This window comes from Moschus berezovskii, chromosome 8, assembly GCF_049115385.1.
Source record: "Moschus berezovskii isolate FMDL1 chromosome 8, NW_MosBer_1.0, whole genome shotgun sequence".
NCBI lineage: Eukaryota > Metazoa > Chordata > Mammalia > Artiodactyla > Moschidae > Moschus > Moschus berezovskii.
The window spans coordinates 71,662,302-71,803,583 of NC_142467.1; the positions used below are offsets into that span (position 1 = coordinate 71,662,302).

Sequence of the window (141,282 nt, forward strand, 5' to 3'; positions counted from 1 at the left end):
GTAAGTGGTATGGAAAAAAATAAAAGTGGAACAATTATACATAATTCAGAAATTTCACTTTTGGGTGTTCATCTGAAGAAACCAAAAACAATCCTGGCATACCTCAGAGATATTGTGGGTTCTGTTTCAGACCACAACAATAAAGCAAATATCACAATAAAACAAATGACACATTTTTTTTTGGTTTCCCAGTGCACATAAAAGTTACTATATTGTAGTCTATTAAAAGTCTAAGAGAAGTATGTCTTTAACAAAAGGTACATACCTTAATTTTAAAATGCTCTATTGCTGGAAAAAAAAAGGCTAACCATTTTCTGAGCCTTCAGGGAGTTATAATTGTTTTGCAACAGTAATATCAAAGATCACTGATCATAGGGAATTCCCTGGATGTCCAGTGGTTAGGACGCTGCTCTTTCACTGCCGAGGGCCTGAGTTCAGTCCCTCATCAGGGAACGAAGATCCCACAAGCCATGTGGTGCAGCCAAAAACAAAAGGACAAGGATCACTGATCACAAATCACTATAGTAAATAAAATAATCATTAAAAAGTTTGCAATATTATGAAGATTACTAAAATGTGACACTGAGATGTGAAGTGAGCAGATGCTATTGAAAAAAGTAATGCCAATAGACTTTTCAGTGCAGGGTTGCCACAAACTTTCAACTTGTAAAAAATGCCATAAATGAAAAGGGCAATAAAGTGAACCTCAATAAAACAAGCTATACCCATAATTCAAAAAGATATATATACACACCCACTGCAGCATTATTTGCAATAGTCAAGATACGGAACCAAGTTAAATGACCCATCACCCATCAACGAATAAGTAGATAAAGAAAATGTGGTATATATACACATGGAATACTACAGGACCATAAAAGAATAAAATCTTGCTATTTGTGACAACATTGATGGGCCTTGAGGGCATTATGCTAAGTGAACTAAGTTAGAGAAACAAAAATACCATATAACTGATTGTACTTATATGTGAACTACTAGAAAAAAAAAAAAAAAAAGCTCATAGACACAAAAAACAGACTGGTAATTGCCAGAGGTGGGAAAATGGACAAAATGGACTAACAAGGTCAAAAGGTATGAACTTTCATTTATAAATTAAATAAGTAATGAAGATGTAATATACATCATGGTAACTATCATTAGTAATACTGTATTTTATATTTGAAAGTTGCTGAGACAGTAAATTGTAAACATTCTCATAACAAGAAAAAATTGTAACTATATGGGAACAGAATGTTAACTAGAATTACTATGGTAACAATTTTCCAATATATATGAATATAGAATCATTATATTGTACACCTGAAACTAATATAGTGTTATATGTCGATTAGACCTTAATTTAAAAAACTAAAAAATTAAAAAGCAAAGTGCTAGAGAGAATAATGATTAAGATCATAGCTTTCAGTATTGATTATCACTTGCCGCTACATAAATAATCTAAGGTAGATGAGTTATCTTCCCCAAGTCAGTCTGCTTAACAGTAAAACAGGAGTGAAAACATCTGCCTTACTGGATTGTTAAAGCCCTAAATAAGATAATCATTTAAAAGTGAAAGTAAAAGGAAAGTTAAGAGGCTCAGTCATTCTCCATCCATGGGATTTTTCCAGGCAAGAGTACTGGAGTGGGTTGCCATTTCCTTCTCCAGGGGATCTTCCTGACCCAGGGATCCCACATTGTAGTCAGACGCTTTACCGTCTGAGCCACCAAGGAAGTCAATCATGTAAAGCGGCTATTAAAGAATCTCACTCACACTGAGTGCTTAATCAAATAAGATAAAAAATAAAGCCAAGCCAAATCTGAAAAAAAAGAATAATTTGTATTTATTATTACAATAGCCTATAATCTATTTTTCTTTCTTCCTCCATACTTTTAGGATTCCTTGGTGGCTCAGACAATAAAGAGTCTGCCTGCTATGTGGGAGACTCAGGTTTGATCCCTGGGTCAGGAAGTTCTCATGGAGAAGGAAATGGCAACCCACTACAGTAATATTGCCTGAAAAATCACATGGATGGAGGAGCCTGGTGGGTTACAGTCCATAGGATCTCAAAAAGTCAGACATGACTGAGTGACTTCACTACCCCCATACTTTTATCTTTTTTCAATATCCCTGCAATGTTTTCCTTTCTTGCATAGTTTAGGTTCTGAGAGGAAACCTTAGAATCAGAAATTAGGAAAGGAAAGCAACATGATCACTTTTCATTTTAAAAAGGGAGCAAACATGACTTTGCCCTGCTGCAACTCATGTATCAAAATCTGAGAGCTGATTTCCCATTAGAGATAAAATAATGAAATTCAGTAGAAACTATCCTAGAAGTACTTTTGATAGAAAGGGGGGGTGGGGGAGAAATGCAGCAATTGGATGTTCCACAAGAATATTGGAAACTTTATAGGAAATATTATACAGTTTTGAAAAAGCAGAGGAAGAAAGGTAATTTGCATTTATTTATCCATTTCAACCCCAAAGTTTGAGTTCTTTTCAAATATATTAGAGTTCTTTAGAATGTAAAACTGTGGGGGTGGGAGGAAATATGTTTATTACCTCATCTAGACTGAAGAGACCTCTATGAACTTTAGAGTTTATGTATAAAGCACCAAACATGCAGATGTAGAGAATGGACATGGGATTGGGGGGAAGGGAGGGTGGGATAAACTGGAAGAATAGGATTGACGCATATATATGTACATATATAATATACTACTATGTGTAAAATAAATAGCTAGAGAGAAGCTGCTGTATACACAGGGAGCTCAACTTGGTGCTCTGCGATGACTTAAAGGGGTGGTGGGGAGTGCGGAGGGAAGTTCAAGAGGGAGGGGATATATGTATACATATAGTTTATCTACTTTGTTGTACAACAGAAATTAAAACATCATTGTAAAGCAATTATATTCCAATTAAAAATGCAATATAATTGGCATTAAGAATACCAATTTTTAATAAAATTGGAGAAGGGGACGACAGAGGATGAGATGGTTGGCTGGCATCACTGACTCAATGGACATGGGTTTGGGTGGACTCCGGGAGTTGGTGATGGACAGGGAGGCCTGGTGTGCTGTGGTTCATGGGGTCGCAAAGAGTTGGACATGACTGAGTGACTGAACTGAATTTGGTATAAATAATTTTAAAATGAATACTTCATAGGTTACCTGCACACAGGACTTAATTCCCTTTCAATAGTTTCATGGATTATATCATCTGCACCAAGAACTTGAGGGTGTACAGTCCTATGGGGAGTGCAGGAGTTTGGAGATTAATGCAGCTCAGTAGTAAGGTCCCTTGAATCAGCAAGTAGCAACCCAGTTGCTTTCTGACAGCAATGGAATCTGGAAATCAAATGAGTTGTGTCTTTCAACTCCAAGAGGAAACAGCTACTTGGCAAAGAAGTTGTAGAGGGAATTAAAATGTCATTCAAACTGTCTGTTTTCTCTAGAGGCAATTGGATCCTTCAGTAGAGAACCTGAGGTGCTATGCTTCTTCCACTGACCAACACTTTTCTCCGTTTGCTCAGAATTCTATGTTCTGGGGTCTCATTAGTTGACATGACTGAGTCAAAGGTGGGCGTGACATAGCTCTTCCACTCAGATGTTTGACTGTGCTTTTTATTTACTGACAAAGTGAATAATAGTGCTGCACATGTGTGAACCGTCATGGGGGGAGAGACCAGTATGGTACAGAGGGCCAGGGAGGCAATATAAGTCTTAGGAGGTAAGTAGGACATGTTCTTACCAATAAACCCCTTATCTGTTTACAAAGCCCTTATTCTTATTTTATACCACCTTCAAGCTCCCTCCCACTACCACCTCCAAAAGGCAAAGCAAGAATGCCTAAAAAAGTGATCAATGCCCTGTTAATGAGTACGTAGAGAGAATTCAAACCTTCTGATAGTGATGGGAGCTATGGCAGACTTCGACCAAACTGGAAGAAAATTGCTTTCACAAACCTAATGTTCCTTTATCATCCTCAAGACTCTGCAGTTGGAGCAGGTACTTTCTCCCCACATGACAGATGCAGAAATTAAAATTCAGATAAATTAAATGGCATAGTCAAGGTCACAGACTAGGAAGGAGAGCAAGACATATATGTAACTCTCCTAACTCGTGGTTCTGATTTCCTCAATATTTCAGTGTCCCTACAGAGGTAAGGCTTCCCTGGTTGTAAAGAATCCGCCTGCAATGCAGGAGATCCCAGTTTGATTCCTGGGTCAGGAAGATCCACTGGAGAAGGAATAGGCTATTTATTCCAGTGTTCTTGGGTTTCCCTGATAGCTCAGCTGGTAAAGAATCTGCCTGCAATGTGGGAGACCTGGGTTTGATCCCTGGGTTGAGAAGATCCCCTGGAGAAAGGAATGGCTACCCACTCAAGTATTCTTGCCTGGAAAATTTCATGGACTACAGTCCATGGGTCCCAAAGAGTTGGATACGACTGAGTGACTTTCACTTTCATTTTCAAAGACGTAAGGAGAATCAGATAGGTGAAACCTGTGACAGCAAGAGCAAGCACAGGAATGAGAAAGACAATTTTTCATTTATTTATTTATTTTATCCCAACTTTCTCAATTCATGCCAGGTACTGAAAAATGCCTCAGCATGAGAAGTGACAACCAAAGCATTTGGGGGGATCCCCCTAAGGACTTCATCCTTCTGGGTGTTTCTGACAGGCCATGGCTGGAACTCCCTCTCTTTATGATCCTCCTAGTGTCCTATGTGCTGGCCATGTTGGGGAACATTTCCATCATCTTGGTGTCCCGCCTGGATCCCCAGCTCCACAGCCCCATGTACATCTTCCTTAGCCACCTCTCCTTCCTGGACCTCTGCTATACCACCACCACTGTTCCTCAGATGCTGGTCAACACGGGCAGCTCCAGCAAGACCATCAGCTACAGTGGATGCACAGTACAGTATGCAATTTTCCACTGGCTGGGATGCACTGAGTGCATCGTTTTGGCGGCCATGGCCCTGGACCGCTACGTGGCCATTTGCGAGCCCCTCCGATATACCGTTATCATGCACCGCCCTCTCTGCCAGCAGCTCGTGGCTGTGGCCTGGCTCAGTGGCTTTGGCAACTCCCTCGTTCAAGTGGTCCTGACAGTGCAGTTGCCTTTCTGTGGGCGACAGGTGCTAAACAACTTCTTCTGTGAAGTGCCCGCTATGATCAAGCTGTCATGTACTGACACAGCTGTGAATGACGCCACCCTGGCGGTGCTGGTGGCCTTCTTTGTGCTGGTCCCCCTGGCTCTCATCCTGCTCTCCTATGGCTTCATTGCCCGTGCGGTGCTCAGAATCCAGTCCTCCAAGGGTCGGCGCAAAGCCTTGGGTACCTGTTCTTCCCACCTGGTGGTGGTCTCCCTCTTCTACCTACCTGCCATCTACATGTACCTGCAACCTCCTTCCAGCTACTCCCAAGAGCAGGGCAAATTTATCTCCCTCTTCTATTCCATAATCACCCCCACCCTCAACCCCTTCATCTATACCCTGAGGAACAAGGATGTGAAGGGTGCTCTGAGAAGACTTCTGGCAAGGATCTGGCAGTTCTGCGTAAGGTAAAGACCTGAGATGTGGTAGTTTCCATTGGCTAGAGAAAACTAGGCAGATGTATTGTGTGCTCAGAGTACTTTTCATTAAGGAGTCAATAACGAAACAGTGTACTTGTTTTTGAGAGAGCCCAAAATTCCCTACCCAAAGTATCTCACTTCCTGTGTTCTCACAGGATCTAAAGTCCCACCTTTCCCAATGATCATTAATTCTAAGAAGCCATAATTAGGAATCGTTTAAACAGAATTGATGAAAAGATGCTTGCTCCTTAGAAGAAAAGCTATGATCAAATGAGACAGCATATTAAAAAGCAGAGACATTACTTTGCCGAGGTCCATCTAGTCAAGGCTATGGTTTTTCCAGTAGTCATCTATGGATGTGAGAGTTGGACTACAAAGAAAGCTGAGCGCTGAAGAAGTGATGCTTTTGAACTGTGGTGTTGGAGAAGACTTGAAAGTCCCAGGGTCTGCAAAGAGATCCAACCAGTCCATCCTAAAGGAAATCAGTTCTGAATATTCATTGGAAGGATGGATGTTGCAGTTGAGATTCCTATTTTTTGGCCATCTGATGCGAAGAACTGACTCATTTGAAAAGACCCTGATGCTGGGAAAGATTGAAGGTGGAAGGAGAAGGGGGCAACAGAAGTTAAGATGGTTGGATGGCATCACTGACTCAGTGGACATGAGTTTGAGTAAACTCTGGGAGTTGGTGATGGACAGGGAGGCCTGGCATGCTGCGTCCATGGGGTCACAAAGAGTCGGACACAACTGAGAGGCTGAACTGAATTGAACTGAATTGATGTCCAGTAAGTATTTGTCAAAGCTTCTAATTCCCTAATCTTTTCCCCTTCTCATGTTCCTGTTTTTCTTCTGCTTCTTCCACTTGTCTCTTTCTAAACTTTCTTCCTTTTCCCATTACTTCTAAGCGTAAATAAGGTGAAACTAAGCCAATGTTATACTACTTATAAGAAATTTATGCTCTTCTCCATATATTTAAATCTCCATAAATTATATGTGCCTTTGAAAAAATTCAAAAACTGAAGTAGATTACTTTCTTATTCTTATCTTGCTGCTGCTGCTGCTAAGTCGCTTCAGTCCTGTCCGACTCTGCAACCCCATAGATGGAAGCCCACCAGGCTCCCCTGTCCCTGGGACTCTCCAGGCAAGAACACTGGAGTGGGTTGCAATTTCCTTCTCCAAATTCTTGTCTTAGATGGTGCTTTTTTGAAGTTAAAGTTTTTTCTATAGAAAGATTTTCCACCATTGACTGAGAACTAGTACAAGCATATGTATTGTGAATATATAAGACTCTATATTGATTCCATGAGTACAAAAAAAAAATGGCATAATCTCTTTTCCAAAAAAAGGAATACACTCTAATTGAGAACTCAGGATATAAAAATAATCATAATTAATGACAATTAAAACTTTAAATAACAAGTTCAAGTTTATTGCAATACCTAATATTTGCAGAAGACTTCCAAGATGAAGTACTAGATTAAGTGCATTTACACAGACCATCTTGTTTAATCCACAAATAACTTTATAATATAATCACCTTTATGATTCTTCATTGTCATAAAATAAATTGATTATTAGAGAGGTTGCAATAGCTTGGCCAAGGTCTTTCAAGTAAATGAGAGAACTGAGACCAGAACTAAACCAGAACTGTGTGGGCCACTTCTCTTAGTAGTAGAGCAGATGATAATGTTAGAGCTTTATATTTGTGTTTTGTTTTATCCTGTTCTAGATTTATTTAAATTTAATTCATTCATTTTTATCCCCGTGCCATGCATATGCCAAATATGCAAGCATAAGAAATAATGTGTAATAATAGTAAGAGAAATAATGTATAAAATTTAGGAAAAAGCAAAATTAAAGATGTCCTTCTACAGTAAGGACAAAAAAAGGAATATGAATCACAAAGCTAAAGCATTTGATTTAAGAGTAGTGAAAAAGTGAAAAAATCATGACTATTCCTGGTACCAAGATGACAAAAGATTTTTCCCCCTTGGGCGACCATATAGCAGTCACTGGGTAATAGTGAACATACATAATGATGCATGAGAACTTACTCTTCTCATTTTTCCTATGACACAGATCCAATTCAACAAAACAATGTGACATGGAAGAAAGTCAATCTACACATATAGCTATGAAATGAACTGACCTAATTCTAGAACACATTGAGAGTATTAAGTTTCTCAAAAGAGATGCTAGATTAAAGATGATCTCAAGGTCTTTTCTATCTTGCAATGAGAGGTGGAGACTAATTTTCTTTTTAAATGAGGACTGACAGTGACTTGTTTGACCATTTGAATGAACTTATGGTTGCTGGGGGAAAGGTAGGGGGAAAGATAATTAGGGAGTTTGGGATGGACATGTACACATTGTTATATTTAAAATGGATAACCAACAAAGACATAATGTATAGCACAGGGAACTCTGCTCAGTGTTATGTGGCAGCCTGGATGGGAGGCAAGTTTGGGGCAGAATGGATACATGTATATGTTTGGCTGAGTCCCTTTCTTGTTCAGGCCTGAAATTATCACAACACTGTTAACTGACTATACACAATACAAAATAGTTTTTTTTAATTTATTTATTTTAATTGGAGGCTAATTACTTTACATTATTGTATTGGTTTTGCCATATATTGTTGTGAATCTGCCCCGGGTGTACATGTGTTCCCCATCCTGAACCCCCCTCCAACCTCCCTCCCCATCCCATCCAGTACACCAGCCCCGAGCATCCTGTATCATGCATAAATAAAAAAAAGATAGGGCTGCAAGAAAAACCTTGCATCTTCCAGATAATAATATTCTTTCTGGGTCCCTGAAATCCCTAGGTAAGAAGTCCAGCTACCCTAAGACAGCCTTGCTAGGGAGACTGCAGGTAAATTCTACTACAAAACAAATGAGGCTTCCAACCAGCAGTGCCACACCTGAGTGGAACCATCCTAGACCTGCCCGCTAGTTGAAGACCATCCAGTGACCTTGGTAGACATAACATAGAGCAGATGAGTCTCCCTCCGAGCTGAGCTCTGCTCAAATTCTTAGCCCACAAAATGGTAAGACAGAGAAGCCTCGTGGGCTACACTCCATAGGATTGCAAAGAGTTGGACACAACAAAAGTGACTTAACAATAAAGTAGTTGTTAATCTAAGCCACTAAATTTCACTCTGGGTGGGACAGCAGAGGGCGGTGGCAGGCAGCTATAGATAACTAGAATACCAGGGACCCCTCAGTTCAGTTCAGTTCAGTCGCTCAGTCGTGTCCGACTCTTTGCGACCCCCTGAATCACAGCACACCAGGCCTCCCTGTCCATCACCAACTCCCGGAGTTCACTCAAACTCATGTCCACCGAGTCGGTGATGCCATCCAGCCATCTCATCCTCTGAGGTCCCCTTCTCCTCCCGCCCCAACCTTTCCCAGCATTAGAGTCTTTTCCAGTGAGTCAACTCGTCGCATGAGGTGGCCAAAGTTTTGCAGTTTCAGCTTTAGCATCAGTCCTTCCAGTGAATACCCAGGATTGATCTCCTTTAGAATGGACTGGTTGGATCTCCTTGCAGTCCAAGGGACTCTCAAGAACCTTCTCCAACACCACAGTTCAAAAGCATCAATTCTTCGGCGATCAGCTTTCTTCACAGTCCAACTCTCACATCCATACATGACCACGGGAAAAACCATAGCCTTGACTAGACTATTCAATATTAGTTATATAAAGCCAGGTGAATTTTCCAGAAGCATCAATGTTATGCAACATTGTAGGGGAAAATGTTTAAATAACTCAACTAATAAGTAAATAAAAACATGCTTATATTACAATCAACTGACATGATAGATATAAAAATATAGGTAAATTTTTATAATGAAACACAAGACTCTATTTTATATGCTCTTGGTGCTCTGCTTTGTTTTACAGTAAACTTCTTGAAATTCAATTTCCTCTGCCTTTGTAACTACTTTGTAGAAAAACGAGAAAGACTCATGAAAAGGAAATGATAGAATGTGTGTGCTCTTCATGTATTCTTTCAAAAATATCATTTTTCCCAAGAAAGATTTGGAAATATATTGGTTTGTACTATAAATATAGAGAGACTCTTTAAGAGGTTCTTGGATGTAATTGTTATATGTTGCCAATTAAGAGCAAAGCCATGGTCTTCAATGGTCACATCTTGGATACTTTACTCAAAATGACTCAATGTCTAACCTGGTGTCTCAAGGTGTCTATCCTGAGTAGACACCCTCTTCAAGTGAACATGAAAGTCAGCAGAATATCAAAATCTTCCTCAAGAAAGCTTGGTAATATATATTCTAAAATTTCACTGCCACCTATAGAGGGTCAGTCTTTGATCAATAAAGGTTTTTCACGCACTAAATATGGGGTTTGCAAAATATTCAAGTAGTTATTAGCCATATTGTCTTGTGGCAGAATCATTAATTATTGAGATTTGTATAGAAAAAAGGATGATATTAACTCTAGGGTTTCCTTGGCACTTATTGCTTTTATATTTTTATTTTTATTGGATTATAGTTGATTTACAATGTTGTGTTAGCTTCTGCTGCACAGCTCAGTGAATCATTTTTAGACTGCTTTCCCATACAGGCCACTATATAGTTTTGAGTAGTTTCCTGCACTATCCAGTCGGTATATCTATTTTATATGTAGTAGTCTGTATATGTCAATCCCAATCTGCCCATTTATTTCTTCCTCCTTTACCCTTTGGTAACCATAAAATTATTTTCTACATCTGTAACTCTCTGTTTTGTAAATAAATTCATTTGTATCATTTTTTAGATTCCAGATATAAGTGATATCATATGCTATTTCTCCTTCTCTGTCTGATTTACTTCACTCACTATGATAACCTCTAGGTCCATCCATGTTGCTGCAAATAGCATTATTTCATATTTTCTCATGGCTGAGTGATATTCCATTGTATTATATATATGTACCACATCTTATTTTATCCATCCCTTGGTCAACGAACTTTTAGGTTACTTCCATGTCCTGGATATTGTAAAGAGTGCTCCGGTGAACATTGGAGTACATGTATCTTTTTGAATTATGGTTTTGTTGTTGTTCAGTTGCTAAGTTGTGTCTGACTCTGTGACCCCATGAACTGCAGCATTCCAGCCTTCGCTGTCCTTCACTGTCTCCTGGAATTTGTTCAAACTCATGTCCATTCAGTCTGTGATGCCATCCAATCATCTCATCCTCTGTCATCCTCTTCTCCTCCTGCCCTCACTTACCCAGCATCAGAGTCTTTTCCAATGAGTTGGTTCTTCACATTAGTTGGCCAAAGTATTGGAGCTTCAGTTCTTCCAATTGGATATTCAGGGTTGATTGCCTTTAGGATTGACTAGTTTGATTCAATTCCTGGGTCAGGAAGATCCCTTGGAGAAGGCATAGGCTACCCACTCCAGTATTCATGGGCTTCCCTGGAGCCTGGTAGGCTACAGTCCATGGGGTCTTGAAGAGTCAGACACTACTGAGCGACTTCACTTTCATGCATTGGAGAAGGAAATGGCAACCCACTCCAGTATTCTTGCCTTGAGAATCCCAGGGACAGGGGAGCCTGGTGGGCTGCCATCTATGGGGTCCCACAGAGTCGGACACGACTGAAGCAGAAGCAGTTTGATCTCCGTGCAGCAGCAGCAGCAGCAGTTTGATCTCCTTGCAGTGTAAAAGGCTGTCAAGAGTCTTCTCCAGCACAACAATTAGAAGGCATCAATTCTTTGGTACTCAGCCTTGTTTATGGTCCAGCACTCACATCCTACTGAACTACTGTAAAATCCATAGCTTTGACTATATGAATCTTTGTTGGCAAAATGATGTCTCTACTTTTTAATATGCTAACTAGGTTTGTCATAGCTTTTCTTCCAAGGAGCAAGCATCTTTTAATTTCATGGCTGCACTTGCCTTCTGTAGTGATTTTGCTGCTACTGCTGCTAAGTCACCTCAGTCGTGTCCGACTCTGTGAGACCCCATAGACGTTAGCCCAACAGGCTCCCCCGTCCCTGGGATTTTCCAGGCAAGAACACAGGAGTGGGTTGCCATTTCCTTTTCCAAGGAAGAAGGGGCTCAAGAAAACAAACTCTGCCACTGTTTCCTTTGTTTCCCCATCTATTTGCCATGAAGTGATGGGACCAGATGCCTTGATCTTAGTTTTTTGAATGTTGAGCTTTAAGCCAGCTTATGCATGTCACTTATTTCTGACATTAATCATTTAGCAGACCCAAAGTCTAATCAGGTCATTCTTAGTCCATGAAGATAAAATAATTAAATTAAATGTTTTAATTCTTTATTTCTCTAAAGAATTACTACAATCTTCCATGTTTCCCTCATTAGCAATTATCAGATGTTTTAAAAATCATGTAAGTTAAGCACACAAATTTGACCTTTTTCAAGTGCTTTCACTTTTTTAATGCCTTTGAAATTCATTATATTCCAGGAAAAACCCAAATTTCTAAATAAAACGTATGCTTATCCTTGTCTTTTCTTTTAGTTTCATCTCCTATGATGCCTGTCCATCCACCAGGCACTAGTTCTTCCTCTGCTCATCCTTGTCTCCTATATCCACATTGCAGTTGTAAAGACTGATTCAAGACATAAGGTTCTAATGCAGCATCCTTTTTTCTGTTGATTTTGAAAACTATATTTTCATTCTACATAAATTCCAGCCAAATTCTCCAGCATAAGGATAACCATTTTATGTTATATCACATAAACATGTAAGTTTTGTTCAGTCCAGTTCAGTCATTCAGTCGTGTCTGACTCTTCACGACCCCATGGACCACAGCATGCCAGGCCTCCCTGTCCATCACCAGGCCCCAGAGTTTACTCAAACTCAACTCCATTGAGTTGGTGATGCTATCCAAGCATCTCATCCTCTGTCATCCCCTTTTCCTCCTGCCTTCAACCTTTCCCAGCATCAGGGTCTTTTCAGATGAGTCAGCTCTTCGCATCAGGAGGCTGAAGTATTGGCGTTTCAGCTTCAACATCAGTCCTTCCAATGAAAACTCAGGACTGATCTCCTTTAGAATGGACTGGTTGGATCTCTTTGCTGTCCAAGGGACTCTCAAGAGTCTCCAACACCACAGTTCAAAAGCATCAATTCTTCAGTGCTCAGTTTTCTTTATAGTCCAACTCTCACATCCATACATGACTACTGGAAAAACCATAGCCTTGACAAGATGGATCTTTGTGGCCAAAGTAATGTCTCTCCTTTTTAACATGCTGTCTAGGTTGGTCATAACTTGTTACTCTCATTTTATTCTAGGGGTGGAGGTGCAGTTAAGTCATGACAGTGTTTCTCTAAATGCTTATTTTACTGAAAATGACAGGCCTGGCATTTTATAATACAATTATGGAGCATGGTTTATATTAATATTTTCAAGTTCATCACATTTGGCCATCTCTAAAACATAGTAACAACCAATGACTTTGAGAGATGTTGAGAATAGATATTACTGCTGGAACATCCTGACAATTTCCTTTTTCATTCCCTTTTACCCCAAGGATATCTACTCACTATGTTGCTGAACTAAGGTTTGTCTGCTCGCTGCTCAAAAGTCATGAAAGAGGCCAGGTTGGTGGAAATGAAGACTTTCTTTGTTTCAGAGACTGGCAACTGGTTGGAGGTGGAAGGAGTGGATGCCTGTCCAAAGGCCAACTCCCCTTGGCAGAAACAGCACAGTCAGCTCTGGCAGTTATCTTGAAATTGGTCATTGGTAGTCCAACCAGCATCATCTTAATTGTTTTTGTTTGTTTGTTTGCTTTAACTTTTTATTTTATATTGGGATATAGCTAATTAACAAACAATGCTATGACAGTTTCAGGTGAAGAGTGAAGGGACTCAACCATTCATATGTATGTATCCACTCTTCCACAAACTCCCCTCCCTTCCAGGCTGCCACATAATATTGAGCTGAGTTCCATATACTATACAGTAGGTCCTTGTTGGTTATCCATTTTAAATATAGCAGTGTGTACATGTCTATCTCAGACTTCCTAACTGTCCCTTCCCCTCTTATCTTGATTATTCTAAGTACAGTTGATCTTCTGTTCCAGGGTCAGTTTGTTCCCATTTCCTTGAGGCCAGTTATCAGAATTCTGGCAGGTTATGTCACCACTATAGTCTGGTCATCAAGTAATTAACTTGTCCACAGGGTAGATGTTTCAATAACTATAAGACAGCTCACAGGACATGACTCAGAATATTATCTATAGCCTCTGAGAAGGAACTAAATGTCCTTGACTATGCTTAATGACTAAACTATTATTGTTTAGTCTCCTTTGTCTGCTTTCCTTTGTTTCTGTATGTTCTCATTTTTCTGATTAAATTGATTATTTGCCTAATGTTTTCCCACAGAGAAAGGAAAGCTGAGAACACGGTGGAGGTGGTGGCAAGGACCCTAGGGTCTAGCCGTTTCAACTATATAATATGTGAAACACACACCATAAAAAATTAGAATCATGATCTTACCCCAAGAATATTGAGATTTATCATTTTCTTCCTTTGAACCTCAATATCATCTATTTTAGGAAATCTTCCTTGCTGAACTAAAAAAGACACACCAAAAATTCTCCTAGTCACATTTCCTCACCCCCAACTCTTGAAACCTCCCTTGGTCATCTCTTGGCACACATACTCAATTCTCATGTTCACTTATTTTTTTTCACACTCCATACTAAATAGTACTGTGCTGGCTATGAAGCTATTGCCTCTCAACGTCAAGTTGACTCCTTCGCATTCCTCTTTGCAGAACTGGGACTCTGAGTAAAAGGCTTCTTACTGGTTGGCTGCTTCCTGTAAACTCTTCCAGTTAGAAGCATGGTAGTCAAGCTAAAGGAGACAGAATGACTATTTCATCCTGCTTTCTTATATGTCTCAAATTCATCTCAGCAATACTGCTTCACCCACAGCTGCAGAAGCTTATTCCAGAGGCAGCAGCTAACTCCAGTATGCAACACTTGAAGAACCAGAGCTTCATATCCATGTGGAACACCAAGATTAACCCAGCAGCTCTCCTTTTTCAGAGGCTGAGATTCAAACCCCTGGGACCCTCCTCCAAAGATCCAATAAATCCAACTTACCTGCTGACTGAAGTTGCTTCCCCCATGAAACTTTAGTTTTTTTCTCTCTTGTCAAGTAGACAATCCCTAATCTAACCATTCCTCATGTTCAATTTCCTCTGTTAAAACAACTGGTCTGGTTTCTATCATGACTGTACTCAAAGAAGGCAAAGACAATACAGAGAGTGCGTAGGATCAGTGTAGAAAAAAGTGAAACCAATGTTGGTGGAGTGTAGACTTCATAATATGTCAAGGTTGGACATAGAAGCAAGTCAGTGGAGTAACTAAAAACGCATCCTTGTTAATGCATTTCAGATTATTCCCTGAATGTCCATGAATACAATTCATTGTCATCCTCTTCCATACTCAGTGTCAGCCATGCCATGGGGGAATGTCAATCCCCCACTGTGTCCACCAGGAAAGGCAGTAGTTTGAAGCAGTCTCTCCACCTGGAAAAATATTGCAGTCAATAGTTTACTACATAACATCCATTTTTTTAAGGATAAAAAAGTCTAAGTATTAAAAAATCCTCTATAGTGAGAGAAAATGTCAAAGGACTAAATCTTCAGGAAAAACATGTAGCAAAATAACCCTCTGAGATATACTTCTTTTATGTTTAAAGCCAATGGTTTTATTGAGATGTTACTTTATATCACATAATTCATTCATTTATAATGTAAAATTCAATATGACACCTAAAGCACAAGATACAAAATTTTAAAAATAAACGAGTGAAACTGAAAATGTTCTGCACAGCAAAAGAAACCACCAGTGAAATGAAAAGACAACCTAAGGAATAGGAAAAAATATTTGCAAATAATATGCCTAATACAGGGTTCATATTCAAAACATACAGAGAACTTGTACAAATTAATAAAAAATAACCCAATTAAAAATTGGCAAGAACTTGAATAGAGTATATGAAAGGCCAAAATGTACTTGAAAAGATACTCGACATCACTAGTCATCAGGGAAATACAAATCAAAGTCACAGTAAGCTATCACTTCACACCTGTTATAATAACCATCATCAAAAAGACAAGGGCTAAACGTTGGCATGAATGTGGAGAAAAGGGAAGATTTGTGAACTATTGGTGGGACAGTAAATTTTTTCAGCCACTACTAAGGTTCTTCAAAAATATAAAAATAAAACTACCATATGATCTAGAAACTCCATTTCTGGGATAGGAATATATCCAAGAAGTGAAAACACTAACTCAAAAACATATTTGCAGTTATGTTTATAGCAGCATTAGTTACAATAGACATGATTTCGAAACAGTCTAAGGGTCTATCAGTGGAAGAATGGATAAAGAAGTTGTGACATAGATATCAGTATAGATAGAGATAATGAAATATTATTCAGCCATAAATAATGAGAAAGTTCTGCCAATTGTGATCTGGATAGATTTTGAAGGCATTATGCTAAGTGAAATAAATCAGACCAAAAAAGACAAACATTATATAATCTTATTTATGTGTAGAATCTAAATAAAAATAAAACCTCATAGAAAAAAAGGTAAGACTTGTGTCTGGTGAGGAAGAAGGAGGTGAGAAAGGGAAGTGGAGAATGGGGGCCAAAAGATACAAAGTTCCAGTTATAAGATAAATAAGTGACAAGAATGCAATGTACAGTGGGATGATTTGAAAGAATCGCATTGACATAGAAATAAATGAAAATGAAAACACGACAACCCAAAACCTGTGGGACACTGTAAAAGCAGTGCTAAGGGTTCATAGCAATACAGGCATACCTCAAGAAACAAGAAAAAAGCCAACTAAATAACCTAACTCTACACCTAAAGCAACTAGAAAAGGAAGAAATGAAGAACCCCAGGGTTAGTAGATGGAAGGAAATTGCAAAAATTAGGGCAGAAATAAATGCAAAAGAAACAAAAGAGACCATAGCAAAAATCAACAAAGCCGAAAGTTGTTTCTTTGAAAGGGTAAATAAAATTGACAAACCACTTGACAGACTCATCAAGAAACAAAGGGAGAAAAACCAAATCAATAAAATTAGAAATGAAAAGGGAGAGATCACAACAGACAACACAGAAATGCAAAGGATCATAAGAGACTGCTATCAGCAATTATATGCCAATAAAATGGACAACTTGGAAGAAATGGACAAATTCTTAGAAAAGTACAACTTTCCAAAACTGAACCAGGAAGAAATAGAAAATCTTAATAGACCCATCACAAGCATGGAATATGAAACTGTAATCAGAAATCTTCCAGCAAACAAAAGCCCAGGTCCAGACAGCTTCACAGCTGAATTCTACCAAAAATTTAGAGAAGAGCTAACACCTATTCTACTCAAACTCTTCCAGAAAATTGCTGAGGAAGGGAAACTTCCAAACTCATTCTATGAGGCCACCATCACCCTTATACCAAAACCTGACAAAGATGCCACAAAAAAAAGAGAACTACAGCCCAATATCACTGATGAACATAGATGCAAAAATCCTTAACAAAATTCTAGCAATCAAAATCCAACAACACATTAAAAAGATCATACATCATGACCAAGTGGGCTTTATCCCAGGGCTACAAGGATTCTTCAATATCCGTGATTCAATCAATATAATACACCACATTAACAAAATGAAAAATAAAAGCCATATGATTATCTCAATAGATGCAGAGAAAGCCTTTGACAGAATTCAACATCCATTTATGATCAAAACCCTCCAGAAGGTGGGAATAGAAGGAATATTCCTCAACATAATAAAAGCTATATACGACAAACCCAGATCAAACATTATTCTCAATGGTGAAAAACTGAAAGCATTTCCCCTAAAGTCAGGAACAAAACAAGGGTGCCCACTCTCACCACTACTATTCAACATAGTTTTGAAAGTTTTGGCCACAGCAATCAGAGCAGAAGAAGACAAAAAAGGAATCCAAATTGGAAAAGAAGAAGTAAAACTCTCACTGTTTGCAGATGACATGATCCTCTACACAGAAAACCCTAAAGACTCTACCAGAAAATTACTAGAGCTAATCAATGAATATAGTAAAATTGCAGGATATAAAATCAACACACAGAAATCCCTTGCATTCCTATACACTAATAATGAGAAAATAGAGAAATTAAGGAAACAATTCCATTCACCATTGCAACGAAAATGAAATAGCATTGAAACATGTATATTACCATATGTGAAATAGATCGCCAGTCCAGGTTCGATGTATGGGACAGGGCACTCCAGGCTGGTGCACTGGGATGACCCTGAGGGATGGGATGGGGAGGGAGGTGGGAGGGGTTTCAGGATGGGGAACGCATGTACACCCATGGCTGATTCATGTCAATGTATGGCAAAAACCACTACAATATTGTAGAGTAATTAGCCTCCAATTAAGATAAATAAACTTTTAAAAAAGAATGCAATGTACAACATGATGACTATAGCTAACATGGCTGTATGCTATATAGGAAAGTTGCTAATAAAGTAAACCTAAGAGGTTTCAACACAATGATATATTTCCCTTCTTCTTCCTTCTTTTTTATTGTTTCTATATAAGAAGATGAATGTTATTGAATCTATTGTGGTAATCATTTCACACATATATAAATCAAACCATCAAGCTGTACACCTTGAACTTGTATAGTGAAGTATGTCAACTATTTTCAATAAAACTGGAAAAATGGAAAAGTCAATGGCTTTTAGTATATCCACAGATTTGTAAACTCATCACAATTTTAGATTTCTTTACTTCAGAGAATGCTCACTCCCCTTAGTCATCACACCGCTGAAAGTTCATTCCACCACAACCCTAGTCCTAGGCAACCATCTACTTTCTGTCTCTATAGATTTGCCTATTTAGGACATTCCTCTGAAATATTTGAGTTGCATTTTTTCTTCCCAGTGATTCCTGGTAACCTAGAGCTTCCCCACTGAGGTTGAAGCATCTGCTGTTTCAGTGGTGTAAAGAAACCATTCTTAACCTTGACGTTTATCTTTAAAAACCTAAAGGAAAACAACCCTGAAAATTCATTGGAAGGACTGATGATGAACCTGAAGCTCCAATACTTTGGCCACCTGATGCAAAGAGCTGACTCACTGGAATAGGCCCTGATGCTGGGCAAGATCGAAGGCATAAGGAGAAGAGGGTGGCAAAGGATGAGATAGTTGGATAGCATCATCGACCCAATGGACATGAATCTGAGCAAACTGCGGGAGATAGTGAAGGACAGGGAAGCTTGGAATGCTGCAGGCCATGGGGTCGCAAAGAGTCAGACACAACTTAGTGACTGAACAGCAAAATTTAGTTTCTCAACAAAGTTTCCTGGAAATTGCTCTAGCCTTTCCATATGGAATAGTTTTGGTACTCTTGTCAAAAATAACTTGACCCTGTATGTGTGGTTTTATTTCTACCTTCAATATTTTATTTCATTGGTTTATAGAACATAATTTGTATATATATATATATATATATATATATATATATGGAATAATTACTTGATAATTATGATTAAAACTTTAAGAACCATAGAGTCTATGTAAAAGAAAAAAAAAAACTAAATAGAAAATGGCCATGATTATTTGAGGGTCAGAAATTTAGGCAGGACTCTACTGAACGGTTCTTCACTGACATCTGCATGGTCCCAAAGAATCAGAATCAGGAGCTCTGGCTTGGTGCAGTGTTCCACAAGAGCTAATAGGGAAAGGATACACATTCAAACCTTTCAAATTTAAGACTAGGGAAGCAGGGACTTCCTGATTATCCAGTGGCTAAGACTCCATGATCCCAATGCAGGGGAATTACTAAGTTACTAAGATCAAACCTGAGTTTGATCCCTGGTCAAGGAATTAGATACCACATGTTACAACTAAGAGTTTGCATGCTGCAACTAAAGATTCTGCATGCCACAATGAAGATTAACGATCCCCAGGCAGTTTTGAGTCCTCCGGTATCCCAGCAGGCAGAGCAGCCTAGAGATGCTGACAAAGGACCGGAGGGAGCAATCGCAGCTGCTTTCCAAGGAGCCAGTGATGCCGAGATTGCCAAAATGCTTTGGAGTTTCTAACTGATTTTTAAGAAAAACCCCAAATAGATTTGAGACTGTAAAAACTGACGCCTCAGCGAGGGGGATTTAGTGCCAATGCATCAACAAAAAAGACAGCCAGAGTTAGTGGAAGGAAATCTTCCTGTCTTTGTGTTTCCCACAGAGCTAATATTTTATGCAGATGACCAGTCAACACATAAGCAAGTGTTGACACTCTATAATCCCTATGAGTTTGCCTTGGAGTTCAAAGTGTAATTCATCATAGAGATGTCCGATCCTGTCACTATGGTGTAATAGACAAATTCCATCTCCAAGTTTCTGAGCAAAGCCAGAGGAAGGCTTTAGGAAGGAAAGAGGTTGTGGCTACTCTTCTCCCGTCCGCAAAAGAACAACAAAAGGAAGAGGAAGAAAAAGGAATAAAAGAACATTTAACTGAAAGTTTATTTTTTGAGCAGTTGTTTCAACCAGAAAACAGAACTGTCTCCTCAGGACCTAGTTTACTGACTGTCTTCCTGGCAGTGGTGTGTATTACAGCTCTGATGCTTCCCACGCTGAGGGATGTGGAATCACTGGTGCCTCTCTACCTCCACTTAAGTGTGAATCAAAAATTAGTGGCTGCTTATATCTTAGGTCTTATCACAATGGCTATATTTAGAACATGAACAAGGAGTTCAGTTGACTTCTGAAGTACATTTATCTTGAAAATATGAATGTGGACTGCCTTTTATCTCTATTTCACCCCATTAACATGCTACAAACTATTGAATGATTTACAATCATTTCAAATGTATAATATATAATTTAAATTACTCTATAATTTTATTTCAAGGACTCCAGCACATTATGTTACAGATAGCAAGGAGGCTTCTGAGTGACACTTAGGAAATTATTTTAAGAAATTATTTTTATATCTAAGCCACCCATGCAAAAGACTTTAATTAAGACATTTGTTATTTACTCATCTTTTTTCTAATTCACTTTGATTGTTGCAGTCATGTGTCCTTCAAAGTTAAAGGCCTAAAAGAGCAAACTGACCAGCCTAAAAGTAAAAGTACATTTACTTCCTAGGTACGAACATCAATGTTCCTACGTAAACTATGCTTTGTCCTCTATCATTATAAACAGTGGCCATGGTGTTTCTAAAATATGAGTTTTACAGTTAATATGTAGAGAGTAATAAAAAGCATATAGTACTGAGGTATCATGCTTATCTTAGTCTCTCACAGAAGACATATTTAATTCATTTGATGAACTGCAGAATAGGTTGTGGTCCAGCCACCAAGAAGTAGGGTGACCATTCTATTTGGTCTAAGAATTCTAAAGGAAGGTAGACATTTGTTTAGTTACTTGGTACACCCTAGCTTTACCTCTGGATAATGCTTTATGTTAATAGGAGGGGAAAATCACTTATCTTTTCTCCATAGCCCTCTGCCTGACTGTAAGGTACTAGCCCAGATTGGGGCTACCAATGCCAGGTGGTTTATGTGGAGATGATTTTTCACCTTTAAACTCTAAGCCAAGTATCAATATAAAAAATCCTTGATATCTGTCTATTTTATACCAGTCACTGAGACATTTTTTAAGTTTGTATTTATTATTAAAACAACTTTACCAAAAAAGTCCCTTGAAGCACAACTATTTACATTTCTTTATAGCCTCTTCTGATCTCTTAACATATATATGCAGTTTTAACTCTTAGTGTTGTAGTAATTGATCTTTTGACTTAGGATTTTTATCTGAGAACACAATGCATTGAGTCTCTTGAAAATCACGTTCCAGATCTTTTTACAGAATGAATTTATGCACTGCTACTGTAGCATTCTCAAGGATAAACACAAGATATATACCTGATGTTGGTTTTTGCAGGAAACAGTACTTTGCTTCTGAAGTCAAAGCTTTTATGTATACTCTTTCATAGAAAATCTTCATTGTTTAACCATTTGGGAGCATAAATCATTAAATGGATCATGTCTGTACATTGTGTAATGACTAAAAAAAATGAATAAATAAAGATCCCCAGGCAGTCAAATAAATTAATTAAATAAAGTAATATATACTTTTTTAAAAAAGGACTACAGAAGCAGAAGTCAAAACTCAACAAGAAATGACCATTTTCCATCTTTTCCCCCCACATATAGTCATGCACTCCCTCGTTCTCTTCATTACCTGCAAGGTATTTGTCTTTGTCTTTCTTACTTTCTTCTCAGTCTCTCTGTGTAGTTTCCCAGCTAAACAACTTCAACATGAGAAGAGAATGCAACGTAACCAAGCACTCTGATGGTTGTGTTCTAGGATGTTGGTCTCTGCTGGTCAAGGTAAAGCTCACTCCCCAGCCTTTCTCTCTAATCTACCTACTAACCCATCCTGTGGCAGGTGGCCTGACAATTTGGTGCATGAGAAGAGTTTTTCCTAGTATCCCAGACCTACATATCTTTAAAGAATCAAATGAAGGAGATGAAAATGGGCAGGCAGCAACCAGAAACAGCTATATTGATAACTTCTCAGTTCTTCCTGTAGATATACAAACCCTGGTTTCACAATGGTACCAAAATATGCATTCAGTATTCAGATATGTTTTTATTTCAGGCATTGGCATTTGTTTTATATAAGTCATTGTTATTAGTAATTACTTGACAGTGTAGCCACAACAAAATCTAAGTGGCAAAGGGAAGGTGCAGGCATCCTCTAGTCCAAGGCCACAGTATTAAGGAAGAGGAAATGGAGTGCCCAAAAAGTAAGGTAATATTCACAGGCTTCTAAATGGTAACTAAGTGATAAATGACCTGACATGGAAACAGGAAATATGTTTTGTGCTTTTTAGAAACACAGCACTTCCCCTCTAACATTTTGTGAATTTTGGCTTTTGTAAAATTTTTTGTACTTTGTGCTATGAAGTAAGAGAAAGAAAACCTACAGATAGATCTTTCCCCCTTAATGTTTTTCAGCCTATCATTTTGTCTCTACCATAGGAAAAAAAGAAACTTCTCTTCTGTGTAGCTCAGTCGGTAAAGCATCTACCTGAAATGCAGGAAACCTGGGTTCAGTTTCTGGGTTGGGAAGATCCCATGGAGGAGGGCCTGGCAACCCACTCCAGTATTCTTGCCTGGATGATCCCATGGACAGAGGAGCCTGGCAGGTTACAGTCAATGGGATCACAAGAGTTAGACATGACTTAGCGCTATCTTTCTTTCTTTCTTCCTTAGGAAAAAAAATATGTATATAGTTGGCTTTGCATTTGTCCTTATGTACATATATAAAACTATGATGGTGACTACTGCAGGAAAACAGAATGGAGTTAGAATGAGAAATTTTAATGTTTCTTTTTACATAAACTCAGTATACATGAGGGGGCTTCCCAGGTTGCACTAGTGGTAAAGAACCCTCCTGCCAATGCAAACGATGTGGGTTCAGTCCCTAGGTCAGGAAGAGCCCCTTCTCCCTCTAGGAGAAGAACATGGTAACCCACTCCAGTATTCTCGCTTGGAGAATCCCACGGACAGAGGAACTTGGCAGGCTACAGTCCATGGGGTCCCAAGAGTCGGACACAGCCGAAGCAACTTAGCACACATGCACGCATGCAATATATGTGAATTTTCTTCTATAAGAACATATATAATTTATTTCGTGCATGTGTTCAACTGCTTTTCACATTTTTCAGCTTCCATATCAAAATTTTTAATTTACATTTATAAACAATTTTTGGTTACAAAAAAAAATTTTTGTTTGGCCAAAAAGTCATTTGAAGTTTTCCTTAACATCTTACAGAAAACCTAAACAAACTTTTTTTGCCACAGTAGCACTTTTCAGCTGACAGAATTTTTAAAAATATTTGGGTCAGTATTATAAACACAAAGATGACCCACCAGTTGAAGGATACATATAATTTCGAATATGCATATATACACATATTTATATAAGAAATACTTTCTCCTGAATCCCAAAGTCTTTTCTGAGTATCTTTACATTTTTGTCCATGAGGAAGAAATCACTAGATTCTGAATCCAAACACCAGACTAGGGAAAGCATGAGAATGGGACCCAAACTGAGAAGGCTTCAAGGTCAATAGGATTTATTGAGTTTTCTGCTTATTGAATGGTTTAAAAGCAATAAAATATAACTTAGATGAACAGAAAGACAGGGCAAAAGTCCCTTAAGGTGGATACCTATAAATTTTCCATCTTTAATAACTAGGAGCAGATATGATTAGGTCCCAAGGTGATGGAGAACTCACCATAGGAGACATTCAGACACAAAGCTGCTTTTCTTCTGGAAAGGGAGTCCCAGTTGCCTCATCAGTCTCAGCAAGCTGAGGCTTCCTGAAATAGGCAGGAAATTTCCATAGCACTAGTACTGTCATCTCCTCATGATTCTGTGCCCAGGATGCTAATAAAGACAAGTCTCTAATTCCAACCCTTCTTCAATGACCATGGTGTCCTGGAGGTGAGTCAGGTGCGATCAAACTTGGGCTGAAATACTGTAAAATGCACATGAGAAGGGAAAAGGAACATATGTGATGCCTTTGGGAATGGCTATGATTAGGTACATCAAGGGGAAAAGTAAACCTATTCCATGCACAAAGAACAATATAAGCAAATCACACTGGTAAAAATTAAAATAAGAGAACCAGAACTGCCTTATGAAGTTTGAGGATATGAAGTTCAAACAGGATAGAATATTATTGAGCTATAAGAAAGAAGGAAATCCTACCATTTGCAACAACATAGAATATGAGGGCATTATGTTAAATGAAATGTCAAGACAAAAATAGGTAACTACTATATGGTATCACACATGTAGAATCTAGAAAAACTGAACTCACAGAAACAGAGTAGAGTGGTGGTTGCCATGGGCTGATGGGTGGAGAAATTAAGGAGATTATGATCCAAAGGTACAAACTTACAGTTAGAAGGTAAATGACATCTTGGAATCTAATTTATAGCACAATTATAGTTAAAAGTATCACATTATGTACTCATAAGTTACTAAGTCTGTAGATCTTAAATGTTCTCACTAAAACAAAAACAAAAAGTAATTATGTGACACAATGGATGTATTATTGATGCTTTGGTGGTACCGACTTTGCAATATATAAACATATCAAATCAACACATTGTACACTTTAAACTTATACAATGTTATATGTCAATTAAATCTCAATAAAGCTGGAGGGTCAGGGAAAAGAAGTAACTTCATTTGAAAAAAATTATGCCCAGAGTACTTGAAGGCAGAACAGTTAGTCAAAGGATAAAAGCAAGATTTCTCTTTGTAAAAGACTAATTAACCTGGATTTAATAGTGGTCAGCTGAATGAAACCCAATGAGAACGATTACCATTTTTTGTGTGGAAGATGTAAGCATACAAATATTTGGGGGAATGCTATTTTTTAATTAATAAAATTCATTTTCAGAGAAATTTTAGGTTCGCAGCAAAATTGAGGGTAAAAAATTTCCATATATTGACTCCCCCTATACATGAATAATCTCCCCACTATCAACATCCCACACAACAGTGGTATATTTGCTACAACTGATGAATCTACATTGAAAAATCATTATCATCCAAACCCATAGTTTACCTTGGGTTCATTCTTGGTGTTGTACTTTCTATAGATTTTGATAAATGTATAATGACACATATCCACCATTATAGTATTGTACTATAATATCACTGCCCTAAATATCCAATATGCTCTGCCTGAGAACAAAGGTCTTTGAAAATTCTGTCAGTGATTTGTCTATCTTTGCCTGGATTTATAAAGTGAGGAAAATATACAAACCAACATTTTCTGTAATCATTTTGGAAATTTTTAATACCAATTAGCTTGTGTTATAACCAGAAGTTTATCACAATAGATACAGTTTATCTGTGCTTCACAGCATTATGATTTTTGTGTAATGCTTTGTATTCATTTTACTTTAAATTATTTTCCAAATATGTAGTAGAGATAGATGTGAATTCACCAAGGATGAGCCCAGTTCCAACAGGTTTTAAGATTGATGCTTTTGCATTGCAGTATTCTGACAGTTCTCCCCAGATGATCAGCTCTACTGGTCATGCAGAGTATGTGGTCCAGGATGGGTGAATTTCTCAAAACCAAGAAGGGCTAAGGAGAGTTCATGGAGAATGGCAAAAGGAGGGTCTCCAGACTGCTAAGACATGGCAACTGAGAACCAGAAAGGTGATAAAGTCAATCGACATTTTCCACCTCCTAGAATCTGTTATTGCCCCTCACTGTCTATAATCTCTGCCCCTGTACATGCCAGCTTTCAGCATCAATGATGTCATTACATAATGGGGATACTTTATGACAAGTGGCTCTACATTTGTTCACTCAAGAGTGCTCTGGAAAAAACACAGGTGCTGGTAAGAACAAAACAAGTAAAAGAAGTTTCCACAAATTCTTGGGTCCTCAAGGATTTGTACTAACCAGTGTAGGGAATATTGATGTGACTAGCTGGAGCTTTGCTTAGAAAGGTCACAATAGCTGTGAAAATAGAGTTTCAGAAGTTTACCCACTGATAGACTAAACATTGTATGACTGAAGATTTGCCATTATAGAATAGGATGCTGCAACACAGATAATGGATAATGGTTTCTGAGCTTCAAGTACAAGGACCAGGGTTTCTAGAACAATATAATCCTAGACCTGGAAATATTATATTTATTTTTTTATAAATTATAAAATTAGAGGCTACAGATAAAGTGAATAAATCTCAAATAAACACATAGTAAGTAAGTGTTAGTCGGTCAGTCATGTCCAAATCTTTGAGATCCCAGGGACTGTCACCTACCACGCTCCTCTGTCCATGGGATTTCCTAGGCCAGAATACTGGAGTTGATAGTCATTCCTTTCTCCAGGGGATCTTCCCATTCCAGAGATTGAACCAGGTCTCCTGAATTACAGGCAGATTCTTTACTGTCTGAGCCACTAGGGAAGCCCCAAAATAAACCACAAATAAACACATAGTAGTGAACAAACTAAACTCTTCATGGAGCCATTAAGTGATAGCTGAGTACTCTCCTAGAAGATAAAGTAGGATTACCACACAAATCTCATGACATTAGAGCCTTCCCATATCAGAAGTGCAGAACATTTATCAGTAGCATGTTATGTTGGAAAAGAGAAACTTGGAGCTACAAGGGAACAGAGATCATAGGAGTCAAGGAATATGGAAAACAGAAGGCAGAATTCACCAGAAAGAAACTTAATCCACCTTTGCCACATCCCTACTATCCCCTACTATCATTTCAGTTCAGTCACTCAGTCGTGTCCAACTCTTTGCAACCCCATGAGTCGCAGCACACCAGGCCTCCCTGTTCATCACCAACTCCCGGAGTTTACTCAAACTCATGTCCATCGAGTTGGTGATGCCATCCAGCCATCTCATCCACTGTCATCCCCTTCTCCTCCTGCCCTCAATCTTTCCCAGCATCACGGTCTTTTCCAATGAGTTAGCTGTTTGCATGAGGTGGCCAAAGTATTGGAGTTTCAGCTTTAGCATCAGTCCTTCCAATGAACACCCAGGACTGATCTCCTTTAGGATGGATTGGTTGGATCTCCTTGCAGTCCAAGGGACTCTCAAGAATCTTCTCCAACACCACAGTTCAAAAGCATCAATTCTTCAGCGATCAGCTTTCTTCACAGTCCAACTCTCACATCCATGCATGACCACTGGAAAAACCATAGCCTTGACAAGATGGACCTTTGTTGGCAAAGTAATATCTCTGCTTTTTAATATGCTCTCTAGGTTGGTCATAACTTTCCTTCCAAGGAGTAAACGTCTTTTAATATCAGGGCTGCAATCACCATCTGCAGTGATTTTGGAGCCCAAAAAAATAAAGTCTGACACTGTTTCCACTGTTTCCCCATCTATTTCCCATGAAGTGATGGGACCAGATGCCATTATAGTAGTTTTCTGAATGTTTAGCTTCAAGCCAACTTTTTGACTCTCCTCTCAAGAGGCTTTTTAGTTCCTCTTCACTTTCTGCCATAAGGATGGTGTCATCTACATACCTGAGGTTATTGATATTTCTCCCGGCAATCTTGATTCTAGCTTGTGCTTCTTCCAGCCCAGTGTTCCTCATGATGTACTCTACATATAAGTTAAATAAGCACGGTGACAATATACAGCCTTGACATACTCCTTTTCCTATTTGGAACTAGTCTGTTGTTCCATGTCCAGTTCTGACTATTGCTTCCTGACCTGCATATAGGTTTCTTAAGAGGCAGGTCTGGTGGTCTGGTATTCCCATCTCCTCAAGAATTTTCCACAATTTATGGTGATCCACACAGTCAAAGGCTTTGGCATAGTCAATAAAGCAAAAATAGATGTTTTACTGGAACTCTCTTGCTTTTTCCATGATCCAGTGGATGTTGGCAATTTGATCTATGGTTCCTCTGCCTTTTCTAAAACCAGCTTGGACATCTGGAAGTTCACGGTTCATGTATTGCTGAAGCCTGGCTTGGAGAATTTTAATAATTACTTTACTGGCATGTGAGATGAGGAAAATTGTGCGGTAGTTTGAGCATTCTTTGGCATTGCCTTTCTTCAGGATTGGAATGAAAACTGACCTTTTCCAGTCCTGTGGCCACTGCTGAGTTTTCCAAATTTGCTGGCCTATTGAGTGAAGCACTTTCACAGCATCGTCTTTCAGGATTTGAAATAGCTCAACTGTAATTCCGTGACCTCCACTAGCTTTGTTCATAGTGATGCTTTCTAAGGCCCACTTGACTTCACAGATGTCTGGCTCTAGGTGAGTGATCAAACCATCATGATTCTCTGGATCATGAAGCTCTTTTTTGTACAGTTCTCCTTTCTTGCCACCTATTCTTAATATCATCTGCTTCTGTTAGGTCCATACCATTTCTGTCCTTTATTTTGCCATCTTTGGATGAAATGTTCCCTTGGTATCTCTAATTTTCTTGAAGAGATCTGTAGTCTTTCCCATTCTGTTGTTTTCCTCTATTTCTTTGTATTGATCGCTGAGGAAGGCTTTCTTATCTCTCCTTGCTATTCTTTGGAACTCTGCATTCAGATGCTTATATCTTTCCTTTTCTCCTTTACTACTACTATACATCCCTACTATAGCATGGCCCAGAAACTACCCCTTCCCTTCATATATTTCCATAGTGCCATGTTAAGCTAGCACATTCCAGATTCAGCTTCCAGCTCCAAGTAGGTATCTCTTACATGAATTGATCACAGGCTGGAGGGTGATGAGAAAATGAATGAAACATAAATTCCTCCTTGAAGATAATAATATTGATACAGAAATGCATCATAAGGATTGTTTTGTGGTAAATGATATCAGGTAGAAAGTAAATAAATGTAGTCACAAATGTTGAGCAATAATTAATATTGGCATTATTACTGAAAAGTATTAATGAGAAACAGATACTGTTATGATGTCTGCTTTGAAAACCAATGGTCAGAAATGACACTCTTCTCCTAAGTATTAAAATATGGGCAAAAAGAAAAGAAACGGCAGTGTTCTAACTGAAGTTGCAAAGTGATAAATATTTAGTGAGTGCTTTACTTTGAAAGTCCCTTAGAGGGATGCTAAAATGAATTAAGTGAAGTTCTTGTCTCAGGGAAGTGAAAATCTCATAGGCATGTATCACAACTTTCTTATTCAAAGGGCTCAAGCTCACTGTGTATATTTCCCCTAATTGAAAGTTCTATGCATTTTTGGAAGCCTGAGAAAGTAATATCTGTGAATAATGAGCAGAGCAAGTTGGTATTTACTTGGAGTTTCTGATACCAGAGATTTGTCATGATACGTCAACATTTAGGACTGCCATTTAGAAGAGAACACAATAGATAATTGTCACATGAGAATGAAAATGGGTCCAGTATGAAATTAGATGAATAAAAGTATAAATAGATATGATGCATTTTTTTAAATTATCATCTATTAATGTAAGAGAACTACAGGAGTAGTGCTTGGGTGACACAAACTGAGATTGTCAGCAATCCAAGTATTTAAGATTTAGACCAGGATAGAAATGTGACCTTGATAGCAACCAAGGTAACATTTTCCTAGATTCCAAGTAGCTGATGTAAAACTCATCTCCATTTGGCCTCAGGGGTAGCAGGCACCATAATGATATGATCATCAGAGTAGCCAGAGAGCATCAGAAATAAGCTGGCTGCACTTGTACAAAGACAGGTTCAGCGTGATGTCAGCTAATGGCAGGGCTGTGGGGAGGTATCAGAAGATGGGAAATAATCAGAGATCCCTAGCAGGGTGAAGAGGGGACCTAGTTATGACTGTTCATCTAATTAATTAAATTTACGCTATGGGAAAGTGAAGGTCCTAAGCAGATGGAGGAGGAGGCGGATAATAGAAGAGATATTTCCCAGAGGACTGTGTGTGAAGTTCAGGACTTGCTGCAGCATCCTAGCATGAGGGAAGATGGACCTGCACTGCTAGTAGTGAGTAACAAAGAGGAAAATGCCAGGGAGCACTGCCAGTAACACAAGGGAAAGTTTGGGCATGCACTTAGCTTATGTGTTTAGCAGGGAGTGAGTGGACAAGAGGGTGTTCTCAGCTTCACTATTTCTCCTATGCCATGCCTCATATCATTATATTATATCCGACTCACAAACACTTTATGATTCCACAAAATATGCACAAAGTCCAGGTGAGACATTGCCCTTCCGTCAATGACTGCCTCTTTTGTTGTTACTTTTCTCTTTTATGTTTTCCTGGAGTATAGGAGCATATACATGTATTCTCTATTCTTCTCCACCACCTGTAACTATGACTTCCTTTAGTTTAGGCCCTGAATGGGATTTTCATGAATTATCAAGAACAGACAAGTAGAAAGACAGGGGTGGAAAGGCAAGTTAGGGACCAGTATCCTGAGGAGGAACCACAAAGCCGGCACCTCAGAGTTTTGGCAGAGGTTACATACTAAGTGCAGCCCATTAGACCACCCAGTGCTGGTTACAGAGGAAAGACCTGCAATGAAGAGTAGGATGTCCTTACCTTTTTTCTAACCCACCTCCCACAAGCAAAGCCATCAGTAAAATCAACGTAACGATAGTAATAATGCCTCATACCTGTAGAAATTCTCAAGCAGGGTCACAGGACACCGATGGAATTTCCAAAATCATCAGGGTCATATGGGCAGTTTGAAAATGTCCCTGAGTCAATTTTGATATTTACTGCTTAAGTTTTGAGACACATAGACATGTATTACTAGGAAAAAACCACAGCCAGCTCCATGGAGTTGGGGGTAAAATGGGACAAGCATATCTTATAAGCTAAAATGTTTTGGAAGGAAGATCAACTGGCCAAAGCTTTTCCAGATGTGGGAAAAGAGTATCTAAGAGGCTGCTTGTTGCCAACCTCTGAGCACCTGCGCTCACACTGACAAAAAGTACATATCAGCTCACAAAATCTTGGTGGCTTCATTACAGCTTGATGGACATGCCATTCAGTGGCACAACATTAGATGTGGAATTCTGCTCACTAGCAAAGGGGTAGATATGCCTCAGGATGAGTACAGGAATGGATTGCTTTTGGGGGGTACAGGGAGTGGGATGGGGGCAGAGTTCCAGTTAGAGTAAACAAATTTTAAACAAAATCACTTACGTAGAAGCTAAAGGGCAGCCTTGATTCCAAAGAAGAGATTAGAAGAATCACTTAATGCTACTATCGAAGGATGGCAAGGGTTGAGGTGTTTTGTAGAGGCTTTATTGCAGTTTAAGAGTTATAGTTGACATACCTCACTGTGTAAGTTTAATGTGTACAGCACAATGGTTTGACAGACATACACTATAAAATGTTTCATCTTGTGTAGATGGTATAAAAAGAAAAAGGGAGAAAAAAACCCTATCCTTGTGATAAGAACTCTTAGGATCTATTCTTAGTAACTTTCATGTACATTATAAAGTGAGAGTCTAAGTTGCTCAGTCATGTCCTACTCTTTGCAACCTTATGGACTATAGCCCACCAGGCTCCTCTGTCCATGGAATTCTCCAGGGAGTGGGTAGACATTCCCTTCTCCAGGGGATCTTCCAGACCTAGGGACTGAACCTGGGTCTTTTGCATTGCAGGCAGATTCTTTACCATCTGAGCCACCAAGGAAGCCCATCATAAAACAATGTTAACTATACTTATCATGTTGTATTATATCCCTTACTATTCATTTATCTTATACTGGAAGTTGGTACATTTTGACAACCTTATTCCAATTCCTATTCCCCCAACTTCTGCCTCTGGTAACAACAAATCTGATCTCTTTTTATAGGAGTTGTGTTTTGTCATTTTTGCATTCCACATTTAAATGATATCATACCGTATTTGTCTTTCTCTGTCTGACTTATTTCATTTAGTGTAATGTCCTCAAGATACAATGACATTGCTGCAAATGGTAGGGTTTCCTCACATTTTTTTGCTGAATAATGTTATATATATATATATACAACTTCTTTATCCATTCATTCAACAGACAGGTTGTTTGCAGGTCTTGGTTATCGTAAACTGTGCTACTATTAACATAGGAGTGTAGATATCTTTTTGAGTTATTGCTTTCATTTCCTTTGGCTTTATTTCCAGAAGTGGATTTGCTGGATCATACGGTAGTTCTAATCTTAATTTTTTGTGGATCTTATATACGTTTTTCCATTATGTCTGCACCAGTTTACAATCGCACCAACAGTGCACAAATGTTCCCTTTTCTCTATATCCTTGTCAGCATTTGTTATCACTTGTCTTTCTGTGGGGCTTCCCTGATGACTCAGACAGTAAAGTGTCTATCTGCAATGCAGGAGATCCGGGTTCGATGCCTGGGCTGGGAAGATCCCCTGGAGAAGGGAATGGCAACCCACTCTAGTACTCTTGCCTGGAAAATCCCATGGATGGAGGAGCCTGGTGGGATACAGTCCACGGGGTCTCAAAGATTCGGACACAACTAAGCGACTTCAGTCATTCCAGCTGATGTAAGGGGATATCTCACTGTAATTTTGATTTACATTTCCCTAATAACCTGATGTTTAGCATTTTCTTGTGTTCCTATTGGCTTTTTGTATATCTTCTTTGAAAATATCTATTCAGGTTCATTACCTATTTTTAATTGGATTAGTTGGTGTCTTTTTTTTGTTTGATTGGTTGGTTGGGATTTTTTTTTTTTTTTTTTTTCTATTGAGTAGTATGAGTTCTTTATATATTTTGGATATTAACTTCTTATCAGATAAAGGATTTGCAAGTATTTTCTCCCATTTTGTTGGTTATCTTTTCATTTTGTTGAACATTACTTTTTGCTGCGCTGAAGTATTTTAGTTTTATGTAGTCACGTTTATTTTTTATTTCGTTGTTTATGCTTTATATGTCACATTTTTAATATTGTAAAGACCTATGCCAAGGGTTTTTCTTCCCTATGTTTTCCTAAAGGAGTTTTATGTTTTGAGTCTTACACTTAAGTCTTTAATCTACTTTGGATTAAGCTTTGTGAGCTGTATAAAAAAGTTTTGTTCTTTTTACATGTGAGTATTCAATTTTCCTAGCACCAATTATTGAGCTTTCTTATTGTTGGCTTTCTTGGCAAATGTTAGTTAAAAGTATATACTGAGTTTATTTCTGGGCTCTATGTTCTGTTCCAATTATTCATGAGTCTGTTTTTGTGCCAGTGTCATACTATTTAGTTTCCCTAATTTTACACTATAGTTTGAAATGGAAGTGTGACACCTTTCACTTTGTTCTTTTTCCTCAAAATGAAAGTGAAAGCAATAGTTGCTCAGTTGTGTCCATACAACTGAGCAACTTTGTATCCTGAAACTTTAATGAATTTGTCAATTTGATTGAATAGTTTTTAGGTGGAGTTTTTAGGATTTTCTATACATAAATTTCCCCTTCATGGATCACTGCCTTGTTGTAGCAAAGGAGCTTGCATAACTCAATGAAGCTATGAACCATGCCATCATGCAGGATGATGGCCATCATCCACCCAAGACAGATGGGTCATAGTGAAGAGTTTTGACAAAATATGATCCACTGGAGGAGGGAATGGCAAACCACTCCAGTATACTTGCCATGAGAACTCTATGAACTATATAAAAAGGCAAAAAGATATTGTTGTAGCCAAACACCCCAGGAGACAAACACAGTCAGAAGGACAGTGCAGATAGTGGAGTGCAGTTTATTACACCAGCAGGTCCAAGGCAGAGTTTCCTCTTTAGCCAGGGACCGTGACCATTTTTTGTGTCTACCTTTTATACCTAGTATGTACGTGCCCAAGCCCACATTCCCAATTTTCTCAAGTCTGCTCTGGAAAATGTTAGAAAAAAATATAATTAAGTTACAGTTATGTTTCACATTCTGAAGACCAACTAGCCACGCAGTGTAGCCCACATCAATAGGTACAATGAAGATTACAGAAGGTATTTGATAACATAGTGAGTTATCATATTCTTCTTCTCCTAAGGAGTCTAGGTATGAGGTCAGCCTGGTCTGGTGTTCATCCATCCAGGAGGCCTGCTCAGCCATTGTTATCTCCATGGTTACCAGATAGGTAGTCCAGAGTCCATTAGAAGTATAAGGTGGAGTTAGTTCAGTTTGGGTGATCTGCTTCTTCCCTTCTTCAATATGATACCAAAAGATAAGCACTCCAAGTCAGAAGATGTCCAATATGCTACTGGGGAAGAACAGAGGACAAATACTGATAGCTCCAGAAAGAAGTGGCTGGTCCAAAACGGAAACAACACCAAGTTGTGGATGTGTCTGGTGATGAAAGTAAAATCCGATGCTGTAAAAAACAGCATTGCAAAGGAACTTGGAATGTTAGGTCTGTGAATCAAGGTAAACTGGATGTGGTCAAGCAGGAGATGGCAAGAGTAACCACCTCTTTTTTATCTCTTCTTCTATTAGGACTTTACATTTTCTGTCCCTTATTGTGCCCATATTTTGGATGAAATATTCCTTTGATATTTCCAATTTTCTTAAAAAGATCTCTAGTCTTTCCCCTTTGCCTTCTTGCTTTTCTTTTTCTTTGGGGTGGTTTTGTTCACTGCCTCCTGTACGATATTATGAACCTCTATCTATAGTTCTTCAGGCACTCTGTTTATCAGATCTAATACCTTGAATCTATTTGTCACTTCTAAATTTGGAAAACCTGGCAGTAGCCACGAAACTGGAAATGATAAATCCTCATCCCAATTCCCAAGAAAAGCAGTATTAAGGAATATTCAAACCACCATACAACTGCACTCATCTTCCATGCTAGTAAGGTTATACTCAAAATCCTTCATGCTAGTCTTCAGCATTGCATGAACTGAGAATGTCCAGATATTCAAGCTGGGTTTATTTTTTTTCACCATATATTTAAGGTTTCTTTATTTAAAAACACATAAGGGAGGCAAATAAGAAGATATACTTTGACTCTAAGCTTGCAGATTACACCTTTTCTTTAATAGCCTGATTTGCTGAAAAAATACATGATAAATTGTTGAAAATGAAGACTGTTTTTTCAGTAGTTACTGAGTTTTAAGGTTTCCCTCGTAGCTCAGATGGTAAATAATCTGCCTGCAATTCATGAGACACAGGTTTTATCCCTGGGTGGGGAAAGATTTCATGGAAAAGGAAATGGCTATGCACTCAGGTACTTTTGTCTGGAGAATTCTGTGGACAGAGGAGCCTGGTGGGCTGCAGTCCATGGAGTCCCACAGAGTTGGACATGACTGAGCAACTAACACATTTACTTTTTCACTGAGTTTTAAATTCGAAGACAGATATTAACACCACATACACATACATACACATATGTATATATATGATATTAAAATAACAATTGATTCAGACTCATCAGATTCATACATATATATATTAAAACAACAATTGATTCAGATATATATATTTATTAAAATAGCAATTGATTAAAATAACAATAGTTTAGACTCATTAAAACAACTTTATTGTTAAGTAATAATTATTTTTCTTCCCTCACACAATTCATTTCTCATCTAGATTTTTCCAAAGAAGGCTATGTTATTGTCACAGACCCTTCTGTTATTCAAACTTAGGAGGTCATTTCTTATAGAGCAAAATGTCTGATACATGGAGATTTCCAAAGGTTTAGCATCTTTATTAGTTCTTAAGATCTACTATGATATCATTGCACAGAAAGTCAACTTATAGTCAACAATTTTAAAATAATCTGACTCTGGATGTTCAGAACTTTAGTTAGTTCTCAATTGCTGTAACTGTGGATTTTTTTTACTCCTCTCTTGAAAATACATATCAATAAAACCAGAAAGCAACAATCATTCATTGGCAAGTAAATAGCTGCCACATTGTATATGTTTTATTTGGAATACCAATGTTTTGGCCATTAAATGGAGGCAAAATGATTTGTAAATACTAAGTGCCCTACAAATAGGTATTAGCATCTATGAATTTTGCATGACACTTGGACTAGGCTGTTAATCAAGCTGGATTTAGAAAAAGCAAAGGAATCAGAGATCAAATTGCCAACATTCGTTGGAACATAGAGAAAGCAAGGGAATTCCAGAAAGACATCTACCTCTCTTTCATTGACTATGCTAAAGCCTTTGTCTGTGTGGATCATAACAAACTATGGAAAACACTTAAAGAGATAGGAATACAAGAACATCTTACCTGTCTCCTGAGAAACCTGTATTGGGTCAAGAAGCAACAGTTAGAACCTTGTATGGAGCAACTGACTGGTTCAGAATTAAGAAAGTAGTATGACAATGCTGTTTATTGTCACCCTGTTTATTTAATTTATATGCAGAGCACATATATGCAAAATGCCGGGATGAATGAGACACAAGATGGAATCTGACTTTGGTATCAGGGTAATCCTGGCCTCATAAAATGAGTATGGGAGTTTTTCCTCATCTTTTGGAAGAATTTGAGAAGGTTTGCCATTATTTGTTCTTCAGGTATTTGATAAGATTCACCAGTGAAGCCATCCAATCTTGGGTGTTTCTTTGTCGGGAGATTTTTGATTACTCATTTAATCTCCTGACTAGTAATTGGTCTATTTTGATTTTCCATTTCTTCCTGATTCAGTCTTGGTTGTTTGTATATTTCTAAGAATTTTTCCATTTCTTGTAGGTTGTCCAGTTTTTAGCATGTAGTTGATCAATAGTGGCAAGGGTTAATTTTGAACATTCACTTACCATATTCTTGGCTTCTAGGAAAATGCTAGAATTATCCAAGTTTGAAGAAATGAACAGATGAAAATATCGAAAAATTAACAGGATGAAAAAAAGGTCCTCAAAACACCAGAAAAAAATATTAATATAGGATAATAGAGACAGTTTTCTAAAATTACAAATCACTTTTCTTTGCCACCTCTAGGTGATATTCTAATCCTAATGTGTTGCTTTTTGCAGTCCCAGGTGGACACTAGATGGACAGGTCAATGGCACCGTCCCAGATGACTTCATCCTTTTGGGTTTTTCAGATAACCCCAGCCTTGAAATGACCCTTTTTGTGACTGTGTCTATCTCTTACATGGTCACCCTAGTGGGCAACACCACAATCATACTTCTGTTCCACCTAGACTCCCACCTCCACACCCCCATGTACTTCTTCCTCACCAACCTCTCCCTCCTGGACCTCTGTTTCACCACCAGCTGCATTCCCCAGATGCTAGTGCATCTCAGGGGCCCAGACAAGACCATCAGCTACCTGGGATGTGCAGTCCAGCTCTATATCTTCTTGGGACTGGGAGCTGCTGAGTGTGTGCTGCTGCTGGTCATGGCCTTCGACAGATATGTGGCAGTGTGCCGACCCCTCCACTATACAGTCATCATGCAGCCTCACGTATGTCACAGGCTAGCACTTTTGGTCTGGGCAAGTGGGATATTTGGCACCTTGGTGCAGTCACCCACCACCATGGAGCTCCCCTTCTGCCATCATCACCGGGTGGACGACTTTGTCTGTGAGGTCCCTGCACTGATCCGTCTGGCCTGTGGGGACACACACTCTAATGAGCTCCAGATATCTGTCATTGGCTCTGTCTTCCTGATGGTGCCACTCTTGCTCATCCTCATCTCCTATGGTCACATTGCCCGGACAGTGCTGGCCATCCAGTCCCATGAAGGGAGGAGGAAGGCCTTCCAAACCTGTTCTTCTCACCTGGCTGTTGTTTTCCTCTTCTACTGCACAGTCACTGCTGTCTACATCCAGCCCCGAAGCCATTTTTCCCAGAAGGGAGGAAAGTTTCTGACTCTTTTCTACACTGTGGTGACCCCCACTCTCAACCCTCTCATCTATACCTTGAGAAACAAAGACATGAAGGGGGCTCTCAAGAGGCTATTTGGGAAAGACAGAACATCCAATGTGCAGTAAGGAAATCAGCTCAGATTCATGAGCTAATTTGTCAGCCTTTGTCCAGTTGCTCACAGCATTAAATATGTGGTATTTCTTTTGTGGGGACACTGAATTATCAACACAAATGTGAAAAGTCAAAAGCATGATTTGTCCAGACAGAATATCCTTCAATAGTAAAATGATGCATCCTGCAACGTTGTTCTTAAGTTTAAATGGAAGTGCAACATTGTTCCCATCAGGTTACCAGCACATAATAGACACCATATTTTTTTTTTCAATTTTTATTGGAGTATAGTTGCTTTGCAATGTTGTCTTAGTTTCTGCCACACAGCAAAGTCAATCACTTATACATAGACATTTTTAGTTTTCCTTCCCATTTAGATCGCCACAGAACACTGAATAGAGTTCCCTGTTCTATAGAGTAGGTTCTTATTAGTTATCTATTTTATACATAGTGGCATATATATGTCAATCCCAATCTTCCAATTCATCCCATTCCCTTCTTCCTTGGTATCCATAAGTTTGTTCTCTATATCTGTGTCTCTATTAAAAGAGAATTAATATATTATTATTATTATAATTATAAGGAATTATTAACTAGCTATTGAAGGAGGGAAAGGCAAAAGGAAGTAGCTACAATTCCCAGCACTGAGGGAACACAAGAAAATGACTGAAATTGCTAAATCTGACTATTGAAAAGAGCAACCTTAAGATACCGCCAAGCAACAAGCAAAGTCACCTGGACAGGTTTTTTTCTACCTGTGAAGGTTTTCTTTCAGTGGAGACCAGTTAGACCAACTCCTGCTCATTGTCAGCACCGTTGGGTTTACCTTCTGTGCTGTTTCTTTCACTAACACCTGGTTGGGAGACTGCCTTGGAAGGGGTCGTATCTATAATAGTAAGTGCAAATCTTGACCAATTTGCACAGCTAATGACATCACCTCAGTATTGGCCCTAAAATGGATCAGGCTTCCCTGGTGGCTCAGAGGTTAAAGCGTCTGCCTCCAATGCGGGAGACCCAGGTTCGATCCCTGGGTCGGGAAGATCCCCTGGAGAAGGAAATGGCAACCCACTCCAGTATTCTTACCTGGAGAATCCCATGGACGGAGAAGCCTGGGAGGCTACAGTCCACGGGGTCGCATAGAGTCGGACACGACTGAGCGACGGAACGGACGGACGGACGGATTAGTAAAAAAATTTAGCCATCTAGACAAGAGTTTGATTTGTTCCATCTGCCAGAAGCCTAATTGCTATCCAACAGTTGGTAACTGATGAGATTTATGATACTGGATCTGACTCAAGGCTGAAATTTTGTAATGGGAACTATGAGACCTCTGTGTGTGTGTGTGACCGTTAAGAATTTGTATGTGTGTTACCCCTGCATGGTATTGCCAAAAATTAATTCAAAAGAGTTCTATTTAATTGGCTTAAAGGAAATTGAGTGCTTATACAGATACTCAGAAACAGACAATAATCCGGCCAGAATAAATTTCAGGTTCATGTCATCTGGAAAATATTCAGTACTAAACTCATATTTAGTACTGAAGGTGGCTAAAGCTGTTGGATTAATATAGACATGTCTTTAGAGTCATCGATGTTAAGTACAAAACTTCTGCTGTACCAATATTTACAAGAGATCAAATAAGATCTTATTTTGTTACAAATTTGTCAAAAAGAAAGGTGAACTTAATGTGGAAAAAACTTTTAAAGAAAGTAGAATGTGTGTTTTCAATAAAGAAGATATAAGGAATGGAATTGTATTTTATTAAGGGAGAAGAAAGTAACTGTCTTTTTTTTTTTTTTTTTTTGCCAGGAAATGAATGCATTTTATTTTTATTTTTATTTTTATTTTTTACAATGCATTCTATTATTTATTTTACATTTATTTTTATTTATTTACTTATTTTGGCTGCTCTGGGTCTCAGCTGCAGCACACGAGATCCTTGATCTTTATGGTAGCATGTGGACGCTTCAGCATCAGCTTGTACGTTTTTTTTTTTTTTCTAATTATTTATTTGTTTGCATTACAATAGTTTAACATGAACAATCAGAACTAATGAACAGTATAACAATATTTTACAACTGAAATAATTAAACTATAAAATTACTACATAAAACAGGTCTTATCTAGCCTATTTACTTTCTATAATCTCTTCAGTGCTGCAAAACCATTTATTTCTTTTTTTTTTTTCATGTTTTAATAAACACTTCGTCTTTTTGTATTGCTTTCTTTTTCATCACAATAATAGAAATATAACACCATATATCACTGTAAAACACATTTCCACATAAATGCTGATAAGCACAAAATATTTTTCATCATTTACATTTTAACTGTAATAATATATGGCAGGATTAAAGCTGCATCCATCATGTGTCTAACTAACCTTGCTGTAATGAATTTTTAAATGTAATGGTTTCTGTTGCAAAGTAAAATCGTACATAATGTCTAGTGACACAGTACGCTGGTGAATGGGTGGTTTTGGAAAATGGAAATGCAACTTCATTTTTAATTAGATTAATAAACTTCACCACCTCCACCTCCACCTCCAGCCAGCTTCCCAACCCTCCCTCCCACCACCATTATTTATTTATTTATTTATTTTAAATGAGGCTTTTAATTAATGTTTGACAGAGCTGATTCAGGTTGAATAGACTAAATTTCTTTAAACAAACTTACTTATACTCCAGAGTCCTTTAAAAACTTAATAGCATTTATACATTGAAGGTATTTCATTTTCTTGTAACTAGCACTTCAAATGCAACAAGCATTTGAAGCAACAAGCATTTGACCCAACAAGTAAAACTTTCTACAGTTCATAACTTTTATAAATAAAATAAATTAAATGTACAGTGAATAAGTTCTCTGAAATATTTCAATATTTCTGCAGGTTCAGTAACATCATAAAATACATATCAACTAAAATTCACAAATCTAAAAACCTGTTAGGCATTTTTAGGCGTTTTAAGTTGGAAATGAAGACCAATGTTACATCGTAATATGCCAATTACAAATAGTACTTCAAATAGCAAATACTACAGTTTGTCCCAAACTTTAAAAACTATTCATGAACTCAACACTGAACTATTGATGGCTATGAGAATTGTTTCCTAGCCTTTTTGAAAATTTCAACCCATTTACGTTTAAGGTAATTATTGATAAGTATGATCCCATAGCCATTTTCTTTATTGCTTTGGGTTCAAGTTTATACACTCTTTCTGTGTTTCCTATCTATAGAAGATCCTTTAGCATTTGTTGGAGAGCTGGTTTGGTGATGCTGAATTCCCTCAGCTTTTGCTTGTCTGTAAAGCTTTTGATTTCTCCTTCATATTTGAATGAGATCCTTGTTGGGTATAGTAATCTGGGCTGTAGGGTATTTTCTTTCATCACTTTAAGTATGTCTTGCCACTCCCTTCTGGCCTGAAGAGTTTCTGTTGAAAGATCAGCTGTTATCCTTATGGGAATCCCCTTATGTGTTATTTGCTGCTTTTTCCTTGCTGCTTTTAAGATTTGTTCTTTGTGTTTGATCTTTGTTAATTTGATTAATATGTGTCTTGGAGTATTTCGCCTTGGGTTTATCCTGTTGGGGACTCTCTGGGTTTCTTGGACTTGGGTGATTATTTCTTTCCCTATTTTAGGGAAGTTTTCAACTATTATCTCTTCAAGTATTCTCTCATGGTCTTTCTTTTTGTCTTCTTCTTCTGGGACTCCTATGATTCGAATGTTGGAGCGTTTAACATTGTCCCAGAGGGCTCTAATATTGTCCTCATTTCTTTTAATTCGTTTTTCTTTTTTCCTCTCTGTTTCATTTGTTTCTACAATTCTATCTTCTAGTTCGCTAATCCTGTCTTCTGCCTCTGTTATTCTATTGTTTGTTCCCTCCAGAGTGTTTCTGATCTCATCTATTGCATTATTCATTGTATACTGACTCTTTTTTATTTCTTCTAAGTCCTTATTAAATCTTTCTTCCATCTTCTCAATCCTTTTCTCCAGGTTATATATCTGTAACTCCATTTTGCTTTCAAGATTTTGAATCATTTTCACCATCAAAATTTGAAATTCTTTTTCAGGTAAATTCCCTATATCTTCTTCTTTTGTTTGTGTTGGTGGGCAATTATCTTGTTCCTTTACTTGCTGGGTATTTCTCTGCCTCTTCATCTTGCTTATATTGCTTTGCTTGGGGTGGCCTTTCCCTCTTCTTGCAGTTTGTGGCGTTCTCTTTACTATGTAGTTTCTTCGCTGTGTGTGGGGTTGGACGGGTGACTTGTCCGGGTTCCCTGGTTAGGGAAGCATGTGTTGGTGTTCTGGTGGGTGGAGCTGGATTTCTTCTCTCTCCTTTAGAAGACAATGGGCTGCTTTTCTGGGAGCCTGATGACCTCTGCCAGTATTCAGAAGTTGTTTTGTGGCCTTTACTCCACGTTCAAATATTCTTTTGATGAATTTGTGGGGGAGAAAGTGGTCTCGCCGTCTTATCCCTCCGCCATCTTGTTCCTTCCTCCCCAGAACACTGGATTCTTATATTCCACTTAGTCGTGGAGTATCTCTTCCCAGCTGCTCCAGCAAGGTGCAGCCTCTGTACCTTACCTTGGACGAGGGGTATCTCCTCAAGGCTGCCCCTCCTGCTTTGAATGTGGATCAGCTCCTCTCGGCCCTCCGGTGCCCAAGCAGCCACCGCCTCCTGGACGTGGTACAGCTCCTCTCGGCCACTGCCCTAACCCTGGGCGCAGGGCAGCTCCTCTCAGCCACGATTCTGCACGTGGTCGGTTGCGCCAGAGCTCTCTCGCGTCTGCGCCGCCGGAGCCGGGTGTCTCTCGCGTCTGCGCCGCCGGAGCCGGGCGTCTCTCGCGTCTGCGCCACCGGAGCCGGGCGTCTCTCGCGTCTCAGTAACTCTGTCTTAAAGCTATTTCTGATAGAAAAAAATTAAGTCATGTATATAGAAAATGATGGGAAGGTTTTTGGAAAGTGGACCCTGAGAAAAGTGTTTTGTGCATTGTCAGGGTTGACTGAGTTTAGAATAAATTTAACTAAGTAATGAGTTTTAAAAGTAAGCTGATGTAAGACTTGAATGGGCTTCCCTGGTGGTTCAGACAGTAAAGAATCTGCCTGCAAATGCAGGAGACCAGGGTTCAATCCCTGGGTCGTGAAGATCCCCTGGAGAAGGAAATAGCAACCCACTCCAGTATTCTTGAATGTGGCTTTTGTCTCTGTTAAGAAAACAGGAGACCCAGGTTTGATCACTAAATCAGGAAGATACCCTGGAGAAGGGAATGACTACCTACTCCAGTAATCTTGCCTGGAGAATTCCATGGACAGAGAAGCCTGGTGGGCTACAGTCCATGAGGTCACAAAGAGTCATTTAGCAACTGAGCATGCACACATGCATACACTGTGAAACAATCATCCCAGTCAAGCTAATTAACATACCCATTATCTCATATAGTTGCCCTTTTCCTTTTGTGTATACGTGTATGTTTGTGTGAGATGAGAACATTTAAAACCTACCCTCTTAGCAATCTTTAAGGATACAATTCAGTATTGTTAACTGTAGTCACATTGTTGTATATATAGCTTTGCTTTTAAAATGTGTATTCATTATATTTGTAATTTATTTGTATTACATAAGGCAGAAATATACTGTTTCTATGTACATGGCTGCTTGTCCCAGTCAGGTTCATTGACTAGTCTGTACTTTTCTCAACATTTTTGGTGTCATAAATCATATTTTCATGCATGCCTATGCTTGTGCATGAATTCTATCCTGTCTATACTACATCAATCAGTTACTAATCTCTAGTGTGGCAAGATCTCCTATGTTGTTGAGTTTCTTCCGGATAAACTTTGATTCTTATTTTTTGTATTCATTTAAACATTATCTTGCTCAACTCTGTGGAAATCTCTGTCAGTATGTTAATGAAAATTGCATTGAATTTTAGTGTGAGGGGAGGGATAATTAGCAGTGTATGCTGTTGAATCTTCCCATCATGAATATGACATATCTCTCAATCTCTTCATTCATTCAGGTCTTCTTTTCTATGACTTTTATACAATTTTTAAGAAATTTATTCCCACTGAATATTGACTGAAAGAAAAATGTACAAGTTAAATTTTATTCAAGATCTTACTGAGGACTTTAGTCCAGAAGATAGTCTCTCAGATACCTCTTAGGAACTGCTCCAAAAGGTAGGGGAAGAAGCCAGTATACAGGAGACTTGATGGGAGTGGGGGGGGCCTTAGGGAATGAGTATAGTTAAGAATACATCTTGGTAAATGATTATTGCTAGTCATGAAGAAAAAATATCTAAAGTTAATGATTCAATTCAGTTAAGTTCAGTCACTCAGTGGTGTCTGACTCTTTGTAACCCCATGAACTGCAGCACTCCAGGCCTCCCTGTCCATCACCAACTCCCTGAGTCCACCCAAACCCATGTCCATCAAGTTGGTGATGCCATCCAACCATCCCATCCTCTGTCGTCCCCTTCTCCTCCTGCCCTCAATCTTTCCCAGCATCAGGGTCTTTGCCAACGAGTCAACTCTTCACAGCAGGTGGCCACAGTATTGGCATTTCAGCTTCAACATCAGTCCTTCCAATGAACACCTAGGACTGACCTTTAGGATGGACTGGTTGGATCTCCTTGCAGTCCAAGGGACTCCCAAGAGTCTTCTCCAACACCACAGTTCAAAAGCATCAATTCTTCAGCACTCAGCCTTCTTTATAGTCCAACTCTCACATTCATACATGACTACTGGAAAAACCATAGCCTTGACTAGACGGACCTTTGTTGGCAAAGTAATGTCTCTGCTTTTCAATATGCTGTCTAGGTTGGTCATAACTTTGCTTCCAAGGAGTAAGCGTCTATTAATTTCATGGCTGCAATCACCATCTGCAATGATTTTGGAGCCCCAAAAAATAAAGTCTGACACTGTTTCCACTGTTTCCCCATCTATTTGCCATGAAGTGGTGGGACCAGATGCCATGATCCTTGTTTTCTGAATGTTGAGCTTTAAGCCAACTTTTTCACTCTCCTCTTTCACCTTCATCAAGAAGGCTCTTTAGATCTTCTTCACTTTCTGCCATAAGGGTGGTGTCATCTGCATATCTGAGGTTAGTGATATTTCTCCTGGCAATCTTGATTCTATTTTGTGCTTCTTCCAGCCCAGCGTTCCTCATGATGTACTCTGCATTTAAGTTAAATAAGCAGGGTGACAATATACAACCTTGATATACTCCTTTTCTATTTGGAACCAGTCTGTTGTTCCATGTCCAGTTCTAACTGTTGATTCCTGCCCTGCATACAGGTTTCTCAAGAGGCAGGTCAGGTGATCTGGTATTCCCATCTCTTTCAGAATTTTCCAGTTTATTGTGATCCACACAGTGGACTAAGGCTTTGGCATAGTCAATAAAGCAGAAATAGATGTTTTTCTGGAATTCTCTTGCTTTTTCAATGATCCAGCAGATGTTGGCAATTTGATCTCTGGTTCCTCTGCCTTTTCTAAAACCAGCTTGAACATCTGGGAGTTCACAGTTCATGTATTGCTGAAGCCTAGCTTGGAGAATTTTAAGCATCACTTTACTAGCATGTGAGATGAGTGCAATTGTACGGCAATTTGAGCATTCTTTGGCATTGCCTTTCTTTGAGACTGGAATGAAAACTGACCTTTTCCAGTCCTGTAGCCACTGCTGAGTTCATTTAACTATCTAAGAAACCTGTTTGCCCACAACATAGAGCATCTTGTAGTCATCTCTCATTTCCTCTGTCTGAAGCACCTAGTGCACTGTTGCTCAATAACTACAGTGGATGAATCTTTGTAGACTTGGATGGTGACAAAAATTATCTTTGCTCTTTTTTGCCTGTATACTTAATAACTTTTATTGCTATGATTAATAGGATTTTATTATATTTTAAGTTGCAAGTGTTTAGAAATACTGGTGTTTTTAATTATTTAAACTTTTTATTTGGAAATAACATCATATGTAAATAAAAGATGCATGAATAAGAACAGTTTAAAGGATAATTTAATAACTCCCCCACCCCAACATCTACCCATTATTAACAGTGACACTGACATTCTTGAAGAATATAGTCTCCTTTCCCTTTTCATAGAACTTCCTCATTTGGAGTTTGTGTGGTGTTTGCTAGTTAAATTTTGGGTTCTCAACCAGAAACACAATAGCGATGTCAGTTTCTCCTCAAGTCATCTTACCTGAAAGAAGGCATCCATCTGCCCTCCCTGATATTTTTTATTAGATGGTCAGGGTACTGTCTAGTTTCTGCTTTTCATATAGTTAGTATTTTTCTTTTGCAACTGATTAGCCAATGTAAAAAGATAATTTCAGGCTACGTAAGAATCCTGCTCATCATTTAAATTTCCTATTAGGTATTTTTTTAATTTATTTATTTTAATTGGAGGCAAATTACTTTACATTATTGTATGGGTTTTGCCATACATTGACATGAATCTGCCCCAGGTGTACATGTGTTCCCCATCTTGAACCCCCCTCCCACCTCCCTCTCCATCCCATCCCTCTGGTTCATCCCAGTACACCAGCCCCGAGCATCCTGTATAATGCATTGAACCTGGACTGGCGATTCGGTTTTTTAGCACCCATTGCTGCTTCATGCCTGACCCAATTTTTACTATGATGATTAGAAAGAATGATTTCTTTCCAACTGCTTGTGTTGATGTTTCCATATTGATTTTCTATCCATCATCTTTACTTATTTTTTACCTCTCCTAGTGGGGAAAACTTCATGGATTTCTCCAAGTTAATAGTTATACTGTGGGGTCTTTATTCAGATATTTCTCTTGACCTTTGAGAGGTAAATTCTTAATTCAATTTTGAGAGCCTAGTGCACAGAAATTTTTCTATCTTTCCAGCTTAGCTGTGTGTTTCTAATTATATTTTATCCTGAATGTCAAGGTATTTTTAGCAGAGAGGCAGTCTGCAATACCTCACTTTACTAAGATGCAAAAATACAAATATCGAGACTAGAGTTACTCAAAAGTGCTGGTCCTACAGAAGACAAAGACAAAGACTTTGCATCAGAATATAAATTACATACTGCTTCCCTACTGAGTCTTACCATGAAAAAAAGTTAGCTCATATGAAAAAGCAGTTTTGATCCCTGGGTCTGAAAGATCCCCTGGAGAGGGGAATTGCAACCCACTCCAGTATTGTTGCCTGGAGAATTCCATGGACAGAGGAGTTTGGAGGGCTATACTTCATGGGGTTGCAAAGAGTTAGACATGACTGAGTGACTAACTTTCACTCTTTTCAGAAGTCCATAGGCTACAATTTGACAAGTAAGGTCTAGACGAATCACTTGAAAAAGGAAGTAGTATTTCTATCTTGAACAATTCCATGTGGTTCGAGAGTTTCTCCGTGTGTGGAAAAGTAATTAATCAATACGTATTAATGAGTTAATGCTATGTGAAGCATGATAGATGAAATGCTCTTGTGATGAGATAAATCCAAGACAAATTCTTAAAACTGAAGGCAAAATGCATTTTCTACACAATACTTCTATTTATGAATATAGACTCCATCTACTCTAAAATTTTCCTTTGCATGATTTTCAACCTCTTGTCTTACCAGAACTGAAATTTCAACCATCAGAGTCAGAGGGATTTTTTCCTTATTCATTACAATTGAATCATTTGGCAAAAGATTTTTTTAATACATGAAGCAATTTAATGTATCTTTAGTAGTTTAGATAAATAAGTAAAAGGCTTTCTAGGCACCCTCTCTTAAAACCAAGGAAAGGAGACAATTTAACTCAATAAATACAATAAAGTTTTTTTCTATTTTCAAAATTTCCAACCAGCTACAATACAATAAACATCAATTATTTTATTAGAATATATAACAGTTCAAAAATTAAAAATAAATAAGTTGCTGCCACAAAATTGCAGCATAATATATAGTTAACTCATTCTGTTATGGTCAGTTAAGAGAAAGAAGGCAGGAAAGATGATATAGTCAAAGAAAAAAAGTGGGGAGAGGTACAAAGGAAAGGAAAGTTAAAAAGAGAAAAAGAAAGAAAAACTGTTTTCCTGAATGAGTTAGATACATGAGGTCACCAAGAGGAACACATTCTGTAAGGCACTGCAGTAAGAACTGTATCATTTGATGATTTTACTGCACTGCTGTCTTCAACCTAGGGGTAAAGGAGATTCTCACATTCACCAGGCAGAAGGACCATCAGCAAGTTTTCACTCTTCCTCACTGGGCCAGAAGAATTGCAGAGGTGATCTTAACGCTGAAGGAGGAATGCTCACTACCACTTGTCCACACCGGAATGGCAGAGTGCTTCCACCGCTACCGAGAAGGCTCAAAGACGATGGTTAATTCAGGCTTTTCTTCTTGAAGTGTTTCTAGCGCACATTTTGTATCATAGTTGAAATACATTTCACACAACCTATAGAAGCAAAAAAAGAGCCTTGGATTGCACTCTTCAAACGAACACTTTCAGAGGTTTTGGCTTTAAAAATCTTGTCTTCTCTCTTAACCTCACACTTCTAAGCTTCCCAGTGCTGCACATCATGCCTAATGTGGTTTCTGTTACATTTTTAACCTTCAAGTTTGGAAATGTTTAAACGTGCAGATATGAAGATAATAGTATAATTGATCCTGCCATCTAGCTTTGACAGTTAACAACTCATAGCCAGTCTTGTTTCATCTATTACCCACCCAACTCCTCATGTCAGGGGATTATTGTAAGCACAGCAATGCAAGCATCTATAAATACATCAATGTGTGAAATGAAACAAGTTTTAAAAGAGAATTCCAATGCAATTATCACACCCAAAAAAATTAACAATAACTTTCACATATCAATATATGTCCAATCAATGTTTCAATTTCCTCAACAGTCTGATAAAATTTTTATATTATGTTCATTTAATCAGGAGCCATATAAAGCCCACACATTGAGAAGTCCCTGATGGTCCAATGGTTAAGATTTGGTGCTTTCATTCCTGTGGTCTAGGTTCAATTCTTTGTCAGGAAACAAATTCCCACAAGCCACAGCCCACCCCTCCACTCCACCAAAAAAAAATCCACACATTGTAATTGCTTGGTACGTCTATCAGCGATATGAGTTCTTCCTCCATCTCTTTTTTTTTTAAATCTCCCTTACAACTTAAGTAAGAAATTATGCTATTTGTCTTGAATCATTTCTAGTAATCTTGATTTGGGTGTGTTATGGATGGTTTATGTTCATTCAAAATTCATATGTTAAAGGCTTAACCCTCAATGTGATGGTATTTGGAAATGGAGCCTTCAGGATGTAATGAGGGTTACATGAGTCAGTGGGGATGAGTCCTCAAGCTGGGATTAGAGCCCTTATAAGATAAGATACCATAACACGTACATTCTATCTCTGTCTCTGTCTGTCTGTCTTTCTCTCTGTGTACCACATAAGGACACAACAAGCCCAGAAGAAAGCTCTCACCAGAAACCAAATCAGCCAGCACCATGATCTTGGATGTTCCACCCTCCAGAACTGTGAGAAATGAATGACTATGATTTGTTTAAGGCATATAGACTATTCTATTTTGTTATGGCAGCCTGAGTTCACAAGGCAGGTTGACTGCATCCATGGATTCCCCAGTCTACATCGAGCTTGTCCCTCATCTCCTGAGAGTCCTAAAGACATAGATAATAAGTAAACAAGAAAATGATATAGCTTATATGATGGTGTTCAACACAGTGGAGGAAAATAAGCAGAGAAGAGGAAAGGCATTGCTGGGTTGCTATTTTCAGAAGGATGGTTATAGTCAGACTCACAGAAAAGACCTCTGAGCAAAGAACTTAAGGATGCACAGGAATAAGACATGTGGACATCGAAGTGTAAGAAGTCCCAGGCAGAGGGAACAGCAAGTGTATAGTTTCAGAGGTGACAGTGTTTTTTGAAACAGCAAAGAGAACAGTGTGAATGGAGAAGGAACTAGGGTTAGAAGACTACTGCAGAAATAACAGGATTATGTGGGGCCTTAGACACTGCCATGAGTTTGTGGCTCTTGCTTTGTGAAACGAGCATGTTAGTAGGAGTGATATGCTCTGACTCACACTTTAGCTATACCCTCCATCTGCAGTGGTAGATGCAGAATAGCCTAGCAGAATGCCACTAGGACAGTCCAGACAAGAGGTGACAATGGCTTGAACCAGAAAAGGAGCTGTGAAGCTGGCAAAAAGTGGTCAATGAGTGGGCATGCTGTGAAAACAGAGTTAAAAGGACATTCCAATGGACTGGATATGTACATAAAGAAAAAGTGTCTAAGACAACACCTGGCTTTCTGCACCTGAACAGTTCAGACTGAGTTACCATTGACTGAGATGGGTGAAAAACAGATTTCACACAGAAGGGAACAGCACAGGTTTGGGTTTGGACACGTCAAGTTTGGGTGGCTTATTAGATATCCAAGCAGAAAGGTGAGACAAGCATTTAGACATGAAATTCAGGGAGATATGAACTGGAGGGAGGGGTACAGCACATATGTGATAGCTTCCCTGGTGGCTCAGAGGTTAACGCGTCTGCCTCCAATGCGGGAGAACCGGGTTCGATCCCTGGGTCGGGAAGATCCCCTGGAGAAGGAAATGGTAACCCACTCCAGTATTCTTGCCTGGAGAATCCCATGGATGGAAAAACCTGGTAGGCTACAGTCCACGGCATCGCAAAGAGTCGGACACGACTGAGTGACTGAACAGAACAGATGATATTTAAAAAAAGCAGAAAGTATATAGAGAAGAAAAATTAACTCAGAGATTGAGTTCTGGGTATTCAACATGCAAAGGTCAAGATCATGAAGAGAAACCAGAGGAGACTGAGCAGAAATAATCAATGTAATAGGAGAAAATTCAGAGTAGAGTATGTTGTCCCTAAAAACAAGTGAAGGAAATGTCTTTAGTGAAGGATGTGATTACCAACGCTAGCAGAAGTTATGAAACTAATTAGGAAGCTCTTATTAGAGAGGTAATCAGTGAGTGACTTAGAGGTATCACTGATGATGGAGGAGAGAGGATGGTCTCAACACCCTGAAGATAGGCCAAATTTTATGAATTTATGATCTTGATGTCTCTGGAGCACTTTTCATTTAGAAATTCTCAGAAACAAGATGCACAACACCCTACGAAGCAAGAACTTTTACAATAGACGGGTCTAATTTTACAAAATACAATACCTTGTATAGAAATATAATTCCATTTAACTACTTTCATTGGGAATTGTGTTTCTTTCAAGAAAATGGATGGAAAGTCTTTTTACTCCCAACTGAAACTTCATTATTCTAAATGTCTGGACGAAGTTGAATATGGAGTTCATGACTCACATACAGTATATATTAAAAAAAAAAAAAGGCGAGAGATTTATACGATCTGAAGCGAAACCAGAGTATAATGAGGTGGATGAAACTGGAGCCTATTATACAGAGTGAAGTAAGCCAGAAAGAAAAACACCAATACAGTATACTAACGCATATATATGGAATTTAGAAAGATGATAATGATAACACTGTATACGAGACAGCAAAAGAAACACAGATGTATAGAACAGTCTTTTGGACTCTGTGGGAGAGGGCGAGGGTGGGATGATTTGGGAGAATGGCATTGAAACATGTATATTATCATATGTGAAATGAATCGCCAGTCCAGGTTCAATGCATGATACAGGATGCTCAGGGCTGGTGTACTGGGATGAACCAGAGGGATGGGATAGGGAGGGAGTTGTGAGGGGGGTTCAAGATGGGGAACAAATGTACACCCGGGGCGGATTCATGTCAATGTATGGCAAAACCAATACAATAATGTAAAGCAATTAGCCTCCAATTAAAATAAATAAATTTTTAAAAAAAGAAAAAAAAATTATTTCAAAGAATCAAAAAATAAATAAAAACCTGCAGTTGGACAAGGCTCAACCTTCAGACTGAGCGACTAAACTGAACTGAACTGAATAACCTTACCCAGAGTGTGAATGAAGCCATCCTGGATTTTGGAAACTGCAAAAATTTTTCTTTAGCACTGTGAGCCCTGCCATACAAATCTCTGCAGGGCACACTTACCTCAGGCTTTTCAGGAGGCAGCCCTGCTGTTTGAGCACTTCACAGAGAAGCATGACTCCCAGATCACCCAAGTCATTGTTGCCTAAGCTTAGCTTTCGCAGGCTCTGGTTAGAAGTTAGAAGTGTGGAAAGATCCCAACAGCAGTGTGATGTGAGGCTGCAGTTGTCTAACCTGCAAGAAAGAAGGTGACTTTTTTAAAATGTCCCCTTAATTATCCTACACAGGTCTCCCAGATCTTAGCCTGTAATGTTTCAAATGTAGGAAAAACTCAGGATTAACAAGCTTTGAACTGCTTTATGTGCCAAGAGTTATTCTCTCCTCTTCAAATGAGAGTATTTTTTCCAATCTACTGAATTGTGCAGATCAAATTAGTAAGAACAGTTTGTGAAACAGTTCTTCCCAAATTCTATGTCTCCCCAAATTTTCCTAAAACAAAAGTGCATACCAACCCCAAGGAACTCTAGTATTTACCTTTTTACACTATCTAAAAGTACAACTCCTCCCAGTACCATAATCCTGTAATAAGCCAAACCCTAGGAAGACACTATCACTTCTCAGATATAGATCCATCATTCTCCCAAACTACTCCATTCCCTGGGGCCACTATGCATTCCCATCACTGTAATAAGGTAAGAGACTTACTCTAACACCTGAAGCTTGCAGTTGTGGTGCAAGAGTCCCTCACAGAGCAGCTTGACCCCCATATCTCCAAGAGCATTGCCCTGTAGGTAGAGGTGGGTGATATTCTGATTTGTACTGAGCACTGAGGATAGAGCCGAACAACAACCTGACGTGAGGCCAGAATTCACCAACCTGTAGAAGGAATAAGGAAAAGAAAATTCATTGTGGGGTGGGGAGGATAAATCAGGAGCTTAAAATGAGCATACACACACTACTGTATATAAGATGATAACCAGTAAGGACTACATAGCACAAGGAATTCTACTCAATAGTCTGTGACAACCTATATGAGAAAAGAATCTAAAAAAGAATGAATATATGTATATGTACAACTGAATAATTTTGCTATACACCTGAAGCTAACACGTTGTAAATCAATTGTACTCCAATAAAAGTAAAATAAATTTTTAAAAAAAGAGAGTCCTCAAAGCCCAACCTTTCTTGGACATCACACAGCTGTCTCAACATAGTAACATCATCTTATCTGAAAAGTTTCATCCCTAAACTTACAGGCCAGAAGCCAGCATCTTGAATATAATCTGTAGACAGTATGACTCCCTATCTCTGGCCTCATAAAAGATACAGATGATGTCTAAGCAGATGCTTTCCTGGGGTCTGTAGAAGAGACAGAGCAAAAGCAAACTGATTCACATTACCTCCACATTTCTCCTTCTTCCTACATATATCCCCTCTGGCTATACATGTTCCTCACAACCACTTCTTCAAGAAAGACATCCCAGATTATCTCTTACTATTAATACTAATTCTTATTATTTTTATATTAACAGTGCAGAGACTACCTTATTTGATTTTTCTATCAACTGGGCAAGGGGGCAGTGTAGCTCTAACTATAGAATATTTTTTTACAGATGAGAAAGCTGAAGCTCATCAAATCATGTCCCCCGTAAGGTCAAAGAGAAAGTATTTGGAAGAGAAGGAACCTATACTAACACCTCCCAGAGTCATCCCCTTCTCTGCTGCCCCTTCTATCCACCTCATACTATGTTCTGCACTATAAAGGGCCTCTCAGAGCATAAAGCCTAGTTTTGCATTATACTCAGTAAAATTAAGACTGTTGATGTACTACTACTCTTGGGTCAAGTTTAACATACACCATACATTTGTGAAACATATACCATACTTGTGAAGAAGCATTTCACAAGCTGCTCAGCTTTATAACTAGATAATACTATAATACAGCATTATCACCGAACAATAGCATGAGGGCTCTGAAAGAGCCCTCCTGAAAAGAAGCTCAGAGGGTGGTATATACAGTATATAGAAAGTCACAATGAGAGACCTTGAACAAAGCCTTGATTTAAGAGTATCTCATGCAGGCACATTCTTTTCTGCCAGAACCCTTAACAATGATATGTTTTTAAATTCTAAGGTGCCTTGGAATCAGGAAAAATAGAAGCAAGTCATTCAGATAGTATAGCATGAACAGACGACCAAAAGGAAACAGAAGGACTTACCCACCCACTGGTCTCCATCTTCCTAGTCAAGGATGAATCACAACAAAAAGACTGAGCAACCAAGACAAAGAGGGAAATGAAGCCCGAGAGGGATGAGCGAAAGAAACTGAGGGGTTTATAGCAAGTTTTTATCTCCAGCTAAGAAGAATTTTATCAGAGGATCTCTAGTGAACATGCAGAAGGGTTTTTCAGGACTCCTGGTATTAGAATGAATGTTTGTAGTCCCCTACCCCCAAATTTCATACGTTGAAGTCTTAACTCCCAATGTGATGGTATTAGAATGTGAGGTCTTTGAGATGTGATTAGGTCTTGAGGGTGGAGTCTTCATGATGGGATTAACACCGTTATAAAAGAGACCCCAGAGATTTGCTTTGCTCCTATTACCATGTGAAAACACAAGAATGGCTGTATGCAGGGCAGGAACAGAGTTATTATCAGGAACCAGGTGATCTACAGGCCTAACCCTAACCTTAACCTTGGATTTCCAACCACCAGAACAGTGAGAAATAAATATTTGTTGTTTGAGCCACTCAGTCTGTAGTATTTTTGTTATTCCAGTCCAAATAGACTAAGATACTGGCAAAGATGAAGAATGTTTTAGAAGCCTAGAGATAGGGATTTTGATGACAAAAGGAAAGGAAGAATATTTTGAAAGTTACAGAATAGTAATCTTTACCACTGTTTCCAAAAAAGGGTTGGAAGGTATTATACAACAGATGTCTGAGGAGAAGTGCACAATGAAGTGGCAGCAATTACCAGCAGATAGGGTGGTTTTGTCAAGAATAAGTCACATCAGGTTTATCAAAATATTGTTAACCACTGAGATTGACTGAAGGGTATACAGAGCATATAATGAAATGTTTAGAAAATCAAATCACCAAGCCCTATCAAACAATCCATTAGGTTTGAGGAATGTAACCAGCATCATATATCTTGGTTTCACCCAATCCATTCAACTCAGATCTACATTTACTGAACATAGATATTTCACCATGTATTATCTGGTGATTGATTTTTTAAAAATTACTAATGATTTTGTGATTTATGTCACAAAAATGTCTCACAAAGAAAACTGAGGAAGAAGGTTTAACATCTATTGAGTATCTACTAAGTGCCTGGCTGTGTGATGATAAATTTAAATCAGTTCAGTTCAGTTCAGTTCAGTCGCTCAGTCGTGTCCGACTCTCCGCGACCCCATGAATCACAGCACGCCAGGCCTCCCTGTCCATCACCAACTCCCGGAGTACACTCAAACTCATGTCCACAGAGTCGGTGATGCCATCCAGCCATCTCATTCTCGGTCTTCCCCTTCTCCTCCCGCCCCCAACCTTTCCCAGCATCAGAGTCTTTTCCAGTGAGTCAACTCGTCTCATGAGGTGGCCAAAGTATTGGAGTTTCAGCTTTAGCATCAGTCCCTCCAATGAACATCCAGGATTGATCTCCTTTAGAATGGACTGGTTGGATCTCCTTGCAGTATAAGGGACTCTCAAGAGTCTTCTCCAACACCACAGTTCAAAAGCATCGATTCTTCGGCGATCAGCTTTCTTCACAGTCCAACTCTCACATCCATACATGACCACGGGAAAAACCATTGCCTTGACTAGACGGACCTTGGTCGGCAAAGTAATGTCTCTGCTTTTTAATATACTATCAAGGTTGGTCATAACTTTCCTGCCAAGGAGCAAGCGTCTTTTAATTTCATGGCTGCAATCAGCATCTGCAGTGATTTTGGAGCCCAAAAAAACAAAGTCTGACACTGTTTCCATTGTTTTTCCATCTATTTCCCATGAAGTGATGGGACCAGATGCCATGATCTTTGTTTTCTGAATGTTGAGCTTCAAGCCAACCTTTTCACTCTCCTCTTTCACTTTCATCAAGAGGCTTTTGAGTTCCTCTTCACTTTCTGCCATAAGGGTAGTGTCATCTGCATATCTAAGGTTATTGATATTTCTCCCAGCAATCTTGATTCCAGCTTGTGCTTCTTCCAGCCCAGCGTTCCTCATGATGTACTCTGCATAGAAGTTAAATAAGCAAGGTGACAATATACAACCTTGACGTACACCTTTTCCTATTTGGAACCAGTCTGTTGTTCCATGACCGGTTCTAACTGTTGCTTCCTGACCTGCATACAGGTTTCTCAAGAGGCAGGTCAGGTGGTCTGGGATTCCCATCTCTTTCAGAATGTTCCACAGTTTATTGTGATCCACACAGTCAAAGGCTTTGGCATAGTCAATGAAGCAGAAATAGATGTTTTTCTGGAACTCTCTTGCTTTCTCCATGATCCAGCGGATGTTGGCAATTTGATCTCTGGTGCCTCTGCCTTTTCTAAAACCTGCTTGAACCTCTGGGAGTTCACGGTTTACATACTGCTGAAGCCTGGTTTGGAGAATTTTGAGCATGACTTTACTAGCGTGTGAGATGAGTGCAATTGTGCGGTAGTTTGAGCATTCTTTGGCATTGCCTTTCTTTGGGATTGGAATGAAGACTGACCTCTTCCAGTCCTGTGGCCACTGCTGAGTTTTCCAAATCTGCTGGCATATTGAGTGCAGCACTTTCACAGCATCATCTTTCAAGACTTGAAATAGCTCAACTGGAATTCCATCACCTCCACTAGCTTTGTTCGTAGTGATGCTTTCTAAGGCCCACTTGACTTCACATTCCAAGATGTCTGGCTCTAGGTCAGTGATCACATTATCGTGACTATCTTGGTCGGGAAGATCTTTTTTGTACAGTTCTTCTGTGTATTCCTGCCACCTCTTCTTAATATCTTCTGCTTCTGTTAGGTCCATACCATTTCTGTCCTTTATCGAGCCCATCTTTGCATGAAAAGTTCCCTTGGAATCTCTAATTTTCTTGAAGAGGTCTCTTGTTTTTCCTATTCTGTTGTTTTCCTCTATTTCTTTGCATTGATCACTGAGGAAGGCTTTCTTATCTCTCCTTGCTATTCTTTGGAACTCTGCATTCAGATGCTTATATCTTTCCTTTTCTCCTTTGCTTTTCACCTCTCTTCTTTTCACAGCTATTTGTAAGGCCTCCTCAGACAGCCATTTCGCTCTTTTGCATTTCTTTTCCATGGGGATGGTCTTGGTCCCTGTCTCCTGTACAATGTCACGAACCTCCGTCCAGAGTTCATCAGGCACTCTATCAATCAGATCTAGTCCCTTAAATCTATTTCTCACTTCCACTGCATAATCATAAGGGATTTGATTGAGGTCATATCTGAATGGTCTAGTGGTTTTCCCTACTTTCTTCAATTTAAGTCTGAACTTCGCAATAAGGAGTTCATGATCTGAGCCACAGTCAGCTCCTGGTCTTGTTTTCGCTAACTGTATACAGCTTCTCCATCTTTGGTTGCAAAGAATATAATCAATCTGATTTCGGTGTTGACCATCTGGTGATGTCCATGTGTAGAGTCTTCTCTTGTGTTGTTGGAAGAGGGTGTTTGCTATGACCAGTGCATTCTCTTGACAAAACTCTATTAGCCTTTGCCCTGCTTCATTCCGTGCTCCAAGGCCAAATTTGCCAGTAGGATTATTTAATTGAAGTATTACAAAACCAAGATGCAGGTGTTATTTTTAGCTTTATTTTTAAATAGAAAAACTGAGAATCAGAGAAATTAATTGAAAAATAAGAAGGTGTTTCCTAGATGGATGGTGGGAATGGGAGAGTAAGGGTAACCTTCAGGCAAAAGGAAAATGCAACACAAGGGTGAGGAAGGGTGAAAAAGTGGCCAGGTTCTTAGAATTAAAAATTAACTTATTATGACTCAAAACAGAGTGAAGGGACTGGTAGGCAAGAGGGAAGGAGCAGTGATATAGGGCTGACTTCAAAGAAGAACTTCTGATGGTTTTTTGAGCAAAAGTCCAATATTAACCAATTTGCACTTTAGAAAATTCCCTGCAGTGTTATGTAAAATAAAGATGAAAGGCAGAGGGGATTGAAAGCAAAAACAAAATAAAAATTATCCTCTGTTTACTTGTCAGCCCCCTGGAAAGTCCCACTATTCAACAACATGGAATAGACAGGGCAAGAAAAGGGCAAAGGAGAGGGATGAGAAATAAGTTACAAGAAATAAAGATTTGCAAATGCTTAGTATGTGATATTTGTGTAACACTGGAAGGGGCAGGGGCAATATGCAGTCAGAAAGAAAGGTCTAAAGTTCAAGATAAAATTTGACTGTATCTAACAAAATATAAAATGCCTAAGTTTTGACTTATTAATTCTGCTTATAGGTTTCTGTCTCAAAAGAAATATGCTTACATAAAGTATATACAAATATGCTTTTTTCAGAGTTATTTGTAACAGTACAAAAAGAATTTCATCCAATAGTACATCATTCAATGAGCAGCTAACTACATTACTGTAATAAATACTACAGAGCATTCCAAAATCTGTAGATTTGTATATAGCAGCATGGCAATGTGTCCACAATAAACGAAAAAAGCAAATCATGGTAAAGTATACACATAATGATTCCTGTTTGGACAGACATAGTGTTATGGGTTGAATCATGTCCCCCAAAATTTCATATGTTGAAGTCTTATCCCCCAGTACTTCAGAATGTGACCTTATTTAAAAATAGGGTTATTGGAGATGTAATTAGTTAAGATGAGGTAATTAAAGTAAGCTCTAGTCCAATAAGACTGATATCATTATAAAAGGGGGATATTCAAACACAGAGACAGACGCACATCAGCAGAGTTAGAATACCATGTGCTGAAAAAACTAAGATTGAAGTGATGCACCTGAAAGTCAAGGAATGTCAAAGATTGCCAGTAAACAATGAGAAACTGGAAGAGAAGTACGGAACAGATACTTCCTCACAACCATCAGAAGAAACCAACCCTGATAACACCTTGATCTTGGACTTTTAGCTTCTCCTATTGTAATGAAATAAACTTTGGTTGGAACTGTTTTGACAGCAGAATACACATTCATCTCAAGAGCACTTGAAACATTTTCTAGGATGGATCATATGTTAGGCCACAAAACAAATCTTAAAAAATTCAATAAGATTGAAATTATGCCAAGTAACTTCTCTGACCACAAAGGTACAAAACTAGAAATTAATAACAGGAGGGTAACTGAGGAAACTCAAATACAAGAAAATTTAAACAACACTCTTCTGAACAACAAATGGGTCAGAGAAAAAATGTTACAAGAAATAAAAAATAGCTTGAGTTAGACAAAAATTAAAACACAATATACCAAAACTTCTAGGATGCAGCAAAATCATTTCTCATAGGGAAGTTCCTAGGTATAAATGCACACATCAAGAAAGTTGAGCAATCTTAATTAAACAGCTGGACTTCCCTGATGGCTCAGAGGTAAAAAATCTACCTGTTAATACAGGATAAACAGGTTCAATCCCTGAGTCAGGAAGATCTCCTTGGAGAAGGAAATCCCAACTCACTCCAGTATTCTTGCTTGGGAAATCCCATGGACAAAGGAATTTGGCAGGCTACAGTCCATGGGATCCAAAAGAGTCAGACACAACTTAGCTACTAAACAGCAGCAACAATTAAACAACTAACTTTACACCACAAGGAACTAGAAGAAGGGGAAAAAAGCAAGTCCAAAGTTAACAAAAGGAAGGAAATAAAAAAGATTATAGCAGAAATAAATAAAAGAAAGAACAGGGAAATAATAGGGAAAAAATTAGCAAATTGAATTGACCCTTAGAAAATTTAGCTAAATGTTTAGCTAGGAAAATAAATAAATAAAGAGAGAGAGAACCCAAATTAATAAAATTATTTTAAAAGGTGAGACATTAAAACTGATACCACAGAAATACAAAAGATCATAAGAACTGCTATAAACAACATTAACCACCTGGACACCTACAAAAAACTGAAAAGTTCTTCAGTTCAGTTCAGTTCAGTCACTGAGTCGTGTCCGACTCTCCACGACCCCATGAATCACAGCATGCCAGGCCTCCCTGTCCATCACCAACTCCCGGAGTTCACTCAAACTCATGTCCACAGAGTCAGTGATGACATCCAGCCATCTCATTCTCTGTCGTCCCCTTCTCCTCCCACCCCCAAACTTTCCCAGCATCAGAGTCTTTTCCAGTGAGTCAACTCATTGCATGAGGTGGCCAAAGTATTGGAGTTTCAGCTTTAGCATCAGTCCTTCCAATGAACACCCAGGATCGATCTCCCTTAGAATGGACTGGTTGGATCTCCTTGTGGTACAAGGGACTCTCAAGAGTCTTCTCCAACACCACAGTTCAAAAGCATCAATTCTTCATCAATCAGCTTTCTTCACAGTCCAACTCTCACATCCATACATGACCACGGGAAAAACCATAGCCTTGACTAGACGGACCTTGTTGGCAAAGTAATGTCTCTGCTTTTTAATATATTATCAAGGTTGGTCATAACTTTCCTTCCAAGGAGTAAGCGTCTTTTAATTTCATGGCTGCAATCAGCATCTGCAGTGATTTTGGAGCCCAAAAAAATAAAGTCTGACACTGTTTCCACTGTTTCCCCATCTATTTCCCATGAAGTGATGGGACCAGATGCCATGATCTTTGTTTTCTGAATGTTGAGCTTCAAGACAACCTTTTCACTCTCCTCTTTCACTTTCCTCAAGAGGCTTTTGAGTTCCTCTTCACTTTCTGCCATAAGGGTAGTGTCATCTGCATATCTGAGATTATTGATATTTCTCCCAGCAATCTTGATTCCAGCTTGTGCTTCTTCCAGCCCAGCATTCCTCATGATGTACTCTGCATATAAGTTAAATAAGCAGGGTGACAATATACAGCCTTGATGCACTCCTTTTCCTATTTGGAACCAGTCTGTTGTTCCATGTCCAGTTCTGACTGTTGCTTCCTGACCTGCATACAGGTTTCTCAAGAGACAGGTCAGGTGGTCTGGGATTCCCATCTCTTTCAGAATTTTCCACAGTTTTTTGTGATCCACACAGTCAAAGGCTTTGGCATAGTCAATGAAGCAGAAATAGATGTTTTTCTGGAACTCTCTTGCTTTCTCCATGATCCAGCGGATGTTGGCAATTTGATCTCTGGTGCCTCTGCCTTTTCTAAAACCTGCTTGAACATCTGGGAGTTCACGGTTCACATATTGCTGAAGCCTGGCTTGGAGAATTTTGAGCATGACTTTACTAGCGTGTGAGATGAGTGCAATTGTGCGGTAGTTTGAGCATTCTTTGGCATTGCCTTTCTTTGGGATTGGAATGAAGACTGACCTTTTCCAGTCCTGTGGCCACTGCTGAGTTTTCCAGATTTGCTGGCATATTGAGTGCAGCACTTTCACAGCATCATCTTTCAAGATTTGAAATAGCTCAACTGGAATTCCATCACCACCACTAGCTTTGTTCGTAGTGATGCTTTCTAAGGCCCACTTGACTTCACATTCCAAGATGTCTGGTTCTAGGTCAGTGATCACGTTATCGTGACTATCTTGGTAGTGAAGATCTTTTTTGTACAGTTCTTCTGTGTATTCCTGCCACCTCTTCTTAATATCTTCTGCTTCTGTTAGGTCCATATCATTTCTGTCCTTTATTGAGCCCATCTTTGCATGAAATGTTCCCTTGGAATCTCTCATTTTCTTGAAGAGATCTCTTGTTTTTCCTATTCTGTTGTTTTCCTCTATTTCTTTGCATTGATCACTGAGGAAAGCTTTCTTATCTCTCCTTGCTATTCTTTGGAACTCTTCATTCAGATGCTTCTATCTTTCCTTTTCTCCTTTGCTTTTCGCTTCTCTTCTTTTCACAGCTATTTGTAAGGCCTCCTCAGACAGCCATTTTGCTTTTCTGCATTTCTTTTCCATGGGGATGGTCTTGGTCCCTGTCTCCTTTACAATGTCACGAACCTCCGTCCAGAGTTCATCAGGCACTCTGCTACTGTGGGCAGGAATCCCTTAGAAGAAATGTTGTAGCCATCATGGTCAACAAAAGAGTCCGAAATGCAGTACTTGGATGCAATCTTAAAAATGACAGAATGATTTCTGTTCGTTTCCAAGGCAAACCATTCAATATTACAGTAATCCAGGACTATGCCCCAATCAATAATGCTGAAGAAGCCGAAGTTGAACGGTTCTATGAAGACCTACAAGACCTTTTAGAACTAACACCTAAAAAAGATGTCCTTTTCATTATAGGGGACTGGAATGCAAAAGTAGGAAGTCAAGAAACACCTGGAGTAACAGGCAAATTTGGCCTTGGAGCACAAAATGAAGCAGGGCAAATGCTAATAGAGTTTTGCCAAGAGAACGCACTGGTCATAGCAAACACCCTCTTCCAACAACACAAGAGAAGACTCTACACATGGACATCACCAGATGGTCAACACCGAAATCAGACTGATTATATTCTTTGCAGCCAAAGATGGAGAAGCTGTATACAGTTAGCAAAAACAAGAGCAGGAGCTGACTGTGGCTCAGATCATGAACTCCTTATTGCCAAATTCAGACTTAAATTGAAAAAAGTAGGGAAAACCACTAGATCATTCAGATATGACCTAAATCAAATCCCTTATGATTATACAGTGGAAGTGAGGAATAGATTTAAGGGACTAGATCTGATATATAGAGTGCCTGATGAAAAGTTCTTAGAAACATACTAAATACCATTGAATCAGAAATAGAAAATCTAAACAGACTAATCACTAATAAAGAGAATGAAGTAGCACTTAAAAAAACTCACAACAAAGAAAAGCCCAGGACCAGATGACTTCACTGGCGAGTTTTAGCAAACATACAAATAAAAATTAATACCAATTCTTCTCAAATTCTTCCAAAAAATCAAAGAGAAAGAAACAATCACTAGCTCATTTTATGAGGCCAGTCACCTTGATACCAAAAAGGACACTATAAGAAAAGAAAGCTGGAGGCCAATCTCTTTGATGAATATAAATTCTCAACAAAACACTAGTAAACTAAATTCAGCAACACATTATTAGGATCATGCACCATAATCAAGTGGAATTTACCCTCAGATACAAGGACTGTTCAACATATGCAAATCAATCAATGTGGTATATCACATTGCTGCTTCTGCTGCTAAGCCACTTCAGTCCTGTCTGACTCTTTGTGACCCTATGGACTATAGCCCTCCAGGTTCCTCTGTCTGTGGGACTCTCCAGGCAAGAATACTGAAGTGAATTTCCTATCCCTCCTCCAGGGGATCTTCCCCACCCAGGGATTGAACATGGATCTCTTATTACATTTCCTGCATTGGCAGGCAGGTTCTTTACCACTAGCACCACCTAGGAAGCCTAATGTATCACATTAATGAAATAAAATTTAAAAATTAAAACAGAGTTACAGACATGTTAGAGGGGAGGAGGGAGGGAGTGGGGTGTATGGAGAGAGTAACATGAAAAGCATGCATTACATATGTAAAATAGATAGCCAACAGGAATTTGCTAGCCAATGGGAATTTGCTGTGTGACTCAGGGAACTCAAACTGGGGTTCTGTAACAACCTAGAGGGGTGTGATGGGGAGGGAGGTGGCAGAAAAGTTCAAGAGGGAGGGGTCATAGGTATACCTAAGGCTGATTCAAAAAGTTTCATTCTTTTACATGTGAATATTCAATTTTCCTAGCACCATTTATTGAGAGACTGACTCTTCTTCTTGAGTATTATTGGTTCTCTTGGCAAATGTTAGTTGAAAGTATATACTAACTTATTTCTGGGTTCTATATTCTGTTCCAATTATTCATTTGTCTGTTTTTTGGTGGGTTTTTTTTTTTTTTGCCATTGTTGTACTGTTTAATTTCCCTAATTTTATATTATAGTTTGAAATGCAAGTGTAACACCTCTCACTTTGTTCTTTTTTCTCAGAATGAAAGTGTAAGTGAAAGTTGCTCAGTCATGTCTGACTCTGTGACCCCGTGGACTAAACAGTCCATGGAATTCTCCAGGCCAGAATACTGGAGAGGGTAGCCATTCCCTTCTCCAGGGGATCTTCCCAACCCAGGGACCAAACCCAGGTCTCCAGCATTGCAGGCAGATTCTCTACCAGCTGAGCCACAAGGGAAGCCCCCTAATTTCAAAGTACATTATAAAATCATAGTAATCAAAACAGTATGGCAGTGGCATAAAAATAGACAATAGGTCAATGTAACAGGATCAAGATCCCAGAAATAAATCCATAAATATGCAATCAACAGATATTTGACAAAGGAGCCAAGGATATTCAATGATGAAGACAATCTCTTCAATAAATGGTGCTGGAGAAATAAGATATTCACATTAAAGGGAATAAAACTAGACCCCTGTCACACACTACTCCCAAAAATCAACTCAAAATGGATTAAATACTTAAATGTAGGGGCGTCCCTGGACTCAGTGGTAAAGAATCCGCCTGCCAATGAAGGACACAATGGTTTGATCCCTGATCTAGGAAAATCCCACATAATATGGAGCAACTAAATCTGTGTGTGTCACAACCATTGAGCTTGTGCTCTAGAGACCAGGAGCCACAGCTAGGGAAGCCCACATGCCCTAGAAGCCGAGCTCTACAAGAGAAACTACAATAATGAGAGGCCCATACACCACAACTAGAGAGTAGCCCCCACTAACAGCAAATGGAGAAAGCCCACACTCCACAACAAAGACCCAGCACAGCCATAAATAAATAAAATTTAAAAAAAAAAAAAGATTGAAAGGGACACAGGAGGGTGTTTAAAAAAAAAGACTTAAAAGTATGAAAGCATAGAATTCCTGAAAGAAAATACAGGAAACAAAACTAACATGGGATTAGTGATCATTTTCTTTAATATGACACCTAAAGCATTAGCAACAAAATTTAAAATAAACAAATGGGACCACATAAAGCTAAAAGCTTTCATTTAGCAAAAGAGATAGTTAACAGTGAAAAGACAACTTACAGAATGGAAGGAAATAGTTGCAAATCATGTATCTGATAAGAGGTTAATAGTTAATATCCAAAATGTATAAAGAACTCATACAACTGAATAGACAAAAACAAAACAAACAATCCAATTTAAATATGGCAAAGGACCTGAATAGATATTTTCCCAAATATATTCAAATAGCCAACAGGTACATGCAAAGTCATTTGGAGAAGGGAATGGCAACACACTCCAGTATTCTTGCCTAGAAAATTCCATGGACAGAGCAGCCTGGAGGGCTACAGTCTATGGGGTCCTAAAGAGTTGGACTGGAGGAGGAAATGGCAACCCACTGCAGTATTCTTGCCTGGAGAATCCCATGGACACAGGAGCCTGGCAGGCTACAGTCTACGGGCTCACAAGAGTCGGACACGACTGAGTGACTAAGCATACACACACACATGCAAAGTCATATTGAGATATGACTACTCACCAGGAAAATGTAAATTAAACCACAATGAGATATTACCTCATGCCTGTTAAAATGACCATCATCAAATATGTGTGTGTGTGTGTGTGTGTGTGTGTGTGTGTGTTAAGCCACTCCAGTTGTGTCTGACTCTTTGTGACCCCATGGACTGTTGCCTGCCAGGCTCTTCTGTCCATGGAATTCTCCAAGCAAGAATACTGGAGTGAATTTCCATGCCCGCCTCCAGGCGATCTTCCACATCTCATGTTTCCTTTATTGGCAGGTGGGTTCTTTACCACTAGTGCCACCTGGGAAGCCCGTCATCAAAGATGAGTGATAACAAATGCTAGGATGAATGTGCAGAAAGGGAACTCTTGTACACTGTTGATGGGGTTGTAAATTGGTATAGCCACTATAGAAAACAGTATGGAAGATCCTAAAAAACTTAAAAATAGGACTACCATATGATCCAGCAATTTTACTTCTGAATATATATCCAAAGGAAATGAAACCACTATCTCTAAGGACTTGAAATTAGTCTGTCAAAGAGATATGATATAAGTATATACATCTACAATGGAATACTCATCAGTCATAAAGAGGAAAAAAAGGTCACAATTTGCAACAATGTGGATGGATCTTGAGGCATCATGCTAAGTAAAATAAGTCAGACGGAGGAAGACAAATACTGTATGAACTCATTTAAAACAGAATATTTTAGAATTTAAAACAGAACTAAAACAAAACACTCAAACTAAATTCATAGGAAAAAGAGATCAGATTTGTGATTACCAGAGGCAGGGGAATGCAGGAGGTAGGAAGGTATAAGATAAATAAGTACTAGGGATGTAACGTACACGCTAATGTAAAGGGTGTACTGACTAAATGACTAAAGGCAACGTATCTGTATGGTATATTTGAAAGTTGCTAAGAAAGTGACTAAAGGCAATCACTAAAGGCAACATATCTGTATGGTGTATTTGAAAGTTGCTAAGAGAGTAATTCTAAAACATTTTTGTAACTGAGGTGATAGATATTATCTATGGTAATCATTTTGTAATATATGCATGTCAAGTCATTATGCTACACACCTTAAACTTACAGTGCTGTACATCAACTATATATGAAAAAAACTGAAAGAAAAAAGTAAAAACAGAGACTTCCCTGGCAGTCCAGTGGTTAAAATTCCACATGTCCCCTGCAGGGGCTCGGGTTTGATCCCTGACTGGGGAACTAAGATCCCACATACCATGCAGCACAGCCAAAAAAAAACAGTTTTTCAATTTAAAAAAGAGAATTTAAAAAGCGATGTCTGTTGTTTAAGTCACTCCCTTTGTCATACTTTGTTACAATAGCCCTAGAAATCTAACAAACACAGTATATTAAAATAGGTGGGTAGATGGACAGATAAACGGATGGATAACTGCTCATTCATAACAAAATGTCTGGAAGTTTGCTCATCAGCTTATTGCAGATGGTTCTCTCAGGAAGTGAGCTGAAAAGGAACTTTCACTTCTTACTTCACGTATCTCTATTATTTAATATTTTACACTAAGCACGTATTACTTTTGTAATTAGAAACTTCACAAGCAGGACTTCCAGGTTCCAGACCAGCATGTAGAAAGCTTAGAAGTTGCTGTTCCATCCTAACAATGTTAAAAGCTAAATAAACTGACAAATCAATTCTTATTAAATCCACAAGAGAAATGTGGTCACAGCACAACCCATTGACCCTAAAATGACACAGAGGCAAATACAAGGAATCACAGGCCAGAAAGGAAAACCTGGTGGCTCAGACAGTAAAGAACCCACTTGTAATGTGGGAAACCTGAGTTTGATCCCTGGCTCAAGAAGATCTCCTGAAGAAGGGAATATCTACCTACTCCATTGTTCTTGTCTGGAGAATTCCATGGACAGAAGGGCCTGGCAGGCTAGTTTCCATGGACTCACAAAGAGTCGGATACAACTGAGCAACTAACACTTTCACTTTACTTCAAAGGCAAGTTGTGGACAAGTCTGAGAGATTAAAAACATTAGGAGGACCCAGTCATAGAGGGATCTACATAATTCTGTGAGTTTTACTTCCAGGGGGGCTCAACCAGGTTCTCACACTAAATATAAGAGAAAAATATCTCTGCGCTTCCAGCTAGGGAAGGAGTAAAGGAACTATTTTATTTTATTTTGCCTTGCTTTGTTTTACTTTGTTTTATTTTTTAGAGAATGCCCAGTTTATTATTGGAAGGGAGTAGGGGAGAAGGACATGCATATGAGAACCATTTGTGGCTCAGACCTGGGACTCTGGGGACGAACAGAATTTTACAAGGGTCTCTAGTCCTGAGCATCCTCCTGAGTTTGGTCTTGCAGGCAGGACACTACGATTCCAAGAATAAAAAGAATGGAGGAGAGAAGCCAGGTGCCCAGCCATAACTGATACGTAGAGCTGAGTGACAGGCACTGAAGGGCCTAGGAAGGACTAGAAACAATACCCTTAAGACAAATTCCTCCAACTTATTTTTCCTTTTTGGCCATGCCATGTGGCACATAGAATATTAGTTCCCCAACCAGGGATCACACCTACACCCCCTGCAGTGGAAACACAGTGTCTTAACTACTGGACAGTCAAAGAAGTCCCAGGAACCATTTAGAAATATAAACATACTTCAGAGATACTGTGAGTTCAGTTCCAGACTGCCATAACAAAGGAAATATCTCAAAAAAGTGAGTCACATGAATTTTTTGGTTTCCCAATCAGGAAGATCCCCTGGAGGAGGAAATGACAACCTGTTCCAGTATTATTGCCTAGGAAATCCCACAGGCAGAGGAACCTGGCAGGCTACAGTCTATGGGGCTGCAAAGAATGGAACATGACTGAGCAACTAAGCACAAGAGTAAGTGCATATAAAAGTTACTTTTACACTATTCTATAGTTTATTAAGTCTGCAATAGCATTATATCTAAAAAAACAACATGAATACTTTAATTAAAAAATACTTTATTACTGAAAAATGCTAACCATCATCTGAGCCTTCAGTGAGTCATAATCTTAGCTGGTTGGAGGCCTTGACTTAGTGTTGATGGCTGCTGACTGATCAGGGTAGTGGTTGCTGAGGGTTAGGGTGGCTGTGGCAATTTCCTGGAATAAGAAAACAGTGAACAACAAGGTCCTACTGTATAGCACAGGAAACTATATTCAGTATTCTGTGATAAGCCATAATGGTAAAGAATATGAAAAAGAATGCATATATGTGCATAACTGAGTCACTTAGCTGTACGAAAGAAATTAAGACAACAGAGACAACAACAAGGTTTGCCATGTCAGTTGATTCTTTCTTTCACATGAACACTTAGAACTGTATGGTTATTCATTGACCTATTTCAATATTGTGTCTCAGGCCCATTGACAGGGAGAGACATGGAAACAGCCAGTCAGTAGAGCAGTCAGAACACATACATTTATTAAGCTCACTGACTTATATCGATGTAGTCTGTGGTACTCCCAAAACATTTATAACAGAAACATCAAAAATCGCTGATCACAGATCACTGTAACAAATATAATAACAATCAAAAAGTCTGAAATACTGAGAGAATTTCCAAAATGTGATACAGAGACTCAAAGTGAGGAAATGCTGCTGAAAAATGGTGTGAATAAGACTTACTCAATACAGGGTTGCCAAAAAAATTCTATCTGTAAAAAATGCAATATATGTGAAGCATAATAAAGCAGAGACAAAAAAAAAATAGAGGTATGTCTATATACCAGAGTACTCTGTTCCTTTCACTTATACTTGTCCTCAGGAGAAACTAGTTACCCAAAGCCTAACCAGCTGGGATATTATTGGTCTAATTGATCTTAAGGAAGAGAAATATTCAGCTTTGGCCCTCTCTGGCCATCTTGTTCTGCTGAGAAGGGAGGAAAGAACTGAGATGCTGCTGAAAAACACTGAAAAGTCACAGTCCAGAGGTATAAATTCACTAAAACTGAGACCAAATCATAGGACTGCTTCCCCTCTCCTCAGACTGCATTACCACATTACTGAAGTTCTATTTACAGTAGTTCCCTATACCAGTACAACATGTTCAGTCTTCAAGAATAAGTTACAGGACATTTTAAAAGGCAAAAAAATTAAAGTTTGAAGAGACAGAGAAAGCATCAGACCAGAGTCTAAGACGGCAGGAATGTGAAATTATCAGACCAGGAATTTAAAATCATTATGATTAATACCCTAAGAGCTTTAATGGATTAAGTAGACAATGTGGAAGAACAAACAGGCAAAGTAAGCAGAAAGATGTAAGGAACAGCAGCTGCGCTTTGCTGGAGCAGCTGTGAAGAGATATCCCATGACCAAGGTAAGAGAAACCCAAATAAGACAGTAGGTATTGCGAGGGGGCATCAGAGGGCAGACAAACTGAAATCATAATCACAGAAAACTAGTTGATCTGATCACATGGACCACAGCCCTGTCTAACTCAGTGAAACTAAGCCACGCCGTGTGGGGCCACCCAAGATGGACAGGTGGAGAGGTCTGACAGCATGTGGTCCACTGGAGAAGGGAATGGCAAACCACTTCAGTATACTTGCCTTGAGAACCCCATGAACAGAATGAAAAGGCAAAAAGATAGGACACTGAATGAGGAATTCCCCAGGTCGGTAGGTGCCCAGTATGCTACTGGAGATCAGTGGAGAAATAACTCCAGAAAGAATGAAACGATGGAGCCAAAGCAAAACAAATACCCAGTTGTGGATGTGACTGGTGATAGAAGCAAGGTCCGATGCTGTAAAGAGCAATATTGCATAGGAACCTGGAATGTTAGGTCCATGAATCAAGGTAAATTGGAAGTGGTCAAACAGGAGATGGCAAGAGTGAACGTCGACATTCTAGGAATCAAGGAACTAAAATGGACTGGAATGGGTGAATTTAACTCAGATGACCATTTTATCTACTACTGTGGGCAGGAATCCCTTAGAAGAAATAGAATAGCCATCATGGTCAACAAAAGAGTCCGAAATGCAGTACTTGGATGCAATCCTAAAAACGACAGAATGATTTCTGTTCATTTCCAAGGCAAACCATTCAATATTACAGTAATCCAGGTCTATGCCCCAACCAGTAATGCTGAAGAAGCCAAAGCTGAACGGTTCTATGAAGACCTACAAGACCTTTTAGAACTAACACCTAAAAAAGATGTCCTTTTCATTATAGGGGACTGGAATGCAAAAGTAGGAAGTCAAGAAACACCTGGAGTAACAGGCAAATTTGGCCTTGGAGCACAAAATGAAGCAGGGCAAAGGCTAATAGAGTTTTACCAAGAGAATGCACTGGTCATAGCAAACACCCTCTTCCAACAACACAAGAGAAGACTCTACACGTGGATATCACCAGATGGTCAACACCGAAATCAGATTGATTATATTCTTTGCAGCCAAAGATGGAGAAGCTCTGTACAGCAAAAACAAGACCAGGAGCTGACTGTGGCTCAGATCATGAACTCCTTATTGCCAAATTCAGACTTAAATTGAAGAAAGTAGAGAAAACCACTAGACCATTCAGGTATGACCTAAATCAAATCCCTTATGATTATACAGTGGAAGTGACAAATAGATTTAAGGGACTAGATCTGATAGATAGAGTGCCTGATGAACTCTGGACGGAGGTTCCTGACATTGTACAGGACACAGGGACCAAGACCATCCCCATGGAAAAGAAATGCAAAAAAGAAGAATGGCTGTCTGAGGAGGCCTTCCAAATAGCTGTGAAAAGAAGAGAAGCGAAAAGAAAAGGAGAAAAGGAAAGATGTAAGCATCTGAATGCAGAGTTCCAAAGAAGAGCAAGGAGAGATAAGAAAGCCTTCCTCAGCGATCAATGCAAAGAAATAGAGGAAAGCAACAGAATAGGAAAGACAAGAGATCTCTTCAAGAAAATTAGAGATATCAAGGGAACATTTCATGCAAAGATAGGCTCAATAAAGGACAGAAATGGCATGGACCTAACTGAAGCAGAAGATATTAAGAAGAGGTGGAAAGAATACACAGAACTGTACAAAAAAGATCTTCACAACCAAGATAATCATGATGGCGTGATCACTCACCTGGAGCCAGACATCTTGGAATGTGAAGTCAAGTGGGCCTTGGAGAGCATCACTACAAACAAAGCTAGTGGCAGTGATGGAGTTCCAACTGAGCTATTTCAAATTCAGAAAGACGATGCTGTGAAAGTGCTGCACTCAATATGCCAGCAAATTTGGAAAACTCAGCAGTGGCCACAGGACTGGAAAAGGTCAGTCTTCATTCCAATCCCAAAGAAAGGCAATGCCAAAGAATACTCAAACTACCGCACAATTGCACTCATCTCACACGCTAGTAAAGTCATGCTCAAAATTCTCCAAGCCAGGCTTCAGCAATATGTGAACCGTAAACTTCCAGATGTTCAAGCAGGGTTTAAAAAAGACAGAGGCACCAGAGATCAAATTGCCAACATCTGTTGGATCATGGAGAAAGCAAGAGAGTTCCAGAAAAACATCTATTTCTGCTTCATTGACGATGCCAAAGCCTTTGACTATGTGGATCACAATAAACTGTGGAACATTCTGAAAGAGATGGGAATACCAAACCACCTGACCTGCCTCTTGAGAAACCTGTATGCAGGTCAGGAAGCAACAGTCAGAACTGGACATGGAACAACAGACTGGTTCCAAATAGGAAAAGGGATGTGTCAAGGTTGTATATTGTCACCCTGCTTATTTAACTTATATGCAGAGTACATCATGAGGAATGCTGGGCTGGAAGAAGCACAAGCTGGAATCAAGATTGCTGGGAGAAATATCAATAATCTCAGATATGCAGATGACACTACCCTTATGGCAGAAAGTGAAGAGGAACTAAAAAGCCTCTTGAGGAAAGTGAAAGAGGAGAGTGAAAAGGCTGGCTTGAAGCTCAACATTCAGAAAACAAAGATCATGGCATCTGGTCCCATCACTTCATGGGAAATAGATGGGGAAACAGTGGAAGCAGTGTCAGACTTTATTTTGGGGGGCTCCAAAATCACTGCAGATGCTGATTGCAGCCATGAAATTAAAAGACGTTTATTCCTTGGAAGGAAAGTTATGACCAACCTTGATAGCCTATTAAAAAGCAGAGACATTACTTTGCCAACCAAGGTCTGTCTAGTCAAGGCTATGGTTTTCCTGTGGTCATGTATGGATGTGAGAGTTGGACTTGAAGAAAGCTGATTGCCGAAGAATTGATGCTTTTGAACTGTGGTGTTGGAAAAGACTCTTGAGAGTCCCTTGGACTGCAAGGAGATCCGACCAGTCCATTCTAAAGGAGATCAATCCTGGGTGTTCATTGGAAGGACTGATGCTCAAGCTGAAACTCCAATACTTTGGCCACCTCATGCGATGAGTTGACTCACTGGAAAAGACTCTGATGCTGGGAGGGATTGGGGGTGGGAGGAGACGGGGACGACAGAGAATGAGATGGATGGATGGCATCACCAACTCAATGGACATGAGTTTGAGTGAACTCTTGGAGTTGGTAATGGACAGGAAGGCCTGTGTTCTGTGATTCATGGGGTCACAAAGAGTCGGACACCACTGAGCAACTGAACTGAACTGAACTGAGTGATAAAACAAATAGTAAATTAAAAAAAGAACCTGTAACAGAAAAAAAGAATGTCTTTAATGGGATTGTTAGTACAGGTAGACTGGACATAGCTGAGAAAAAAAATCTCTGAGTTTGAAGATATCTCAATAAACACCTCCAAGACTGAAAAGTAAACAGGAAAAAAAAAAAGACTAGAAAAAAAAAACCCCGAATATCCAAGAACTGTGAAATAACTATAAAAGATTTCACATAAGATACACATAATGGGAATACTAGAAGAAGACAAGAAAGGAACAGGCAAGGAGTATGACCAAGAATTTCCCCCAAATCACAGATACAGGAAGTTCAGAGACACCAAGTAAGAAAAATACCAAAAAGTGGGGGAAAAAAAATCCTACAGATTGGCGTATCATTTTCACAACACAGAAGATCAATGGTAAAGGAAAAACCCAGAAAGAAGCCAGAGTTGGGGGAAGTACTTTATCTGTTTAGGAGCAAAGATAAGAATTCAGTTCAGTTCAGTTCAGTCGCTCAGTCATGTCCGACTCTCTGCAACCCCATGAATCACAGCACGCCAGGCTTCCCTGTCCATCACCAACTCCAAGAGTTCACCCAAACTCATGTCCACAGAGTCGGTGATGCCATCCAGCCATCTCATTCTCTGTCGTTCCCTTCTCCTCCCGCCCCCAATCCCTCCCAGCATCAGAGTCTTTTCCAGTGAGTCAACTCATCGCATGAGGTGGCCAAAGTATTGGAGTTTCAGCTTGAGCATCAGTCCTTCCAATGAACACCCAGGATTGATCTCCTTTAGAATGGACTGGTCGGATCTCCTTGCAGTCCAAGGGACTCTCAAGAGTCTTCACCAGCACCACAGTTCAAAAGCATCAATTCTTCGGCAATCATCTTTCTTCACAGTCCAACTCTCACATCCATACATGACCACGGGAAAAACCATAGCCTTGACTAGACGGACCTTGTTGGCAAAGTAATGTCTCTGCTTTTTAATATACTATCAAGGTTGATCATAACTTTCCTTCCAAGGAGTAAGCATCTTTTAATTTCATGGCTGCAATCAGCATCTGCAGTGATTTTGGAGCCCAAAAAGATAAGAATTACAAGTGATTTATCAGAAACCATGTAAACAAGAAAAGTGGCCTGAAATATTTAGCGTTGAGAGAAAAAAAACCCTACAATTCTGTACCCTTTGAAATTAGCCATCAAAAATGAAAGAGAAATAGTTTCTCAGACAAACAAAAATTGAGTGAATTTGTTGCCAATTGAACACCTCACAAGAAATGAAATTTTCTTAAGCTTTTTGAGAGAAGAAAACAATATACAAAAGATGTACCAAAAAAAAGGAAAAAAAGAGCACCAAAGAAGAAACAAGTGAAAGTGAAATAAAAATTTACTTTTCTTGTTTTTAATTGATCAGATAACATCGTGTTCAAAATAATAGCAATAATGTATTCAATTATTTATATTTATGTGTATATACATGCTCATAAGTTGCCTGAATGACAGCAATTATATAAGGATAGAAGGAAAGAATTAAATTTACTTTGTTATTATAAAATAGTCACATTGTAGATGTTGTATAGGGTCATTTGAAAGTAGATTAGTTGTAAATATGTACTGCAAACTCTGGAGCAACCACTAAGAAAAGTTTTTTAAAAGTAGGATCGAGGGCATTCCTGGCCTTCCAGTGATTAAGACTTGGTGCTTTCACTGTCGTGGGCCAAGTTCAATCCCTAGTTAGGGAACTTAGATCCCACAAGCTGGACAGCAAGGCCAAAAAAAAAAAAAAAGAGGCAAAATGGTTCAATTCAATTAAAGTCACAAAAGGCAGAAAAGGAGATGAAAACAACAATACGATCAAAAAACAAGAACAACAAATGGAAAACAGGAACAAACATGAGGTATTAGTTCAATTAAATCAATAATTAACTTGATTATCAATGATCAAAACGAATCAATTAAAAAGCATATATCGGAGAGTGAACAAAAATGTAAGACACAGCTGTATATTGTCTATAAGAAATCTACTTTAAAAATAAACACATACAGTTTAAAAGTACAGGAATAGAAAATATAAAAAATAAAATAAGTGTGAAGGGGTAGAGAAGGATATACCATGGTAACACCAACCAAAAGAAAGCAGTGGGGAACAAAGGAAGCAGAGACTATGTGGTGTATATACACATATACATGCAATGTAATAATTATTCAGCCTTAAAAAGGAAGAAAATCCTGCCATTTGTGACAACATGAATGAACCCAGAGGACGTTATGCTAAGTGATATAAGCCAAAGATCTTAAAAAATAAATAAGTCAGACTCATAGTAAAAAGAGTAGAATGGGGATTACCAGAGAATGGGGAGATGGGGGAAAAAGGAAGCCACTGATCAAAGGGTACAAACTTTCAGTCCTAAGATGAATAAGTGGTGGAAGACAATGTACAGCATGGTGACTGTAGCTAATATGTTGTGTATTTGATATTTGCCAAGAATAGATTCAGACTGGGCTTCAGACCCAGGCTGTCCAACTTCAGAGCCCACACTCATAACCACTCTTACTCCAGGGTAAGGGGAGAGTCATCCTTCTTGCCCTAATTTAACAATCCTGAATACTCATTGGAGGGACTGAAGCTGAAGCTGCAATACTTTAGCCACCTGATGCAAAGAGCCAGCTCACTGGAAAAGACCCTGGGAAAGACTGAGGACAGGAGGAGAAGGGGGCAGCAGAGGACGAGATGGTTAGATAGCACCACCAACTCAATGGACATGACTTTGAGCAAGCTCCGGGAGATAGTGAAGGACAGGAAAGCCTAGTGTGCTGCAGTCTTTGAGGTCACAAACAGTTGGACATGACTGAGTGACTGAACAACAGCAATGGACTTCATCCAACAACAGAGGAATACACATTCTCTTCAGGTTCACACGTAGCATTTACCAAGACAGGCCACATTCCGGGTTATTAAATGTATCTTAACAAGCTTAAAAAACAGAAATCGTACTGCAATCAAATGAAACTAGAAACAAATAACAGAAAAATACCTGGAAAATTCCAAAATATGTGGACACTAAACAACACCCTTCTAAATAATGTTTTAAATGTTCAACACAACATGCAAAACAAAGAGTGACCCTTAATGTAAACATGAACTTTGGGTGATTATGATGTGTCAGTGTAGGTTCATCAGTTGTAACAAACAGCCATTCTGGTGGGACATGTCAATAATGGGGGAAATTAAGCACATGTGGTATGGGGGCATATGGGAAATCTCTGCATCTTCCTCTAAATTTTACTGTGAATCTAAGCTGACTCTAAAAAAAATGTCTTTAGTACAAGAGCAATATCTAAGTTTGACAAGCCACCTGTATACGGGTTGTTTTCAAAGCTGAGGATCATTCAAGAATTCCCAAGGACTGTGGAAACATTTAGTAAAAAAGAAAACCAACGGTGAAATCCCCAGACCACAGGAAGAGAAGTCAATGAGAACCCGAAGAAGCAGAAGCTATAAAATGAGCAGGAAAGACTGCTGCTGCTGCTCAGTCAATTCAGTTGTGTCTGACTCTTTGTGACCCAATAGACCAGAGCCCATCAGGCTCCTCCATCCATGGGATTTTCCCAGCAAGAATACTGGACTACAAGTTCGATGCACGAAACAGGGCATGCAAAGCCAGTGCACTGGGACAACCCTGAGGGATGGGATGGGGAGGAAGGTGACAGGGGGATTCAGGATGGGGGACACATGTACACCCATGGCTGATTCATGTCACTGTATGGCAAAAATCGCCACAATATTGTAAAGTAATTAGCTTCCAATTAAAATAAATTAATTTTTTTAAAAAAGGAATACTGGACTGGGTTGCCATGCCCCCCACTCCCGGGGATCTTCCCAACCCAGGGATCAAACCCACGTCTCCACAAGGGAAGTTCCAGGAACTTACTAAAAATAAGAGAAAAGGATTTCAAGGAGGAGATAAACAGAATTAAAGGCAGCAGTTTTCAACTAGGATTAGGACTGAGAAGGATCTACAAGAGTCAGAAATAGGATCTCTGAAGGTCAACTGAGAGTTTATGTTCTGAGCCTCTTCACTTCCATTTGCTTTGTATGGAGTGTTTTCCCCTGGCTTCTTCACGGATCCCATGTCACCTGCATGAGAGGCATTTATTGAACACCTGGACAAGGATGTAGCTCTCTCTGCCACTCCAGTTTTTATTATACTATATATATACATATATATATATATTATTTTGCTTGTCTATTGTCTAGTGTCTATCATCATTCCATATGAGAATGTTTGTGAAAACAAGGTCTTGGTTTGTTTTAGTCACTGCTGCTGTCATCACCCATGACTGAACCCCCACAGTACCTAGAAAATAAAGCAACCAAATCACATCTGTTGGACAAACCAAGAGTTGTTGTGGCAGAGCAATAATCTAAGGGAAGGAAATTAAGACATTGAATATAGACTTTTTCAGTAAATTGATGTGGCAATATCTGAGGAAGGGCAACAGGGAAAGGCTCAGGGAGGTAACAGGGCTTTGTTTTTATAGATTTTAATTATGGACTAACAGATTATTCCTCAGCAAAGACCCTTTCTGCTCTACTTAGTAATGATCTATTTGGTGTTTATGTCAGTAACATGAATGAAGACATTTACAGTTTGCTTGTTGTATGTCTGGGTAATATTGACAGGATCATGATTCAAAAATGCCTAGACAATGAATCAAAAGAAAGATAAGATGAAAATTAACAGAGCTAAATGTGAGATCCCATATAGTTGGATAGAGCAGGATACAGAAGTCCTTTAGAGAGCCTATAAGCCAACTCATCATGAGGTTTTGCTGGAGTTAAGGGAGGGGTTGGTGGGTCACACTGGATTCCGTCTGCATTGGGTTACACTGCCTTTTATATGGGTGTCCTTGGACAAAGGTTTTAAACTCTTTGAGCCGCATTTTATCCTCTTTAAAGTAGAGATACTGATATCTACTTGTCAGTTTTTATGAGGCCAATGGAGAATAAACCATGCAGAAAACACAGAAGGGCAGTGTTACATGGTCAAGTGCATGTAACAGAGGGTATTTCTGTGGTATAATAAGAAATATGTTTGGTCTTTGTCCCTCATTCCTATCTCAGACATCCTAAAAACCTTGGAATTTCCTGGGGTCTTCCCTGATAGCTCAGTTGGTAAAGAATCTGCCTGTAATGTAGGAGACCCCGGTTCAATTCCTGGGTCAGGAAGATCCACTGGAGAAGGGATAGGCTACCCTCTCCAATATTCTTGGGCTTCCCTTGTGGCTCAGCTGGTAAAGAATCCACCTGCAATGCACGATACCTGGGTCGATCCTTGGGTTGGGAAGATCCCCTGAAGAAGGGAAAGGCTACCCACTCCAGTATTCTGGCCTGGAGAATTCCAGGGACTGTATAGTCCATGGGGTCACAAAGAATCAGACACAACTGAGCAACTTTTACTTTCAGGAGTGTCTATTGCTAATCAAAGGAGCCTCTTTTGATCACATTTGAGTTTATGTTAATGGGGTGACTTAAAGTGGGGCCCTTAGATTGGTTCAGGATAGGGCTCAGCAATCATCAGAAAGGCCAAGTGGTTAGAAAGTTGGAACTTTCAGCCCCACCCACTAACCTCCAGGAAGGAGAGGGAAGGAAGGCTGGAGATTAGGCTCTATAAAATCTCTTGAACAATGAGTTTTGGAGACCTTCTGAGTCGGTGAATCTAACCAACCTGGCATCTACATACCAGGAAGATGGAGCACCCCAACTCCATGGAGAGAGAAGCCCCTGGGCTCCAGACTCTTCTCTACCTCATCCTATATGTCTCTTCATCTGTTTGTACACCTTATAACATCTTTTATTTAAAACTGTAAACATAAGTATCTCCCTGATTTCTGTGAGTCAACCTAGCAAAGCCTCACACCTGAATAAGAGGTTGGGGGAATCCCCAATTTGTAACCAAGTCAGATAGAAGTGCGAGTAATCTTGGGACTCACTACTAAAAATTGATGTCTGACATTGGCAGAGCTAGGGAGGCAATCTTGTAGGACTGAGTCCTTAGCTGTGGGGTTAGTGTCAAAATCTAACTGACTTGTAAGACACCCAATTGGTGTCTGCAGAGAATTGGTTATTGGTATTACAAAACACTCCAGAGTTGTGTGTTACTATTTCCCACAGACTTCCAATAGAATTCATGATCTGATGTGACTGCCAAAAATATAAGGAAATCTCAGTCCTCACCACTGACAACATAGTGCCCTACCATAAGAGGTGAAAGTTCCACCACACATCATTAGGAATGTCATGTTCAGGTCTGGTACCGTACTTCAAATGGGGACATTAAAAGACCAACTCTTACCTGGGAGAGCATAACTAAATAGGTGAAAGTACTAAGCCATGTCCTAGTTAAAATATTTAGAGACATCCAAGTAAAAGATGAGAAGAACTAGAGTGTGAGTGTTGCCTCTAAGGAATCAAGATCAGCATCTCTTAGCAGACCCTGAAGAGCAGAACAAGGACCAACACACAAAACAATAGATGGGGCTGTATAGAAATAAGAACTGTAGGCATTGCAGCAATGACTAGCATGCTTAGAAGTTTTCACACATAAAATGGGTGCCTACCCACATGAATGTCTTAGAAGCAAGTGTTTGTTCAATGATGAGCTGGGCTGTACAATTTCTAAGGTTTCTTTCAACTCTGAGAGTCTCCAGACTCTATATGTAACAGGAAAGAACAAATCTGACTCCATATTAGACCTGGTTCTTTCATTTTAACCTTGGGCTCTGTTGACTGGGCTTAGTCATGCTGGCTCTGCACCCTTGTAAAAGAATGTTTCCTGGGTTTCCCTGGGTGGCCTAGTGGTTAAGAATCTGCCTGACAATGCAGGGGACCTGGGTTTGATCCCTGGGCCAGGAAGATCTCACATGCCTCAGAGCAACTACTGAAGCCTGAGCACCTACAGCCCATGCTCTGCAACAAGAGAGGACACCACAGTGAGAAGTCCATGCACCACAGTGAAATGCAGCTTCTGCTTACCGAAAGTAGAGAAAGCCCTCACAACAACAAAGACCCAGCACAACCAAATAAACAAAAAGTAATTAATTTTAGCCATCTGTAGCAACATGGATGGACCTAGAGAGTGAAGTCAGAAAGAGAAGGAAAATATCATATGATATCCCTCATATGTGGAATCTAAAAAGAAATGATGCAAATGAACTTACTTACAAAATAGAAAGAGACTCACAGACTTAGAAAACAAACTTAAGGCTGCCAGGGGGAAAGAGAAGTTAGGGACTTTGGGAAAGTCATGTACACACCACTGTATTTAAAATGGATAACCAGTAAGGACCTATTGTATAGCACACAGAACTCTGCCCAATGTTATGTGCCAGAATGGATGGAAGGGGGGGTTGGGGGAAAATGGATACATGTATGTGTATGGCTGAGTCCCTTCACTGTTCACCTGAAACTACCACAACATTGTTAATCGATTATACCGTAATACAAAATAAAAAGTTTAAAAAATAACAATAAATTAATTTTTTAAATTATTGTTAAAAAATGTTTCCTATTGCCTGAAATACACAGGCAATTCACAGCCTATTCACAGCCTATACTCAAGGCTCTGATCTTTAAGAGTCATTTGGAGATAAAGAGTTGCAGAACAGAGAATTATATTTGTCTTGGAAGTTTACAAGAACAGCTTTACCTGCCCTACATGGACAACTGCAAGAACAAAGGATTCCAACACTAAGGAGTTTGCAACAACCAACCGCATCCCTCCCTCAGCTTGCCTTTTAAAAGTGCTTTGCTGAAACCCTTAATGGAGTACACGGTTTTGGAGTGCGAGAGCCACCAATCTCCTTCATGACCCTGCAAGAAATCTTTCTCTGCTCCAGACTCCACCATTTTGATTTGTTTGGCCTCACTGTGCTTTAGGCATAGGAACTTGCATTCAGTAACATGTAGACATAACAATTTTGGGGGATCCAAAATCAGTGCAGATGATGCCTGCATCCATAAAATTAAAAGACGCTTGCTCCTTGGAAGAAAAGTTATGACCAACCTAGACAGTATACTAAAAAGCAGAGACATTACTTTGCCAACAAAGGTCTGTCTAGTTGAGGCTATACTTTTTCCAGTCATGAATGTGAGAGCTGGACTATAAAGAAAGCTGAGCACCGAAGAACTGATGCTTTCGAACTGTGGTATTGGAGAAGACTCTTGAGAGTCCATTGGACTGCAAGGAGATCCAACCAGTCCATCCTAAAGGAAATCAGTCCTGAATATTCCTTGGAAGGACTGATGTTGAAGCTGAAACTCCAATACTTTGGCCACCTGATGTAAAGAATTGACTCATTTGAAAAGACCCTGATTCTGGGAAAGATTGAAGGTGGGAGGAGACAGGGACGACGGAGGATAAGATGATTGGATGGCATCACTGACTCAATGGACATGAGTTTGAGTATACTCCGGGAGTTGGTGATGGACAGGGAGGCCTGGCATGCCGCAGTCCATGGGGTCACAAAGAGTCAGGCACAGCTGAGTGACTGAACTGAACTGAACTGAGACATAACAAACTCACCAGCAGTAGGTAGTATCTAGTACTTCAAACTACTTCAGATATCATCTCTTCCATTCTCTACCATCAAATCCACCTGATTAATCTTGTTTAGAGTAACCCCATTCATATTTTCCAAATAATGCATCTTCCAAATAATGTTGCTTTATTGCTGAGACGTTCATGAAGACTTACCCCAGTTTCTGCAAGTTACAGTGTGGATTCTTTACTTTTTCACACAAAATCCCAACTCCTGAGTCTCCCAGAGCATTTTCCCCCAAGTAGAGTCTGGTCAGGGAATGGTTGGTGCTCAGGACGGATGCAAGGTCCTCACAGCATGCCGATGTGAGACAGCAACTGACCAACCTTTCAGAGAGATGGCAGATGGTCACAACACCTCTCTCACCCCAGTCCACACACTGCTGTGAGTCAAGAAAGCACTTGTCCTGTCCTTGCCTATAGACCAGTCTGCACATGAGAAGAGTATATCCAAGCTCTTTATTAACTTTTTTTTCTTTTTCTGTTTGGCAAGAAAACACCCTCAGAGCCCATGCAATGTTACATCTTCCTAGATCTCTACATTTATTTTTATTGAGGCAAAATATGTATAGCATAAACTGTACCATTGTAAACATGTGTTCGTTTATAAGTGTTACAATTTAGTAGCACATAAGTACATTCATATAACTGTGCAACTATCACCAGAACTCTTTTCCATATTCCCAAACTGAAATTCTATACTCATTAAACAATAACTCCAAATTCCCTTCCCCCAAAACCCTGGAAACCGCCATTCTACCTTTTGTCTCTATGAATTTGACTATTCTAGGTATTACGTATAAATGGAATCATACAGTATTTTCCCTTTTGCTTCTGGCTTATTTTACTGAATATATAGCCCTGTTGTGTTTTGCTTTCTTATAAAACCACCCTAATAAGTATAAATTAGCCCTACCATTTTCAAGTGATTTCTTGTCTTCTTTAAAATTCAAGTCTCCCACAAGCATTCAGAGAAGAGCTACATAGATTGTCAAGCAACTGCATTGCTTTAACCCCATTTTTCCTATTTAATGTGAACCAAAGCCTTATCATCAAGTCCCAAAATACATTGGTTTTATTTTCTTAGCTAGGTTGTAAATACCTTAAAGGCAAGCATAATATTTCTCATTTTTTTAAGTTCCCCTCCAGGGCTGACTATGTGACTTTCCCCACAAAAAATGCTAACTAAATTAATTATTGACAAACATCCAGAGACAAACACAGGGAATCCTCTGAGTAGCCCAAGGCCATTTTCACATTAAAATTCTCACACATCAAGGCTCATTAAAGCCACAGCTATTGCTTCATGAGGGAAATTAGTTCAGCCTCACCAGAGCTTCTTCAGATTGCAGAATAGATGCCTCAGTCCCACACATAAAAGTCTGATCCCGAAGTCTCCCAGGGCATTGTGGCTCAGGTCCAGTTCCACCAGCTTCTGGTTGTTGCTCAAGACTGAGGAGATGTTGAAGCAGCACTGATGGGAAAGGCAGCACTGTCCCAACCTTCATTACAAGCACAGAAACAAAAATCTCAGAGCACAGGCTGCTTTTCTGTCACTGCCTTATGGTCTCTGCTGGGTTTTGGCACCAGGCAGGGGAACTGTGTTCTCATGTTACAAAGAGAATTAAACTAAATTTATAACTAAATTTTCATGAAGGAAAGTATCATCTTGGGACTTCCCTTGTGGTCCAGTGGGTAAGGGCCCGTGTTCCCAATGCTGGGGGTCCGGGTTTGATAGCTGGTCAGGAAATAGATTCCACATGCCACTCTGAATATCAAAGATCCTAAGTGCTGTAACTAAGACCCGATGTAGCCAAACACATAAATAAATACTTTTTATAAAAGGAAAGTATCATCTTATCAGAAACTCCTGACTACAGCTCAAGACATATTGGGAAAACAAATTTGAGTCAGTTCTAGTGAAGTGGATGAACATAGAGATTGTCATACAGAGTGAAGTAAGTCAGAAAGAGAAAACAAGTATTGTATACTAACACACATATATATGGAATCTAGAAAAATGGTATTGATGAACCTATCTGCAGGGAAGAAGTGGAGACACAGACTCAGATAATGGACTTGTGGACACAGTGGGGGAAAGAGAAGGTGGGACGAATGGAGAAAGTAGCATTGACATATACACACTCTGTTAAAGTAAACAGCTGGTGGGAAGTTGCTATGCAACACAAGGAGCCCAGCCCGGTGCTCTGTGATGGCCTAGAGGGGTGGGCTGAGGGGAGGAGAGGGAGGCTGAAGAAGGAAGTGATATATGCATAATTATGAGTGATTTGCTTTGTAATATGGCAGAAACCAACACATTATAAAAGAATTTTCCTTCAATTAAAAAATAAGTAAAAAAAAAAAAAAGACATATTGGGAAGATAGTTATCAGCCTCTCTGGCTCACAATCTGTGACCACAGCTGCCAGGGAGCACCCTCTAAACAATGGGCAATTCTCAAGTATTTAAATGGTATGTTTCTGTTTCATAAATGAAAACAGTGGTTAGCCGACGGGCTCCACCTCTTTACCACGTTGTCCTAACAGCTGAAACTCCCTCAGATGGATACTGCTCTCTCTAGGGCTGTATGCATCTTCCTTTTCTCTTGGACAATCTTGTCCCTGCTTTTTTGTTTGATGTTTTAATCCCAGCCCTCCATCTACAGTGAAGAAGTGAGCATCTCTGATTCTTGATTTGGTTCATACAGACACACACTATCACCACTATCAGCACCACCACCAAAACTATCAGTCTCAGAGAAGCAAGAACAGTATTCTAGCTCATTTCAAACGTCCTAGGAGCTTGTTTTGAAGTGACTTAGCAGCAGCAGGAGCTTGTTGGATTACCTTTTCTGCCTCCATTTCCACACCAACTAGAAGCAAATAGATGACTAAATCTTTATCTGCAGAATATCTTATTCTCACACTTGTCTCCCTGTTTGTGTCTCACTTTCTAGAATCACAGAGGGGCATCACATCCACAGGGGTGATGGAGATAGTGGCATGGTATAAAGGTGGAGAGGAATGTTAAATGTTAAAAACGCCCAGAACCTTGAAGGTAAAAAGAACATTTTATAATTTATCAAAACAGGTAAGAAAAAGCTCTTAAGCAATGCCATGATCAAAGAATAATTTTTTAAATATTAAGGAACCCTCTGTCTTCTGCACAGAGAATGAATGGTGGGTGGCAAAAGTAGATGCAGCGACACCAAACACACAACATTCATCTGATATGTATTTCTGAGCACAAACAAATGGTAAGAGCTTGTCCAGACATTACAGAGACAATTGCAGGACAAACATGAATTCTGTCATGAGAAGTTAATGATCTTAGAGGGCATTGCAATATCTAAGCAAATAATTGTGGTGGTTAGATCTGGGCTGCTGGAGTTGAGACAGGCTGGGGCCTGGGACCCTTTACTGCAGTGCTTGCACCTGGATGAATGTCTCCTCAGGCAATAGAATACAAAAGAAACTATAAGGGAGGAATTCCCTGGTGGTCCAGTAGTTAGGACTCCACAATTCTTATGTAGGGGAAGGGACCCGGCCACATAAGGTAGCGCAAAACAAGGGATTTAAAAAAAAAAAAGAAAGAAACTATAAGGGACTAAAAATAACTGCACGCATGCATAGTTGAGGCAAATTATGAATAAAAAGATACAAAAAAGCCCAAATCCCAACTGCCATTTCTGAAGTTCCAGGAGCAAAAGTAGGGTAACTGCACATGATCCGTGAACACAGTACCACTGAGGGGGTAAGCAGACCACCCAAGTCATCCCTCTGGTCCCACCCACTGATCTGCCCCTACCCTCACTGCGTTTAAGAAACCAACTCACCCTACCTCAGAGAGCCAGCAAGGGTACCTTTACTTGTTTTCCTTCCCTCATGCTGCAGCACTACCCCCAGTAAAGCCATGGCTTTACTTCCTTATTTACTTAACTTAAAGTTTCTTATCTGGCATTTTATTGATTTCTATTGATTAAAGAGTCTATAGGGGGACTTCCCTGGCAGTCCAGTGTTTAAGACTCTGCACTTCCAATGCAGGGAACATGGGTTCAATTCCTGGTCAGGGAACTAAAATCCCACATGCCCAGTGGTGTAGCCAAACAAAAGGCAAAAAGAGTCTAAGGGACTTTCCTGGTGATTCAGTGGTTAAGACTCCATCCACTTCTACTACAGAGGACATGGGCTCAATCCCTGGTCAGGGAACTAAGACCCCATATACTGCGTGGCACAGTCAAAAAAATAAGTCTAAGGACCCTCTGGATGGTAGCAAAAGAGAATGAGGAAAAGTGGGAAATGGCTTGTCAGGGGTGAAATTAAGAAGACTGATGATAGGGTGGTTATTAAGAGCAACACAGAAAGGTATGAAAATGTCCTAATGTGGCAGGCTTTATAACTGGCAGGAAAGTACAGATTTCTGATACAGGAGGGTGGGAGGGATGGCCCATACAACTATGTACTTGATTCAGGGAATGTGAGTCTAATTCACAGTGTGGGCTCATCACTTCAGTCGCTCAATCGTGTCCAACTCTTTGCTTCCCTATGGACTGCAGCACACCAGGCCTCCCTGTTCATCACCAACTCCTGGAGTTTATTACAACCCATGTCCATTGAGCAGTGATGCCATCTAACCAATCTCATACTCTGTCATCCCCTTCTCCTCCTGCCTTCAACCTTTCCCAGCATCACAGTCTTTTCAAATGAGTCAGTTCCTCACATTAGGTGGCCAGAGTATTGGAGTTTCAGCTTCAGCATCAGTCCTTCCAATGAATATTCAGGACTGATTTCCTTTAAGATGGACTGGTTGGATCTCCTTGCAGTTCAAGGGACACTCAAGAGTCTCTTCCAACACCACAGTTCAAAAGCATTAATTCTTTGGCACTCAGCTTTCTTTATAGTCCAACTCTCACATCCATACATGACTACTAGAAAAACCATAACATGGACTAGACAGACCTTTGTCACAAAGTAATGTTTTTAATATCCTGTACCGGTTGGTCATAGCTTTTCTTCCAAGGAACAAGCGTCTTTTAATTTGATGGCTGCAGTTACCATCTGCATTGATCTTGGAGCCCAAGAAAATAAAGTCTGTCATATTTCCATTGTTTCCCCATCTATTTGCCATGAAGTGATGGGACTGGATGCCATGATCTTCAGTTTTTGAATGCTGTGTTTTAAACCAACTTTTTCACTATCCTCTTTCACTTTCATCAAGAGGCTCTTTAGTTCTTCTTTGCTTTCTGCCATAAGGGTGGTGTCATCTGTGTATCTGGGATTATGATATTTCTCCAAACACTCTTGATTCCAGCTTGTGCTTCATCCAGCCCAGCATTTCACATGATGTACTCTGCATAGAAGTTAAAGAATCAGGGTGACAATACACAGCCTTGACTTACTCCTTTCTTGATTTGGAACCAGTCTGTTGTTCCATGTCCAGTTCTAACTAATGTTTCTTGACATTATCTACCTCTCAGGAGGTAGGTAAGGTGGTATGGAATCCTAATCTCTTTAAGATTTTTCCACAGTTTGTTGTGATCCAAACAGTCAAAGACTTTGGTATAGTCAACAGAGCAGATGTTTTTCTGGAACTCTCTTGCTTATCCAGTGGATGTTGGCAATTTGATCTCTGGTTCCTCTGTCTTTTCTAAATCCAGCTTGAACATCTGGAAGTTCACGGTTTACATACTGCTGAAGCCTGACTTGGAGAATTTTGAGCATTACTTTACTAGTGTGTGAGATGAGTGCAATTGTGCAGTAATTTGAACATTCTTTGGCATTGCCTTTCTTTGGGATTGGAATGAAAACTGACCTTTTCCAGTCCTGTGGCCACTGCTGAGTTTTCCTGGCATACTGAGTACAGCACTTTAACAGTGTCATCTTTTAGGATTTGAAATAGTTCAACTGCAATTCCATCACCTCCACTAGCTCTGTTTGTAGTGATGCTTCCTAAGGCCCAATTGACTTCACATTCCTAGATGTCTGGCTCTAGGTGAGTGATCAGAGCATTGTGGTTATCTGGATCATTAAGATCTTTTTTGTATAGTTTTTCTGTGTATTCTTGCCACTTCCTCTTAATATCTTCTGCTTCTGTTAGGTCCATACCATTTCTGTCTGTTACTGTGCCCATCTTTCCATGAAATGTTCCCTTGGTATCTTTAATTTTCTTGAAGAGATCTCTAGTTTTTCCCATTCTACTGTTTTCCTCTATTTCTTTGCGTTGATCACTAGAGAAGGCTTTCTTATCTCTCCTTGCTCTTCTTTGGAACTCTGCATTCAAATGGGTATATCTTTCCTTTTCTCTTTTGCCTTTAGCTTCTCTTCTTTTCTCAGCTATTTGTAAGGCCTCCTCAGACAACCATTTTGTCTTTTTGTGTTTCTTTTTCTTGGGGATGGTCTTGATCACTGCCTCCTGTACAATGTCACAAACTTCTGTCCATAGTTCTTCAGGCAGTCTGTCTATCAGACCTAATCCCTTGAATCTATTTCTCACTTCCACTGTATAATCATAACAGATTTGATTTAGATCACACCTGAATGGTCTAGTAGTTTTCCCCACTTTCTTCAATTTAAGTCTGAATTTGGCTCATGATCTGAGCCACAGTCAGTTCCTGGTCTCGTTTTTGCTGACTGTATAGAGTTTCTCCATCTGCAGCTACAAAGAATATAATCAATCTGATTTCAGTATGGCTATCTGGTGATGTCCATGTGTAGAGTCATTTCTTGTGTTGTTAGAGGAGGGTGTTTGTCACAGTGTGGGCTCATAGCAAGCACTTTATTATAGACCCACAAGACATGCCCTGTGACAATTTAATCCATGCAAAATATTTTGATGGGTTCCAGCTCAGGTAGCCATTTCTGTATTTGATGAAACTCTTCTATTCTCATCTATAAGTGTGACTAATGAAGAAATGGAAGACTAAAAGTCATGCCCTTTCTTACCACCAACAAATGACTTATTTTCAGTTCCTCTTTATTCTTCCCCATCTGAAACTTCTCAAATGACTGTCCTCCAAACCATTTGGCCTTTCTATTTGTAATAGGCTGAACTGTGTCCCCCAAAAAAAGTTCATGTTGAAGTCTCAACCCTTAGCACCTTAGAATATAACTAATTGGATTTTAAAAAGGTAATTAAGTTAAAATGAGGTCATTAGGGCAGGCCCTAATCCAACATGACTGGTGTCCTTGTATGAAGAAGAGATCAGACACACACAGAGACCATGTGAAGAAACAGGGAGAGGACACCGATCTACAGCCAAGGAGAGAAGCAGCAGAGGAAACCAACACTTCTGACAACTTCATCTTGGACTTCCAGCTGCCAGGATTGTGAGAAAGTTAATTTCTATTATTGAGGTCTCCCACTCTGTGGTACTTGGTTATGCTAGCCTTCCATTCAGTTCAGTTCAGTTCAGTCGCTCAGTCGTGTCCGACTCTTTGTGACCCCATGAATCACAGCGCACCAGGCCTCCCTGTCCATCACCAACTCCCGGAGTTCACTCAAACTCATGTCCATTGAGTCAGTGATGCCATCCAGCCATCTCATTCTCTGTTGTCCCCTTCTCCTCCCGCCCCCAATCTTTCCCAGCATCAGAGTCTTTTCCAGTGAGTCAAGTCTTTGCATGAGGTGGCCAAAGTATTGGAGTTTCTTAGAAAATTAATAAACTGCTAAAATGGTCCTTCTTCTCCCTTTCTCTCTTTCTCACATACACATACACACATATACACACACAGATTCTTACCACAATCTACGAATGTTACAGCCAGGTTGTTGGAGTGTTTCACATAACACTTTCATGCCTGGGTCTCCCAGGGTATTGCCACTGAGGTTCAATTCAGTGAGATTCCAGTTATTGCCCAGGACTGAGAAGATGCCACTGCAAATGCTGGAGGTCAGATAGTTCACCAATCTAGAAATTGGAAGGAAGGAAGAAGAGAAAACAAAGTGAATCTCTAAGAACAGCAAACTGAAGTTGGAGCCAGGAGTGGCTGACACTAGTGCAAAGGCATCCTAGGAATTAAGAAATGAGTCACAGAACCAAAGACTGGGCTCTGAGGAATGCAAAAGGCCAGAGGAGTCCTAGTAAGGCTGTTCTGCACAGTTTATGATTAAAAGAGCCTGATGCACCAAGGAAACCAGAATTGAAAGAGACATGTGTACCCCAATGTTCATCGCAGCACTGTTTACAAAAGCCAGGACATGGGAGCAACCTAGTTGCCCATCAGCAGACAAATGGATAAGAAAGCTGTGGTACATATACACAATGGAATATTACTCAGCCATTAAAAAGAATGCATTTGAATCGGTTCTAATGAGGTGGATGAAACTGGAGCCTATTATATAGAGTGAAGTAAGTCAGAAAGAAAAACACCAATATAGTATATTAACGCATATATATGGAATTTAGAAAGATGGTAATGATGACCCTATATGTTAGACAGCAAAAGAGACACAGATGTAAAAACCAGTCTTTTGGACTCTGTGGGAGAAGGCAAGGGTGGGATGATTTGAGAGGGTAGCATTGAAACGTGTATATTATCATATGTGAAGCAGATCACTGGTTCAGGTTCGATACATGAGACAGGGTGCTCAGGGCTGGTGCACTGGGATGACCCTGGGGGATGGGGAGGGAGGTGGGAGGGGGGTTCTGGATGGGGAAGACATGTGCACCCATGGCTGATTCATGTCGATGTATGGCAAAAACCACTACAATATTGTAAAGTAATTAGCCTCCAATTAAAATAAACAAATTACTTTAAAAAAGAAAAAGGGCTTGTGATGAATAGATAAAGAAGATGTGATATATACATACACAAACACACACACACAATGGAATACTACTCAGCCAGGGAGACTCAGACATAGAGAATGAACTTGGGGACACAGCAGGAAAAGGAGAGGGTGGGACAAATTGAGAAAGTAGCACTGACATATCAGTTCAGTTCAGTTGAGTTGCTTAGTCAGTCGCGTCCGACTCTTTGAGACCCCATGGACTGCAGTACACCAGGCTTTCCTGTCCATCACCAACTCCCAGAGCTTGCTTTGACATATATACACTAACATATGTAAAATAGATAACCAGTGGGAACTGCTGTCTAACACAGGAAGCCCAGCCTGGCACTCTATGACAACCTAGAGGGTGGGATGGGAGTGAAGAGGCTCAAGAGAGAAGGGATATATATATATATATATACAGAGGTATGATTGATTCATGTTGATGTATGGCAGAAACCAACACAACATTGTAAAGCAATTATTTTCCAATTGAAAAAATACAAAAATAAGGAAATTTTGTCATTTGCAACAACTTGGATGGACTTAGAAAGTATTATAGTATATGATATCACTTATATGTGGAATCTAAAAAAATAATACAAATAAACTTATTTACAAAACAGAAAAAGACTCACAGACATAGAAAACAAAATTACAGTTATCAAAGGGGAAGGGGGAGGAGGGATAAACTTGGAGGTTGGGATTAACATACACACACTACTATATACAGCTTCCCAGGTGGCTCAGGGATAAAGAAGGCCCCTGTCAAGCAGGAGACATGGGTTCGATCCCTGGGTCGGGAAGATCTCCTGGAGAAGGAACCGCCAACCCACTCCAGTATTCTTGCCTGGAAAATCCCATGGACAGAGGAGCCTGGTGGGCTAAAGTCTGTCGGGTCACAAAGATTCAGACACGACAGTAACTAAACTACTACCACTGCTGCTGCTGCTGCTGCTAAGTCACTTCAGTCGTGTCCAACTCTGTGTGACCCCATAGACGGAAGACCACCAGGCTCCCCCATTCCTGGGATTCTCCAGGCAAGAACACTGGAGTGGGTTTCCATTTCCTTCTCCAAAACTACTAACTACTACCACTACTATATATAAAATAGAGAACCAGCAAGGATCTATTGTATAGCACAGGGAACAATAACTTGTAACAACCTATTAGGAAAATAATCTGAAAAAGTATATGTATATGTATATATAGAAAACAGTTATATATATGATTTATATATATATATAACTGAATCACTGTGCTATAGATTTAAAACTAATATGACATTGCAAATCAACTATACTTCAATTTAAAAAACTAAAATGGGAAAAGGATAAGGGGAGAGAATAATTTGGGAGTTTGAAATGGACATGTACACACTGTTACATTTAAAATGGATAACCAAGAAGGATCTACTTGCATGGCACATGAAACTCTGCTCAATGCTATATGAAAGCCTGGATGGGAGGGGAGTTTGGGAGAAAATGGATACATGTGTATATGGCTGAGTCCCTTCTCTTTTCACCGGAAACTGTCACAAGATTGTTTCTTAATCAGCTATATCTCAATACAAAACAAAAAGTTTAAAAAAAAAGAAGTACAAATTACTATGTGTAAAATAAATAAAATACAAAAATAAGTTGTACAACACAAGGAATATCACAAATAGCTATAAATGGAACGAAATCTTTAAAAATTTGTGAATCACCATATGTAAAATAGTTAGCCAATGGGTATTTGCCCTATTACTCAGGGAACTCACACTGGGGGCTCTGTGACAACCTAGAGGGGTGGGATGGGGAGGGAGGTGGGAGGGAGGTTCAAGAGGGAGAGGACACATGTATGCTGATTCATGTTGATGTATGGCAGAAACCAACACAATATTGTAAAGCAATTTTCCTTTAATTTAATTTTTTTAATTTTAAAAAAACAATTTCTAAAAATTATGAATAACTATGTTATACACTGGAAACATTCTATATCAACTATATCTTGATGAAAAATAATAATATTTTTTAAATTACAAAACAGCTGGTGACTTTGGCCGACTGTGAAGAGCCTCTGGTTCCTCCCTCAGGAATCCTTCTCCTCCTTCATCAACTGGCTGCCCTGCCCACGGCCCTGGACACTCTGCTAAATGACCCAGACCTGATTCTTACATTAGCTGCATAATAGCACCAGTAGTGATCACAAAAATCCTTATGCCAGGCCACATCATAGGAAAAAAGCCAGAATCTCTGAAGTAGGACCAACTGGTACCCATGCTGCTAGTCCTTTGAAATCTTTACTACACACAAAGCAAGCTCCTATCCTCAGAAGAAGGTAGCTATCATCTAGCATGATGGGCATCAGGCTTTTCTTCAAGGTTTTAGTCTGAGTTTCTGCCAGCCTTCTTCACAATCCTGTAATCTTAGTCAGGTGTCTTGTTTTCTGAGCCTCATTTTTAGTGTCCTAGTGAGATCTTCTCTCAAGACATGGTAGCAGATGGGGCTCTATAGTTTGAAAAAAAAAAATCAATGTGTAAAAAAGCTAGAAGTCTGGGACCTTGAGGAATTCAGACTGTTCATGTCCAGTTTGACTGCAGAACTGAGCCTCTGGTGGCACAGTACCAAATCTAGCAAGTCTTCTTTCTCTCAACAGGTATCAATTGATATGCTTCTAAGAATGAGATACTGCCAGAGATCCTTCACTTTCTGCACTAACTGAGAGCACTGAAAGGCCATCTCTTGTAATAAGTGACAAGTGGAACATCTATGGAGATTTTATTTATAAGACTGAACAAACTGAGCAAAAATCTTTCTTGCAGTCATGACATACATGCTTCTTTCTAAAGACTGAAAATGAAAGTTCACAGGATTTGCAAACTATGTTAGGCTCTTCTGTAGGTGCTGTAGTCCAAACAGGCTCTCACTCTCTCCCTCTTCCACCTTCTTTCTAGCTATTCTGAACTATTTGCTATTGTTAAAATGTACCCTGCTTTCCCACCCCACTCTTAGAACTCACCGTCCCCTTGGTCTTGGCTGCCCCTTGGCCATCCTTGACTCTTTCATACTCCATCCTTCAGGATACAGCTGGTCAAGGGCTCCCCCTGTGTGCTTCAGATGCACTCCACCAATAGTCTTGCCAAAGGCCGCCCCTTCCACCAACAGCCCTGGTTTCCTGCCTGGCCCCACAACCCAACGGTAAGTTGTTGTGAATAGGACCTGGGTCTTAGCCACTACTGAAGCTTCAGCAGGTAGTCCTTGATGACCCAACAATAAATAGAAAAGTCATCCTGGTAGCAGTGCCAAGGAAAAGAGAGGGAGCTGAAAGCTTATTGCTGCCAGTGAAAGGGCCAGCTCCTTTTCTTCTTAATTTTGTCCCATGTCAAGAATCCTCTATAGAGGTCAAACCCAAGCATTCACAGAGCAGACACCTCCCCACAGCCACTGAAGCTGTGGTAGTTTCTGCCCAAGGATTTAGAAGTCAAGTAACTCAACCCTTTCAATGAACACACACAACAACTGACTTCCAACCCTCTAACAACTGAGTAAACAGACCTTGAAGTGGGTGCTGCTGACAAATGAAAGTGTTAGTTCCTCAGTCACGTATAACTCTTGGTGATCCCATGGACTGTTGGCCGCCAGGTTCCTCTGTCCGTGGAACTCTCCTGGCAAGAATAGTGGTGGCAGGTGACATGAGTTCCATCCCTCTTCCTGAGAGATTCCACCTGTACAGGCCAATTAAGCCCATATGCCACAAATACTGAAGCCTGCATGCCTAGAGCCTGTGCTCTATAGAAGAGAAGCCCCCCAGTGAGAAGCCTGTGCGCCACAACTAGAGATTGGCCTCTACTTGCAGCAACTAGAGAAACCTCACACACAGCAAGACCTAGCGTAGCCAAAAATAAATAAATTAACTGTTTTTTTTAATAGATTGTCTAGGTAATAAAAAATTCCTTTTCCTTCTCTGCCACCCACCTACATTCTCTCAGTCTTTCAAGGCAGGCTCAAACTTCACTCCTCCAAGAAATCTCTCCCAAGCATCCCACACTGAGGTCCTCTGTCCTCTGTGTTCCTGGACAGAGTCATTACTGGTTGTTCTGCCCCTTAGGTGACAGGCTATTAAGAAATAAAGTCCCAAGTAAATTACAAGCAATTTCAGTTGATGAACATTTTCTTCCATTCTTTTTTTCACATAACACATTGTGCTAAATTGGCATCCACCAAACATTTGCTTATTGTTTCATTGGCTTTTTTCACATGTCATTTGTCTACCTACTCTTCCTCTACTAGTCAGTATCTGCCAATGAAAGGGTCTGGTAGAAATGAGTGATGATGGCATTGTTTTGTAGCTGTGGAAACTGCATTTGCAAGACTGTTGAAAACAAAGGAGAGAAAGCAAGTGCCAAGAATCAGATGACTAGAAAGTAGAAGACATATAGTATCAATTGCCTGAAGCAAGATCTCCTTACCGCTGAGAATATGCAACTTCAGATTCAGAGAGAACAGAATGGTTCATATGAGAGTGTCTAACTTCCTCCTCTTCTTCCTCCTCCTTAGGTGAGTTATGGAGCAACCTCAGGGAAAGGGATTCCACATGGCGACAGTTCTCAATACAAAAAGAAGAAACCACGTGGTCCATTCTGGTGGACAGCTTGATCTCAATTTTGGGGAAATGGCCCATGGCACTTTGCACAAAGTCCTCCTCCTGCATCTCATACAAACAATAGAACAATTCCAGCTGGCTGGGCTCAATCTGTAGTGTCTTGGCCTTGGCTTTTGCTTCAATCCATTTCAGCAGCTCCAATCTGATTTTCTGAGAGATCTTACAACTCAGTTTTTTCTCTAAGTAGGAGGTTCTCTCCTGGTTTATAAGGCCAAAGAGGAAACGGACAACAAAAATCAGATACCCCTTTTCGAATCTGCCATAGTTTTCGAGAAGGACCGTCACATCTCGGTTGGGAAGATTTGAACAACCCTGAGGCATGTTCCTCATCCCCCCATGATTATCTTCTTCCAGCAGGTAGTACATGGCAGCAAAGAACTCCTGGAAAGTCATGTGGATGAAGCTGTAGAATTTCTCGCAGTCCACTTCCTTTTGGAACAGGTTCATCCTCAAGAAAGCAGACACATCTGCCTTCTGCAGGCCGTGATTTCTGAGATCGCACTCCTCAAATAGGATTTTCTGGTTCCAGATTCCATCTGCAGCCAATGAGCAGAGACCCCAGAGGGTAGCAGAGTTGTGGTTCTCCTGGCTCCCTCCCTGAGATTGCAACAAACTGGAGAGGAAGAAGATATACACTGCAGTGGTAGTCTTGGATGTCCGAGCAAGACTCTTGCCACTATCCATCTGCTGTTTCAGCCCAGTGCACACAATCCAGCAGACCAGAGGAATAAAACACATGGTGAAGAGGATCTCATTCTCCTGGATCAGCCTGAAGGCTTCCCTTGCTTGCTGCTCATCTGAGAAATACTTTAAGAAATATTCCTTCCTCCTGGCCTCTGAGAAACCCAGGATCTCCACATGACGAGCCTGGCCCAGCAAGTGCTGAAGTTTCTCCAGGGCCACAGGTCTTGTGGTGATGAGGAGGGAGGCCTCAGGAAGCAGTCTTTTTCTGATGAGGCTGCTCAGGAGAATGTCTCCCCGCTCCACCTTCTTCCAGTTCGTACAGAGTGCTTCCGTGTGTTCATCAAAGGCACCTTGCAGCTCGTCAAAGCCATCCATGAGGAAGAGGATCTTGGAAGGCTTGCTTACTATCTTGCCTATGGGTGGGTTTGGGCCAGGGCAGCAGCTGGCGATCAGGTCCCCCAGGCTCCTCTGCGTCCCAAGGCTCACCTCCCGGCAGTGAATGTAAAACAAATAGTCAAATCTATCCTGGTAAAGTTTCTCTGATGCCCAGTCCAACATGATCTTCCTGGCCAGTATTGTTTTCCCAATGCCCGCTGCTCCCTGGAATACCACCGTGTGCACAGGTTCAGAGTGCTGGTCCTCAGGATCAAACAGCAATTCCAAGTTCACGGAACTCATGGGGCTATCCTGTATCTTGGCCCAGGTCCTGCCAATGGCCAGGAGCTCATGCTCCCTCTCCTGTTGACTCCTGTGTTCCTTGATGAGACGCAGCCTGGTGAAGCGTTTGTTGAGGTTCACGCTCTCACCCAGACGGGCATTCCTGTCTTCGATACACTGGAATTTGCTTCTCACATATTTTCTGTACTTCTTACAGTAATCTGTGTCAGAGACAGAAAGTTAGACTTCAGAAGAAGCTTGACCACATCCACCAGAGACAAGCTATCAACAGGAGCTGGTGGTCTCCAAGGAATGGAAACTGATATGCAGTTTCTCACCACTGCCTGGGATATGGATAGCCCCATAAAAATGTAGGGTGTTAAAATTTCCCTAGACACAGTTGAACAGAAGAACAGCAAAGTGCCATATGCATTGGCCCTGGCCAGAAAGTTCTTTTTCATTCAATCTTACTCCTTGATGTAGTTTGCAGCTCATGGCCTATAAAACGTGAAACATTCAGTTGCCCACCCATGGTTTGGGGACTGCAAGGAGTGAAATATGCATCTATTTCTTAAGCTAAAGTGGATTTCCTAAGACAGACCCTTTCACCCCAAGGAACATGTTAGGATCACCAAGTTATCCACCTTCTGAGCTTCAAGTACCTACAGAACCAGGTCTCAAAATCCAGTCAGAAGTACCACCTACATTGCTTACCTTTTTTTTTTCTACAAATAGAGATTCTGGAAAGGTATCCCAGTAAACCCATCCATTCTTCTTCAAGGCTTTCTTCCTGACTTAGCACAGAAACATTTGCATTCTCTGAGAATTAAAGGAAGAAAACACAAAGTGTCAAAAACCAAGACTCCTGATTAAGGTGATGTCATTGAAACCCAATGACAAAGGTCCATATAGTCAAAGCTATGGTTTTTCCAGTAGTCATGTATGGATGTGAGAGTTGGACCATAAAGAAGATTGAGCACCAAAGAATTGATGCTCTTGAACTGTGGTGTTGGAGAAGACCCTTGAGAGTCTTGTGGACTGCAAGAAGTTCAAACCAGTCAATCCTAAAGGAAATTAACCCTGAATATTCATTGGAAGGACGGATGCTGAAGCTGAAACTCCAATACTCTGGACACCTGATGCGAAGAGCCAACTAATTAGAAAAGACTCTGATGCTGGGAAAGATTGAGGACAGGAGGAGAAGGGGATGACAGAGGACGAGATGATTGGATGGTATCACGGACTCAATGGACATGAGTTTGAGCAAGCTCCAGAAGATGGTGAAGGACAGGGAAGCCTGGTGTGCTGCAGTCCATGGGGTCACAAAGAGTCAGACACGACTGAGCGACTGAACAATAAAAACAATTGAAATTCAATAGCCAACACCTGGCACAGGTCAAAGCCACCTGCCCTGCACATCTCCCAAACCAAAATACAGCTCAGTTGAATGTCCAGTTGGAGGCATTCCTGTACTCCTAATTTCAAAGCAATGGATACCAACTAATATCATGTCCTCATTGTATCCAGTTTTGGAATCTATCTCCCAAGCCTGGAAATCAGAAGGCAAACATATAAGGCAGCAAAGTTTCTCATCCTCATTTGGCTTTGGCAGACTCCTTCTCTTGTGCTCTGATTTTGAGACCACCCCCACACTCTCGGGTATCCCCAGGATGACCAAAGGCCAGCAGTATCATCTGCCCTTGATCCCAAATGCCTGGAATTCATCTGACCCATATTTGGAGTCTTCAAGAGCAATAATAACCCATCTGACTTATATCTAATTCAGAATCCCGACTAACTTTAGATTCATTTAGAAAGTTTTAAAAATATTGATTCTAGGCCTCTACTCCCAATGATCCTTTTTCAGTTCTCTGAGGTGGAGCCCAGGCACCATTATATTTATCTATTTTTAGAACAATTTTTATTGGAGTAGGGTTGATTTACAATGCTGTGTTAGTTTTCTGCTGTACAGAAAAGTGAATCACATTTATATATACATATATATATACTCTTTTTTAGATTCTACTCCCATTTAGATCATTACAGAGTATAAAGTAGAAGGCAACTTTTTATTTTAAAAACCCCACATGCATCCACAGTTGAGAATTATAGACCTAAACAATCAATAAATAACACACCCAAAAGAGGTATCTCATAGGAGAAATTAGACACAGCAGAACAAGAGATAGGTACCAGGGCAAATGCATGGGACAGATAAATTTAGGTGGGCAGGAACTCCAGAGCTATAAAAAAGATTCCTGAGGTATCTACTTATTCTGAATGCAAATGCTGTTAACCCCACACACACAAAACCACAAAATAAAATCTAAACATTAACTCAAACCAAGACCAAAACTTAATTTTTATCTAAAATATAACACTAGCCAGCCCCCTGAAACAAAAAACAAAACCCACAACAACAAAAACTTCTAACCCTAGGTATAATTCTTCCATCCCCAAAACCTACATGTATAAGCCAAATGGCATAATGGTTATTGCACCAAAGAGACACTTGATATTGAATCCAGGCTTGGCTCTGGTTAGAACACAGCCATGGACAACTATAACTTTTTCCAGGCCCATTTCACACAGTTTTGCAACCATTCTCCAGCATTATCTTTCATCTTGTGAAAATGAAATTCTTTATATCCATTAAACAACAATTCTGCATTCCCCATTCCTTGCAGCCCCTGGAAACCACCACTTTGTCACTATGAATTTGTCTACTCTATGTACCTCTTATAATGGAATCACAGAATATTTGTCTTTTGGCTTATTTCACTTAGAATAATGAAATTGAAAACTTATTTGAAAAAGCACAGGCCTCCAGGGGTTCTTGTGAGGAATAAATAAAATCCATAAAATCTGCTAAGTGAACTACTTCTGCAACCATGATTGAAAGTGAAAGTGTCAGTCCCTCAGTCTTGTCTGACTCTTTGCGACCCCATGAACTGTAGCCCATCATGCTCCTCTGTCCATGGAATTCTCCAAGCAAGAATGCTAAAGTGGGTTGCCATTCCCTTCTCCAAGGGGTCTTCCCAACCCAGGGATTTAACTCAGGTCTCCCGCATTGCAAGAAGATTCTTTACCATCTGAGCCACCAAAGAAGCAACCTTGATTATTACACTTTAAAATGGTTATTGAGAATGTCAGTACTGACACAATTATAATTGTGCTATTATACACAATTTGTTTGTAACACCACACTGATAAACACACCTGCCTTCATGCCCCTATTTTTTATCTCCCTCATTAGATCCATATTTCTTCCCCACCTCACTCTGCTTGTGATCTGTTGATCTATTTTATATTTGCCAGTATAAATACTTTTTAATTAACTTTAGATATGCCAATGTGGACAAAATAAGGTTAGACAAGAAAACAGGGTAAACAGAAAATAATTCGTTAGAAAACAGAAGAGTTTATAAAACTGACTTCAAATGGCATAGATGTACTACATATACACCACCATCTTTGTCTGTTTCAGAAACACTGATTCATTTTTATTACTCTTTTTCCCTAGCTCAACATCATCACCTTGTGATTTTCTAGGGTCCTCTGAGTCCTTTCTTGTACCCTTCCCTTGCTCAGAACACCAAGCCAGAAGGAAGAACCTCACCATATGTCCACAGAGATGAAGAGGATTTCTTTCACCAATTCCAATGCCCAAATTAATGGCACAGGAAAAGCTTTTCTGGAGCAATTACATACTTCTATAAGCTGAGACATGGCCCCCAAACCATGGGAAGCAGAGATCCAAGTTTGTTGACATGCAGGTAGATACCTAGATGCTAGATGAAGACTTGGAGGAAGTCCAGGCCCAGGAGAGATGTGAATAAAGTGTAACTAATTAAAGAAGGTTCTTATGGGTACGTGAGCCCTGACAGGTTTTTAAAGGAGTTAGAAAAAAGAAAACTGCTTTCCTCCATCTTCTTATAGCACTATCATGAGAAAAAATAGATGATAAAGCCAAGAAAATAAGTGATTAAAAAGCAAACATATCAGCTTTGATTTGTCAAAGGATACCATCAACAGAGTGCAAAGACAACCCTCAGAACGGGAGAAAATATTTGCAAATCATATATTTGATAAGAGGTTAATATCTAGGATATATATAAAGGACTCCTAAAGGTCAACAGCAAAAGGCAAACAACCCATTTAAAACATGGGAAAGGAACTCAAATAGACATTTCTCCAAAGATAATCAACTGACTAACAAGCACATGAGAAGAGGTTCAATATCACTAGTCAATAGGGAAACACAAATGAGATACCATCTCATGCCCATTAGGACTGCTACTGTCAAAAAAGAGAAAAAACAAATGTTAGTAAGGAGGTGAAGAAATTAGAACCCTTGTGCACTGTTAGTGGGAATGTATAATGGTGCATCTACTGCCATAATGAAAAGACAGCAATTCCTCAAAAAGTTAAACTAGAATTACCATATAAGCCAGTAATTCCACTTCTGGAAATAAACCCAAAAGAATTGAAAGCAAGATCTTAAAGAGGTTTGTACAACCACGTTCATAGAATCATTATTGACAATAGTCAAAAGCTAAAAGCAATTAGAAAGTCCACTGCTGAATGAATGATGAACAAACTGTGGTATACACGTACACAAAATATTATTCCACCTTAGAAAAGAGTGAAATCCTGCCATATGAGACAAGGTGTGTGAAGCTTGAGCAAGTTTATGCTGCTACACAAAAAGACAAATATTCTATGATTCCACTTATAAAAGGTACTAGAATAGTCAAATTCATAGAGACAGAAAGTGGTTGTCAGGGGCTGAGGGGAGGGTAGAATTGTTTCATGGGTACAGAGTTTTGCAAGATGAAAAAGCATTCTGGAGATTGAACAACAGTGTGAATGAGCTTACCACCACTGCATCATACACTAAAAATGACTAATAGTAAATTTTATCTTATGTATATTTTATCACAATTTAAAAAAAGTACTGCCTTCATTCCACTCACCCCATTCTGGCTCATCCCTCTTAGCTTTCTCATAAAGGTCTCTCCTGTTGATTGCAGCAAAAATCCACTTGGCCATGGCCCATGCCTTCTCTTCCCCGTTGAAATCAATCATCAGCGTGGCTAGATCCACGTGATCTGCTTTTTCTGTCTGACCCCGAGGAATTGAGGTGCAGCCCTTCTGACTGGGATAGTCTTCTAAATGCATCTTGAATTTTTTAAAGTCTATGTCTTCCAGGTCCTCCAGGTAACGAGCCAGCTTGCAGCGGACACTTGCCATGCTCATCTGCAGACCTAGTCAGAGTCCTTGGGCATAAATCCACACTTGGAAGTTAGGTGGTGCGAACAGCATATGGTTAAGAAGTCTTTTCAGAAATTTACCCTCAGAGAGAACTAAAGTATTAAAAACCCAGAAAAAAGAAAGGAAAAAAATCACTGGATTCTAACAAGTTGCCATCGTTAGCTTTTAAAAGTGAGTCAAATTCTTACCAGAAAGTTTTCCTATTGGCTCGACCCAGGTGTGTGTCCTGAGCCATGGAAGAAAGGTGCCCCTATGGAAACAAAATCACCAACACAATCATATTAACAGTGCAATGTAGTCTTAAACCGCTTCCTGATGCCACCTTGATATATCACCAAGAGAACTTTGATCCCACTGATTACTGGCTGTGTATGACCCTGGACAATCTTTCCACTATTTTTCAACTTCAGTTTCCTCATCTATAAAATGGGAGAGTGGAAAAGATATTTTTACCTTCCTTCCAACTGAAAGACTCTGGTTTCTTGTTTCTGTTTTGAACCAAGGAAAGATGAATGAGGGACAAGAGAAGAAAGGATGCCAGGAATGAGTATTATGGTGAGAACAGAACAGCATATGTCTAGAGAGAAGGAAAGAGAACATAGAAGCATGCAGAGGAAGGCATAATATGCAACAACCCCTTTATCAACACACTGATTGATTACAACTGAAATGGGATGGAACTTGGGGTGATAAGGAAGAATGATAAATACATGCATTTCTTTAATGTCTCCTTGCAAAATTCACAATTATAATAATTATTAGAATTCACATTTATTGAGAGCTTCTCATGCGTTAGGTGCTACACTGATGCACAAAACTGAAAAATTATATTCCTCGTTTCATGGTATGGAAGTAGAAACTGAGTCTTAGGCTAAGTGACTCGCCCAGAGTTTCACAGCCAGGAGGGACAAAGCCAGGATCTACACTAGGGTCACTGATTTCTGAGTCATGCCCCTAACATTGCATTTTTCTTAGCATAAAAAGTGTGAGAATATTTCTTCCACCATTTAAGTAGGTATCTCAGTCAAGTATGAAGAAAAAATGGTTGAAGATGATAAAAAATTATAGATGAAAGTGAAAGTGTTAGTTGCTCAGTTATGTCCGACTCTTTGTGACCCCATGGACTGTAGCCCACCAGGCTCCTTTAAAATTCTCCAGGCAAGAATACTGGAGTGGTTTGCAATTTCCTTCTCCAGGGGATCTTCCTGACCCAGGGATCGAACCCATCCTGCATTGCAGGCAGATTCTTTACCGTCTGAGCCACCAGGGAAAACCAAAAATCAGATTGCTAAAAAACAAAAACACTTTCCCAGGTTTTATCACACAGAGTAGTGTTCAATCACATCGTAGTGTTCAATGTCTTGGTTTCCTAACTAGACTTCAAGTTCCACAAAGACTTGAAATCAGCTGCTATATCTCTTGATCATACACAGTTTCTAGATTTTGGATGGATGAGCACATTGGCTTTGTTTGGAATTGATCTCTTCATATTATTGAATTTAGAAAAGGATCATAGGAAGGGAGAAGCCCTATGAGCCCAGGTCTCCTGCATTGCAGGCAGATTCTTTGCCATCTGAGCCACCAGGGAAAGCTTATGAAGCTTTCGAACTCTCCAAACTGGAATTCGTAAAATCCCAGTTTAATGTTCAGGACATCTCAAACATGTTCAGCACTCCTTCTGTCTCCATTCCTGACTCTCCACTCCTCGCGTCATGCATCACATACCCCCCACCACCCCTTGTCAAGTCCATCCCCTATGCATTTGACAGGTGGCAGGAGGAGGGGGTACTCCCGACAGATCCACCAGCTCTGCCGACCCTCCCAGGTCCCACTACATCAATCTTTCCATCCACATCAGGACTCTGCCTCCCCTCTGGGCTACCCTATTCCTAACCTTAGTACACCCCGACCCTGACCTCCACCTTCTCTGTCCCTTGGTTTCCAAATATGCTCATTTCCTTATATGCATCCCATCTATCCACTTTCTGGGGGAGGGAGTGTGAGCCATGGTCACTGTTCCTGACCCCCACTCCCCACACACAGGCACTGGCACACATAGCGACAAAATATTGATAAACATAAAAGAAACATTCCAGAAACATTGTTGAAGGATAGACTTGAAGGCTGGCAGATGGAACCTCTAGTCAAATTCTGCCCCTTGAAACAATCTCCCCACTCTTCCCCAGGCTATTTCAGCCACCCGGCTCCACAGAGCTGGACTCACCCAGACGTCAGCCTCGGGAACAGCCGGAGAGGAAACTAGACAAATTTATAGCAGTCACAACCCAGCAGGAAGGATGTGGTCTCAGTTTGGAGCAAACAGGCTTGCATCACAGGCAAAAGCAGAGACTAACGGTTACTCACATCACTGGATTTTCCAAACTGAAGCTCTCAAAGCTGAGCCTGCTTGCAGCCAGAGATACGTGGCCTCCCCTCAATGGCCACTGGGGTAGAAAAGGGAGGAAATTCAACTGCTGCTCAATGAATGTTCCCTCTGACTCTGACAGCAGCCATGTGAATGTTTTGATGACACAGAGGGGGCTGTGACGGAGAATACCATAACAGGATAAACAGACAATCGAGAGCATAACCTGCCTATCAAACTGCAGATCCCATTCACTTCCAAGCTGTCACATGGAGGAGGTCAGTAGACAATATAGTAACCACTGACTGTTATTTTTCTTCACCACTTAATTGAGGTAAGTATATACCTGTGAAACCATCACTACCATCAAGGCTATAACCATATTTATCACCTCCCAAAGTTTCTCCCCACCTTATTATATGGGGAAAATTGACTTTGTGTGTGTGGTGAGAACACAATATAAGATCTACCATAAACAAATATTAAGTACACAATTTAGTATTATTAACTACAGGCCCTATGCTGTAGAGCAGATCTCCAGGACTTATCCATCTTGCATAATAGAAACGGCCCACTCTCTGATTAACATTTCCCTCTTTCTGTCTCTTCCCAGCCCCTGGAAACTGTCATTCTACTCTGTTTCAATGAATTTGACTATTTTAGATCCTACATGAGTGATTTCATTTGGTATTCATCTTTCCTCTCATTTATTTCATTTTGTCATCAAAATCCATTCATGTTTTTGCAAATGGTAGGATTTCCTTATCTATCATGGCTGAATAACATTCCATTGTGATATTTTTCATATATGTATATGAAATATTCCATATATATAGAATATATATAGTCCAACATATATTCCAATATATATATATGTATATTCCAGCATTCTAAATATATATGTATGTATATATATATATCACATCTTCTTCATTCATCTATTGATGGATGCTTTGGTTGTCTTTATTCATTCTTCTAATTCTGAACACTTATGCTATTTCTGCATCTTGGATATTATGAATAAAGCCACAGTGAACATGGAAGCACATATCTCTTCAGATCTTTATTTCAATTCCTTTGGATAGGCACAAACTCTACTCTCTGACTCACTGACTTATTTGTTCAACTAAAATTTATGGAGTATCTAGTGTGTGTCAAGCATGAACATGAAGCCGAATAGCAGCTTGCCTTACCCAAGAAGAGCTAGAGAAGATAGATACACCCAGAGCTGCTTTTCTGTTACCATGTCTGCAGGACCACAGTCCAATAATGGCATGAGTTCCATGGAACATGGTAAGTGAGAGGCATTCAGCACCCCAGGGAGTACAGGAAACTTGGAGCAAGAAGGAAAAGCATTCAAGTCTAACATAAGGGTACTGGGGCATTTGTGGATGACTTTGTCTCTTTGTGCCTCAGTTTCCTCATCTGTAAAATGGGGATAACAATAGCACTAATCAGAGATGGTTGTCATAAAAATTGAGCAAATGGGTAAATGTGAAGCCTTTGGAAGAGAACCTGAATCACAGAAACTGGTATCAGTGGTTAGCTCCTCCTCCTACTGCTGTTACAGAATGGTGTGCAAAATGCTCTTGAGAGAGTCAGTTCCTAGGCAGGTTGATATGAAGTCCGGGGTCCCCTAGGAGGAGAGAGGGGTCTGGGGCTCTCAAAGAGTAGATAGGGATCTGGAGTTCCCAAGGAGGAGAAAAGGACATTTTATCTACATTCCCTAGTCACATAAAACATTTTTTTCTTTAAGCCCAGAGCTGATGATTACACAATAAAACAGCTCTGCTTAAACTCTGTACTAAGGATTATATAACAATATATCCAGCTTGAGGACAGTTTCTCCTTCTTGAAAACCTTCTGACTAATCCTGTTATCTTAAAATGTATATCATGAGAGTGGGTCTGGTAAGATCTTTCTATTGTTAGTTCTAATTCTGTCATCTTAAAATGTAAATTGTGAGAGTGGGTTAGGTAAGACCCTTAAAACCTTGATATGTTCTTCTGATTTACTGTAATAATCAATTTAAAAAGTATATAACTCCCTTGCTTAGACTAGGGAGGGCGCACTCTCCATCCCCCTTCTGATGTCTATGTCAGAAGCTTTCTCTGTCCCTTTTTATACTTTAATAAAACTCTGCTATACAAAAGCTTTTGAGTGATCAAGGCTAGTCCCTGGTCCTGAAGCTAAATCTTCTTTGGAGATCATGAATCCAACATCATTCACAGTAAGCTATCACTCTGAGAGATGAAAGAGAGACATCTACTCCCACTGAAGCAAGGGCAGGATAGCAGACCTGAGTCTCAAGCTCTGAATGTTGTTAAAGGCCAGGGTGCATGCAGGAGCTGTGAGGACTCCAGATGCTGAGGCTACAGAGAGAGACAGCAGATCAATTAACCAATAACTGAAAGGGAAATGCAAAGTAGAAAGCAGAGTTCAAATGTCATTCCAGAATTTTGAAACGATACTCTAATCATGTATAAAAACTAATCAAGAAAAAGAAGAAAAAAAAAACCACCATTCTTTGCCTGCCTGTTATTCTGCATTCTGAAAACATTGTTTCAGATGTGGAACTATCAAAATCAATACAAATAATAAACAAAGAAGGCCATAAAAATAGAATACAACAATTCTCTTCCTATCTATTCATGACTCCCTCCTAAAACCTTGGCGAATAACAATGAAATACTGTGTGCCAAAGAAAAACAATTATACCCATGAAACACCTGCAACTCACTTCTGTAAAGCAGAGTTGACTGGAGTTCTGGGTATTGGGTTCCAAACCCAAATTTGCCACAAACTCTTTCTAATTGAATAATCTACAGGAAACCAAACCAAAATGAAAGTAAATCCACATGTTGCCCCAACCCACTTCCAAGTGCGTCTGAGCCATCCCTGATTGTACAGGTGGGAGCAAAATGAGGAAATGACATAGGGGTTTTTCTGAACCAAAAAAAAATCCAGACATGAGACATGAAAGTATAGGCATGCTGACAAAGATCCAAGACATTTAAAGTCAAGATTCTATTGAAAAGTCCAAAGCAAAACAGCAATAACAGTGCAAAAAGCGAAAACGAATTTGCTCACTCATGTTCGACTCTTTGCAGCCCCATGGACTGTAGTCTACCACGATCATGCATCGTGGAATTTTCTAGGCAAGAGTACTGGAGTGGGTTGCCATTTCAAGTTACCCTAAATACTGCATGTATCTCTGGGCCTGAATGCCTCCAAATCCTCACCTATCTTGCCCTTCCCTCGACCTCCACACAGTTAACGAGATATACTAATCATCCTTCCTGAGCCTGTGGGGAAAGTAGTTTCAGTTCTACATGAGAAGCCAGAAGGCACATTGCTTTCCTGGCAAAGATACTCTTTTAGGCTGCAGGCATTGCTGTCACTTTCCAGTCATCAACCCTTCACTAACCAATAGAGTAGCTACTAGTCTAGTCACACATGGCTACTGAAATGTAAACTTTAATTAAAATCAATGATTCAGGGGGGCTTCCTTGGTGGTCCAGTGGCTAAGACTCCACACCCCCAAAGCAGGGGGTTTGCTTCCTGATCAGAAAGAACTGATTTGGGAACTAGAATTCTAGAACCAGTCCAAGCAGTACTCCTTCAATATGGAACCGGGAGCTAGAAAAGGAAGCCACACTGAGCTAACTTCAGTTTTCTGCAGTCTCCATCACTCCCTCCAAACTCAGATTCAGCCCATATCTCCTATTTATGTTTGCTTGCTTGAAACTTGAATTTGAATTCCTAACTCCTCAGTCATATCTTCCCCACTCCCACCCCCAGATTTATTGAGATATAATTGACAAATAACACTGTGCAAGTTTAAAATGTACAACATGATTTGGTACACATTATATATTGTGAAATGATTACCATAAGATTAGTTAACAAATCCATCATTTAACATAGTTACCTTTGTGTGTGTGTTAAGAATTGTGTGTATTGTATGTGTTGAGAATATTTAAGATTACTCTCAACAATCAAGTATAAATATGTATTATTAACTCTTAGTCATCATGTTATATATGAGGTCCCCATAAGTTAACTCATCTTATAAGTGAATGTCTTATCTTTAAACAAAGAAAATAAAAATTTCAAGTTTTTTCATCAGAAAGAAGGGATATTTGGTAAGGTTCAGTTATATGTATTTTAAAAGTCATTTTAATATACCTGTGTTTATAGCCAAAGGTAGAAACAACCCAAGTGTTATTAACTAGTGAATGCATTAGCAAAATGTATTATATACATACCATGGAATATTATACAGCCTTAAAAAGGAAGTTCATATTACAACATGAACCATGATGACATTACGCTAAGTGAAATAAGACAGTTACGTAAAAACACATGCAGTTCCACTTATATAAGATTTTTAGAATAGTCACATTCACAGAAACAGAAAGAATGGTGCTTGGAAGGGATCCATGGCCGGGGGTGGGTAGTGGTGAGGGGGAAATAGGGATGCATTAAATGGTGACAAAGTTTCGGTTTTGCAAGATGAAGAGTTCTTGGGATTCCCTGGTGGTCCAATGGTTAGGACTTTGTGCTTTCACTGCCAAGGGCCTGGGTTCAATCCTTGGTTGGGGAACTGAGATCCCACAAGCTGCAGGATGAGGCCAGGTTTAAAAAAAAAAAAAGGATGAAGTGTTCTAGAGATGGGTGATGTTAATGGCTGCATGACAATGTGAATGTATATCACACTGCTGGACTGCACACTTAAAAATCATTAAAATGGAAAATTGTGTGTTATATATATTTTCTACAATAAAAAAGAATATCAATTATGTTATACATTTCCACTCCTCATTTTCTCTCTCTCTCATTTAACCCAGAAGAATTCAGTTCAGTTCAGTTCAGTCGCTCAGTCGTGTCCAACACTTTGCGACCCCATGAATCACAGCACTCCAGGCCTCCCTGTCCATCACCAACTCCCGGAGTTGACTCAAACTCATGTCCATAGATTCGGTGATGCCATCCAGCCATCTCATTCTCTGTCGTCCCCTTCTCCTCCCGCCCCCAATCCCTCCCAGCATCAGAGTCTTTTCCAGTGAGTCAACTCGTCGCATGAGGTGGCCAAAGTATTGGAGTTTCAGCTTTAGCATCAGTCCTTCCAATGAACACCCAGGATCGATCTCCTTTAGAATGGACTGGTTGGATCTCCTTGCAGTCCAAGGGACTCTCAAGAGTCTTCTCCAGCACCACAGTTCAAAAGCATCAATTCTTCGGCGATCAGCTTTCTTCACAGTCCAACTCGCACATCCACACATGACCACTGGAAAAACCATAGCCTTGACTAGACAGACCTTTGTTGGCAAAGTAATGTCTCTGCTTTCTAATATGCTATCTAGGTTGGTCATAACTTTCCTTCCAAGGAGTAAGTGTCTTTTAATATCAGGGCTGCAATCAGCATCTGCAGTGATTTTGGAGCCCAGAAAAATAAAATCTGACACTGTTTCCACTGTTTCCGCATCTATTTCCCATGAAGTGATGGGACTGGATGCCATGATCTTAGTTTTCTGAATTTTGGGCTTCAAGCCACCTTTTTCACTCTCCTCTTTCACTTTCATCAAGAGGCTTTTTAGTTCCTCTTCGAAATGGCAACCCACTCCAGTGTTCTTGCCTGGAGAATCCCAGGTACGGGGGAGCCTGGTGGACTGCCGTCTATGGGGTCGCATAGAGTTGGACATGACTGAGGTGACTCAGCAGCAGCACTTTCTGCCACAAGGGTGGTGTCATCTGCATATCTGAGGTTAATGATATTTCTCCCAGCAATCTTGATTCCAGCTTGTGCTTCTTCCAGCCCAGCGTTCCTCATGATGTACTCTGCATATAAGTTAAATAAGCAGGGTGACAATATACAACCTTGACGTACTCCTTTTCCTATTTGGAACCAGTCTTGAATAAATATGTATAAATGGTACTCCTAGCACTCAGTTAAAAATAAGCAATTATATTTCACTATACCAGCTACCTCTATACCTGGTATATTGCAATTGTGGATCAATTACAATACTTAAAATGTTTATATAGATACAGAGAAAAGACAAAAACAGACACACACCACATTTTTACTTCCGAGACCATCCCTCAAGAGGTTAATGTGTGGGAAGAAGACATTTCTGCTTCATGCAATTCTGTATTGTCTCTAGTATAATGAAGCCCCCATGGACCGAGGAGCCTGGCAGGCTACAGTCCACGGGGTCAGAGTTGGACAGGACTGAGCAACTGAGCACGTTATCCATAGAAGGCAAGGACATGATGAACCTCAGAAACCTTTTAAAAGTTATGGAAAAAAGCTAAAAAGACTTCCTATTAAAGAGGGTAGGAAGAGAAACCTCTAACTCTTGTGTCTCCTCTGAAATTAATCCAGAACAACAGAGAAACAAAAAAAAGAACTTCCACTTCTATGAAGTCACCAATCATGAGAGGGCCCGGGGCTCCTAGAATGGACATAATGAGAGAGACCATCTGCAGGAAAATAAAGAGAATCCAGAGTTTTCTAGAGTAGGGAACACACACTAGTAGGAAACAGCAACTCCAGTCCCACCCTCCTTGCAATTCCAAGGTCTAAGTGTTTGGGCAAATCACCAAACGTCTTTGAACCCTGTGGACCACAGTAGTGGCAGGATGTTGGTATATAACAGGGACATACATTTTCAAGAGTGAGTGGTTATCTGCTACTAGTGTGGGGAGAAACTGGGAATGAACCAATAGAAGACTGATTCTTGCTGACACTGGTCAGCTAAGGAGAAATCCAAGCTAAATCACCCCAAATCTGTGATGTGCAGAGTTTTGACACAAGTCAAGGAACTTCCTGTTTTTTGGAAGGGGCCCACACCCAGCTGAGAGGAACAGCAAGAATGGGACAAAAGGCAGGAAGGTTGTACCCATGCTGCAAGCCTGCTGATGTTCATGGGTCCCTTTCAGAAGAATATATTCAAATGCATAAAATAAAGCACATAAGATCACAAAAGAAGACGTTGAAATAGAGGTACCAAAAAACTTTTTAAGTTTGTGGTATTTATGCCCAATAATTCATAATTTGAAAGAAATTATGAGAGTAACTGATATGTCGGTCTTTCTGTAAATTGATATGAAAATAACTCTAATTTCCGCTGGAGAAAAATGTATAGGATACATGGGCTGTGTTGCCTGCATTAGAGAAAGATCAAGATCAAAATTTTTCCCATCCAAGTTAACAGACCCTCCTGACTACATTCACAGAAGCCTCGGGGATATATGCTACCTCTTCCTCCAATTGAAGTGAAGTGAAGTGAAGTGAAATTCGCTCAGTCATGTCCAACTCTTTGAGACCCCATGGACTGTAGTCCATGGAATTCTCTAAGCCAGAATACTGGAGTGGGTAGTCTTTCCTTTCTCCAGGGGATCTTCCCAACCCAGGAATCAAACTCAGGTCTCCTGCATTGCAGGCGGATTCAGTTTTTCAAAAAAAGCTGTGCAGGAAAAATTCCATTATTTTAAAGAAAAGTGATAAATTTTTTTAAAAGAGTGATCATGAAAACTATGTAAAGATAATGCAGGAGGGAAAAAACAAAAGAAGTAAAGGCATCTGGCAAATAAAAGATAATGACAAACACTTGAATATAGTAGCATGGTGGAAGTTAGTAGCATTCCAAAGCAAGGGGAAGTTAGTGGGGCAGGCACAATAATGCGCTCCCTCCCAGCATATCCACATGCTAATCCCCATAAATCATGAATATATAACCTTATACAACAAAGGGGAATTAAGGCAGCAAATAAATCAAGTTTGCTAATGAGGTGGCAAAATTGATGAGAGCATCCTTGATCATCCAGGTGGGACTAATATCATCACAAGGGTCCTTATAAGTGGAAGAGGGATGAAGAAAAGTTCAAAGTGATCTGATGCAAGGACACATGGGAAAAGAGACATCTAGAAGCTGGAAAAGGCAGAGAAACAGATGCTCCCCTAGAATCTCCAGAAAGGAAGGCAGCCTTGCTGACACCATGATTTTAACACTGTGAGACCCATATTTGAATTCAGACCTGCAGAACCATACGATAATCATTTTTTATTGTTACAAGCCAATAAGTTTGTGCCAAGTTGTTATGGCAGCCATAGAAAATTAAGACAATTAAGAACCCTTACTTCTAGGACTTCCCTGGTGGTACAGTGGATAAGACTCCACCTGCCAATGCAAGGGACACAGGTTTGAACCCTGGTTTGGGAAGATTCCACATGATGTAGAACAATTAAGCCCCTGCACCACAACTATTGAGCCCTCAGTCTAGAGCCCACATACCACAACTGCTGAAGCCTGTGTGCTCTAGGGCCTGTGCTCCGCAACAAGAGAAGCCACCATGATGAGAAGCCTGTGTAACACAATGAAGAGTAATCCCCACTCATTGTAACTAGAGAAAGCCCCTGTGCAGCAATAAAAACCCAGCACAGCCAAAAATAAATAAATAACCCCTAGTTCTCCCAGAATAGAGAATCCAGAAATAAACCCAATACCAATTACTCACATATCATATATAAATAAACCCACATATCAATTAATCTTTGGGGACTTCCCTGGTAGTTCAACGACCAGGACTCAGGGCTCTCAATGCAGGGGGCTTAGGTTCGATCCCTGGCCATGGAACTAGATCCTACATGATGCAACGAAGACCCGGTGCAGCCAAATAAATAAAAATTTTAAATTAATTAATTAATTTTAAAAATTCATCTTCAACAAAGGAGGTAAGAATATGCAGTGGAGAAAAGAGTCCCTTCAGCAAGCAGTGTGGGGAAAATGGCCAACTGCATGTAAATCAGTGACGTTAGAGCACTTGGCCACATCATATAAAAATAAACTCAAAACGGCCTAAAGTCTTAAATATGAGACATGATATCAAGCTTCTCTGGCGGCTCAGTGGTAAAGAATCCATCGGCCAATGCACAAGGCACAAGTTCAGTCCCTGGTCTGAGCAGATCCCACGTGTCACAGAGCAACTAAGCCCATGTGTCACAACTATTGAGCCTGTGCTCTACCACCTAGGAACTGCAACTGCTGAGCCTACTCACCCTAGAACCATACTCTGCAACAAGAGAAGCCACCACAATAAGCTTTCTGCTTTGGTTCAGCCCCTTCATTCCTTCTGGAACTATTTCTCAATATGTCCAATAGCAACCTGGGGGGTTCATCTTTCAGTGTCCTAACTCTTTGCCTTCTCATACTGTTCACGGGGTTCTCAAGGCAAGAATGCTAAAGTGGTTTGTCAATTCCTTCTCTAGTGGACTATGCTTTGTCAGAACTCTCCACCATAACCTGTCTGACTTGGGTGGCCCTATATGGCATGGCTCATAGTTTCATTGAGCCATGAAAGGCTCCTGGATTTCCTTATCACTTCCTATATATCCAGGAAGGGCACTAAAGACTCCTGTGATGAAGCTCAGTTCATCCTCCCCAAAATGTAGCACCTTGGTATGTTGAATATTTTGAGCTGAAGGAATTTAGAAATGGGATGTGCAGGAAGGACTTTCCAACCTTTCCTCAAAGCATGTCATAAAATCCCCAGGTAAGAGGACCTTCCCTATACCTGGTAGAAAGGCAAATCCTCATCGTAAAGGGATACAAAGAGGAATCAATGAACAGGCTTTGCTAAGTTCCCCCAACTTTACTGCACTTAGCTCATACCCTTTTACTGTCTGATCACATCTTTCCATGACTTTCCACTTTTCAACAATACTATCATAATGTTTATGTTTAATTGCCTTTTCAGGTCTTCATTCCCTTATGAAGGCTCTCATGTCATGTAAAATGTTAGTCATTCAGTCATGTCCAACTCTTTGCAGCCCCATGGACTGTAGCCCACCAGGCTTCTCTGTCCATGGAATTCTCCAGGCAGGAATACTGGAGTGGGTAGCCATTCCCTTCTCCAGTGGATCTTCCCAACCCAAGGATCACTGCAGGCAAACTCTACCATCTGAGCACCAAGGAAGTAAAATTTACATTAAATAAATCCGTACACTGTTCTTGTGTTAACCTATCTTTAGTTACAGGGGTCCCAATCGAGAATTTAAAAAGATGAAGGAAAAAGTGTTTTTACTCCCTGACATCTCCAACCCAGAACCACCAAGAGCACAGGTAAAAAATGTTGCAAGAAAATAAAATTGCCAGAGGCAAAATAGGATGTTCAGTTCAGTTCAGTCGCTCAGTCCTGTCTGACTCTTTGCGACCCCACGGACTGCAGCACGCCAGGCCTCCCTGTCCATCACCAACTCCCAGAGTTTGCTCAAACTCATGTCCATTGAGTCAGTGATGCCATCCAACCATCTCATCTTCTGTTATCCCCTTCTCCTCCTGCCCTCAATCTTTCCCAGCATCAGGGTCTTTTCAAGTGAGTCAGCTCTGCGCATTAGGTGGCCAAAGTACTGGAGTTTCCGCTTTTGCATCAGTCCTTCCAGTGAACACCCAGGACTGATCTCCTTTAGGATGGACTGGTTGGATCTCCTTGCAGTCCAAGGGACCCTCAAGAGTCTTGTCCAACATCACAGTTCAAAAGCATCAATTCTGCGGCTCTCAGCTTTCTTTATAGTCCAACTCTCACATCCATACATGATTACTGGAAAAACGATAGCTTTAACCTCCCCAGGAGAAGGGAATAGCAAATCACTTCAGTATTCTCTCCTGGGAAATCCCAAGAACAGAGGAGCCTGGCTGGCTACTGTCAGTGGGGTCGCAAAGAGTCGGACATGACTGAGCAACTAACACACACAAGGTGATAAAAGAACTGAACACCAAAATCAACTAATTGGATTCAATTGACATATATAGACCACTCTACCTAAAAACAGTAGAAAATATATTTTTTTCAAGGGAATACTGGAATATTTATCAACGTATACCATGCCCTGAACCACTGAGGAAGAAAAAAAAAAAAACCTCAATGTAATTCAAAGAATTTAAATCATACAGAGCATGTTCTCTTGTAATAATGGATTAAACCTAGACAACAGGAAAGTTGTAAGACAACGGGAAAATCTCCATGCCCTTTTCACTAGCATGAATCCAAATGACATCTACAAGTGTCAGTAGATGGGAAACCACAGGGCCTCATGCAGGCCAGCCCCACATCCCACACACTCCATATGAGTAGGCAAAACAAGAATATTGGTAAATATTCATGTAAAAAGAGCAAAATCCCCAGGAAGAGAGTCAAACAGGATAGTAAACCATATATTAAGAACTGAAAGTACATTTCTTATTAGTAACCTAAGAATAAAGCCAGTTAGATACTACATATGCTTTAATTTTTTGTAAAATATTAGTAATAAATTATAGACAATTAAGAAATACCATCTAATACACAAAATTGCAAAAGAGACTGAAGCTTCCTAAAATATGTGAAAGTTAAGTGTCAGTTGTACAGTTTTGGAGCAAATGTAATTAAACATTGGGCAAACCAGTGTTAGATGAACTGACTTTGGGGCAACTGATTTGCTTCCAAAAGCAGGGGCATTAGGGAAGAGTCCCAAGCTTCTCAGTTCACATGCAGAATTGTCTGTTCACCAACAAATCGTTTTACATCTTGTAAAAAATGCAGAGGCTTAAATTTACTTTACTTAGGTGGCCTTCAGCACCACCACTGAGGACAGATGTTGGTAAAAGGAGGGCAGGGTTTTGAGTCTGGAAGAAGAATCAAGGTGAAGAGAGAGAGTTAGAAAGAGGTGTACACTAAGAGCGCCTCCTTGGCCCCTATTGTCACGTCACCCACGATTAGCTTTGATGAGGGGCAGAGACAGGTCTCAGAGATGAAGAATATACATGGAATGATTACATTTTTCAATATATAAATGTATCAAAGCAACATGTATATTTTAAACTTCCACAGTGTTATATGTCAATTATATCTCAATAAAGCTAGAAAAAATAAAGCATTCAAATATATAATTTGAACAATGTTTGATATATATAGAGATGTCTATGTATATATATACCCCACTCATTCTCCAAAGAACTCAACAAGGGAATTCCCTGGCAGGGCTATTATGACAGTCCTAAATAAAGTCTCCCTTACCATTTTAACAAATGTCAGAACAACTATTTAACAACAGCTATTGCTCAGATTCCTAATAGTATAATGTAATCCACTTTGCCTAGAGTCCCAAAGTGAGATCTTTGTGCTAAAAAGAGAAAAATTTCAAAATTTTGCATCAGGTCAAATATTTCCTTCATTCTTTTTGTGCACAAACAAACTTGTCATAAGATATTTGCAAATGACATATCCAGTAAGGGGTTGATATACAAACTATTAATATAAAAAGAGTTCATACAACTCAAATTTTTTTAAAGCATTAAAAAACAGGCAGAGGATCTGAACACTTTCCCAAAGACATACAGGTGGCCAGTAGGCACATGAAAAATACTCAGTATCACTAATTGTCAGGGAAATGCAAATCAAAACCACAATGAAATTTCACTGCCAAGGGTGCAGATTTGATCCGTGGTCTGGGAACTAAGATCCCACCAGTCACATGGTGTGGCCAAAAAATAAATAAATTTTTAAAAATTTAGCTACAATGAGTTATCACTTCATACTTGGCTATTATCAAAAAGACAAAAACGACAATTGTTGGTGAGGATGTGGAGAAAAGGGAAACCTCATGCACCACTGGTGGGAATGAAAATTGATGCAGCCACTGTGGAAAATAGTATAGAAAAGAAGAGAATGACCATACATTCCAACGATTCTGCTTCTGGGTACCTATTCAAAGAAAACAAAGACACTAATCCAAAAAGATATGCACCCTTATATTCATTGCAAATTCCAACATATGGAAGCAACCATCAACAGATGAATGGATAAAGAAGATATGGTTCACATATACAATGTTCGCCAATAAAAAGGAACAAATTTAAGTCACTTCTAGTGAGGTAACTAAACACAGATCCTGTCATACATTAATGCACATATATGGAATCTAGAAAAATGATACAGATGAACCTAGTGCAGGGCAACAATAAAGACGCAGATGTAGAGAACAGACTTGTGGACATGGCGGGGGAAGGAGAGGGTGGGATGAATTGAGAGAGTAGCATTGAAACATAATGTATTACCATATGTGTAATAAAGAACCAGTGGGAACTTGCTGTATGACACAGGGAGCTCAACCCGGCGCTCTGTGACAACCTTGAGGGGTGGGATGGAGTGGGAGATGGGAGGGAGGGGTTCAAGACGGAGGAAACATATGTAAACCTATGGCTGATTCATGTTTATGTATGGCAGAAACAACCACAACATTGTAAAGCAATTATCCTCTAATTAAAAATAAATTAATTTTAAAAAAGAAGATATGATATAGATACATATTACTCAGTCATAAAAAAATAAAATAAAATCTTACCATTTGTGACAATGTGGATGGACCCACCAAGAGGTGAAATGTTACACAGAGAAAAATAAACACCATATTTCACTTACGTGTGGAATCTAAAAAGAAGAAGAGATTCATAGACACAGAGAAAAAACTGGTAATTGCAGGGGAAAGTGAAATAGGTGCAGGTGATTAGGAAGAACAAGCTTCCAGTTATAAAATAAATAAATCAAAGGGTGTATTATTCAGGATAGAAAATACAGTCAATAATATAGTAACTTTAATGGTAACAAATGGTAACTGGACTTAGTGTGGCAATTATTTCATAATGTATAAAAATATTAAACCACTATGTTGTACATATGAAACTAGTATAACATTATATGTCAAACATAGTCCTTTTAATGAAAAAGTGAAAGTGGAAGTCACTCGGTCATGTCTGACTCTTTGGACCCCATGAACTATACAGTTCATGAAATTCTCCAGGAGAGAATACTAGAGTGGGTAGCCTTTCCCTTCTCCAGGGGATCTTCCCAACCCAGGGATTGAATCCAGGTCTCCTGCATTGCAGGCAGATTCTTTACCAGCTGAGCCACAAGGGAAGTCTTTTGAATAAATAACTAATATTTTAAAATTTTTTTAAATAAAAAGAAACTATCACTGCACTGGACCTTCAGTTTTCTGTAAATGGGAGGTTTATTCAAGGTAAACGTTTAAAACACACCACAATTTCGCAACCCTGCTCCGTCACTTCTTCTTTTTTTAATTTACAAGGATTCTCAAAACAAAAAAAGGAAAGAAAAAAAAAAATGGAAGTGGCCTGGAACTGCTGTCACAACGTTTTTCCTGCCCACATTCTGGGCACTTCTCCTTTCCAGAACCTGGCTCCAGCTGTGTCTTGGACGGGGGTGAGGGGGTCTCAACACTTCTTAGGTTTAGCCTCTCCTCTCCTCTTTAGGGTTCTAAACAAAACCGGCCACCTGGCCTGGCCGAGCCTGGTCTGCACTGGGAACAGCTGACCTCATTGCTTAACTAGGGTGGGGAAAGCCTAGTAACTTTGCTTCTGCTGCTCTCTGCCTCCCTCTGCTGGTTATGAGGGTTAGCAGCACTAACCCTTCCCCTTTCCTCCTCCTTAACGGAGACTAAGGAATAAAAAAGCAAGGATCAGAGAGTGCAGAGAACAAGAGAAGGGAGAAAGCCAGTCACTAAAGGAAAGACTGTGCAAGGCACTGGAATTTCCAGGAAAGAGGTGAATGAGGTTATTTTTCTAGATGAACATGATATAGTTACTTAAAGGGACTTTCTGGAGGTCCATGGGTTAAGACTCCGTGCTTCTATTGAAGGGGTTAAGGGCTCATTCCCAACACAGGGAAATTCCGCGTGCTGTGTGGTCAACAAAAACAACAAAAAAAGTTACTTATAGGAAGTAGGGGAGAAATCCCCCTTGTTGTAACCAAGAGCCCCACATGGTGAAGCACTCACTGTAATGGGCATCTGCCTCCTCCCCTCTTGCTTAGGGTGACCAAATGCCTTTCTATTCATCCTTCATAAAAACCTTTTCACAAGAAAAGCTCTTGTGAACAGGCAGGAAAGCCTTTTTCAATTGTATAGAAATAAAAAAAGATTAGAAATCATCCAGTCTAATACTCTTCCTTTATAAAAGGATACACCAAGACTTAGAAAGATCAGCTTGCTCAAGGTTTAAAACATTCTCAAGACTACAGCAGCAGTGCTCAAAAGAGAACCACTAAAGACCCCTTAACGCTCTCAAAAATAAGATCCCCAGGGAGCATTTATGGAACGAGCGTATGTATTGGTATTTACTGTGCTGTGTGCTGTGCTTAGTTGCTCAGTCGTGTCTGACTTTTTGCGACCCAAGGACTGTAGCCCACCAGGCTCCTCTGTCCATGGGATTTCCCAGCAAGAATACTGGAGTGGGCTGCCATGCCCTCCTCCAAGGGATCTTCCCAACCCAGGGATCGAACCCAGGTCTCCCACATTACAGGTGGATTCTTTACCATCCAACCCACCAGGGAAGCCCGGTATTTACTGTACCAGAAATTAAAACAGAGAAAAATATGTTCAATAATCAGTAATTTATTGAAAATAGCAATAATAAACCTATTTTAATAATAAAAGTATTTTTCATAAAAATGACTATTTCCTAAAACTAAAAAATGTGTAGTGAGAGATGTAACATTGTTTTATACTTTGCACATTTCATTGCTGTCTGATTTAGTAGAGAAGAGCTGAATTCTCAAATCTACTTCTGCATTCAGTCAAGTACAATATTATACATCATGTTACCTGCCAAAATTCCACTGTACCCTTGTAGGAGTGAAAATAATAATGTCTCAACATTATTATGAGCACAGTTTTGACCTTGTATATCCTCTGAAAGGATGCCAGGGTTCCACAAGGATTCCCTGACCACATTTTGAGAACTGTAGGTGAACACCTGTAGTCAACGTCTCTCAAATCTCCATCTGCTACCTTTACATTCTAGGACACTATCATAATTATGTTATCCTTTACCAATTAAAAAAAAGTTAAAATTTCTGTTAGAGTGTTATAGAAAACTCTGAAGACTACATTAGGGACATCAGACTTGTAAAAAGAAGTTGCGTGAATCACTTCAAAAGGTCAGCTTTCTCTTCAGGGAAACTGAACTAAAATTATGAAAGATATATGCAAATGTTGCTGTGAGTAGTGAAAACAAGCAGTGGTTTCTAGCACTTGGCAATCCAGATAGGAGCTATTCTTTGGCACTGAATTGTTTTTCGCTAGGAAACTATATATGACACAATATAGGGTGAAAAACAGCACTGCTGCCTTTAATTTAACGATAGTTAATGGCTTAAGTCATACAGTTTAGGACAATCAATGAGTTTAGGACTTTTAAAAATCTTCATTCCATGATTGGGAAGACAACAAAGTTACTGTATGGAGGAAAGTTTCAGTCTTGAGACCTAGAGAATGAAGAAAAGGCTCTGCAAAACCAGGTATCTGCCTGTCTCCTGCTTCTTCATATCTCTCAGCTCTGTTTAGCTCTGCAAGGCTACACACTCTCCTACCTATGCCCTCTGTTTCATGACTCCAAGAAAGGAATCCTTTTTTCCAGGTTTAATCCTGGAAAACAGGGCTCCAAGTTCTGAGCACAGGGGGGCGGGAGGTCCAAAAGCACTGCATGCACCCCTCAGGGCAGCCAGACTCGCTGAACCTGGACAATGAGCTGAGGAGAAAGAGGAGAGGACATGCAGGGACCAGAACTCTGTTGGAGGTAAGCCATGGAGGTGGCAGATTGACCCCAGGGCAGCCAGCAGCAGCAAGGCCAGGAAGCCAGACATCCTAGAGTGTGAAATCAAGTAGGCCATAGAAAGCATCCCTAGGAATGAAGCCAGTTGAGGTGATGGAATTCTAGCTGAGGTATTCCAAACCCTGAAAGATGATGCTGTTAAAGTGCTGCACCCAATAAGACAGCAAATTTGGAAAACAGCAGTGGCCATAGGACTGGAAAAGGTCAGTTTTCATTCCAATCCCAAAGAAAGCAATGCCAAAGAATATTCAAACTAATGTACAATTGCACTCATTTTACATGCAAGCAAAATTACATTCAAAATCCTTCAAGCAAGGTTTCAGCAGTACATGAACCGAGAATTTGCAGACGTACAAGCTGGATTTAGAAAAGGCAGAGGGATAGAAGATCAAATTGCCAACATATGCTGGATCACAGAAAAAGCAAGGGAATTTATTTTTTTTTATTATTTTATTTTTTTCCCTTATTTATTTATTTGCATTACAATAGTTTAATATGAACAATCAGAACTAATTAACAGTATAACAATATTTTACAACTGAAATAATTAAAATAAACTATAAAGCAAGGGAATTTAAAAAAAAAACATGTACTTCTGCTTCACTGACTATGCTAAAGCCTTTGTGTGGATCACAACAAACTGGAAAATTCTCAGAGATGGGAATACCAGACCACCTTACCTGTCAAACGTGTATGCAGGTCAAGGAGCAACAGTTAGAACTGGACATGGAACAACAGACTGGTTCCAAATAGGGAAAGGAGGACATCAAGGCTGTAATATTGTCATCCTGCTTATTTAACTTATATGCAGGGTACATCATGTGAAACGTTGGGCTGGATGACTCACAAACTAAAATCAAGATTGCCAGGAGAAAGCTAGAGCACTTTCTAACACCATACACAAAAATAAACTCAAAATGGATTAAAGACCTAAATGTAAGATCAGAAACTATAAAACTCTCAGAGGAAAACATAGGGATTATACTTGCTGACATAAATCACAGCAAGATCTTCTATGATCCATCTCCCAGAGTAATGGAAATAAAAACAATAATAAATAAACGGGACCTAATTAAACTTAAAAGCTTTTGCACAACAAAGAAAGCCATAAGCAAGGTGAAAAGATGTCCCACAGAATGGGAGAAAATTACAGCAACTGAAACAACTGAGAAAGAATTAATCTCCAAAATATACAAGTAGTTCATGTAGCTCAATACTAGGAAAACAAACAGCCCAATCAAAAAGTGGGCAAAGACCTAAACAGACACTTCTCCAAAGAAGACATACAAATGGCTAACAAACACATGAAGAGATGCTCAACATCACTCATTATTAGAGAAATGCAAATCAAAACCACAACAAGATATCATCTCACACTAGTCAGAATGGCTGCCATCAAAAAGTCTATACAATAAATACTGGAGATGGTCTGGAGAAAAAGGAACCCTCTTACACCGTTAGTGGGAATGCAAACTGGCACAGACACTATGGAGAACAGTGTGGAGATTCCTTAAAAAACCAGAATAGAATTGCCATATAATCCAGAAATCCCACTGCTGGGCATATATCCCAAGGAAACTAAAATTGAAAGAGACACATGTACCCAAGTGTTCACTGCAGCACTATTTACAATTTCTAGGACATGGAAACAACCTAGATGTCCATCAGCAGATGAATGGATAAGGAAGTTGTGGCACATATACAAAATGGACTATTACTCAGCTATAAAAAGGAATACATATTTGAGTCAGTTCTAATGAAGTAATGAACCTAGAGCCTATTATATGGAGTGAAGTAACTCAGAAAGGGAAATACAAATACTGGATATTAGCACATTATATGGAATTTAAAAGATGGTACCAATGATCCTACATGTAGGGCAGCAAAGGACACACAGACATAAAGAACAGACTTTTGGACTCAATGAGAGAAGGATATGGTGGGATGATCTGAGAGAATAGAATTGAAACATTAACATTACCATATGTAAAAAGATGACCAGTGAAAGTTCTATGCATAAGGCAGAGCACCCAAAGCCAGTGCTCAGGGATAACTTAGATGGATAGGGTGGGGAGGGAGTTGGGAGGCGGGTTCAGAGATGGGGGACACATGTGTACCTGTGGCCAATTCATGTTGATGTATGGCAAAAACCATCAAAATATTGTAATTATCCTTTAATTAAAATAAATGAATTAATTTTTAAAAAATAAAAGCAAAAAAAAAAGAAAAGAAAGATTGCTGGGAGAAATATCAACAACCTCAGATATAGAGATGATACCACTTTAATGACAGAAAGTGAAGAGGAACTAAAGAGCCCTTTAATGAAATTGAAAGAGGACAGTGAAAAAAGCTGACTTAAAACTCAACATTCAAAAAACTAAGATCATAGTATCCAGTCCCAACACTTCATGGCAAAAAGATGGGGGAAAAGTGAAAACAGTGACAGAATTTATTTTCTTGGGCTCCAAAATCACTGTGACAGTGACTGTAGTCATGAAATTAAAAGATACTTGTTCCTTCGGAGAAAAGTTATGACAAACCTCAGTTCAGTTCAGTTCAGTCTCTCAGTTGTGACCGACTCTTTGCGACACCATGAATCACAGCACGCCAGGCCTCCCTGTCTAACAAAAACCCCAAGATTTCACTCAAACTCATATCCACCGAGTCAGTGATGCCATCCAGCCATCTCATTCTCTGTCCCCTTCTCCTCCCGCCCCCAATCCCTCCCAGCATCAGAGTCTTTTCCAGTGAGTCAACTCTTCGCATGAGGTGGCCAAAGTATTGGAGTTTCAGTTTTAGCATCAGTCCTTCCAATGAACACCCTGGACTGATCTCCTTTACATTGGACTGGTTGGATCGCCTTGTGTCCAAGGGAATCTCAAGAGTCTTCTCCAACACCACAGTTCAAAAGCATCAATACTTCAGCGATCAACTTTCTTCACAGTCCAACTCTCACATCCATACATGACCATGGAAAAACCATAGCCTTGACTAGACGGACCTTGGTTGGCAAAGTAATGTCTCTGTTTTTATTACACTATCTAGGTTGGTCATAACTTTCCTTCCAAGGAGTAAGCGTCTTTTAATTTCATGGCTGCAATCAGCATCCGCAGTGATTTTGGAGCCAAAAAATATAAAGTCTGACACTGTTACCATGTTTCCCCATCTATTTCCCATGAAGTGATGGGACCAGATGCCATGATCTTCGTTTTCTGAATGTTGAGTTTCAAGCCAACTTTTTCACTCTCCTCTTTCACCTTCATCAAGAGGCTCTTCAGTTCCTCTTCACTTTCTGCCATAAGGGTGGTGTCATCTGCATATCTGAGGTTAATGATATTTCTCCTGGCAATCTTGATTCCAGCTTGTGCTTCTTCCAGCCCAGCGTTCCTCATGATGTACTCTGCATAAAAGTTAAATAAGCAGGGTGACAATATACAACCTTGACGTACTCTTTTTCCTACTTGAAACCAGTCTGTTGGTCCATGTCCAGTTCTAACTCTTGCTTCCTGACCTGCATACAGGTTTCTCAAGAAGCAGGTCAGGTGGTCTGGTATTCCCATCTCTTTCAGAATTTTCCACAGTTTATTGTGATCCACACAGTCAAAGGCTTTGGCATAGGCAATGAAGCAGAAATAGATGTTTTTCTGGAACTCTCTTGCTTTTTCCATGATCCAGTGGATGTTGGCAATTTGATCTCTGCTGCCTCTGCATTTTCTAAAACCTGCTTGAACATCTGGAAGTTCACAGTTCATGTACTGCTGAAGCCTGGCTTGGAGAATTTTGAGCATGACTTTACTAGCGTGTGAGATGAGTGCAATTATGCGGTAGTTTGAGCATTCTTTGGCATTGCCTTTCTTTGGGATTGGGATGAAGACTGACCTTTTCCAGTCCTGGGGCCACTGCTGAGATTTCCAAATTTGCTGGCATATTGAGTGCAATACTTTCACAGCATCATCTTTCAAGATTTGGAATAGCTCAACTGGAATTCCATCACCTCCACTAGCTATGTTCGTAGTGATGCTTTTTAAGGCCCACTTGACTTCACATTCCAAGATGTCTGGCTCTAGGTCAGTGATCACGTTATCGTGACTATCTTGGTCGTGAAGATCTTTTTTGTACAGTTCTTCTGTGTATTCTTGCCACCTCTTCTTAATATCTTCTGCTTCTGTTAGGTCCATACCATTTCTGTCCTTTATCCAGCCCATCTTTGCATGAAATGTTCCTTTGGAATCTCTCATTTTCTTGAAGAGATCTCTTGTTTTTCCTATTCTGTTGTTTTCCTCTATTTCTTTGCATTGATCACTGAGGAAGGCTTTCTTATCTCTCCTTGCTCTTCTTTGAAACTCTGCATTCAGATGCTTATATCTTTCCTTTTCTCCTTTGCTTTTCGCTTCTCTTCTTTTCACAGCTATTTATAAGGCCTCCTCAGACAGCCATTTTGCTTTTTTGCATTTCTTTTCCATGGGGATGGTCTTGGTTCCTGTCTCCTGTACAATGTCATGAACCTCCATCCAGAGTTCATCAGGCACTCTATCATATCCAGTCCCTTAAATCTATTTCTCACTTCCACTGTAGAATCATAAGGGATTTGATTTAGGTCATATCTGAATGGTCTAGTGGTTTTCTCTACTTTCTTCAATTTAAGTCTGAATTTAGCAATAAGGAGTTCATGGTCTGAGCCACAGTCAGCTCCTGGCCTTGTTTTTGCTAACTGTATAGAGCTTCTCCATCTTTGGCTGCAAAGAATATAATCAATCTGATTTCGGTGTTGACCATCTGGTGATGTCCATGTGTAGAGTCTCCTCTTGTGTTGTTGGAAGAGGGTGTTTGCTATGACCAGTGCGTTCTCTTGGCAAAACTCTATTAGCCTTTGCCCTGTTTCATTCCATGCTCCAAGGCCAAATTTGCCTGTTACTCCAGGTGTTTCTTGACTTCCTACTTTTGCATTCCAGTCCCCTATAATGAAAAGGACATCTTTTTTAGGTGTTAGTTCTAAAAGGTCTTGTAGGTCTTCATAGAACCGTTCAACTTTGGCTTCTTCAGCGTTACTGGTTGGGGAATAGGCCTGGATTACTGTAATATTGAATGGTTTGCCTTGGAAATGAACAGAAATCATTCTGTCGTTTTTAAGATTGCATCCAAGTACTGCATTTTGGACTCTTTTTTTGACCATGATGGCTACTCCATTTCTTCTAAGGGATTCCTGCCCACAGTAGTAGATATAATGGTCATCTGAGTTCAATTCACCCATTCCAGTCCATTTTAATTCACTGATTCCTAGAATGTCTATGTTCACTCTTGCCATCTCCTGTTTGACCGTTTCAAATTTGCCTTGATTCATGGACCTAACATTCCAGGTTCCTATGCAATATTGCTCTTACAGCACTGGACCTTGCTTCTGTCACCGGTCACATCCACAACTGGGCATTGGTTTTGCTTTTGGTCCATCCCTTTATTCCTTCTAGAGTTATTTCTCCACTGATCTCCAGTAGCATACTGGGCACCTACCGACCTGGGGAATTCATCATTCATTATCCTATCATTTTGCCATTTTATACTATTCATGGGGTTCTCAAGGCAAGTATACTGAAGTGGTTTGCCATTCCCTTCTCCAGTGGACCTCATTCGGCTGTGGTCCATGTGATCAGATCAACTAGTTTCCTGTGAATATGATTTCAGTGTGTCTGCCCTCTGATGCCCCCTTGCAATACCTACCATCTTATTTGGGTTTCTCTTACCTTGGGCATGGGATATCTCTTCACAGCTGCTCTAAGAAAGCGCAGACGCTGCACCTTACCTTGGATAGGGTTATCTCCTCAAGGCCGCCCCTCCTGACCTTGAACGTGGAGTAGCTCCTCTCGGCCCTCCTGCACCTGCGCAGCCACCGCCTACTGGACGTGGGGCAGCTCCTCTCGGCCGCCAGGCCACAGAGCTTCAAATAACAAAGAAAGATAAGAAAGTCTTCCTCAGTGATCAATGAAAAGAAATAGAAGAAAACAATAGAATGGGAAAGGCTAGAGATCTCTTCAAGAAAATTAGAGATACCAAGGGAACCATGGAAAGATGGGCACAATAAAGGACAGAAATGGTACGGACCTAAGAGAAGCAGAGATATTACAAAGAGGTGGCAAGAATACACAGAACTATACAGAAAATATCTTCATGACCCAGATAATCACAATGGTGTGATCACTCAACTTGAGCCAGAAATCCTGAAATATGAAGTCAAGTGGGCCTTAGGAAGCATCACTACAAACAAAGCTAGTGGGAGTGATGGAATTCCAGTTGAGCTATTTCAAATCCTCAAAGATAATGCTGTGAAAGTGGTGAACTCAATAGGCCAATAAATTTGGAAAACTCAGCAGTAGCCACAAGCCTGGAAAAGGTCAGTTTTCATTCCAATTCCAAAGAAAGGCAATGCCAAAGAATGCTCAAACTATGACAATTGCACTCATCTCCCATACTAGTAAAGTAATGCTCAAAATTCTCCAAGCCAGGATGCAACAGTACATGAACCGTGAAATTCCAGATGTTCAAGCAGGTTTTAGAAAAGTCAGAGGAACCAGAGATCAAATTGCCAACATCTGCTGGATCATCAAAAAAGCAAGAGGGTTCCAGAAAAACATTTAATTCTGCTTTATTGACTGTACCAACGTCTTTGACTGTGTCAGTTCAGTTGCTCAGTCGTTTCCGACTCTGTGACCCCATGAACCGTGGCATGCCAGGCCCCTCATCCATCACCAACTCCTGGAGTTTACCCAAACTCATGTCCATTGAGTCAGTGATGACATCCAACCATCTCATCCTCTGTCGTCCCCTTCTCCTCCTGCCCTTAATCTTTCCCAGCATCAGGGTCTTTTCAAGTGAGTCAGCTCTTGGCATCAGGTGGCCAAAGTATTGGAGTTTCACCTTCAACATCAGTCCTTCCAATGAACACCAGGACTGATTTCCTTTAGGATAGACTGGTTGGATCTCCTTGCAGTCCAAAGGACTCTCAAGAGTCTTCTCCAAAACCACAGTTCAAAAGCATCAATTCTTCAGCACTCAGTTTTCTTTATAGTCCAATTCTCACATCCATACATGACCACTGGAAAAACCATAGCCTTGACTAGACAGACCTTTGTTTTATGAAGTAATGTCTCTGCTTTTTAATATGCTGTATAGGTTGGTCATAAATTTCCTTCCAAGGAGTACATCATGAGGAACGCTGGGGTGGAAGAAGCACAACCTGGAATCAAGATTGCCGGGAGAAATATCAATAACCTCAGATATTCAGATGACACCAACCTTATGGCAGAAAGTGAAGAGGAACTAAAAAGCCTCTTGGTGAAAGTGAAAGAGGAGAGTGAAAAGGTTGTCTTGAAGCTCAACATTCAGAAAACGAAGATCATGGCATCTGGTCCCATCACTTCATGGGAAACAGATGGGGAAACAGTGGAGACAGTGTCAGACTTTATTTTTTTGGGCTCCAAAATCACTGCAGATGCTGATTGCAGCCATGAAATTAAAAGACGCTTACTCCTTGGAAGGAAAGTTATGACCAACCTAGATAGTATATTAAAAAGTAGAGACATTACTTTGCCAACCAAGGTCCGTCTAGTCAAGGCTATGGTTTTTCCAGTGGTCATGAATGGATGTGAGAAAGCTGAGCGCCGAAGAATTGATGCTTTTGAACTGTGGTGTTGGAGAAGACTCTTGAGAGTCCCTTGGACTACAAGGAGATCCAACCAGTCCGTTCTAAAGGAGATCGGTCCTGGGTGTTCATTGGAAGGACTGATGCTAAAGCTGAAACTCCAATACTTTGGCCACCTCATGCAACGAGCTGACTCACTGGAAAAGACTCTGATGCTGGGAGGGATTGGGGGCAGGAGGAGAAGGGAACGACAGAGAATGAGATGGCTAGATGGCATCACCGACTCGATGGACATGAGTATGAGTGAACTCCGGGAGTTGGTGATGGACAGGGAGGCCTGGCGTGCTGTGATTCATGGGGTCACAAAGAGTCGGTTACGACTGAGCGACTGAACTGAACTGAACTGAGGGAGTAAGTGTCTTTTAATTTCATGGCTGCAATCACCATCTGCAGTGATTTTGACTATGTGGATCACAATAAATTGTGGAAAATTCTTCAAGAGGTGAGAATACCAGATCACCTGACCTGCCTCTTGTGAAATCTGTATCAGGAAGCAACAGAACTGGACAAGGAACAACAGACTTGTTCCAAATAAGGAAAGGAGGACATCAAGGTTGTAATGTTGTCACCCTGCTTATTTAACTTATATGCAGCGTACATCATGAGAAACGCTGGGCTGGATGAAGCACAAGCTGGAATCAAGACTGCTGGGAACAATAACTATAATCTCAGATACGCAGATGACACCACTCATGGCAGAAAGTTAAGAAGAACTAAAGAACTTCTTGATGAAAGTGAAAGAGGAGGGTGAAAAAGTTGGCTTAAAGCTCACCATTCAGAAAACTAAGATCATGGCATCTGTTCCCATCACTCCATGGCAAATAGATGGGGAAACAATGGAAACAATGACAGACTTTATTTTTTTGGTCTCCAAAATCACTGCAGATGGTGACTGCAGCCATGAAATTAAAAGATGCTTGCTGCTTGGAAGAAAAGTTATGATCAACCTAGACAGCATATTAAAAAGCAGAGACATTATTTTGCCAGCAAAGGTCTGCCTAGTCAAGGCTATGGTTTTTCCAGTAGTAGTGTATGGATGTGCAAGTTGGACTATAAAGAAAGCTGAGTGCCAAGGAATTGATGCTTTCGAACTGTGGTGCTGGAGAAGACTCTTGAGAGTCCCTTGGACTGGTGAGAAGACCAAACCAGTAGAGCCTAAAGGAAATCAGTCCTGAATATTCATTGGAAGGACTGATGTTGAAGCTGAAACTCCAATACATTGGCCACCTGATGCGAAGAACTGACTCATTGAAAAGGCCCTGATGCTGGGGAAGATTGAAGATGGGAGGAAGGCAACAACAGAGAATGAGATGGTTGAATGGCATCACCAACTCAATGGACATGAGTTTGAGTAAACTCCGGGAGTCGGTGATGTACAGGGAGGCCTGGCATACTGCAGTCCAAGGGGCGGCAAAGAATCAAACATGACTGAGCAACTGAACTGAACTGAGGTTGGTCATAGCTTTCCTTCCAAGGAGCAAGCATCTTTTAATTTCATGGCTGCAGTCACCATCTTCAGTGATCTTGGAGCCCAAGAAAATAGTCTGTCACTGTTTCCATTGTTTCCCCATCTCTTGCCATGAAGTGTAGGGACCGGATGCCATGATCTTCATTTTTTGGGTGTTGAATTTTAAGTCAAATTTTCTACTCTCTTTCACTTTCATCAAGAGGCTCTTTAGTTCTTCACTTTCTGCCATAATGGTGGTGTCATCTGCATATTGATATTTCTCCCTGCATTCTTGATTCCAACTTGTGCTTCATCCAGTCCCACATTTTGCATGATACACTCTGCATATAAGTTAAATAAGCAGGGTGACAATATACAGCCTTGATGTACTCGTCTCCCAATCCAGAATCAGTCAGTAGTTCCATGTCTGGTTCTAATTGCTGATAATTTAAAAAAAAAAAAAAAAGAGGTAATTCCTTAGGGGTCCACAGGGTACTCCGCACTGTCACTACCAAGGGTGAACCAAACAAAAACGAATGAAAACAACGAAAAGATGAGTCTATGGGGTAATGACTGAAAAACTTTTAGAGTGAACCCAAATCATCTAACGCAGTTCAAAGTTTACAGTGTTTCAGAAACTCACCTCAACTTAGGGAAAAGGAAGATTTCTTGGTTCCACCTTCCAGCAGTTCTGTGACTAAGGAAGCCTTGCTTTCAGAGAAAACTCCAGGTAGTTTTGATGTGGACAGGATTCCACTGCTCTTTGAGAATAAACAATGGTCAGTTCATTTCAGTTCAGTCACTCAGTCATGTCCAACTCTTTGTGACCCCATGAATCACAGCACGCCAGGCCTCCCTGTCCATCACCATCTCCCAGAGTTCACTCAAACTCATGTCCATCGAGTCGATGATGCCATCCAGCCATCTCATTCTCTGTCGTCCCCCTCCTGCCCCCAATCCCTCCCAGCATCAGAGTCTTTTCCAGTGAGTCAACTCATCGCACGATGTGGCCAAAGTATTCAAGTTTCAGCTTCAGCATCAGTCCTTCCCATGAACACCCAGGACCGATCTCCTTTAGAATGGACTGGTTGGATCTCCTTTCAGTCCAAAGGGACTCTCAAGAGTCTTCTCCAACCCCACAGTTCAAAAGCATCAATTCTTCGGCAATCAGCTTTCTTCATAGTCCAACTTTCACATCCATACATGACCACCGGAAAAACCATAGCCTTGACTAAACAGACCTTGGTTGGCAAAGTAATGTCTCTGCTTTTTAATATGTTATCTAGGTTGGTCACAACTTTTCTTCCAAGGAGTAAGCATCTTTCAATTTCATGGCTGCAATCAGCATCCGCAGTGACTTTGGAGCCCAAAAAAATAAAGTCAACTGTTTCCACTGTTTCCCCATCTATTTCCCATGAAATGATGGGACCAGATGCCATGATCTTTGTTTTCTGAATGTTGAGCTTCAAGCCAACCTTTTCACTCTCCTCTTTCACTTTCATCAAGAGGCTTTTTAGTTCCTCTTCACTTTCTGCCATAAGGGTGGTGTCATCTGCATATCTGAGGTGTCCCAGCAATCTTGATTCCAGCTTGTGCTTCTTCCAGCCCAGCGTTCCTCATGATGTACTCTGCATATAAGTTAAATAAGCAGGGTGACAATATACAACCTTGACGTACTCCTTTTCCTATTTGGAACCAGTCTGTTGTTACATGTCCAGTTCTGATTGTTGCTTCCTGACCTGCATACAGGTTTCTCAAGAGGCAGGTCAGGTGGTCTGGTATTCCCATTTCTTTCAGAATTTTCCACAGTTTATTGTGATCCACACAGTCAAAAGCAGATGGTGCTAAATGCAGGTTGAAAAGACTGCCACTTAGTGCTTGCCATTTGCAAGGTTTTGGAAGGAGCCAGAAATCAGGGTTTTCAATTCAATTGTATATACACAATTGGAATTCAACACAGGTATTCCAAAGACTGCCCTTTAAGAACTCATGATAAGGACTTCCTTGGTGGTCCATTTGTTAAGTATCTGCATTCCAGTGCAGGAGATGCGGGTTTGATCCCTAGTAAGATCCCATGTGCCCCGGGGCAACGAAGCCATCGCACCACAAAGCCTGATCTCTCCTGCCATAACAAAGACCGAATGCAGGCAAATAAATATTGAAAACAATAAAAACTAATGATACGATAATATGGTTACTGTCTCGCACGCTTCTAAAACTGCAAGCCAAAGAAATACATTAAACCTTTTATTGAGTACATGTTTATGTGAAGTAACTAACTAGGCAAACCTCCATGAAGTTGCTCAGTCGTGTCCGACTCTTTGTGACCCCATGGACTGTCTCCCACTAGGCTCCTCCATCCATGGGATTTTCTAGGTAAGAATACTGGAGTGGGTTGCCGTTTTCTTCTCCAGGGGACCTTCCCGACCCGGGGATCGAACCCGGGTCTCCCGCACTGTGGGCGGACGCTTTACCGTCTGAGCCAGCAGGAAATCCCTCACAGACTTATGTAAATATTCATGTATGTTCAAAATGGGTACAAAATTCTGGGAACAATACTTACCCTGACTAGCCTAAAAGTTCTAAAAGTTAATGTAACAAAATTTTCCTTTCATTTTCCTCCCTCTAGGTCCTGTTTCTCTTTGTTGTTCCCCATAAAGGGGAGCGTCCTCCACTTCTCTTTTAAATGTATATTTGGGTCCCTTTCCAAATGCAAATTCCACCTTATCTATGGTTATTTAAGGTAGATTTCAAAGCCTGTGCTTTCAAAGGTAGATTGTGTTTACTTTTGAAGACTTCCCAGACTACATTGTAGATATTCAAACCAACAGTATTTGGAAGGTGGCGGTGTCTCCTTTTGTTCTCTAAAAGCACCCATAAAATTTTGGAAGTGGGAACTGTAGTGAAGTTAACTAGTGGTTTCTTGATGATGGATACTCCCCTCATTCTTCCTCCTTGCAGATATTGAGAAAACAAAAGCCCTATTTCAGAAATACCTGAGTCTATGGACTCATTTCCAAACTAGAGCAATGTGCTCTGATATTTCATCTCCACTAGTCTCTTCTATTAAAATAAAAAAAGTGAGTGTTGGCCCACTACATTGATTAACCCATGCACAACTCACAGCATGAAATGCTCCAGTCTAAGACCTGTTGGGAAAGGAGGATTTGCTGCAAGGTTCCAGGTTTAAAGGGTTTCCCAGTTTGTGCTAGTGATAAAGAATCTGCCTGCCAATGCAGGAAACACAAGAGATGCTGGTTCCATTCTTTGTGTCCGGAAGCTCCCCTGGAGAAGAAAATGGCAACCCACTGCAGTATTCTTGCCTCAGAAATCCCATGGATGGAGGGGCCTTGCCAGCTACAGTCCATGGGGTCGCAAAAAGTCATACCAGACAGAACAATCCAGGCTAAAAGAGCTCCCTGTTCTCATTTTGAATGGCATTCGATAGGCAACATGCAGATTTTTTTTTTCTTAAGCCCCCAATAGGAAAGACCCTGATACAGGAAAAGATTGGAGGCAGGAGGAGGAGGAGACAACAGAGGATGAGATGGTTGGATGGCATCACTGACTCAAAGGACGTGAGTTTGAGCAAGCTTGGGGAGATGGTGAAGGACAGGGGAGCCTGGTGTGCTGCAGCCCATGGGGTCACAAAGACTCAGAACAACAGGAAGTGTGCAAAAGGTGCTATCAGAGAAGTCACTGGAAGTGGAAAGAGAGGGAAGGCAAATTCACAAAACCTGGAGAGTAGCTGTAGTTTGAGAAATGGGCAAGATTTTCCCTGCGGCGATGGTTCTCAACTGTGAGACCAGTTTATTTGCGAATGTGAGGAATTCCCCCAGGCACACACCAGCAGTGGGCACAAGAAAGCCCCGGGAGTGCCATGCCTTTTGTTCCTGCTCATTCCTTCAATTTCTGTCATCAAATCCAAACAATAGAGAGGCATGAACCTGCTAGCTTCTCCTTCTTCTTTTTTTCAGAAATTTCCCTAAGAAAATTACTTGTATTTAAAATTTCTTTAAACAACCTTTCACCCTAGAAATGGGAGAACTGAAATTCTGGTTAATTCTGATTTCAAATATCTGTACATTTTCGGAATAGATATTGATCCCCAAGACCTCCCACAATTTCACCCTTACAATGGTGTTAGGGCCAACACGAGATTTTCTTACAACAGAGTTGGTGTCATGGAACCAAAGTTGGTAACGGGTCATTACCTACTGTGGCGGGCAGCTCCTGGGTCTGGTCATCTGCAGGAGTCCAGCGCCAGGGGGTAGGCTGTTTAAAATATTTTGTCCACCCTCAGAAATTCCTGAGGCAGGGCAAAATGTACTTGGCTGGATATGGGCAGATCTGGACCCTCCCCTTCCCAGTCTGAAGTGAATGACTAGGAGGCCACAGTTCTGGACTCTCCCTCATAGCCAGCCCATCCCTCCCTCAGCTCGTGGCCTTTGTAAGGCTCAACCACTCCTGTGTCAAGGAACGTGGCCCTGGCAGGGCAGGCCCCCAGAAACTCCTGGAGCCTGGGGGGGGGGGGGTCGGGCGGGGAGGGTTGAAATGGGCTAGGAGAGACATCACTCTGAGGACAAAGGTCCGTATAGCTGTGGTTTTTCACTAGATGGATGTGAGAGTTGGACCATAAAGAAGCCTGAGCATAGAATTGATGCTTTAAAATTGTGGTGTTGGAGAAGACTCTTGAGAGTCCCTTGGACAGCAAGATTAAACCAGTCAACCCTAAAGGAAATCAACCTCGAATATTCACTGGAAGGACTGATGCTAAAGCTGAAGCTCTAATACTTTGGCCACCTGATTCGAAGAGCCGACTCATTGGTAAAGACCCTGATGCAGGGAAAGATTGAAGGCAGGAAGAGAAGGGGTCAATAGAGGATGAAATGATTGGATGTCATCACTAACTCAATGGACATGAGTTTGAGCAAATTCTGGGAGACAGTGAAGGACAGGGAAGCCTGGTATGCTGCAGTGTATTAGGGGAAGCACACTGATTGAAACTGCCCACCCTGGCCAGGCATCACAGTAACCATTTGCATGACTTATATTTTAAGACAGGAGGTCCTGTTGCAGCCACGCGTTCTGGGAAACAAACTCACTCAGAAGGCCAATGCAGAGAGTGAAGTGCAGTTTATTACACCAGCGGGCCCAAGGCAGACTCTCCTCTTAGCCAAGGACCCCGACCAGCATTTGTGAAAATCTTTTATACCCCATGTGTACGTGTCTGAACCCACCACCCCAAATTCCTTGAGACTTACATAAACCAAGGAAACTACAATCCCAATAACCCCATCATTCACGTGCTATGTGCTCACGTGCTCAGTCAAACAATTAGCCAATAATCAATAAACCTGAGATTACACTCTGGTAGATACAGAAAATTTATGGCCTGTCTGGAGAAAGGGGTGATTAGTGTATGTTTTCTCTTAGCGATGAGTAACCCAGCTATGATCTTCAAGGTTCCCCTGTCTGGATGGGGTCTTATCCTTCTGTTGTCATTTTCATAGGCACTAAACACAGAGTTCAGAGTCCATTGGAAAGGTGGCCGAGCATGATCAGCATGAACAGGCCTAAGATGGAGTCCAGGCCCTATGAATTCCTTGTTCAGTCCCAGTAAGGAATACGGAACTACAAAATGGATGAATTTGAAAGAGGTCAAAAGGAAACGTCCCGTGTCCTCAGTTCAGTTCAGTTCAGTCACTCGGTCATGTCTGATTCTTTGCGACCCCATGGGCTGCAGCATTCCAGGCTTCCCTGTCCATCACCAACTCCCAGAGCTTGCTCAAACTCATGTCCATTGAGTCAGCGAGTGATGCCATCCAACCATCTCATCCTCTGTTGTCACCTTCTCCTTCTGCCTTCAATCTTTCCCAGCATCTGGGTCTTTTCTGAGTCAGTTCATCCCATCAGGTGGCCAAAGGATTGGAGTTTCAGTTTCAGCATCAGTCCCTCCAATGAATATTCAGGATTGATTTCCTTTAGGATTCACTGGTTTGACCTCCTTGCAGTCCAATGGACTCTCAAGAGTCTTCTCCAACACCACAGTTCAAAAGCATCAATTCTTTGGCACTCAGCTTTCTTTATAGTCCGTCTCACACATCCATACATGACTACTGCAAAAACCATAGCTTTGACTAGGTGGACCTTTGTTGGCAAAGTAATATCTCTGCTTCTTAATATTCTGTCTAGTTTGGTCATAGCTTTTCTTCAAGGAGCAAGTGTCTTTTAATTTCATGGCTACAGTCACCATCTGCAGTGATTTTGGGACCCCAAAAAATAAACTGTCATTGTTTCCATTGTTTCCCCATCTATTTGCCATGAAGTGATGGGACCAGATGCCACGATCTTCATTTTCTGAACGTTGAGTTTTAAGCCAGCTTTTTCACTCTCCTCTTTTACTTTCATCAAGAGGCTCTTTAGTTCTTCACTTTCTGCCATAAGGGTGGGGTCATCTGCATATCTGAGGTTACTGATGTTTCTTCCCATGTCCTACTACCTCCCAGAATCCTCACTGGCATCCATTTTGGTTGAGCAATGCTTGACTCACTAGGAAGGACCCTGAGTCAGAGTGATTCACCAGAGAAAACCCAGAAATTAATCCTATCACCATATAACCCGAAACTGCGAGCCATGTGACACAACAGTTCTCCTGGGTTCTCTTACCCTACTCCTCTTTGCATGGGTACCTCTTCTCAATAGAGTTTTTTGCTTTGTCAGCTTATGTGACAATTCATTTCTCAGACAATTCATTTCTGAATGTCAAACAAGAGCCCACTCTTGGGCCCTGGGAAAGTGGTTCCCTTCCTTCAACGCATGGGGTCTCAAAGAGTCAGACATGACTTAGCAACTGAACAACAACAAGGAGGCATTATGAAAGGTGGGAGGGTCCAGGGGAGAACAGAAGAGAAGGCCAACGGCCTGGATTGTCCAGCCTCCAGCAACCAGAAGGCTCTGTTATAACAGACCAGGCAGCAGTCCCTGTAAAGAGTCCCAGAAATCAGAGGTCAGATGAACTTGTTGAGTCCCTGGAAATTCCTTAAATACCTGTTTATTTTTCCAGGCTTTGTTTTCAACTCAGTTAAGAAGTTTGATGCTGGATAACTTCTGAGGATTTATCAGGGTGTTAACTCTGCACTAGTAGAATAAGCAAATTTTAAAACAAAACAGGCAGACCAAGTTGGGTTGCTGCCGCCATTGTGCCAGCTGCTTGGGTCTCAATGAGGCTGGATGATGCTCCAGAGTGGAAGACAAGCCAGTTTGGGAGCAGATTGGCTCCAGTTTCATTCAAAATTACTACCAGTTATTTGATAATGATAGAATCCAACTAGGAGCAGTTTATTTCAATGTCTCATGCTTCACATGGAAAGGACAGCAATTCCAAGGGAAAGCTGCCATTATGGAGAAGTTGCCTAGCTTCCATTCCAGAAAACCCAGCACAGCATTACGGCTCAGGACCATCAGCCCATGCTGGATAGTTGCATCATCAGCACAGTTGAGGGCCAGCTCAAGGCCAATGAAGACCCCATCATGTGGTTCCACCAGATGGTTCTATTAAAGAGCATCAAGGTTGCTTGGATTTGTACCAATGACATGTTCAGGCTTGCCCTACACAACTTGGGCTGAACCCCTCCCAGCCAGGGCTTCATGCTATTTCCTCCTTCTTCCTCTTCTACTTACTATTCAACTATTCACATTCCTCCACATGCTACTAATATCAACAAATAAGCAGGGCCACGGTGGGAATGGGTGCAGGGTGCTGCTCTACTGAGCTGTTTTGCATGATGTTTGGATCCTAGACTAGCTGCATCTGATAGAAGTTTGTGTTGTACCAGCGTATACCTTGGAATGACTTAAGTAATGCAAAAGGTTGTCTTTTTTTCTTTTTTTGAAAATCTACTGACAAGTTGCTTTAGTAACCCATAAAAGTGAAGGACAAAGCCTTATTACCCAGATACTGATTTGTTCAGATGTTTCAACGTCTCATGATACAATAAAACCATAAATATTTTCCTAACAACAACCAAAAGAACAAGCAATTATATCAAGTAATTGTGAGGATAAAGGCAGATTTTTTAAGTGAAGCTAAGGATACATTACTTTGCCAACCAAGGTCCGTTTAGTCAAGGCTATGGTTTTTCCTGTGGTCATGTATGGATGTGAGAGTTGGACTGTGAAGAAAGCTGATTGCTGAAGAATTGATGCTTTTGAACTGTGGTGCTGGAGAAGACTCTTGAGAGTCCGTTGGACTGCAAGAAGATCCAACCAGTCCATTCTAAAGGAGATCAATCCTGGGTGTTCATTGGAAGGACTGATGCTCAAGCTGAAACTCCAATACTTTGGCCACCTCATGCGACGAGTTGACTCACTGGAAAAGACTCTGATGCTGGGAGGGATTGGGGGCGGGAGGAGACGGGGACGACAGAGAATGAGCTGGCTGGATGGCATCACCGACTCGATGGACATGAGTTTGAGTGAACTCTGGGAGTTGGTGATGGCCAGGGAGGCCTGGCGTGCTTTGATTCATGGGGTCACAAAGAGTCGGACACGACTGAGGGACTGAACTGAACTGAACTGAAGGATACAAGTAGAAGATAACCTTTCAACTAGACTAGATAATGTAAAGAAAGAAAATAAGAATACAAAGTAACATTTAAACTGTTTCTAGCATGGGAGACCAAGATCATTCAGGCCACAGAGGAAGACATCTGTGTTCGCATCAAGTTGGTTATAGACAGTACATCTGTCTCGTTTGTTAAGTCCCAGTAGCCTCCCTTCTGACACAGTGGGGAGTCTCCAGGAAGGCTACCAGCATGAGCCAGACCCAGGGCCCACCTTACAATTCAGAATTCTGGCTATTACTATTTGTGATGAGGTTTAGGAGCCAGATCTTTATTCCCAAAGCCCACAACAGAGGCTTTAGGATGCTATTTCTCAGCAAAATGAGAGTTTTTGGTTCCCAGACTTTCTACAGTCCTGGGAGAGAATTTTTACCTGTCAATGTCTTTCCACAACCTAACGGTGACTGAGACATTCAAGACCCCTCGTCAGTGACTGGATTCAATTACTGTCACACGGCAGCTGACTTTCTGGCCTTCAACTCCCATATTCTCTAACAACTGTCTGTTTTCTTGTCAAGTCAGTAGGACAGCAGCCCACATATCTCTCTCCTGGAAAATACTTAACTGAACTCTGATACTTATCACAATTCCCTTAGCCTAAGGGGAACCCTTCATTAACACTCTATTGTGTTAAAAGACCCATAAGAGCCTCTAATAGTATTAAAGAAAAATTATTCATGACACTATTTATTTTATTTTTTTTCTAAATTTAATAAATGGTACAAAGCACAATGCCATAAACATTAACAGTTAAAATATCACCAAATGAAAAAAATACTATAGAATACACAGTTGCAAAAAGCTACATTAAGTTATTTTACAACTGCCTCAAGCTGCAAAAAGAAAAAAAACCCAATGCCTTACCTAAGTTATCCCTCTCTCAAAATAATGCCATTTATGTTATAAACCACGAGCTTCCCATCAAAAGACGGGAACTGCTTTTGTTAATTCATATATATATATATATATGTATATGACTGTATCACTTTGCTATACACCTGAAACAAACACAACACTATAAATAAAATATAGTACAACATAAAATAAAAATAAGTAACAGATCTTTGGGGCTTTACACTGAGTCAGAGTTCCTATCAGAGGGATAACAGCACCACAGCCGCACTGGATCCTCACGAAGGAGGCACACGAATGACTGGGTTACAAGAGTTACAGGAAAGAGAGCTGCTCATTTACCAGAAACTACAGCTCACAGAAAACCATCAAAGGCACGAGATACAGACCATTCCCTTATGAATGTGTAAAACTCAAAAAAATCCACATCACTCCTACAACATGTCGAAAGTGCCTCAGAATTCACACAATACCAACTTTCTCATGGTTCTGGTTAAATTACATATACCAGTTTATAACAAATGGCAAAATCTGTAACTCTGTTCAAAGTTTTTTAAAAAATTACTTAAGAATCAGTTCAGTTCAGCTCAGTTCAGTCGCTCAGTCGTGTCCAACTCTAGTTCTGGTTTCTCATTTCTTAATTAGTAAATTCAGCATGCAGGTTCTATCCCAGGCTAATTTACACACTTCCAGAAGAAACAGCCTCTTAAATCCACAGAGTTTTGAGGTGGGGAGCCCCCAACCACGTCAGATTCGTTTCACATATGATAATATACATGTTTCAATCCATTGTCCCAAATTATCCCACCCTCGCCCTCTCCCACAGAATCCAAAAGACTGCTCCACACATCCAAGTCTCTGCTGTTGTCTCATATACAGGGTTATCGTTATCCTCTCATGACACTATTTAAAGCACAATAAGGCAGTCTTCATTCAGGGGACTACTGGAATAGGTGTACAGACCACCGAAGTGAGATTTTGCAATGGAGAGAGTGATTGGACTCAACTCCAAAGGCAAAAAGGAAGGGTGGAAATTCATAGCCAAGGAGCAAGGTCAGTGGATAAAATATTACCAAGGGAAAACCTTAGGAGTAACGGGCTATTCAGGGTAAAGCAACCTGACCTAAGGGGATTCTTGCTGAAGGCAGGCCAGGGTGATCAGATATCACCTGAGGGATGGTGGGGAGGATGAGCAACCTGATCAGAGATTTCAAGAATAATCAGAAATCTTGAGGGTGGGGGCTTCTGGTTAAACTGACTGAGCAGGATTCCTCCTCAAGTTGGACAATGTAGAGCAAGAAAGGAGGCCTGAAAGTCAGGTCTAGTTGGAAAAATGCTCAGGGAAACCTGGATAGAGTTTGACTGAAGAGAGAATCTGCCAACACTCCAGCCTTTTTTCTGTATAATAGAATAGAGCAGAAATTATCAGCGTGAATCATGATTTGTGTGTCTTTGGGCTGCAGGCAAAATATCATGAGAAATACTAGCTTACAGGACTCTCACTGCCATCCCTATCTGCATGTGAATAAAACTGAGCTTGAGGGAATGGGGCTGAAGGGAGACTGGCAAAATTAGAAGGGTCAGTAGCTAGAGTGTCAGGAAATTCCTGAAATAGATCATGCTATGTTTAAAAGATTTAGTGAAAGCACTCGAGTATCTGAGGAATAAGGACTCAGAATTCAGAATTCTCTGTGTCTGGAGCAAAAATACATAGTGACTACCATCCAGGTGTTCAGTAGCAGAAACGCAAACTGAGATGCACTGTAATTACAGGTGTTGAACACTAAGGAGTTTAAAAGTTCATGTACAGCTAACTGAGGAGGAAAGGGGCCTATGATGTGTAAGTATATGTCCTAGGTATCCCTGACTGTGCTGGGTGCAAGCGCACCTGCTAAGTCACTCAGTCATGGCTGACTCTTTGCAAACC

At 40.2% G+C, this 141,282-nt stretch overlaps 3 protein-coding genes and 2 pseudogenes across 3 annotated transcripts; 4 read left to right on the forward strand and 1 right to left on the reverse strand.

Annotated features, from left to right (window-relative positions):
• Positions 1–4,608: 4,608 nt before the first annotated feature.
• On the forward strand, positions 4,609–5,565 carry LOC129559019 (olfactory receptor 2B11). The gene has a single exon (XM_055430429.2). It carries the CDS (start codon positions 4,609–4,611, stop codon positions 5,563–5,565), a length of 957 nt encoding a protein of 318 aa, XP_055286404.1.
• Positions 5,566–19,629: 14,064 nt separating this feature from the next.
• Positions 19,630–20,555, forward strand: LOC129559315 (motile sperm domain-containing protein 1 pseudogene; annotated as a pseudogene).
• A 16,525-nt stretch (positions 20,556–37,080) lies between these two features.
• On the forward strand, positions 37,081–37,968 carry LOC129558824 (olfactory receptor 2H1-like). The gene has a single exon (XM_055430268.2). The coding sequence runs from the start codon at positions 37,096–37,098 to the stop codon at positions 37,966–37,968; it is 873 nt and encodes a 290-aa protein (XP_055286243.1). The 5' UTR covers positions 37,081–37,095.
• A 9,813-nt stretch (positions 37,969–47,781) lies between these two features.
• NLRP3 (NLR family pyrin domain containing 3) lies at positions 47,782–103,989 on the reverse strand. Its single transcript, XM_055430479.2, has 11 exons — positions 103,926–103,989; positions 101,890–101,951; positions 101,404–101,706; positions 97,142–97,246; positions 94,893–96,648; positions 89,409–89,576; positions 83,003–83,173; positions 81,828–81,998; positions 52,652–52,822; positions 52,010–52,180; positions 47,782–48,369 (listed from the first exon to the last, which is right to left on the reverse strand). The coding sequence occupies exons 3-11, from the start codon at positions 101,684–101,686 to the stop codon at positions 48,270–48,272; spliced, it is 3,096 nt and encodes a 1,031-aa protein (XP_055286454.1). The 5' UTR covers positions 101,687–101,706; positions 101,890–101,951; positions 103,926–103,989; the 3' UTR covers positions 47,782–48,269.
• Positions 103,990–134,063: 30,074 nt separating this feature from the next.
• Positions 134,064–137,508, forward strand: LOC148777093 (nuclear transport factor 2 pseudogene; annotated as a pseudogene).
• Positions 137,509–141,282: the final 3,774 nt, after the last annotated feature.

Coding starts and splice junctions, on each gene's coding strand:
- LOC129559019 (XM_055430429.2), top strand. CDS start 4,609: ATGAGAAGTGACAACCAAAGCATTTGGGGGGATCCCCCTAAGGACTTC.
- LOC129558824 (XM_055430268.2), top strand. CDS start 37,096: ATGACCCTTTTTGTGACTGTGTCTATCTCTTACATGGTCACCCTAGTG.
- NLRP3 (XM_055430479.2), bottom strand. CDS start 101,686: ATGAGCATGGCAAGTGTCCGCTGCAAGCTGGCTCGTTACCTGGAGGAC. Junction 83,174..89,408: donor TGTAACATTCGTAGATTGTG/GTAAGAATCTGT, acceptor CTTGTAATGAAG/GTTGGGACAGTGCTGCCTTT. Junction 81,999..83,002: donor TGCAATCTGAAGAAGCTCTG/GTGAGGCTGAAC, acceptor TCTCTCTGAAAG/GTTGGTCAGTTGCTGTCTCA.